The sequence below is a fragment of the Hyperoodon ampullatus genome (assembly GCF_949752795.1).
Source record: "Hyperoodon ampullatus genome assembly, chromosome: 2".
In the NCBI taxonomy this organism is placed as follows: Eukaryota; Metazoa; Chordata; class Mammalia; order Artiodactyla; family Ziphiidae; genus Hyperoodon; species Hyperoodon ampullatus.
In genome coordinates this window covers 174,086,755-174,230,933 of record NC_136915.1, presented here as the reverse complement: position 1 = coordinate 174,230,933, position 144,179 = coordinate 174,086,755, and the positions used below count along the sequence as shown (strand labels likewise).

Genomic DNA, 144,179 nt, shown 5'->3' with positions numbered 1-144,179 from the left:
CTATTAAAAAATACATAACTAAGGAGACATAAGCTTTGTGTGTTTCTCCGGGCACATTCCAATCTAATTTACAGCCAAGGAACACTACTTCCAGGAAGGTACTGTTTCCCCACTGACCAGAGTAGGGAATGTAGAAATGCTGCCGCCCTGTGGCCGTTTGCCGCAACAGCAGTTTTACAACCTGTGCTAAAGGTCGCTTCATATTCACAAGGACTGCAGGGCTATAAATGACACCTGCCAACAAAATGTGTTGAAGCAGGTAACGGCCAAAATATTCAAAATATGCCGCATACTTCAAGAAACTATTTGAATAGGTAAGCTGTACTCACTCTTTAAAAAACAATAAAAAATACATGGCTATAAGCTCAATGTAAGGAATTATTAAGCATATGCAAATCCAGCCACAAAATGGTATCAGCTCACAGCAGACAGAATGACCCTCAGCAAAGAAATACAAACAATAAATGCTGAAGACGTTGTGAGGAAATGCACTCTCAACTTTAAGTGGCTCGTAAACTGGTAAGTGCCGCTAATGAAAACGGAATGGAGCAGTCTTTAAAGGTAAACACTGAGATACCTTATGATCCCACAGGCCCACTCCTTGGCCTATAACCTAGGAAGACACAAATGGAATGACACATTCAGGCAAAACTGCACTGAAGCAGTATTACAATAGCCAAGACATGGAAACAACCAAAAAGTCCATCAAGAGAGGAATGGACGAAGAAGAACTGGTACGTGTACAGATGAAATATGAGCCACGGAAAAAACATGAAACAATGCAGTTTGGAGAAGCGTAGATGACTCTGGAGGTAATCACACAACTCAAAATACGTCACAAAGCGAAAGACACATATCCTATGATATCAATTATAGGTGTTACCTAAAAATTGATACCAATGAAGATATTTCCAAAGATAACAGGAATCACAGATTTATTAAACAAACTGAAGGTTAACCAATTCGAAAGTTGTCAAGACTGGATATATTAGGATATTGGGCTTAACAGAGATATACAAACACACGTGAAATATATAATCACCAAGGACCTACAGAATTCCAAGAGAAGACTACTCAATACTGTGTCATAACCTACATGGCAAATGGATCCCAAGAAGAATACATATATGTTTTGGTGTAAGAAACAAACACATCTTGCACACCTAGAACAAACCAAAGATTACAATCAAATTGGCTATCGTAAAAGATCAAAATTATATTAAAAAACGAACAAGAAATAATGGGGCATAAAATTATGGGGGTTCTTCCTGGCTCAAGCCATTCTAACTTCCAACCTTGGAACACAGCTTCCAGGAAGGCTCTGTTGACCTAGTAACCAGATTTGAGAATGGAGAAATCCTGCAGCATTTTGGCCTCCCTCCAACAGCAGTTTTAAACCCAGTGATAATGGTCAGTTAAAATTCACCTTAACTGCAGGCCTGTAAATGACACCTGCCCTCACAAAATATTCTGGGGTCGAAAACCCACCAAAAAATTCAAAAGAGGCAACCTTGCAAGAAGACAATTTCAAAAGGCATATTTTACACACATTTTGTCTTTTCTTTCTTTTTTTTTCTTTAAACAAAACAAGGGCATGAAAAAATGCTCAACATCAGAAATTAATAAAGACATGCAAATCCAATCTGTGACAACGTTCACCTCACAACAGTCAGAATGATCATCAGCAAAACAGTCCACGAACAATACATGCTGAAGGGGTTTCAGAGAACTGTGTGTACCCCGTAGCTGCTGGTGGGATGTAAACTGGTAACAGCCAGTAGTCAGAACAGAAAGAACATGCGTTTCTAGGTAAAAATTGAGCTACCATATGATCTGGTAGACCCACTGCTGTGCCTATCACCTGAGAAGACCAGATTCCAAAAGACACAGGCTGGCAATCCTACACTGCAGTAATATTTACCACAGCCAAGACTTGGAAGCAACCAAAATATCCATCAACAGATGAACGCACCAAGAATAACTGGTCCACGTACACAATGGAATAGTAGCCATGGAAAAGCATGAAACAGTGCTGTTTGCACCACCATAGAAGGACCTAGAGATAATCACACACCTTGAAGAGAGAAAGAAACCGAAAGAAAGACATCCTATGATATCACTTGGACGTGTTACCTAAAACATGATACCCAAGACCTTATTTCAAAGAAAAGGACACTCATGGATTAAGAAATCAAAATTATGTTTAACCAAACGGAAAGGTGGGAGGAATGGATAAATTAGGATATGGGGGTGTCAGACCTATACTAATACATATGAAACATATAATCACCAAAGACCTATGGAATACCAAGAGAGGTCCACTCAACACTCTGGAATAACGTCCATGGGAAAGGAGGCAAAGATGAATAGGTAGATACATAGATATAATGAACCAGATTCTGTACACCTAGAACATACACAACATTTTTATCTAAGTTGCTCTGAGAAAGTAGAAAAATTAAATGAAAACACAAACAAGAAGTAAGGAGATATAAGCTGTTGGGGGTTTGCCTTGGCACATTCCACTCTAATTTACAGCCTACTAACACCATTTCCAGGAAGGCTCTGTTGCCCAAATACCCTGAGTTGTAAATGGAGAAATTCTGCCGCCTTGTGGCCGTTTCCCGCAAGAGCGGCTTTAAACCACGGCTAATGGTCACATAATACTCACAAGGACTCGGGGCTGTAAAGGACACCTGCCCTCAAAAACATGTTCTGAGGTAGGGAGTGGCCAAACAACTTAAAAGAGAGCAAAGTTTTCAAGAAGATCATATAAGAGGTAAGTTTTACACACTCTTTACAAATGAAAAGGGAAATGGATAAAAGTTCAACATCAGGAATTATTAGACTCATGCCAATCTAATGTATGAAAAGGTTTCAACACACACCACTCGAACGACCCTCAGCAAAAAGTCTACAAACAATTAATGCTGAAGAGGTTTTAGAGAACTCTGTACCCTCTAGCTGCTGTTGAGGTGTAAAGAAGTAAGAGCCAATAATGAGAACACAAAGGAACTGTGTTTCAAAGTAAAAACTGAGGTACCATTCAATCCAGCAGGCCCACCGCTGGGCCTTTCACCTGAGAAGACCAGAGTCGAGAAGACACAGGATAGCAAAAGTGCACTGCAGCAATATTCACAAAAGCCAGGACATGGAAGCAAACAAAATGCCCATCAACAGATGAATGTTCAAAGAAGAAGTCATCCATGTACACAATGGAATATTAGCCGTGCAAAAGACTGAAACACTGCTCTTTGCAGCACCATAGATGATCCTAGAGGTAATCACAGAACATGAGGTAAGTCGGAAAGCAAAAGACAAATATCTTATGATATGATTTCTGGGTGTCATCTAACAACTGATACAAATGAACTTATTTCCACAGAGAAAGACACACACTTAGAAAACAACTATGGGTATCTAAAACGAAAGGTGGGAGCAATGGGCAAATTAAGATTAGGGTTACCATACAAATACACATACATATTTAATACGTATATATAAAACACTGACCATATAGCAAGGGAGGTCTACTGAACACTCTGTATTAATTTATATGAAAAGAGGATCTGTACATGAGTATATATATGTATATATATTATACATGTGTATATAGTATAGATATACATATATAATGTACGAATGAATTAGATTGTGTACACCTAGAACAAGTAATATTCTAATCATTACCCTGATTTTAAAAAATAAATTATAACAAAGAAGAAGATGTACTGAGACATAAAGATATGCGGTTTTTTCCTGGCACATTCCATTCTAATGTACAACCTCGGAACACGAGTTCCAGGAGCCCTCTGCTGCCCTAGTAACAGGATTTGGGAATGGAGAAATGCTGCCGCCGTGCAGCCATTTCCCACCACAGCAGCTTTCAACCCAGTGCTAATGGTCACTAAATATTTACAACAGTTGCAAGCCTGTAGGTGACACACTCCTTCAAAAAAAATCCTGGAATCGAAAATCGACCAAAAATTTCAAAAGAGGGCAAGGTTTCAAGAAGACAATTTCAAGAGGTATATTTTACATGCACTGTTTTTTCTTTTTAACAACCCAAAAAAAAGCATGGAAAAATGCTCATAATTAGGAAATATTAAATATATGCAAATCCAATCTTCAAAGTTGTATCTGCTCACTCCGGTCAGAATGACCATCAGCAAAAATTCTGCAAACAATCAATGCTGACGTTGCTGTGAAGAAATGCATACACTCATCTCTAAGTGGGACCAAACTGGAAAGAGCCACTAATGAAAACAGATTGCAGGTGCCTTTAACAGGTACCCATTGAGGCACCGTATGATCCAGCAGGCACACTAATGAGCCTATGACCTAAAAGACAGAATTACAAAGACACAGGCAGGCAAAACTGCACTGCAACAGTATTACAATAGGCAAGACATGGAAGCTACCAAAAAGTCCATCCAAAGATGAATGGAAAAGAAGAACTGGTACATGTACAGATGGAATAGTAGCCATGGAAACAAATGAAACAATGCCGTTTGCAGCACCATAGATGAGTCTGGAGGTAATCACAACATGAAGTAAGTCACAAAGCGAAAGACACATATACTATGATATCACTTAATGGTGTTACCTAAAAATGGATACCAATGAAGATTTTTCACACAGAATGGCAATCATTGATTCGATCAACAAACGTATGGTTAACCACACGGAAAGGTTTGAGGACTGGATAAATTAGCATATTGCGGGAAACAGAGATATACCAACACATGTGAAATATATAAGCACCAAAGACCTACGGAATACCAAGAGAAGACGACTCAACATTGTGTCCTAACCCACATGGGAAATGGATCCGAAGGTGAACAGATAATATGTATATGTGTAAAAGAACCACATCTTGCACACCCAGAACAAACAGAACATTATAATCAAATTTGCTGTGATAACAAATTAAAATTAAATTAGGAAAACCAACAAGAAGTAATGAGACATAAACTTATGGGGGTTTTTCCTGGCCCATTCCATTCTAACTTACGAGTTGGAACATTGCACCTAAGAAGGCTCTTTTGCCCTAGTAACCAGATTTGGGAATGGAGCCATGCCGCAGCCTTGTGACCGCCTCCTGCCAAAGCAGCTTTAAACACAGTGCTCAGGGTCACTTAATATTCACGAGAACTGCACCTCTGTAAAGGACACCTGCCCTCAAAAAATCCTAGGTTCGAATATCGACGAAAAAATTCAAAAGAGGGCAATCTTTCAAGAAGACAATTTCAAGAGGCATATTTAACTCACATTCTTTTTTTTATTTTCGTTTAACAAAAAAGGCCATGGAAAAAGCTCAACATCAGGAATTACTAAAGACACGCAAACCCAATCTACAAAAACGTTTACGTGACAACATTCAGAATGATCATCAGCAAACTATCTCTAAACAATAAATGCTCAAGGGGTTTCAGAGAACTGTATACCCTCTAGCTGCTGCTGGGATGTCAAACAGTAACAGCCAGTGGTGAGAACAGAAAGGAGGTGCGTTTAAAGGTAAAAATTGAGCTACCATATGATCTGGTAGGCCCACTACTGGCTCTATCACCTGAGAAGACCAGAATCAAAAAGACACAGGCTGACAATCCTGCACTGCAGCACTATTTACCCTAGCCAAGACTTGGAACAACCAAAATGTCCATCAACCGATGAATGCACTAAAAAGAAGTGGTCCATGTACACAATGCAGTATTACTCCGATAAAAAATATAAATTAACTATTAAAAAATACATAACTAAGGAGACATAAGCTTTGTGTGTTTCTCCGGGCACATTCCAATCTAATTTACAGCCAAGGAACACTACTTCCAGGAAGGTACTGTTTCCCCACTGACCAGAGTAGGGAATGTAGAAATGCTGCCGCCCTGTGGCCGTTTGCCGCAACAGCAGTTTTACAACCTGTGCTAAAGGTCGCTTCATATTCACAAGGACTGCAGGGCTATAAATGACACCTGCCAACAAAATGTGTTGAAGCAGGTAACGGCCAAAATATTCAAAATATGCCGCATACTTCAAGAAACTATTTGAATAGGTAAGCTGTACTCACTCTTTAAAAAACAATAAAAAATACATGGCTATAAGCTCAATGTAAGGAATTATTAAGCATATGCAAATCCAGCCACAAAATGGTATCAGCTCACACCGGACAGAATGACCCTCAGCAAAGAAATACAAACAATAAATGCTGAAGACGTTGTGAGGAAATGCACTCTCAACTTTAAGTGGCTCGTAAACTGGTAAGTGCCGCTAATGAAAACGGAATGGAGCAGTCTTTAAAGGTAAACACTGAGATACCTTATGATCCCACAGGCCCACTCCTTGGCCTATAACCTAGGAAGACACAAATGGAATGACACATTCAGGCAAAACTGCACTGAAGCAGTATTACAATAGCCAAGACATGGAAACAACCAAAAAGTCCATCAAGAGAGGAATGGATGAAGAAGAACTGGTACGTGTACAGATGAAATATGAGCCACGGAAAAAACATGAAACAATGCAGTTTGGAGAAGCGTAGATGACTCTGGAGGTAATCACACAACTCAAAGTACGTCACAAAGCGAAAGACACATATCCTATGATATCAATTATAGGTGTTACCTAAAAATTGATACCAATGAAGATATTTCCACAGATAACAGGAATCACAGATTTATTAAACAAACTGAAGGTTAACCAATTCGAAAGTTGTCAAGACTGGATATATTAGGATATTGGGCTTAACAGAGATATACAAACACACGTGAAATATATAATCACCAAGGACCTACAGAATTCCAAGAGAAGACTACTCAATACTGTGTCATAACCTACATGGCAAATGGATCCCAAGAAGAATACATATATGTTTTGGTGTAAGAAACAAACACATCTTGCACACCTAGAACGAACCAAAGATTACAATCAAATTGGCTATCGTAAAAGATCAAAATTATATTAAAAAACGAACAAGAAATAATGGGGCATAAAATTATGGGGGTTCTTCCTGGCTCAAGCCATTCTAACTTCCAACCTTGGAACACAGCTTCCAGGAAGGCTCTGTTGACCTAGTAACCAGATTTGAGAATGGAGAAATCCTACAGCATTTTGGCCTCCCTCCAACAGCAGTTTTAAACCCAGTGATAATGGTCAGTTAAAATTCACCTTAACTGCAGGCCTGTAAATGACACCTGCCCTCACAAAATATTCTGGGGTCGAAAACCCACCAAAAAATTCAAAAGAGGCAACCTTGCAAGAAGACAATTTCAAAAGGCATATTTTACACACATTTTGTCTTTTCTTTCTTTTTTTTTCTTTAAACAAAACAAGGGCATGAAAAAATGCTCAACATCAGAAATTAATAAAGACATGCAAATCCAATCTGTGACAACGTTCACCTCACAACAGTCAGAATGATCATCAGCAAAACAGTCCACGAACAATACATGCTGAAGGGGTTTCAGAGAACTGTGTGTACCCCGTAGCTGCTGGTGGGATGTAAACTGGTAACAGCCAGTAGTCAGAACAGAAAGAACATGCGTTTCTAGGTAAAAATTGAGCTACCATATGATCTGGTAGACCCACTGCTGTGCCTATCACCTGAGAAGACCAGATTCCAAAAGACACAGGCTGGCAATCCTACACTGCAGTAATATTTACCACAGCCAAGACTTGGAAGCAACCAAGATATCCATCAACAGATGAACGCACCAAGAATAACTGGTCCACGTACACAATGGAATAGTAGCCATGGAAAAGCATGAAACAGTGCTGTTTGCACCACCATAGAAGGACCTAGAGATAATCACACACCTTGAAGAGAGAAAGAAACCGAAAGAAAGACATCCTATGATATCACTTGGACGTGTTACCTAAAACATGATACCCAAGACCTTATTTCAAAGAAAAGGACACTCATGGATTAAGAAATCAAAATTATGTTTAACCAAACGGAAAGGTGGGAGGAATGGATAAATTAGGATATGGGGGTGTCAGACCTATACTAATACATATGAAACATATAATCACCAAAGACCTATGGAATACCAAGAGAGGTCCACTCAACACTCTGGAATAACGTCCATGGGAAAGGAGGCAAAGATGAATAGGTAGATACATAGATATAATGAACCAGATTCTGTACACCTAGAACATACACAACATTTTTATCTAAGTTGCTCTGAGAAAGTAGAAAAATTAAATGAAAACACAAACAAGAAGTAAGGAGATATAAGCTGTTGGGGGTTTGCCTTGGCACATTCCACTCTAATTTACAGCCTACTAACACCATTTCCAGGAAGGCTCTGTTGCCCAAATACCCTGAGTTGTAAATGGAGAAATTCTGCCGCCTTGTGGCCGTTTCCCGCAAGAGCGGCTTTAAACCACGGCTAATGGTCACATAATACTCACAAGGACTCGGGGCTGTAAAGGACACCTGCTCTCAAAAACATGTTCTGAGGTAGGGAGTGGCCAAACAACTTAAAAGAGAGCAAAGTTTTCAAGAAGATCATATAAGAGGTAAGTTTTACACACTCTTTACAAATGAAAAGGGAAATGGATAAAAGTTCAACATCAGGAATTATTAGACTCATGCCAATCTAATGTATGAAAAGGTTTCAACACACACCACTCGAACGACCCTCAGCAAAAAGTCTACAAACAATTAATGCTGAAGAGGTTTTAGAGAACTCTGTACCCTCTAGCTGCTGTTGAGGTGTAAAGAAGTAAGAGCCAATAATGAGAACACAAAGGAACTGTGTTTCAAAGTAAAAACTGAGGTACCATTCAATCCAGCAGGCCCACCGCTGGGCCTTTCACCTGAGAAGACCAGAGTCGAGAAGAAACAGGATAGCAAAAGTGCACTGCAGCAATATTCACAAAAGCCAGGACATGGAAGCAAACAAAATGCCCATCAACAGATGAATGTTCAAAGAAGAAGTCATCCATGTACACAATGGAATATTAGCCGTGCAAAAGACTGAAACACTGCTCTTTGCAGCACCATAGATGATCCTAGAGGTAATCACAGAACATGGGGTAAGTCGGAAAGCAAAAGACAAATATCTTATGATATGATTTCTGGGTGTCATCTAACAACTGATACAAATGAACTTATTTCCACAGAGAAAGACACACACTTAGAAAACAACTATGGGTATCTAAAACGAAAGGTGGGAGCAATGGGCAAATTAAGATTAAGGTTACCATACAAATACACATACATATTTAATACATATATATAAAACACTGACCATATAGCAAGGGAGGTCTACTGAACACTCTGTATTAGTTTATATGAAAAGAGGATCTGTACATGAGTATATATATGTATATATATTATACATGTGTATATAGTATAGATATACATATATAACGTACAAATGAATTAGATTGTGTACACCTAGAACAAGTAATATTCTAATCATTACCCTGATTTTAAAAAATAAATTATAACAAAGAAGAAGATGTACTGAGACATAAAGATATGCGTTTTTTTCCTGGCACATTCCATTCTAATGTACAACCTCGGAACACGAGTTCCAGGAGCCCTCTGCTGCCCTAGTAACAGGATTTGGGAATGGAGAAATGCTGCCGCCGTGCAGCCATTTCCCACCACAGCAGCTTTCAACCCAGTGCTAATGGTCACTAAATATTTACAACAGTTGCAAGCCTGTAGGTGACACACTCCTTCAAAAAAAATCCTGGAATCGAAAATCGACCAAAAATTTCAAAAGAGGGCAAGGTTTCAAGAAGACAATTTCAAGAGGTATATTTTACATGCACTGTTTTTTCTTTTTAACAACCCAAAAAAAAAGCATGGAAAAATGCTCATAATTAGGAAATATTAAATATATGCAAATCCAATCTTCAAAGTTGTATCTGCTCACTCCGGTCAGAATGACCATCAGCAAAAATTCTGCAAACAATCAATGCTGATGTTGCTGTGAAGAAATGCATACACTCATCTCTAAATGGGACGAAACTGGAAAGAGACACTAATGAAAACAGATTGCAGGTGCCTTTAACAGGTACCCATTGAGGCACCGTATGATCCAGCAGGCACACTAATGAGCCTATGACTTAAAAGACAGCATTACAAAGACACAGGCAGGCAAAACTGCACTGCAACAGTATTACAATAGGCAAGACATGGAAGCTACCAAAAAGTCCATCCAAAGATGAATGGAAAAGAAGAACTGGTACATGTACAGATGGAATAGTATCCAAGGAAACAAATGACACAATGCCGTTTGCAGCACCATAGATGAGTCTGGAGGTAATCACAACATGAAGTAAGTCAGAAAGCGAAAGACACATATACTATGATATCACTTAATGGTGTTACCTAAAAATGGATACCAATGAAGATTTTTCACAGAGAAAGGCAATCAAAGATTCGATCAACGAACGTATGGTTAACCAAACGGAAAGGTTTGAGGACTGGATAAATTAGCATATTGTGGGAAACAGAGATATACCAACACATGTGAAATATATAAGCACCAAAGACCTACGGAATACCAAGAGAAGACTACTCAACATTGTGTCCTATCCCACATGGGAAATGGATCCGAAGGTGAACAGATAATATGTATATGTGTAAAAGAACCACATCTTGCACACCCAGAACAAACAGAACATTATAATCAAATTTGCTGTGATAACAAATTAAAATTAAATTAAGAAAACCAACAAGAAGTAATGAGACATAAACTTATGGGGGTTTTTCCTGGCCCATTCCATTCTAACTTACGAGTTGGAACATTGCACCTAAGAAGGCTCTTTTGCCCTAGTAACCAGATTTGGGAATGGAGCCATGCCGCAGCCTTCTGACCGTCTCCTGCAAAAGCAGCTTTAAACAGAGTCACAGGGTCACTTAATATTCACAACAATTGCACCCCTGCAAATGACACCTGCCCTCAATATATCATGCGATTGAATATCGATGAAAAAATTCAAAAGAGGGCAATCTTTCAAGAAGACAATTTCAAGAGGCATATTTAACTCACATTCTTTCATTTTTTTATATTCGTTTAACAAAAAAGACCATGGAAAAAGCTCATCAGGAATTACTAAAGACATGCAAATGCAATCTACAAAAACTTTTAGGTGACAGCAGTCAGAATGATCATCAGCAAATAATCTCTGAACAATAAATGCTCAAGGGGTTTCAGAGAACTGTATACCCTCTAGCTGCTGCTGGGATATCAAATAGTAACAGCCAGTAGTGAGAACAGAAAGGAGGTGCGTTTAAAGGTAAAAATTGAGCTACCATATGATCTAGTAGGCCCACTACTGGCTCTATCACCTGAGAAGACCAGAATCAAAAAGACACAGGCTGACAATCCTGCACTGCAGCACTATTTACCCTAGCCAAGACTTGGAACAACCAAAATGTCCATCAACAGATGAATGCACAAAAAAGAAATGGTCCATGTACGCAATGCAGTATTACTCCGATAAAAAGTATAAATTAAATATAAAAACCAAACATAACTAAGGAGACATAAGCTTTGTGTGTTTCTCCGGGCACATTCCACTCTAATTTACAACCAAGGAACACTACTTCCAGGAAGGTTCTGTTTCCCCCTGACCAGAGTAGGGAATGTAGAAATGCTGCCGCCCTGTGGCCGTTTGCCGCAACAGCAGTTTTACAACCTGTGCTAAAGGTCACTTCATATTCACAAGGACTGCAGGGCTATAAATGACACCTGCCAACAAAATGTGTTGAGGCAGGTAATGGCCAAAATATTCAAAATATGCCGCATACTTCAAGAAACTATTTGAATAGGTAAGCTGTACTCACTCTTTAAAAAACAATAAAAAATATATGGCTATAAGCTCAATGTCAGGAATTATTAAACATATGCAAATCCAGCCACAAAATGGTATCAGCTCACACCGGACAGAATGACCCTCAGCAAAGAAATACAAACAATAAATGCTGAAGACGTTGTGAGGAAACGCACTCTCAACTTTAAGTGGCTCGTAAACTGGTAAGTGCCACTAATGAAAACGGAATGGAGCAGCCTTTAAAGGTAAACACTGAGATACCTTATGATCCCACAGGCCCACTCTTTCGCCTATAACCTAGGAAGACACAAACGGAATGACACATTCAGGCAAAACTGCACTGAAGCAGTATTACAATAGCCAAGACATGGAAACAACCAAAAACTCCATCAAGAAATGAATGGACAAAGAAGAACTTGTTCGTGTACAGATGGAATATGAGCCATGGAAAAAACATGAAACAATGCAGTCTGCAGAACCGTAGATGACTCTGGAGGTAATCACACAACTCAAAGTATGTCACAAAGTGAAAGACACATATCCTATGATATCAATTATAGGTGTTACCTAAAAATTGATACCAATGAAGATATTTCCAAAGATAACAGGAATCACAGATTTATTAAACAAACTGAAGGTTAACCAATTCGAAAGTTGTCAAGACTGGATATATTAGGATATTGGGCTTAACAGAGATACACAAACACACGTGAAATATATAATCACCAAGGACCTACAGAATTCCAAGAGAAGACTTCTCAACACTGTGTCATAACCTACATGGCAAATGGATCCCATGAAGAATACATATATTTCTTGGTGTAAAAAACAAACACATCTTGCACACCTAGAACAAACCAAAGATTACAATCAAATTTGCTGTTATGAAAGATAAAAATTATATTTAAAACAAAACGAACAAGTTACAATGGGGCAGAAAATTATGGGGGTTCTTCCTGGCTCAAGCCATTCTAACTTCCAACCTTGGAACGCAGCTTCCAGGAGTCTCTGTTGACCTAGTAACCAGATTTGAGAATGGAGAAATCCTGCAGCATTTTGGCCTCCCTCCAACAGCAGTTTTAAACCCAGTGATAATGGCCAGTTAAAATTCACCTTAATTGCAGGCCTGTAAATGACACCTGCCCTCACAAAATATTCTGTTGTCAAAAATCCACCAAAAAATTCAAAAGAGGCAACCTTGCAAGAAGACAATTTCAAAAGACATATTTTACACACATTTTGTCTTTTCTTTCTTTCCTCTTTTTTCTTTAACAAAAAAAAGGGCATGGAAAAATGCTCAACATCAGAAATTAATAAAGACATGCAAATCCAATCTGTGACAACGTTCACCTCACAACAGTCAGAATGATCATCAGCAAAACAGTCCACGAACAATACATGCTGAAGGGGTTTTAGGGAACTGTGTGTACCCCATAGCTGCTGGTGGGATGTAAACTGGTAACAGACAGTAGTTAGAATAGAAAGAACATGCGTTTCTAGGTAAAAATTGAGCTACCATATGATCTGGTAGACCCACTGCTGTGCCTATCACCTGAGAAGACCAGATTCCAAAAGACACAGGCTGGCAATCCTACACTGCAGTAATATTTACCACAGCCAAGACTTGGAAGCAACCAAAATATCCATCAACAGACAAATGCACCAAGAAGAGCTGGTCCATGTACAGAATGGAGTAGTAGCCACAGAAAAGCATGAAAAAGACACATTCACCGCAATGTTCACTGCAGCACTATTCACAGTAGCCAGGTCATGGAAGTAACCTAAATGCCCTTCGACAGACGAATGGATAAAAAGAAGTGGTACGTATATACAGTGGAATATTACTCAGCCATAAAAAGGAGCACAATTGGGTCTTTTGTAGAGACGTGCATGGATCTAGAGACTGTCATACAGAGTGAAGTAATTCAGAAAGAGAAAAACAAATACCGCATATTAAGGCATGTGTGTGGATCCTAGAAAAATGGTACAGATGAACTGGTTTGCAGGGCAGAAATAGAGACACAGATGTAGAGAAAAAACGTATGGACACCAAGGGGGGAAAGTAGCTGGGGGGGTGGGATGAATTGGGAGACTGGGATTAACATATATACATTAATATGAATAAAATAGATAACTAATAAGAACCTGCTGTACAAAAAAATCAATAAAATAAAAATTTTTTAAAGAAAAATTTCTTCCCTTCCCATAGATGTATTTTTATGAATGAATTATTTCTATGCTTACAAATACAAAAAAAAGGAATAAAACCTACCTTGAGGGCTTCCCTGGTGGCGCAGTGGTTGAGAGTCCTCCTGCCGATGCAGGGGTCACGGGTTCGTGCCCCGGTTCGTGAAGATCCCACATGCCGCAGAGCAGCTGGGCCCGTGAGCCATGGCTGCTGAGCCTACGCGTCTGGAGCCTGTGCTCTGAAACAGGAGAGGCCACAACAGTGAGAGGCCCGCGTACCACACACACACAGAAAAAAACTTACCTTGAAACAAAAAAAGAAAAAAAAAAAAAAACAGAACCCACCAGTTATACAGAGGAAAACCCTATCAGGGCACTTGCTCCAGTGGTAAACAATTCTGAAGTTGGTCAGAGGTGGGGTATCATCTCCCATGCAGCCAGCAGTCCCCCCGCAAGGAGCGTCCTCATTGCAAAGCTGGGAGACCGTGAGGAGGCGTCTCTGAGTAAACATAAGCTGAGCCCCAGGCCAGCTGCTGCTGAACTGTTCCCACCCTTCCCAGGTAAAATACCTGAATGTGTGCAAGGACTTGAAAGCCTAGAGGAAGGGCCATGGAGCCACAAGAGCCACAGCACGCAGGCCGACTTGGTGCCTGCAGGCCAGCCAGGATGGTCCTGGCCCTGGGCGCTCTTCTGGAAGCTTTCCATTTCCCTGCCTGAGGTACCCCTTCTGTCCCGGCCCCCACTGCTTTTTTCCTTCCTCACCTCTGCCCGGGGAGAAATTCCAACGGCCGGTATGGGTGACACATCGTCTTCTTTAGCAGGTAGCAGACTGGCAACTCCTGCAGAAAGTCCAGCAGAGCCCCACTCACACCGGGCCACCCACAAAGCCGTGGGCTCTCACTCCTTCCCACTAGCCTAGCCCCGAGACTGCTGACGGGGAAGAGAATATGGCGTCAGGCACAGCTTCAGGGGCTCTCACTGCCTGGAGGGGTGTTTATATAGACCTCAACCCAGGCACACCTGGGGAGGGCGGGCCGGCCGTGTCAGGCTGCCCAGGTCAGCCAATCCTCGCCCCTCAGGGGCTCACAGCTGAAAAAAATGGGCCTTGCCGCACCGGCCAGGTACAAGGAACAGGTGTGGGCTCCTGAGAGTCAGGATAGACAAGGGGCTGCAGCTCTGGCTTGTTTTCTAATCATTTTATCTGGTCCTTGAGTGGGAGACAACTTCAAGAAGACCCTCTCCTAATGAGAGGAACCCAGGAGTCAGGGAGAGGAGGGGTGGTGGGTGGAGACAGATGCCTGGTGCCCCGGCTGCAGTGGAAGCCTCTGGAAGACCAGGTGGAGTGAGGCGGCCCAGAGTGAAGCCCAGGGTCACAGACCTGTCGGAGCTGCTGTTTGGTAGTTCAAGTCCTGCTCTGAGGTGCTCTGGGTCAGCTCTGACCAACAGGTGAGCTGGGGGTGCTCTCCAATGAGGGCTATGTGCACCGTTCCTGTGTGCCCAGCCCTGCCGGGGTACCTGTCCAGGGGAGCTCCGTATCCTGCAAGGGGCCTGCCCATGAGAGCCCTGTGGGCTGCTGGGTGCCAGCCCAGGTGAGCTCCATATCCTGGGGGCGGGGCCTGACCACGAGAGCCCCGTGGGCTGCTGGGTACCTGGTAAAGGGCGTCAGGACAGTCAGTGAAGCCACCGAGGATATACATCCAGTAGTTCCTAATTCCTACACACATCTCGTCATTCTACTATCCACTAGCACCTGGTATTCTGTATTAGACTTAAAAGATGCCTTCTTCTGTATTCCATTAGTCCCAGAGTCACAAGAAACTTTAGCTTTTGACTGGCAGGACTCAACATAAAACAAAAAGAATACTGCTGGGTCGTCCTACCACAAGGGTTCAAAACTTCCCCCACCATCTTTGGGGAAACTTTAGCTAAAGACCTAAAAGATCTACCTCTGGAGAAGTGAACCCTACTTCAATATGCAGATGACATTCTGATCGCCAGCCCTACTAAGGAGGTCTCTGAACTACCCAGCCAATAAAGGATAGAAGGTGTCCAAGAAAAAGGCTCAAATATCTCAGACTAAGGTGACTTGCTTGGGCTTCATTCTCACAGAAGGTCAGAGAAGCCCATCCCAGGAAAGGGAAGAAGCCATTTGCAGCCTTACCCCTCCTAAAACTAGAAGACAGCTTAAGGGTTCCTGGGGAGGCTGGGGTTTGCTGCATCTGGATCCCTAACTACAGTCTAATAGCTGGGCCTCTATATGAAACATTGAAAGGAAAAGATGATGATCCTTTTGAATAGAATCCAGAAGTGGCCTTTCAAGAATTGAAAGAGCAGTTAATTCAGGCCCTGGCCTTCCCAAATTTAGCTAAACCCTTTGACCTACATTCCCAGTAGAAGGTGAATTGCCCTTGGAGTATTAGTGCAAACGCTGGGACCACTTAAAATGGAACAACGCAAGTATGCCCTCCAGGTAGGAGAAACTACAGAAACCAAGGCCTGGGCCCGCCGCCCCATCCGGCCAGGATACTGGGCGTATCTAAAAACCTGGAAATCAGCAGCCCACAAGGCCAGCTCCCTCCTAAGGGAAAAGGACCCCACTTGGTGACCCTAACCACCCCCCATGCCCTGAAGTTGCAGGGATCGCTCCGTGGGCACACAGACCTCGAGTGAGGAGGCCCTCACGCTCCAACCTCCAGTGAGACAACCTGGGGCAACGGGCCCCCATGATGACTTGTGTGACCATCACTTGACCTGGATCTTCTCTCAGAAAACAAGAGTGTGCCCCAGAAGAGCAGACTACTGGTTGCAGGAATTACTGCACCCAGAGGGGAGCTAATAAGCTTGGCGGGGGAAACGTATATAACACTGTCACCATAGAAAAGCCAACAGCCACCGCAGTGATGGTGACCAATGAGACCGGCTGGACTCCAAGCTACTTCAAAAGGACGTTGACTCAGTGGCCATCATGATCCTGGATCACCACCGGCCCTGGACTGTCTGGGAGTTGAGCGGGCAGGGTGCTGACACCTGGTGCTGTTTTTAAGTTAATTCAGTGGCCTAATTGAACAAAGCACAAACTACTGGTCAGAGCATCTAGGCTGGCAGAAACCGTCAGCCTAAGGTAGCCAAACGACTGTGGGGCGGGGTAAAACTGCCCCCCCCAGCGTCTCTGCGCATCTCTTTCCTGGACCCTTAAAGGTCATTAGAATCTATAACACTTCCAATGCTGGTGCTCAGGCAGACGAGCAGTGAGGCAGGAGGCCTGGGGACAATCAACCTCACCTGGAGGCTGCTGGGGAGAAGTTCTGCCCCTCCCCCCGGGTATGAAGACTCCCAACTCAGCACGAAGCACTTACAGAAGAAGGGTCTGCACCCTCAGCGCCCCAAGAATGAGGAATGGGACAAAAGGCAGAGGAGGGGTTTGTCACCGGTAAAGCCCATTAAAAAATCCTGAGAGATAAAAATAGAATCTGGGCAATAAAATAAAGTCTAACCTTTTTTTCCTTTGTGCTTTGTCTGATTTCACTTGCTCCTAGAGTTCCGCAGACAGAGGCCTCACACCCGGCACTGCAGACCCGATTTCCTAGTGCAAAATGGCTGGACCGACACCTCAGCTCGCGGGGCCCCGTGCAGACTCCACGACATAGAGCCTGAGCTCCAGCCAACCCGGCCCTCGAGAGCACCGCCCCCTCCCACCTGCTGACACTGACGGGATCCCTACACAGCAGCCCGGCCCACAGCCCACGGGGGAGCGCACGCTCTCACCTCTCCATTCTCTGATCATAATATAAGGTGTTCCTTTGCTTCTGAACCAAACTCAGTCTCGTTCTGTTGGCTCCAATGACACTGGGCAGGGGGACCCTTGTTGGGGCCCACTCTGGAGGATCAGTAACAGAAATTGAGAACATTGTAACTTCAATGAACAGATGTGTGAGCCAAACTGTAATTAACATAGAGCAGTGTATAAGGCTCGAGTAAAATAAGATGTTTCTAACACTTCCATCTGATATTTCCAAACTTTATTATAAGCAAGTTCAGTGGCAGGGTTTGTCTTATTAGTCAGGTCAACATTAGAGAAATGAAGTTATTTCTTTCCAAGGATGTACGTCTAATAATCTTGGCTGAAGCTTCAGTCTTGTTTTGAATGCTTTTCCATTGAAAATGATACCTCTCTTTCAGCTCCCCCATTTCTGAGAAGTATAAAATCTTATAATTTACTATTACCAAAGGGGAAAGGTGGGAGGAGGGAGAAATGAACAGTTTGGGATTAACACATACACACTGCTATGTATAAAATACATCATCAACAAGGAACTACTGTATAACACAAGGAATTACACTATTTTGTAATAACCTATAAGGGGAAATAATCTGAAAAAGAATAGATATCTATATCGACATCTTCTATCAACGACAGATAAAATGTAACCTAAGGGAGGCCGATGGTGAGCGCTTCTGACCGTGAAGACTTCAATCATCTAAAGCTCGGAATCTGACTACTGCCCAAGGCCCTTAATGAACAAACATGTACCCGTAGCTTAAAAATTTCCCAGTTTCTAGTTCGGGGAGACACTGATTTGAAAAATCCCTGGTGTTCTCCTTGTAAGGAGAACTTGCAGGGAACTCTTCCTACAGCTTAAACATGCCTGTGACACCCAGAAGATGGTACACCGTTTGATCGGAAAGAGTTTGGAAAAGACATGTCATCCCCTCATATTCTGGTAGTTGGGTTCACCCCTCCAGCCTCTTTCTTAACAAGCTCCCCACTTGGAGAATCAGCGCCTGTAACCTCCTGTTTTGTACAGTCTGCAATTTTTCCGAGGATGAACGGGAAGAGGGGGAACCAATGAGAGACAAGCTCTAGGTGTTTGGACCGGCACCTGTCACTCTAATTTCCAATCAGGAAGAATTAACCAAAGGCTCAGCTTGTTCCCCGTAACCAGAATAGGGCCTGAAGCAATCCTGCGGTTTTGCGGCCAGCTCCCAAAAAAGCGAGTTGAAAAATGGAGCTCAGGGGCACTGCAACTCACAAACCTGCAGAGTTATAAATGATAACTATCGTCCAAAAATATATTGAGGTAAGGCAACGAAAAGGATTTGAAAGCAAGGCAGAATTGCAGGAAACAGTTTTCAAGAGGTACATTGGACTTGCCTTTAAAGCACATGAAAAGCGGCAGAACTTCACCAATGATGCAGTTGGCCAAAAAGGGAGTATGTGTTTTTCCTGAATACAATAGTATATATATATATACTATTTTTAAAATGTTTTACCATTTCTAAAACCTAAAATAAATGGTAAGCAGGAGGAATGGAATGAGGTGGGAATATTCCTAAATTACCAAATTCAGGTTAGAAAAGTATTTAAATATGTGTTTGTTACATGTATACATAGAAACATGTAACAGTTTAAAAATATTTTTTCTAGGTCTTCATCTACCTGAAGGTTTACATATTGTGCATTTCAAGTTGTCCTAAGGGTCACAGATACACAAAAATTGGATAGGATTGAACAGTTACACTTTTTATTTTTTAAAATGATTTCCACATTCTTCATCATATGATTTGTCTTTTCTGATAGAAACTCGTACCTCTGGCCACACTAAATTTTGTTTCTGTGGCTTTTTTTCCATCGTGGGTTTTACTGTGCTGTTGCACACATAACCTAGAAATATGCTAAAATATCACAGATTAAATGCTCTGTATATGATTCCTTCCTAAAGCATAGCAGACTTTGTCAGTGCCCTACCTAACCTCAGGTCTGACTGTTGTACTTACTCCACCAACGTCCAGCTGCCTGAGGTTTTCTGGCATCAGGAGCTTCTGTTTCTCTAGTGAGGTCACTGGAACCTAAATTAGTTTAAATTTTAAAAGCAATTTAGTAGGATGCATCAAAGGGCTTAAAAACGTGCATACCCTTTGATCCAACAAGAGGAAATAATCAGATAGATGGGTCAAGAAGCATATTTAAGGATGTTTTCACATTCTTACCTAATTAAAAAAGCAGAATATCTAAATGTTAAAAAAGAGGACTGTTAAACAAATTATATCAAATTTATGCGATGGAATACTGTTCAGTACTTAAAATGATATAAATGTATATTGATGGCATTGAAAGTTCACAATATATCATGTGACTATATTGGTTCATTGGTAAATATATGTTAGGACAATCTTTGCTTTTTAGTGCAATCTCTTAACTGTGGGTACTTGGCTAATGAGATCTTGGCTAAAAAGGACCACTTTTTAAAAAGTTACATATATATATGCACACTCACATACCACATAGGAAAACATCGAGAATATTGACAATAACTTGTAATTTATTGTCAGTATTCTAGATCTTGCATAGGGTGGTAAATATTTATTGGCTTATTAATAAATAATAAAGAGGGTCAATGATGAGAATGTGTTACAAAGTAAGGGTTATGATTATTTCAAATTTGTACAGTTGAAGTCCATTAAAGAAAGGAAAGAAAGGAAAGGGGAAAAAACATCTAGGAGGTTATACTCTAAACTGTTAATGGGAGTTATATCTGACTGGAACTTTAAGGGTGATTGTTTTCTTTTTTACTCATTTACGAGTTTCTAATATGACTATAATTCTATATTATGTATATAATGGAGAAATAATAAAAGTCAAAACCATTAAATTTAAGACTAAAAATATACAACAATAACAACAGTGAAGCTTTACTCTCTTAAATACACAAAAGACTATTGTGTGTGTTGGCCAATTATGTTCCTTTGTAGCAAACGCATTGCACTGATTTGTGGGGCATCCCATGTAGAATACAGACAAAACATTTCTGTAAACAATGCATAAAGTATATTGGATTTGATTCATTTCACCTATGTCAGGCCACTTTTCCACAATACTTGGAGAAAATGCCAGGTTGTTTATCAACTAACACAAAAAAGAAAAGAAGCTACTCGGAAATATAAAGACATTTGGAAAACACTCCCCTGGGTTGTAAGGTGTTATTGATATGGAGGTGCCTGAATGTAGCTACTTTTTTAGGGAAAGGAGAATTTCTAAATGTTACTACTTAAATTACCTTACCTTAAATGAAGGAGAACTGCAGATGTAATTTATTTAAACATTCATAGTTTCAAATAGTGAAGTCATTTTAAAAAATTGAGGTTGCTTTGGGACTTGGTTATATGTCTCTGCTAAATATTCCCTAGTACTTTCCCTAGGATTACATTTTATTGTCTTGGAGTGTTCAAGTACCAGTCTTTCTATATTGTAAGTGCAATAAGAATAGGAATGATATCTGTCTTACTGGCACATTAATAGGAACTTAATATTTTTTAAAAAATGAAAGAATGTATAAGTGAATGAGTGGATAGAGTTGTGATTTTTAAAAAAAATTTATTGGGGGGCTTCCCTGGTGAAGCAGTGGTTGAGAGTCCGCCTGCCGATGCAGGGGACACGGGTTCGTGCCCCGGTCCGGGAAGATCCCACATGCCGCGGAGCGACTGGGCCCGTGAGCCATGGCCGCTGAGCCTGCGCATCCGGAGCCTGTGCTCCGCAATGGGAGAGGCCACAACAGTGAAAGGCCCGCGTACCAAAAAAAAAAAAATTATTGGAGTATAGTTGATTTACACTGTTGTGTTCGTTTCTGCTGTACAGCAAAGTGAATCAGTTATACATTACATATACAGTTATACATTACATCCACTCTTTTTTAGATTCTTTTCCCATATAGGCCATTACAGAGTATTGAGCAGAGTTCCCTGTGTATACAGTAGGCCCTTATTAGTTATCTATTTTATATATAGTCGTGTGTCCATGTCAATCCCAATCTCTCAGTTTATTTCCCCCCTTTCCCCCTTGGTAACCATAAGTTTGCTTTTTTACATCTGTGACTCTATTTCTGTTTTGTAAATAAGTTCATCTGTACCATTTTTCTAGATTCCACATATAAGCAATATCAGATGATATTTGCCTTTCTCTGCCTGACTTACTTCACTCAGTATGACAATCTCTAGGTCCATCCATGTGGCTGCAAATGGCATTATTTCATTCTTTTTTATGCCTGAGTAATATTCCATTGTATGTATGTACCACATCTTCTTTATCCATTCCTCTGTTGATGGACATTTACATTGCTTCCATGTTCTGGCTATTGTAAATAGTGCTGCAATGAACATTGGGGTGTACGTATCTTTTTGAATTATGGTTTCCTCCAGATATATGCCCAGGAGTGGGATTGCTGGATCATATGGTAGCTCTATTTGTAGTTTTTTAAGGAACCTCCATTCTGTTCTCCATAGTGGCTGTACCAATTTACATTCCCACCAACAGTGTAGCAGGGTTCTCCTTTCTCCCACCCTCTCCAGCATTTATTGTTTGTAGATTTTTTTGATGATGGCTATTAGGGTTGTAATTTACAGCTAGGAAATAAAGGGTTGGGGTTTTAAAAAGCACAATGGAGATGGTTACTTACACACTGATGCAGAAGTGTATGTTACATTAAGATTTGAGAATTTAAGGTAAAATATTTACATCTGTAGTTGACACTAACCAACTGCAGTAAATGAAATGCCAAGATAGAAATATAGTGCTAAAAGTTCCTATGAGGTGTAAGAATGTAGAGAAAAATGGTAGATAAGCTACAATATCATAATTATATAAATTCAGAGCTGGGAGGGAAGTTAAAGCACCTAAAAGTCAATCCTTTCATTTAATATATGAATAAATTAAATAACTTACAAGGTCACATAGCTCATTATTGATAATACCAGGCCATGGGCAAGGACTCCTGACTTGCTGTTTCCACCAAACCTAAAGAAGGATTGACTATCATCTAAACCAAGGAAAGAGGGGTGGTCAGAGACAATCATCTTGTTCATTGAACATGCTGGTCCAGACTGGTTCTTCAGCCACAAAGAGCAACAAAAATGTGGGGTCATTAGGAATGGCATTGTAAGGGAAACAGAAGAGTTCACATTCAGAATACAGTATGTAGTTCTGTGTCCACACTGGAGGAAAGATACATTAAATCTAGAGAAAGAACTACAGGAGGAAATGAAACTGATCTGAGAGTTGGAAGAATAGGATAAAAACACTCTGACATTTCAGCCTGAGCCGTTAAAAGAAAATAATTGTTGGAACTGGACATGAAACATTTGAAGTTGTCAGCATAGAGGAAAATGAGACGCTTCCACAAAATAGCCCTGGACACCATTGTCAGATGTTGTCATGAATTAAATGACCCATAAGACTGATCCAGTATGATAATTACTATGGCCTTATTTACAAAACCCTTTTTCTTGTCATTTCAATTCCCACTTGATCCCTAGAAACACCACCAATGGAAAGGGGACAATGAATGACTAGTTGTTTCCCTTGGTGACAGTGGTGCTTCAGGTGTCAACAGGATGACACTTACTTGGAGTCCCTCCTCTGTTGACCTTCATTTCATTCCAAATCCTGGATTATTGTGAATGAGAGACACCTCCTCCCCATCAATCATAACTGTCAACTACTGATGTCTTTTTTTTTTTTTTTTTTTTTTTTGCGGTACGCGGGTCTCTCGCCGCTGCGGCCCCTCCCGCCGCGGAGCACAGGCTCCGGACGTGCAGGCTCAGTGGCCATGGCCCACGGGCCCAGCCGCTCCGCGGCACGCGGGATCCTCCCGGACCGGGGCACGAACCCGCGTCCCCTGCATCGGCAGGCGGACTCCCAACCACTGCGCCACCAGGGAAGCCCTACTGATGTCTTTTTTTTTTTTTTTTGAATGTAAAGAAGATAGAATTTATTAGAGGGAAGGGTCGCTGCCAGAACAGCGGGCCGACTTCCTAGTAGTCTGGAAGAGTCAAGCCCTACTGATGTCTTTTATCCGTTTTCTCTTGTTGGCGTAAACAGTAATTTCATGCCTGTGAATATTTTCCTGCGTAAGTATGCCTTGATTTGTAATAGCCATAGTGAAAACTTTTTTATGAAACTGTCAGAGCATTCAAAAGATAAGTGTTTTGTGTATCCAGAAATAAATAAATTATCCCTTTGTTTCCCATCTTTGGTGTGTTCCATTTCTTGCTTCAAGTTAACCAGATGTCACAGTCATCGGCTTCCTTTTCCTAGGGTTTTTTCCTTCTTTTATCTTCCCTTTTGTATTTAACTTTTAATGTTCATCTTTTGTATATATTTTTTTAAACTCTGATATTTTCATATTTATTTGAAAGCTTAGAGGTTTTAATGGTATTAATGTGTGCATTTTCATTAGATAGCAAAAACTGACCAAATTCTCTGCTAGTGAGCAATTATTGTAAAAAACTTTGCAAAAATTATGAATTTTAAAAACTGAATAATAACACTAAACTGCTAATAATGATGATCTCTAAAGGAGGGGATTAAGGAGAACTTTAACATTCTATATAAAACTTTTCTGCATTGCTTGATTTTTATACACTAAACATCTATAACTTAAGTGAGAAAACAATTATAATAAATTATTAATAACTGAATATTAAACATGAGATATTGAGCTAACAGAAAGCTGAAGTCAATAAATATCTTTCTCAATGTAAATAGGTCTCTTAGGACCTCTTCCAAGCTAGCAAAATACTATTTAGTTCCTGGTAGGAGATAATTTGCTATATGGACCCTTGGTTACTATAGACAAGCATTTCTTAGGATGAGCTCCACAAAATGCTAGCTCTGCCCCTTAGTAATAGGCATACAGGAAAAAAAAGGATTCTGTGCTTTGGTAACTTTGGTAAAACACTGGTTTAAACAAACATAAATAAGTTTCTTCACTGCAGTATTTCTCAGGGTGTTTAATATGCTAATGCACAAGTGGGAACAGAGGGTATTACACAGGTTTTTCCAAACTTACTTGTTCCCAATACCTTTGTTCCTCCCAGAACTACTGTTCCAAGGCACATATTTTGGGAAACACTGCTGTAGGATGTTCAAGAAAGAGTTCATTTCATAGTGATAGGTAATGAAGGACCCTACCCCTTCTTATTTATCACAGGACTTATCCATATATAAAGATACCCTTACTGAATGAAGTAAGTCAGACAGAGAAAGACAAATATCATATGACTGGCTTACATGTAGAATCTTAAAAAATGGTACAAGTGAACTTATTTACAAAACAGAAATAGAGTCACAGATGTAGAAAACTAACTTATGGTTATCAAGGGAGAAAGGGGGCGGGAGGGATAAATTGGGAGATTGGGACTGACATATACAAACTACTATATATAAAATAAACAACTAATAAGAACCTACTGTATAGCACAGGGAAGTCTACTCAATACTCTGTAATGACCTATATGGGAAGAGAATCTAAAAAAGAGTAGACATAGGTATATGTATAACTGATTCACTTGGCTGTATAGCAGAAACTAACACAATGTTGTAAATTAACTATACTCCAATAAAAATTAATTAAAAAAATAAAGTTACCCTGTTTGTTACATGTCATTTTTGAGCCAGCTCTAGAATAGTGAAGGTATAGATTTTTCCAATATTAAACTAATACATTTTTTTAAATAAACAAAACTTGTTTGTGATGGATTGTCCTTTTTATGTATTGATGGATTTAAAATTGTGGTTTATGTTCAGGATTTTTACATATTACGCTTATAAGACAGACTAACCTTTAATTTTCCATTCTTGTAACATGTTGTCAGGTTTTGGTGTTAAAGTTCTGCTGGTCTCAAAAAATGAGTTGTTCACTGTTCCATCTTTTTTCTTCTCTCTGGTAGAGCCTGTGAAATCTTGGTATTAACTCTCCTTTGAATGTTTGGTATAATTCACTAATGAAAGTATCAGAGCCTGGAATTTTATCTTGCTGTGTTTTATTTCACTCGATAGTTTTCAGTTTTGCAAGAGAATCTCACTTCTGCAAGAGAAGTCAGACCGCATTCAGTGTAGTGGCCACAGTCCCACAGCCTTGCCAGCAATAAGCAGTGGACTTATTTGGGCGCAAGGGAAATGCTTCAAGCAGCTCTGCCAGCTTGAAGATGAGGTTCAGGTTCAGAGCAAGTGGTGAAGCAGCCAGAAATTTAACAGGGTAATTCTGGAAATGAGACAGGCATAGAATAGCTGAGATAAGCTCCTCATACATCCTTGGCTGACTGAGACACTACACATGGTTAGAGAAGATCCAAGAGACCTCAGAGAGCCTAGCAAAAAGTAAAAGATGAGGGACACTTGAGCGCAGGCTGAAACTTTGAATGCATTCCCCAGTCCACACACATATCAGTCAGCAGAGGGTAGGAGCCTAATTGGCTCAAGATGTTTGAGTACAACCTCTGCCCAAAGCATTGACTGACCAGTAAGCTATGAAGTCACAGAGGAAATCACTAGGGAGCCAGTTTAAGCAAACATAACAAACTAACAAACAAAAATAAAACAGCAGAGACATCAGTGGCTGCACGTCAGGGAGATAGATTCTGCAGTTTAAATCTAGGCATGTTATTAAACAAAAAAACAAAAAATCCAACAACCCTCAAAAATATAAAATGGAACTCAGAGTGGCTACAATATATTATCTAAAATGTCCGTTTTTTTAATCAAAAACTACTAGATATGCAAAAAAACCCAGAAAACTTCTACCCATACACAGAGAAAAAAGCAGTTAGAAGAAACTATGAGTGGGCCCAGCTTTTAGCTTTAGCAGGAAACACTCCAAAGCAGCTATTATAAATATGTTCAAATAATTTTAGAAATGCTAACAATGAATCAACACAAAGCAAATCTCAATAAGGAAACAGTATAAAAAAGAACCAAATGGAAATTCTAGATTTGAAAAGTATAATAACTCAAATGAAAAATTCACTAGATGGTCCCAGCAGAAGATTTGAGATGACAGAAGAAATAATCAGTGAATCTGAAGATAGACTAATAGAAATTATCCACTCCAAAGAACACAGAAAAAAGAGGATTGAAGAAAAATAAACAGGGTCTTAGAAAACTTGGAGTCAAGCATTCCAACTTAAATGTAATGGGAGTCCCAAAATGGGGAGAGAGAAAGGAGTAGAAAAAATATTCCAAGAAATAATGGCTGAAAACTTCCCATATTTAATGAAAAACTTTAACTTACACATCCAAAAGCTCAATGAAATTTGAATAGGATAAACTAAAAGAAAACCACACCTAGACATATGAGGCAAATTTCTGAAAGCCAGGGACAGAGAAAAATCTTGAAAGCAGCAAGAGAAAATGACTCATCATATATAGGGGGAAAACAACTAACTAACTAACTTCTAACTTTTCACTAGAAATAATGAAGGCCAGAAAGACAGTGGAATGACTTATTAAAAGGGCTGGGGAAGAGGTAGAGAATGGACATGAGGACACGGGGAGGGGGAAGGGTAAGCTGGGACGAAGTGAGAGAGTGGCATGGACATATATACACTACCAAACGTAAAATAGGTAGCTAGTGGGAAGCAGCCACATAGCACAGGGAGATCAGCTCGGTGCTTTGTGACCACCTAGAGGGATGGGATAGGGAGGGTGGGAGGGAGATGCAAGAGGGAGGAGATATGGGGGTATATGTATATGTATAGCTGATTCACTTTGTTATAAAGCAGAAACTAACACACCATTATAAAGCAACTATACTCCAATAAAGATGTTAAAAAAAAAAGGGCTGGGGAAAAAATACCATCCTCTTAACCAAGAATTCTATATCCAGTAAAACCATTCTTTGAAAAAGAAATTGAAATAAAGATATTACCAGACAAGCAAAAACTGAGAGAAGATGTTACTAGCAGACTTATTATATTATACTGTTAGATCTACTACAGATTGTCAGGCTATATAAAGAAGCAAGATCCAACTATATACTGTTCACAAGACACACACTTTAGATTCACAGACACAAAGAAGTTAAAACTAAAAGATGGAAAATGATATACCATGCAAACAGTAATCATAAGAGAGCTGGAGTGGCTTATTAATGTCAGACAAAATAGGCTTTAGGGCATAGAATATTCCTAGAGATAAATAGGGCCATTTCATAATGGAAAAGGATATGTATATCCTTTATATATATCTATATATATATATGACCACTCATAAATTTACATGTACTTAACAAAAGAGCCCCAACATACATGTAGCGAAAAGTGATATAACTGAAAGGAAAAATAGATAATTCAACAATTTTAGTTAAAGATTTCAACACTTCACTCTCCACATGTGGTGGCCAGGAGAAATGCCTCACAGAACTCCACCCACAAGGAACAGAACTGACCAAGAGCCTCAGCTAATGTGCTGCATTTGCTCCCTGACTGTGCTTCCCATAGGCTACTGCCAGCCAGCTGGAATACTCCATGTCACTGGAATACTAAGGCAGGTCCATTCCTAGGAGAGATGAGGCTCTTCTGATTGTTAACTTTAACCTGAGGACTCCCAACAGCTTGGCTGAACCTTTCTTAGTCTGCACAGTAGTCTGGCATGCTTCTGCCCAATCTTCCTTACCTCTCTCCTTCACTCAGAGCCAGGTCTGTATTGCAGTCTGAGGTCTCTTCCAAGTTTTTCCAGCCCCCTCTTTCCTCTCACAGTCATTTCCCCTAATCTTCACGTGTTTGATCCCATCTTGGCATCTGCTTTTTAGAGGACCCAGATCAGCACCACTGGTACCAAGAGTGGTCCAAGAAAATAGGTGGTCAGACAGAGATTTGGACTGGCTCTCTTACTGCCCAGCAGAGGAAGAAGATGCTGTCCTGGTTGGGGAATGGGACGTGGCACAAGATGGTGCCTCAGTTGCTAAAGGTTTCACTGGTGACGGCCTGTGAAAATGTCCTGGTGGCGGAGAAAGCCGTGGCAGGAGCAATATTTCAGGCCTTTCAAAAAATATGGGGGACCAATGCCTACAAAGACCGGAGTTGGCTGGTTGCTGCTAAGTTGTGACATGCTATTGTTAGCAAGCAGTTAATGGTTAAGTGTGAGAGTCAGAGAACCTCTGGTAGCTTACAAAGAGGTCCTGATCTTTTGCAGTAGAAGTGCAGGCACATTTGAGCAGCAGGCTGAAGACCTAATTGTTAGAGGCTTAGAGCTCAATAGTTGTTTACACTGGTCAGCCAAGGCAGGACTGGTAGGAAAATGTCAGGGCCTTGGTGATAAAAACCTAGGATCCTAAAATATGGGTGGGGACATCTGGATGGGTGCCTTTGAGGATATTTCCTCGGCAACCACCATGCCCCTGGGCCCTCTGTGCTCGCAGAGGTGGCCCATATTCCTTAAAAAGAGATTAACACTTCCATTGTGCTGGCAATAGGTGCTCTCCTCAGAAGCTGTCCTCACCCCCACCACCTCCCCTGGCCACCAGGATGAAAACTGGGGCTATGTCAGGCCTGAGTAAATTATACTCAGAATTCTACTTGTGTGTATATGTGTGTGTGTTCCTGGGGAATCGCCTGCTTTTTTTAGTTTTCTCAGTCTCTGACTAAAAATATTTCTGAAACACTAGGTTCCATCTCCCAAAGCCTTAGGCCTCTTTGCCACCAGAAACAGCTGTAATTTCATTATGAAGCAGATTTGAACTAATTTTCTCTCCTAATGATCTGGGGAGAGGTTGCTTCGAGATACCAAAGTAACTTTTCAGCAACATACCATTTGAACTCTGAGGAAAAACTAACCTGCTAAATCTGCAATCTCATTTACCCTCCAACACCAGTTAGCACCTCAGTCCATCACCCTGAGGACAGTCAAACCTGCCATCCTTGGCCACCAGTCTAAATACAAGCCAAGCCACCAGACTAAATGTAGCTGCTGCTCTGAGGTTGATGCCATTAGCTGTACTGTCCTCTGCTTCTCCTGTTGACAATTACCAGGGCTGGGACTGGGGTGAGGCCAGGAAGGGGTCTAGAGCAAACACGTAAAGAAGACTTCTCTTTAAGGCCCATCCTACGCTAGCACTTCCTCCATCCAAGAGTCAGAGCCTCCTTACATTTTGCACCCTAGGGGTCTCCCTTGTGTCATGCTAGTCCCCAGCCCTGTACATCACCCACCACGATGCATCCATTACGGTGTAATGGACAGAGCATCAGCCCCAGGGTGGAGAGGGAAGGGTAGAAGTAGAAGTAGATTAATTACAGAGAAAGTGACCTTGTAGCTAATTGAGGAAGGTGAAGGAATTCATCGTAGAAAAGTGGGATGGGCAGGGTGGTGATCTGGTGATAGGAAAAGAAGCAAAGGGTCAGAGGCAGGTCTGGGATAAGACCTGGGAACAAAATGAAGCTAAATGGCTTAGAACAAGGAGAGTGAACAAAATAGTGATGCTGGGAGCTGGCTGGGCAAGACAACTGAACTCCTTATTTTATTTAAAGTCTTATTTTCATAGAATCACACTAGAAAATCCTGTTATAAGGCAGGGAGAGAAAATCAGAAAATCCCTGTAGAACTAAAATCTATATGTTAATGTTTTCAAAGTCTGGGAAGACTTCTGTGGGCATGTGGGATTTCTGAAGTTGGGCCAGCTAAAATTTAAGGGCCCTTGTATGACTGTTATCTTTCTGAGGAAAGGGAAGAGCATATGTGCAAAAATCAATATATATTGAATTTAACAAAATTAACGACTTGCATTTGGGTACTGTTTTATAGGTTACAAAGTCCTCTGACCATCATCTTTTTAGTTCTCAGTCTTTTTTCTGTGCCTTTGCCATTTCTGTTCCCAATTCTGAAAAATCTCTTCCCCCTCCTAGACTGCAGTTTGAGACCTATTTTTTGAAACTGCTTTGAGATATAATTTACATACCATACAACTCACCAACTTAATGATTCAATGTTTCTTAGGCAAAAGTTGTGCAACCATCATGACAATTAATTTTAGAACATTTCCATTACCCTAAGAAAGAGATCCTGGACCCATTAGTCGCCACTCCCTATTTATCCCCCAACTGCTCTAGCTGTAGGCAAGCTCTACTTGTAGTTACCTATTCTGGACATTATATTTCATTTTTAGTTTAAAGTGTCCTTGGGGATTAGGAGTCCTTACATTTGGAATTCCTAATCTCTAAATGGTATGACTCTTGCAATAATCAGGGACCTGTGACAGAAATAGGAGGGAAAGAGAAATAATATTTAACAACCACTATATGCATACCAATATAGATTCGTTATTTTCACAACCATCCTATGAGCCAGGTACCATTTAACAGTTGAAGAAACCAAGGATTATAGAAAGTAAGTAACTTGCCAAAGGTTACCAAGTTAGTAACAAAGCAAGGATGTAAAGCTTGTTTTTCTGACTAGAGCTCACACTGTCTTTGTTCCACTAAATCAGTAGTTCTCAAACTTTGGTGGGCACTAGAGTCAAGTGGAGGGTTTATGAAAGACAAATTGCTTGGCCCCTTCCACAGAGTTTCAGGTTTACTACCTCTGGGGTGGGGCCCATGGATTTGCCTTCAGAGGCTGCTCATGCTGCTCTTTCTGAGACTGTGCTATATCCTGTTCCTTAACAGTATCCGAGAACGGGATTGATTAAGGTCACAGAGCCAGATGTTGAAGTAGTTTTATATCATCTGGTCATCTTTTCAGAACAGTACTTATTTTGTCAAAGTACTTATTTTGTCAATTGTCAAAGCAATTGCTGATTGATAAAAGTCAGGAGGTAGTTGGAAAGGCAAAACAGGGAATTAGCATGCTGCAGAAGACATACTGAAGTGTGAGAACATTTTTTTCTGGTTGGGAAATGTGATAAGCAATTAGAGAGTTAGCTATGGTGCATGAAGCACCTAGAGGTAGCATTTGTCAGTTAGAGGCAAAATGTACGGTTGCTTGTCTGGTTCAGAACTATAGCTGCTTTAAGGAGAGAAGGCAGGCAGATAGAGGACTGTCAACAGCAAGGTCTTTCCTCCTTCTTTGGCTACAGCTATAGTTGCACACTCATGCTGACTTCATTCCCAAATGTTAACTAGGCAAGAGCTTGAGCAGACTGAAATCTGAATTTGTATTAAAAAAAATTCTCACAGATACTGAGAAAATGTGTTCCCTTGAATCTGTTCTAGCTCTGGATTTTATTGAAAATGTTTGATTTTTTTTCTTAGTGGGAGGGGAAGGAGGGCATCTGGAAATCACTTAATCCAGAATCTGCCGTGTAATTGCTAGAGGAGGCTCAAACATGTTTTGAACATCCCTAGCTGTGGGATCTGGTGACCAGGCTCCCCAGAGAGGATGACACAGCACAGGGAATAGCACAGACAGCCTGCCTTGCTTTTTAGAGAGCAAAGATGCAAAAGTCCTTGCTCAGGTCACCAGTGCTGAGAATACTCTTAATAATTTAAATGGACGAGGGGAACTTCCTTATGTGTAGGTGAGCCTGCCCTAGAGACAGAATAGAGAAAAAACAGCAAAGTGAAAACAGGGAGTGCAGAGTGCAGCTGGATTAGGCCTTTATATAGATAGCTTTCGGTTTTTTTTGAGCACTTTTTTTTTTAAAGTTATTTATTTATTTATTTTTGGCTGCGTTGGGTCTTCGATCCTGTGCTCGGGCTTTCTCTAGTGGTGAGCGGGGGCTACTCTTCGTTGTGGTGTGCGGTGGCTTCTCTTGTTGCAGAGCACGGGCTCTAGGCATGCGGGCTTAAAGTAGTTGTGGCTCGCGGGCTCTAGAGCTCAGGCTCTGTAGCTGTGGTGCACAGGCTTAGTTGCTCTGTGGCATGTGGGATCTTCCCGGACCAGGGATGGAACCTGTGTCCCCTGCATTGGCAGGCAGATTCTTAACCACTGTGCCACCAGGGAAGTCCCCAGAGTACTTTTATGTATATTAATTCATGTCAAATATTATTATTATTAAACAGGCTGCAGACAAGTGTAATGAGTTAGCTCAGTTAATGAGTTAGTTTAACTAGTTAATAGATGCACGTACTAGGATTAGAGGTAGACAGTTACTTGGAATGCCAGGAAAACAAAACATTCAGAAATAACAGTAACCACATAAATGCAATCTAGGGAAAACCACATTTCCTTCCAAAGTGGTGGAAGTAAAGTTTACTTGTTGGTATTTTCTTACCTCTTTCATATTTGTTCATTCATTCATCCATTCATTCAACAAACATGTATTGAGTGCTTCCTATTTCCAATTATTCTGCTCTGTGGGCCTTAGGAATGTAGAAATGAGATATGGTGTCCATTCATTCAACAAATATTTATGAAGGTCCTACTATGTCTCAGAAACTGTTTTAGTTGCTAGGGATATAGTAGTTAAGAACAGACAAACAGGGGCTTCCCTGGTGGCACAGTGGTTAAGAATCCACCTGCCAATGCAGGGGACATGGGTTCGAGCCCTGGTTGGGGAAGATCCCACATGCCGCGGAGCAACTAAGCCCGTGTGCCACAACTACAGAGCCTGCGCTCTAGAGCCCGCGAACCACAACTACTGAAGCCCTCGTGCCTAGAGCCCGTGTTCTGCAGCAAGAGAAGACACCGCAATGAAAAGCCCGCGCACCGAAGCGAAGAGTGGCCCCCGCTCAGCAACAAAGACCCAACACAGCCAAAAATAAATAAATAGAATAAATAAATTAAAAAAGAAAAGATTAAAAAAAAACTAGACAGACAAAGCAAGAAATGTATAAACCAGTTTGGAGTAACAAAGGGAAACAAACTATAATAAAAATAATAAAAATGTGATAGAGGATGGGTAGACAACTAGTGTGATAAAACAAGTATAGTACAATGTTAACAGCAGAATCTAGGTGGTGGCTATATCAGTGTTTACTGTAAAATCTTTCAACTGTATGTCTGAAAATTCTTATGATAAAATATTGTAGAAAAAAAGTTATAGGAATGATAAAAAAAGGCAGAGATTTGGGGAAAGTTCATGGAGGTCATGGCAGTGTTTTATCCTCTTCTTCTTCCTTTCAGCTACCTAATACCCCTTTAGCTATGAGTCCATCAACCTCCAAATTCCAATAGGCCGTATCTTGGGCTGTGAAGAGCTCTGCAAAAGTCCTGGAAGATCTTATCTTTTTAGTGGAGAAACAGTTGGAGGAGGAGAAGCAGACACATGAATCAGCTAAAACTCACCCACCCCACAGGCATTTGATAAGGCACCCTTCTAGCTAACCTCTCCCAAACGCCTGCCTCTGGGTACCAGGTAGCTGCTCTCCCCAGCTTAGTTTCCTGTCTGAGCTTCTGTGGAGTTTGGTTTTGGATGGTTACCTGAAATATTTAAAAAGTGAAATGAACATTTGTTTTTTCTAATACTCAATTTTCTTTAGTAATTTTTTTTTCAAAATAATTCTGAAGTTTAGGTAACTTACTAAGTTTTGAAAGAGAATGCTATAGACGTAACTTCTCCTTTAGACTGTAGGACCCCCATCAGCTCATTTATACCAGTCCCAGGTTCACAGGGGCAGCGGCTGTAAGTGACTAGTCTAGTCCTCCCTCTCTCCCCAGTGCCCAAACGAAGCTTCCCTTTCCAGTTTCAGCCCTTTAGGGGCTTTTCCTCATAGATCATTTATATAAGGTCTTGTACCTGTGCAGGGTACTACGTTAAGTACTTTAAATACAATAGTTCATTTAATATAATAATCCTAGCATGTAACTGCCATTATTATTCCCACTTAACAGATGAGAACATTGAGCAAGGGAGATTAAGTAACTTGCTCAGGGAACTGCACGTCAATGCAGAAATCTGGCTCCAGAGGTGGCGCTGTTCTGAGTCATCAGCAGCTACTGCCTTTGTAACCAAGCGCCTAATTCCCCATCTCTGAAAAACCAGTTCACTTAAAGGTATTAATAAGTCAACGTGACATTAAGTATTATTTTAACGTTTCCACAGCCCTAACTCCACAGGAACCTCAGTGTTTGGGATTTCAAACTATGGTTAGAAAGGGCGTTGATGTTAGGAGGGAGGGCTTCCCTCAGATGAGCTCCTCAAATTACCTTTCTCTAGGAAGGACTCCAGAGAGTCGCCGTTTAAGGAGGATGGTGCTTGGGGGTTTCCAAGAGAGGAAATATTCAAAGCCAGCGGCTGACTTATTATTTTGGCAAACGGGAGGGGAAAAAGAAATCTCATTTTCGGAACACAAGTTTTTAGTCTGGCTAATGGGTAAATGACATTAACTCTTTGTTTCATCTTAACCTTCCAAGCTTGTTCTAATTTTGCTTCTCAAACCTGAGGCATCTCCTCCATTATTTGATCTGTCCTTTTAGCTTTTTATCCCTTTTGAAATAGGTGGGAGCATACCCAATTAAAACGCAGAAGGCTCCTTTCTTTTCCCTTGGTCCCGCCGCAGGTCGGAAAGGGTTAACCAGGCGGGTTGGGAGAAGGGTCGGGCTCACACCTTTCCCAGAGACCCCAGGCGGCGGCGGCGGCGGCGGGGCCCGGGAGGGGCGGAGGCTGGGGCAGACGCCTCGCCGCCGCTGCCTCGGCGAATAGCAGTGCGCTGTCCGCCCGGATTGGAGCAGCAGCATCACGCTGACCTCTGCCTGGGATGTAAACCGGGGCGGCCGCAGCGGGCAGAGGAAGGCTCTCGGCGCCTCCAGGAAAGCCAGCTCCAGCACCGGGATCCGAGCGGTGCGCAGGGAGCCGCGTCAGCCTCGACCTGGGCAGCGCCCAGCGGAGGCTGCGGGAAGCGGAGGGAGCCCGGCGCGGGCGGGGAGCGTGCGTCCGTTCGCACAGGCAGCGGGAGGAGGGGCGGCGCGAGCCATGGCCGGGGACAGCGAGCAGACCCTGCAGAACCACCAGCAGCCCAACGGCGGCGAGCCCTTCCTGATCGGCGTTAGCGGGGGCACGGCCAGCGGCAAGGTACGGCGGGGTCCCGGGGCCGCGCTCTCTCCTCCTCCCCACCTCTCCCCACCCCGGCCCGGGCCCGGCGGCGCCGCATGTGGCCGGCGGCCGTGGGCCATGTCAGTTCCTGCAGCCACCGCGTGGCCCGCGCGCCTCCGCTGCTGGCCGCGCTCCAGTGCAGAGTCTTCCCCGCGCAGACTCCGGGCGCCGCGGCAGGGGATGGGCGGCCGGGGACTCGGGCCATCTGAGGTTCCAGGGGTACTCCGGCCACCGATCACAGGGCTGGCACGCTCCCCGACGGCGGTAATTCGTGGCCGGGGTCCTATGGGGGAGGGGCAGAGAAAGCGGATGCTTATTGTTTTGCAAGTCCGTCGTGGGGGGAGAGGGCTTTAAGCGGGGTCCTCTACGAACACCCGGTACACCCGTCTTCCCTCGGCCTGGCGTTGATGTGCTCGCCCGGCGACGCAACCCCGGTGCCAGGGGCGGAGCGAGCCGGGTAGCCCGACCGGGAGGGCTGCGAGAACGTGCGAGGTGGCGTCCCGGGGAAGGGGAGCCCCACTTGGGCTGGACGCCGGTGCCGGGGACTGCAGAGGTTTTCGGGTAAAATCCTGAGAGCCAAATAGGCGAGGTGACATCAGTGAAATGATCATAGTCGGGGCTTCTCTTTTTTGGGGGTTTTAAGAGGAAACGCGGTCGGCTTCAATGAGAAAGTTGTGCTGGCCGCATGCTCTTAGATGTCTGGGGCCGTACGCGTCTTGCATCCGCGGAAGGGGCTCGTTCTCTGGGTGTCTGACTCCTCTAGGAGCCTGCTTTCTTTGTTTTTTCAGCAAGGCAAGGAGAGACTAGGGATATGCTTTTCTAGCTTTGCCCGCGGCTTTTTCTGCAGGTGGAGAAGGGTGGAGTCCTCTCAGATGTTTTTCTTTGCTCCCCTGCCTTTTAAGATGTGGCTACTTGTTTACCCTACTGTTTAACAAGTTCATTTGATGCCCGGGCTCCTCAAGGGGAGCCTGCGAGAAATAGGTGCTGCGCGCTGGGTTTGGCGAGGTGGGATGATGCCTCCTAGGGTCAGGGAGAGCGGAGCAGGAAGGCTGGTTGGCGCCATGAGAAGCGAGCCACGAGGTTTTTGCTCCGGAGCTGACTCTGCCGTAGCCCCTCCTCCATTTTGGTTTTACATTTTCCCCTCCAGGTCTGGACTACTTTGGCGCACGGGGTCCAGGCACGGCAGCTGGCGCTATGGAACTTCTTTATTGATTAGTTAATCTCGACTGTAGCTCCCAGGGCTTGGGATCTGCCTGCTTTATGTCCCAGAAGTTTATGTTGAATTTGCCCCTGGTTGAATGCCTTTTTTAATTTTTAAAAAATTTACATGTTTTTTATTGGTACTATTACTAGTAAGTCAAAGCCAAACCAGGATGCCAGCTCTTTTAGGAAATGTACCTGTTATATTAGAATTTTCTCAGTCCCCCTCCACACACACACCCCCGCCCTTTCCATAGTATATTCGTGCTATCTGGGACCTTTTTTGTTGTTGATGGCCGTATTCAAAGCGCTCCTAGCACGATGCCTGGCACATAGTTGGACCCAAATATTAACTTGAGATCCAGCCCTCCTAGGGGGAAGGAGACCAAAACTGGCAGATGAGTGTAGCATTTAGAAACAAAATGACCTTGGTAATCTAAATAATTTAGTCACTACAGAGGTGGAAACTAAGATCCTAAAAGGTGAACTAACTCGCTTCTTATTCTTGTGTGTTCCTCAATCATCATTTTTCTCAGTGGATAATCAGTATAAATGTGTTATTTGGGTAACATGTCAAGTAGGAGCGAAGAATGAGCCATTAAGGGAACTCTTAACTCTGCTGTCCCTATTTCTCATCAAGGAGGAAGATACTCCTAAGAAAGGCTCTATTTTCATGCAGTTTTTAAAGCATGTTGTATCTTTTAGGCATTAACAAATACTTTGTCATTGTAAGATTTTATAATTTTTTTGTTACTAAAAAAAGTCCAAAGGAGCATTGGACTTCAAAAATTCTTTACTGCAGTCAGTTTGCTGCAATTATGTCTTGATTCTTTAGTCCAGTCCCTAGTGCCTTTTCTCCAAGGAATTTGAAGTTTTTGTTTTTGTTTTTGTTTTAAAGGATGGTCAGCATTAACAAACTGGACCTCCTTTGGAAGCCTCAAGTCTGAATATTGTGGTACAGGAGGGCCTGGAAGCAAAGTCGATACTCTTCCCCCTGCATATTTGCTCTGTGCCTGTTAAAGGAATTTGGGAGAAGGCAAAGGGCCCAAGGACATCAATAAAAAAGGATAGTTTTAGAGCTAGAAGGAACCCCAGAGGCCCTGGAGTCCAACACTTCATCTCATCACTTACGGATGAGAAAAATAATGAATTCAGATCATATATTCGTCCCAGCTATTGGCCTTGTTTAAGAAGAATTGACTAAGGCACGCCCAGAGAACACAAGTTTACACCTTCAACCTGGAAAGGGGCTACTTGGAAATGGCTACAGAATGGTTTCAGAGGTACTTGACCCAAAAGGAAATGGAAATGCAGGTTGCTTTGTACTCAGGGGCCTGGCAATATAGATCTTGATTGCTTTCTCCCTTCCTTTATAAGAGAAAACAACTCCCTGTTCAGCTTCTCTTGAGAGCTCTAATTTGTCTCAAAGTTGTTGCTGCCCTGAGTTAACAAGTATTTTATCTTAGCCTAAATTATTTTGGTTGTAGAAGGCAAAAATAGCGATTGTGGTCCATATATTGCATTTTTTTGTTTGTTTTGGCCATGCCACACAGCATGTGGGATCTTAGTTCCCCCACCAGGGATCGAACGCGCACCCCTGCATTGGAAGCGCAGGGTCTTAACCACTGGACCGCCAGGGAAGTCCCATACATCACATTAAAGTTTGTTTTATACATAAAGATTAATTAGAACTCTAGAGTAAGCTTTGCTAGGCTGACATGGCAAATCATTGTTAAAAACATCTTAAAATTGTGGTGGGTTGAGAAAGTAATTCTGATCTATGTTAAAAATCACATTCTCGTATTTCCTCCTAAAGGACAGGTCTAGAGAGAGCAAGAAGTAACACTGGATGGGGAAAAAAAAACAGTTTAAACTTCTTTACCTGAATATATATCCATGACTTTAGGTGCCATTCCCTCTCCTTTTTACTTTTGCTGTTTACTGCGCTGTGACTTCTTCGCCAATTAAAATAGCTTCTCAGCCTGCGCTGCCATCAGAGTGGTCTTCCTTAGTGTAGCTCTGACTGTGTCATTCTCCTTTTTGGAAACCTTGGATGCCTCTCCATTGCCCAGGCTATAGGTCAGATATTTCAGCACAGTGCACATCCCCCTGGCCCCCAAATGTGGTCCCTGACTATTTATTTATTTACTTAAAAATTTTTTTAAAATAAATTTATTTATTTATTTATCTGTGGCTGTGTTGGGTCTTCCTTGCTGCGCGCGGGCTTTCTTTAGTTGCAGCGAGCGGGGTCTACTCTTTGTTGCAGTGTGTCGGCTTCTCATTGCGGTGGCTTCTCTTGTTGCAGAGCACAGGCTGTAGGCGCGCAGGCTTCAGTAGTTGTGGCTCGCGGGCTGACAGAGCACAGGCTCAGTAGTTGTGACGCATGGGTTTAGTTGCTCCGAGGCATGTGGGATCTTCCCGGACCAGGGCTCAAATCCCGTGTCCCCTGCATTGGCAGGCAGATTTCTAACCACTGCGCCACCAGGGAAGTTCCACCAGACTATTTTTCCACTCTTGTCCCCCTTCCCCACACCCAAATGCACACACACACACATCTGTGGAACTGCTTTCATTTATAATTTTGCTCCTGGTCTTCTCTCTGGAATGGCCTCTAATCCTTTCAAGGTTTCAGTTTTGTTAATACTTCCCCCAGGGAACTTTGTTATCCATTTTCTTAATCAGAATTATTTTTTGTCTCTAATGCTTCCATAGTTTCACCACATTTTGCCTAGTGCTGGGGTTATTTGTTGACTGCTTCCCCCGCTATAGTAAAAGTTCTGTAAGAGCGTCTCATTTATTTCTGCCTTAATGCCCATTACAGTGTTTGATACAGCGTTTGTTGAACTGAGTTAGGCAGACCATCATTTGTAATTATCCTTTTATTCTTTTAATTCATAAGACTATTTGAATTAGGCTTTGAAGCCACAGTTGAAAACATATTTAACTGTGCTATTCGTGTTGCAGTGACTAGGCAGTAAAAAACCCCCCTGAACCCTAATACTGTACATTGGTATTGCTTATTCAGAGCCTAGCATTTAATTAGTATGTACTAAATGAATATTTGTTGAATGTCATTGTGAAGAATACTGTATTAAGAGGAAGTCAGGTTATAAGGAAATAGAGAAAGTCTTTGTCAGTATTTTATAGTTACAAGCTGCTTAAACAGCTCATCAAGCCAATTTATCATTAAAGCATTTCCTTATCTCTTCCTTTTGAAGTGGGGCGGGTGGCTTCCCCATTGATGGATAACACTGGAAGGTGTTAGGAGAATTTTTGACTTGCCTGAGGTCATGTAGCTAGTAAGTGATAGAACCTGGATTGGAATCCAGGTTTTTCCTTTACTAAATCTATGCCTGTTTTGAACTTTCTCCACAAGCAGGGACCAGCCCTCGGACGTATTTTGAGGGAGGTCAGTCGGACAGTGTATGAATAATACAGACCAAGACAGAACATTGCAGTCCCCTCAGAGGTGGGGGCTGTCACCTCAGCTCGGCCTGACCATGAGTCAGCATCTGCTTTTGGAGCGCTCTGGAATGCTCCCTGGACCTCCGGCTCCAACTCCCATTGCTGGGCTCCTGGAACCTCGGCAGCCATCCCCATCCGGCCAGATCACTCATTCCGCACCCTCCCTCCATCAGGTGCTCCCAAAACCATGGGACTGCTTTGGTTCTTTTGCTGTTTTTCTCGGAGCTGGCATTGTCTGCTTTGTACTGCCTCAAGCTGCTGCCTGGGAGTCTGACGTGATCTGGCCCTGCTGACCTCCTGCCACTCTCCCCTTTGCTCTCTATTCCAGCCACATCCCCAGCTTGGCCCATCATGCTTCCCCCCTGCCCAGGGCTCTCCACACTTGCTGTTTGCTCTGCCTGAAATTCCCTTCTTGTTCACTGTGCCAGTGCCTAGCACATGCCTGCTAGAATGAAGCCCAAGCAGCAGGTCTTGCTGCTGCTGCCTTTCCTCAGCTGCTGCCTCATTTCTTGTTGGAAAGTCTTTGAAGTGTGTTTCTGATGCACACTGTCTGTGGTCACCTAACTCCAGCTCACTGTACCTATAGCATTTGCTTAGGTCTTCTGCCTGATACTATTTCTTTCTTATTTTTTTAAAATATTCCCACCAACAGTGTAGGAGGGTTCCCTTTTCTCCAGCATTTGTTGTTTGTAGACTTTTTGATGATGGCCATTCTGACCAATGTGAGGTGTGATACCTCATTGTAGTTTTGATGTACATTTCTCTAATAATTAGTGATGTTGAGCATCTTTTCATGTGCCTGTTGGCTATCTGTATGTCTTCTTTGGAGAAATGTCTATTTAGGTTTTCTGCCCACTTTTTGATTTTTTTTTTTTATATTGAGCTGTATGAGCTGTTTATATAATTTTAGAAATTAATCCCTTGTCAGTTGCATCATCTGCAAATATTTTCTCCCATTCTGTAGGTTGTCTTTTCTTTTTTCTTAAAATTATCTTTTGAGTTATGTTGCTTTATTTATATATTTATTTATTTATTTATTTATTTTAAATTTTAATTTTATTTATTTTTGGCTGCGTTGTGTCTTCATTGCTGTGCGTGGGCTTTCTCTAGGTGTGGCGAGCAGGGGCTACTCTTGGTTGGGTTCGCAGGCTTCTCATTGCGGTGGCTTCTCTTGTTGCAGAGCCTGGGCTCTAGGCACACGGGCTTCAGTAGTTGTGGCATGCGGGCTTCAGTAGTTGTGGCTCGCGGGCTTTAGGGTGCAGGCTCAGCAGTTGTGACGCACGGGCTTAGTTGCTCCGCGGCATGTGGGATATTCCTGGACCAGGGCTCGAACCCGTGTCCCCTGCATTGGCAGGGGGATTCTTATCCACTGCACCACCAGGGAAGTCCTGTAGGTTGTCTTTTCATTGATATTTTTTCTTTGTTGAGTCTTGCTCTCATGAGGTCCTGTGATGGAGACAGGCTGTGTTTGGGAATTTCACGGCCGAAGACCTGACCTTTTTTGCTAGTGGGATCTGAGATGGTGCTGTTGGAATTGCTTAAGATTTCTAAGGTCTTTTAGATGTGTGTCTCAATTTTTTAAATCAATAAAAACATTTGAGTGTATATTCTGTGTGTGTGTGTGTGTGTGTGTTTATGTGCTTTCTTGTCCATTAAACTTTTTATCATTAAACCAATTTATCATTAAAGCATTTGATCATCTTGTTATTGTAATGTGTCATGTATCTGAATATGCAAATTATGTAAGTATAATCAATATAATTAAAAACAAAAATAGGGATTACGAAAGGATAAGAAAAATGAGGTCAACACTTAAAAATTGTGGTTTCTTTAGCAGTATAAAGACTTTTGGTTCTTACTGAATGTTTTATTTTTAAAAATCTTATTTCAAATGTGGTGATTCATGAATCTTGGATGATCTTGGTGATATTACTCTTAGTGATAATATAAGGCTGAAAATTTGGTTCTAAGTTAAGTATCATGAATCTTGATTTCATGACTGTATTTAAAAAAGTTATTCCCCCAAATGATCCAAGTACAAGAAACTCATCCTTTGCAGTATTTATAAAATCATGAGAGTCCCATCCCCCAATTAGGCAGCTAGAAAATTTTCATCTTCGTTGTTGTCCATCAGCTGTTTTTGCAAACCAAGATGCTCCATTTAATGTTTTCTTTTTTGTTGTTGTTTTTTTTATACAGCAGGTTCTTATTAGTTATCCATTTTATATTAGTGTATATGTCAATCCCAGTCTCCCAATTCATCACACCGCCACCATCCCGTGTGATCCCACATTTCCTTTTGGTGGAGCATTCATTTTCACAATAATAGTGACAGAAGATTCTACCACTTGCTTTTTCTTTGACTTGTGGCACATTATTGTAGAGCTTTTGTAAGGTAAGAATTTTGCCTGGTACATACATGGTAGAAGCATAAGAATTTTGTGTGTGTGTTGTTGAAGTTGAGTTGTGCTTCTTTATTGCTTTAATCAGGCTGGAAGTACGCTATCTGGTCTGATATCCATACCTCCCTTCCCCTCAGCTGAAGAGCTGTTTTGTCATATCTCAGCAAACATCCTCTGTTTGTTTGCCTGTCCTGTAGGAAGTCCAGAGTTCTGCAGTTGTCTGTAGGATTGCCTCCTCCCGCATGGTGGAGGATGAGCTTTGTCTCTCTGCAGGTTGGTAGTCTCTCTCAGGCTCTACACAGAGCTTGTAGTAGAATGGGATGCTAAGGGTGCTGACCTGTGATTTTGGACCATGGTCTTTAAACATGTTTGCATCCATTTCTGCTAAGAGAATTTTGGAGAATTCTTTATCCCTGTCACATGGTTTTGCCATCACTTTTTTGCATCACATGAGTAAAGAGTAGCAAAATATGCAATTTCTGATATATTGTAAATGTTGACTTTTTTTTAATGTTGACGTTTTAAAATAATTGTTTCCTTCTCTTAAATGTGTTCTAAATACTGTAATAATTTGACCTATTACCATCCATTTAAGAAATACATGAATAAGCTCTTCATTGAATCAGAAATGTTAATTTTTCATTTTTTTCTCCTTGAAATCTTATTTCAATTCCACTTCCTCCACAAAATGTTAATTTATTTTTATGCTTGAAAATTTTTTATCGATCACTCTGTCATCCTTCTGCAACAAAAATATGTATGTACATTGGAATTATCTTCATTTCCTGTTCTCATAAGTCTCTTCAGTGTTAATTTCCTTTGGATTGCATCAGTACAGTTATTAGCATAAATTAATCAGATCAAGTAGATATACATTTTGGTAAGTAATTAGACACAAAAGGTAGAATTATGACGGAAAGCAACATGATGAGACAGGTGGAGCTCCCCCACCCAATTACTTCATGTATTGGGGGATGATTCCTACTTAATGCTAGAATAAGATTTTTTGCTTGTTTAGATGTAAATTTTGAGAAACCTTGTTGACGTAAGTAGATGGGAATGGAAGAACTTTTGTTATATCAAGGTCACCCAGTTTTCATCTTTCTATTTATATGTCAGAACCTGATGTGTATTTATGAATCAGCCAGCTTGCCACTCACCTCCCTTTAATTTTGTTGAAAGCAGAAAACTGGAAACCTTCAGAATTGTAAAACCATTTGTTACCCACTCGTTGGGTCATTCACTTTTTAGCATCGGCACTAGTATTTCAAATCAGTGTATGGCCACTGATTTAGGAAACTTGCATTCCGGTCCCACTTTGCCAGTTACTTATTAGGTATGTTCATCTATAGAAGAGGGTCCTTTCAGCTCTTAGCGTTTCACAATTCCACAGCTTGCCTTGAGTATCCTATAATTGTTTTCTCACTACCGGTCACACAGATCAAGTACTTTTCCAATGTTCAACTCAAAACCTCTATGATGCAGTTGGCATTTGTAATCTTTTGGTGGGGTTCTGGGGCGCTGTCATCTCTTGGCCCTTGCCAGCATCCACCTGAACTGGATTTCTCATAGGTCCTGGGGCCCTGTGTGCTTCCTCTCACAGACAGATGTTGCTTCTTTTCCCTAGAGTTCCTTCCTCCCTGCATCCTCCTTCTTTTTCCTTACCCGGATAGCCCCTGCTCATCTTTCCGTTGGTGTCTCTGTCTCCTAGGCAGTCCTCCTAGGCTGCCATGATTGAGTGTCCCTCTGCTGTGCTGCTAAAGTGTCCTACCAGACCTCCGTTGTAGAAGTCTCCCCCACCCAAGGCGGTCCTTGCTTCTTTAGTCTGTCTTCCTCTCTAGACAGAGCTGTCAGCATCCGGGACTATGTTTACCTCACTGTTGCCTGAGTGAGGCTCACACATGGGCTAAAAACAGTCTATGTGAGTTCTCAATAAGTGTTTGTTAAATAACCAAACATTAAGGACTCTTCTCTAACTCCCTGACATCTTCACTTAGATGTATAACAGGAATCTCAATACGTCCAATACTTAAGTCCTGTGCTTCCCTCAAATGTGCTCAACCTGCAGCCTTCCCCATCTCAGTTGGTGACATTTTCAGCCTTCTAGTTGCTCAGGCCTAAGACTTTGGAGCCACTCTTGACTCCTCTTGTGTTCACTTGTATCCAATCCATTAAGGAATCTTGTTGACCCTACCTCCTTACCTACATGTCCACAATCTGACCACTTTTCATTTCCACTGCTTCCACTCTGGTCCAAGCCACCAGCATCTCTCAGCTGGGTCATTGCAGTAGAATCCTGACTCATCTCCCTGATCTACTCTTGTCTTCCTTCTATACTCTGTTCTCATCGTAGCAGCCAGAGTGATTCTGTTAAAATGAAGGAAGGTTGGATAGCAGTTTCCCTGCTTCTGCTCATAACCTTGCAGTAGCTTCCCATTTTACTCTCAATAAAAGCCAAAGTCCTTTCAAAGATCCACAGGGTCCTACAAATGGGCCTTTGCATTGGCTGTTCATTCTGCGGGGACAGCACTTCCTTCAGACATCTGAAGAGTTAACTCTCTCACCTCCTTGGTCACCTTATTTAGAATTGCACCCAGTAGGCACTCAAATATTTGTTGAATCAATGGATGAAGAGTGCATTATTTCCTTGCTCAGTTATCCCTTCTAATACTAGTTTTCAGCACTTTAACCCAGTTGCTCTGGCTGTTGCTGGGAGATCACTGTCCCTTTGCTGGTCACATTTGTACTTCCTCTTGGACATCACTTCACCAGGATAGGATTGTGGGCACATTGCCAACCACAGAGCTCGGCGTCAGAGTACATTCTAGATGGCTTAGGTACCTGTTTAATGGCGCATTTAAAAAATATATAATGAACTTTAATATCTTGCTGTCAGATTCATATTAGGGATGCCACCTAATTTTGTTTAATGAAATGCTTGTTGATATGAGCTAGATTTTTACTTTAACTCAAGAAATGCTAGAAGAGTAGATCTTTTAAACCAAAACGATTATCTTCTCTTAGAGGAAGGTAGATGCATCATCTTTTGAGAAAAACTATCTCTGCTTTGGGCAGCTTGCATTCCTCTGAATATAGGCCTTTCATAACATGGATTGGAGTTGCAGAAGTGCTGAGCAGAGCCATAGGGTGGGAAAACATGGTAGCTTTTTAGGTTCTTTTGAGTTTAGTGTGGCTTGTAGGCAACAGAGTATGTCCTTACTGAATTAGAGAGATTTGACATGACAGACACTGTCCAAAGCTATGTGTGTAATTTTGTATTGTCCCGTTGGGGTTATTAGTGTTCTTCCTTTCATCGACACAGATGAGACATAATTATATGTATCACAAACTTTAGTTTCTGCTGTAAAACAGCAGTGTTAAGATCTGAGATGCTACTATTTAAAATGTTTGCTTTTTTTTCGACAAAAGAAATGCAGATACTTTGTAAACTGAAACAGTTAGGGTCTTCACTGCTCTAGTAAATTTATGATAGGACTGATAATAAGTAGTTCTGCTCAGGAATAGAACTTGGAACCCAGGGCAAATACCCAGGAGCCATGGATAGACTGCCTCATCTGTGCAGCTCATGGGTTATCACCTCTGCCAACAGGTGCATTGGAATCAGCCTGGCATTTATCAAAGCAGCTGTGGTATGACTGCCCTTTGTCTCAGTGGAAGGTTTCTTTTCGGGGTTTTTTTTGTTTTGTTTTGTTTTGGCTGTGTTGGGTCTTCGTTGCTGCGCGGGGTCTTTCTCTAGGTGCGGCGGGTGGGGGCTATTCTTCCTTATAGTGCACGGGCTTCTCATTGCGGTGGCTTCTCTTGTTGCAGAGCACGGGCTCTAGGCGCAAAGGCTTCAGTAGTTGCAGCACATAGGCTCAGTAGTTGCAGCATGTGTGCCCTAGAGCACACGGGCTTCACTAGTTGTGACATGTGGGCTCCGTGGTTGTGGCTCATGGGCTGTAGAGCGCAGGCTCAGTAGTTGCGGCACACGGGCTTAGTTGCTCCGCGGCATGTGAGATCTTCCCGGACTAGGGATCAAACCCGTGCCCCCTGCATTGGCGGGCAGATTCTTAACCACTGCACCAACAGGAAAGTCCCAGTGGAGGGTTTCTGAGGACCTGTTTCTGTTGCATGGTGTATTGGTTGTCTGCGCAAACTTTCTCCAGAATTTCTCCAGTAGTTGAGTTTGGTGAGGAGATTGGTTAAGAGCCCTCCTGTTTCAGGTGGGCTGCATTTCTTGGGGACCTGTTGATTTTTCTAATGAGGTAAAACATGCATTAAAAATTTATTTTATTTTATTTTATTGAAGTACAGTTGATTCACAATGTTGTGTTAATTTCTGCTGTACAGCAAAGTGATTCAGTTATACATATATATACATCCTTTTTCATATTGTTTTCCATTATGGTTTATCACAGGATATTGAATAGATTTCCCTGTGCTATACAGTCAGACCTTGTTGTTTATTCATTCTATATATAATAGTTTGCATCTGCTGATCTCAACTTCCCAATCTATCCTTCCCCCCACCCTCTTTGGCAACCACAGGTCTATTCTCTGTGTCTTTGAGTCTGTTTCTGTTTCATAGATAAGTTCATTTGTGTCATATTTTAGATTCCACATGTAAGTGATATCATATGGTATTTGTCTTTGTCTGACTTCACTTAGCATGATAATCTCTAGGTCCATCCATGTTGCTGCAAATGGCATTATTTCATTCTTTTTCATGGATGAGTAGTATTCCATTGTATATTCGTACCACATCTTCTTTATCCATTCATATGTCGATAGACATTTAGGTTGTAAAACATGCTATTTTAATTAGTCAGTGGTTTCATTTTCCTCTACCGCCCTTGTAGAGAAAGTAATTTTTTAAATATTTACTTATTAATTAATTTATTTTGGTTGTGCTGGGTCTTAGTTGCGGCTGGGTCTTAGTTGCGGTGCTGGGTCTTAGTTGCGGCTCCTTAGTTGCCACACATGGACTCCTTAGCTGTGGCATGCATGTGGGATCTAGTTCGCTGGCCAGGACCGGGCCCCCTGCATTGGGAGCATGCACCACCAGGGAAGTCCTGAGAAAGTAAACCTCTGAAAGCATAAGTAGCAGACGACAGAGTGACACATAGCAGTTGAATAAGGGGCAGTGAGTACTCTTCTGAAGGCACTGCAGGCAGAGCCCTCCTTGTCTGACTCTGGAGGACACAAGCTAGAGGCTGTCCTGGATTGACCATTTGGGTTCTGGAGGGACACGATCACGGGACATCATGCTGGAAGTGGAAAAGCTTGTGTTTTGTACATCTGAGAAGAGCTAATCCCCAGCCTGCCATGAGGCTCCTTTTGCAGGTCTTTGTGGGGTTCAAGGTCTTGGTGTGATAGAATCAAAGCTTTATGATGTCTCTCCTTGCAGCAGGGATTGCAGTAGATCTCCAGGAGGTCCAGACAGCTCAACGGGCTTTGGAGTCAGTGTGCTTGTGTTAACGTCCCAGTTCCACCACTCTTCATCTGTTTCTTCTGAACCCCTTACTCCATCTGTGGAAAGGAGATCATGTCTCGTTTGGAGAGTTGCTAGGATTTCATGAGAAGGAGCAGAAATACATACATCGCAGGGAGTCTACAGGGGACCTGTTTGCCTGCACCGTGATTCCTGCTCTGCAGCAGCCATGCTGTCACTGCAGGCTCTTTGGCCATCTTGCTGACACTTCTGACCAGCACGGCTCCCTGAGCACATGAGCCTGGCGCTGTCCAGGCATTGCAGTGTTGATAGTGATGAGGACCCATTAGGGCACTGTAATTCCCACTTGCTAACCGTGATGCTGTCTCCTTGAGGCCATGGCCTGTCCTCTTTGCTGATAAGGCCATGACTAGTCAGATGTTGACTTCTCAGTGTTCTTTTTCTCATCCCCAACTTGCTGGAGGCCTTAGCGATCCTGTTCTGTAGCTGTTAAGATGGACTTGTTTTATAAAGTGTAGTTATGGGGGGAAAAAAGCAATTAATTAACATTCCTTTTTTTTTTTCTTTTTGGCTGTGCCACGTGGCTTGTGGGAACTTAGTTCCCTGATCAGGGATCAAACCTGCGCCCCCTGAAATAGAAGCATGGAGTCCTAACTGCTGGACCGCCCACCAGGGAATTCCCTAACATTACGTTCTTAAAAAAAATTTAAAAAAAAACCCTTTTAATTAAAAATAGAACATACAGGAATGGGTGTAAGTTACAAGTGTGTGTTCAGTGAATTAATCACAGTGACTGCACCTGTGTAGGTACTCTCCCAAGTTAAGAAATACATTGTGACCAGCATCACTGCAAGTCCCTTGCCATCAGTACCCTCCTCTCAATTGTCTCTTGATTGTCTGCTAGATGCGAAGCAGTGTTTCATAGCTATAGAGTTACCATGTATGACTTGTGGGACTCTAGGAACTTGGTCTTATATAGGAGATACATACCTATGAAAATAAAGCCACTGAAGCTTTCACCCTTGTCTGCCTCTGAGAGAAAAGGTCGTGTCTTCCATTCATTGGTTCATTCTGTAAATATTTATTGATTTCTGACAAAGTGCCAGACACGCTGTTAAGTACTGGGACTACAACGATGATTAGATAAAGCCCTTGACCTCATGGGGCTCACATGTCTAGGTCTGACTCACGGGTGCTAACCTACTACCCAACCACGTGGCAGGTGTTTAATAAATGTCTTCCAAACCCAACTAAATATAATCCCTTTACTCTTCTCCTATGGCATTTACCCTTTTGTAGTACTGTGCTCAGCTGTTAGACCTCTGACTTTTTTCCCCCCGTATTTTAAAACATTTTTATTTATTTATTTTTGAGATGTAGTTGACTTATGGTATTATATTAGTTCAGGTGTACAATATAGCAATTCAAAATTTTTGTAGATTATACTCCATTTATAGTTACTGTAAAAGATTGGCTATAATCTCTGTGCTGTACAATATATCCTCGAAGCTTATTTATTCTATTCATAGCAGTTGGTACCTCTTAATCCTCTACCCCTATCTTATCCCTCCCCGCTTCCCTCTCCCCACTGGTAACCACTAGTTTGTTCTCTATGTCTGTGAGTTGGGTTTTTGTTGTTGTTGTTGTTGTTATATTCACTAGTTTGTCTTATTTTTTAGATTTGACATATAAGTGATAACATACAGTACTTGTCTTTCTCTGACTTATTTCACTAAGCATGATACACTCCAGGTCCCCTCTGACTTCCAGATTCCAGGATCCTGGAATGCAGGTTGTCCATCTTTGTATTCCTAGTCGCTTGCATAGAAAGGACTTCGGTCTGATTATTGAAGGTGTGACAAGTGCCAAGTAAATGGTACAGTCAGCAAGTGTTGTCAGAAGTTAAGAGGAGTTGGAGAATGTTAATGGCTCTGGTAAAGCTTTTCTTGCTAAAGTCACCAATAATCACCTAGTCCCTAAGGCCCGTTAAAGCTGTTGATTCCTTAGTTTACTTTTCTGTAACAATTGACAATGACCAATTCCTCTGACGAAAGTTTCTTTTTTTAATTAATTTATTTTTTTTACTTTTGGCTGCGTTGGGTCTTTGTTGCTGCACGCGGGTTTTCTCTAGTTGCCGCGAGCGGGGGCTGCTCTTGGTTGCGGTGCACAGGCTCATCACTGATTGAGGTGGCTTGTCTTGTTGCAGAGCACGGGCCCTAGGCGTGTGGGCTCAGTAGTCATGGCTCGCGGGCTCTAGAGCTCAGGCTCAGTAGTTGTGGCGCACGGGCTTAGTTGCTCTGTGGCATGTGGGATCTTCCCAGACCAGGGAATGAACCCGTGTCCCCTGCATTGGCAGGCGGATTCTTAACCACTGCGCCACCAAGGAAGTCCCTGGGGAAAGTTTTTTGATTTCACCACTCTAGGCTGACTTTCTCCCCGTCTCATGGTTCTTCCACCTCTGAGGGGTTCTGCTGCCTGTGAATGTGTCATGCCTCAGACCCCCCTCCTTGGCTCACTGGTTTGTAACCTCTGCATACTCTGTATCCTCCATTTGTTGGTGACTCCCAGGTGATTTCTTGCCCTGAGCCTGTTCCTGGGTTCCTTTCCCACTTATCCAGCTGTCTCCTGGGCATTGCCCTTTGATGTTCATGAACTAAGTTTATTCAGAACTAGACGCCTAGTCCCTAGTACCCAGTCTCAACTGCTTCCAGCCACAGGTGCTGCACCACCCGTATTTTCCCTCCGCACAAATGCATGGGAAAGAAACCTCAAGTCATCTCTCTCCAGTGCTCCTCCATCCTCCCACACCCTTCCTGGCTCCCGGGGTCCCACCAGTTCTACTTGCTGAATTTCCCTTGGAATTACCCCCACCCTCCCTCACCTGCATCCATCATTTCTTGCCTGGATAACTCTCCAGTGGCTGACTTCCCAGCTGCCAATCTGGACTTCTTTCAAGACATTCTCCACACTGTTGCTAGAGTGATCATGCCTGTCACTCCCCAAAAATGCTTTAGTGGCTCTTCTTTGCCTTCAGTCTTGCGGTCAGCATTGCCTCCCTCCTAAACAATGGTTTAGTCTCTCCAGGCTTACTTCCTGTTTCTCCCCATACATACACAATGCTTGTCCTTTCCAACCCAGATGTCAGCTTCCAGTTCCCAGATCTTGGAGGGCTCACCTCCACAACTCTGGACGTGTGGCTGCTTCTTCTTCACATGTTGTCCTCTCGCCTTTTGTCCGGTCCCTTCAAAGCCCTGGGAGGTGTTCTCTGGCCGTCCACTGTGCTCTGAATTGAGGTTCCCATCCTGTGTTCTCCTTCCTCTAGCACGCTGTTCGCTGTTTGCTTATTTTTCTTCCCAGCAGACTGAGTTTTAAGAGCAATGTCTTTCATCTCTACTATGCCTAGAATATCATAGATATGAGGGTTTTCTTTGTTTTTGTTTTGTTTTGTTTTTTGCTTTTTGTTTTGCTACGAGTGTGGGATTGAGTTATGTATGGGTTCACCTGGATAAATTTTTTTTTTCATTCTAACATCAGAATTTGAGATCTGAAAAGTTAATCTCACATATATATAGTTCTTGGTTGGTGTGGCACAGATGTTCATGGCAGTTGCTCTCTGCAGAGCTGAACATTAAACTAGTGTTGGTATGAAGTATACTAGCAGGAGGCACACTTGTTGATTTTTTTTTAATAATTTATAGGCAGGCCTTTTTAAAAATAATTAATTAATTTTCGGCTGCATTGGGTCTTCATTGCTGCGTGTGGGCTTTCTCTAGTTGCGGTGAGCTGGGGGCTACTATTCGTTGTGGTGTGTGGGCTTCTCATTGCGGTGGCTTCTCTTGTTGTGGAGCACGGGCTCTAGGCATATGGGCTCAGTAGTTGTGGCTCACAGGCTCTAGAGCACAGGCTCAGTAGCTGTGCACGGCCTTAGTCACTCTGCGGCATGTGGGATCTTCCCAGACCAGTTTATCGACCCCGTGTCCCCTGTATTGCCAGGTGGATTCTTAACCACTGCACCACCTGGGAAGTCCCACACTTGTTGATGTTGCATCTGGTTTACCCTCTGCCGTGCCTGTCATGTGTGTGTAGGTGTGTGAAAGGAGAGGAGCAGGCATGGGGATGGCAGATGGACTGGGCACTGATGTTTTAGAACATGGGACTAGTTCAGAAAACTTTGATCTCATGAATTTATAAACTGCTAGTTCATGTCAAAAGTTATTATAGGGCTTCCCTGGTGGTGCAGTGGTTGAGAGTCTGCCTGCCGATGCAGGGGACACGGGTTCGTGCCCCGGTCCGGGAAGATCCCACATGCCGCAGAGCGGCTGGGCCCGTGAGCCATCGCTGCTGAGCCTGTGTGTCCGGAGCCTGTGCTCTGCAACGGGAGAGGCCACAACAGTGAGAGGCCCGCGTACCGCAAAAAAATAAAAAAAAAAAAAAAAAAAAGTTATTATACATGAGTGTGAAAAAAAAGTCAGCTTTAAATGAACCCTGTATTTATAGGAAAAACCATTGCTTTTCTATTGAGTTCCTAGGTAGATATTTCAATTTCAAGAAGTTGTTGGGTCACTGGTGTTTTGAGGGGTGGCACAGTCTTTTTTTAAATTATTTTATTTTATTTATTTATTTATTTTTTTCCAGCCACGCCCCATGGCTTGCAGGATCTTAGTTCCCTGACCAGGGGTCAAACCCATGCCCCCTGCAATAAAAGCATGGAGTCCTAACCACTGGACTGCCAGGGAATTCCCTGACCGCCAGTGAATTGCCAGGCACAGTCTTCTAATTTATTAGAAAGTACAACTTTTATCATCTTCTGCCACTTCTTTTTTTTCTTAATCAGAAATAACACATGCTCTTGTGAAACATCAGCATGACATGTTGGAGTGCCTGCAGGCTCTCTATTCCACTGCCTTATTTTATTTTCCTTGCATCGCTTTCTGAAATTATTTGTACGTACGTTGATTTTTCTATTTCTTTTCAAAATACTTTTACAAATAATAGCTAATATTTTTCTGAGCACTGACTGTGTACTGTTCCAAGTGTTATATATTTATTAACTCCTTAAATCCTTCTAAGAACCCCGAGAGATACGTTACTGTAATTATCCCCGATTTCCAGATGAGGAGATTGTAGTACAGAGAAGTTAAGTACCTGTCTCAAGTCTGTAAGCACTATGTGGTAGTAATGGAATTTAAATCCAAGCAGTTTGGCCCCAGAGTCCAAAACCCCACTCTGTTCTGCTGAGTCTCAGTGTAAGCTGGATAGGACAGGTGGCTTGCTTCCTGCAGCTCCCAGTGTGGCGCTCTGCCCTGGGTGTGTGGAATGAACATGAAATATACCAAGCAAAAAGTGGAAATGAAGTCCTTCTTCAGCACCCTCTGCAGTACAATTTGGTTGGTTTCCTCAGAAAGCTTTTTTCAGTTACAAGCATACACTTATTCACAGATAAGAGTCCTTTTACATAAATGTTAACCCTCTTGGGAAACATTTCTTTTCCTCCATGACTCCTTGGGGACATGTCCCTTGAGCTATGACATTATCTTAGCTGTGCAACAATGAATGGCACTGAAATTGTTTTATGTTACCTAAATGTCAGTCTTCTTGAGATTTGGGGAACATTTTAGCTTCATCAGCGATATCCTGGGGAGAGGGGTGCTCCTCCAGATGGCTGCTGCCATCTATTTTCTGTTGATTCTTACTAGAAGATGTCACCCCCGTAAAGAAAGTTAATGTTGCTAAATTCTAAGGATATACCTTATTTGGAGGTTTGAGCATCCTGGTTACTGACTGGTCTTTTCCTAGTTCCTATAATTGTGCTGATGAGAAAAAAAAAGACTGCTTAAAATTTTCTTTGTGTAATAACAGCCTTTTATAATAACGTTTGGGAAGTGGTTAAGTCATATCTTTCCTTCTCTCCCCCTCCAGTGGGAGCAGAGGCTTTCCCTGAAGGGCAGGGGCTCTTAGGTTAGCCTGGGGCCCTAGGATGGTGTTCCAGAAGGGCCATCAATTTCTTAAACTATGTAGAATCTTGTTAAGTGTGCACATTTTGCTGGAGGAGCTTTCCATCCCAGAATGGAGCATGAGGACACAAAGAGCCTTTTTTTTTTTTTTTTTTTTTTTTTTTTTTTGCGGTACGTGGGCCTCTCACTGTTGTGGCCTCTCCCGTTGTGGAGCACAGGCTCCAGACGCACAGGCTCAGCGGCCATGGCTCACGGGCCCAGCCGCTCCGCGGCATGTGGGATCTTCCCGAACCGGGGCACGAACCCGTGTCCCCTGCATCGGCAGGCGGACTCCTAACCACTGCGCCACCAGGGAAGCCCAAAGAGCCCTTTTTGATACGGGTATTAACACACTCTCATTCTCAGGCTACAGTGGTCCTGGAGGCTGACTTGATTTAGAGACTGGAAATACTTTTTTCTAGTCTGAGGAAATGAGGTGGGTGTGAGTAAAACTCTAGAGAGGGCAGTTTGGACGTTTCCTCATTAGGGCACAGAGATTCTCACTAATTGAGGAGAATGTGTGGGCTCAGCCTGTATACAGGGGGCACCTGTTCAGATTAAATAAACATTTTGGTGTGACACCACTGCCATGCCCACTTTCGTCCCCATTTGAGCCTTTTATCATGTAGTTTGGAAATAGCTCACACCCTCATATTTAACTGGCTGTTTTTATTTCCAAATGCTGCTGCTTTTGTGCAGGTACCTGATTAAAAATTTAAGCTGTATGTTATTACTTGGTAAAAGTTAAAAAAATGTATTTGGTATAAAAAGACAAATAGTTCTGCCTTTGCTACTGCCTAGTGCAGTGGGCTTGAGGAAAGTTGCTTGCTGTGCCTCATTTTCCTCATCTGTAAAATGGGTACCAAAATGTACCTCTCAAAAGAGGTGAAATAATACAGAGATGGCAGTTGAAATGTTACCTGGTATATAGTAAACAGCCAATAGACGTTGGCTTTTAGGAAGATGATGATGACAATAAGGATAGCTACCTCTGCAGAAAGGCTTATAATCCTAAATAAGGAGTCCTTTCTCCTTCACTCCATCCCATTTCCCAGAGACAAACACTTTCAATTCTTTGGATTATTTCACTATTTCCGAATTTCAGAAAATCACATTTTCACTGCTATTTTCTGATTTTTCCTCTCCCAATATTAAACATTCTTTATTAACTCCCTGTTGTAGATGATGAGGTTTTAACTAACACCTCTTCCCTGCATCTCCTCTTCTAATATAATTATATCAAGTTTCAGTTAGAGCGACATTTATTTATTTATTTATTTATTTATTCTTTTTAAAAAATAAATTTTCTTTTTTTAAAAATTTTTATTTATTGATTGATTGATTTTTGGCTGCATTGGGTCTTCGTTGCTGTGTGCAGGTTTTCTCTAGTTGCGGCGAGCGGGGGCTACGCTTCGTTGCGGTGCGTGGGCTTCTTATTGCTGTGGTTTCTCTAGTTGCGGAGCACGGGCTCTAGGCGCCGCAGGCTTCAGTAGTTGCAGCACGTGGGCTCAGTAGTTGTGGCTCACGGGCTCTAGAGCGCAGGCTTGGTATTTGTGGCACACAGGCTTAGCTGCTCCGCGGCATGTGGGATCTTCCCGGACCAGGGATCGAACCCATGTCCCCTGCATTGGCAGGTGGATTCTTAAGCACTGTGCCACCAGGGAAGTCCCATAAATTTTCTTTTTTATTAATTAATTTTTATTGGAGTATAGTTGATTTACAATGTTGTGTTAGTTTCTGCTGTACAACAAAGTGAATCAGTTTTGGTTTTTCTTTTTTTTTTTTTTTTTTTGCGGTACGCGGGCCTCTCACTGTTGTGGCCTCTCCCATTGCGGAGCACAGGCTCCGGACGCGCAGGCTCAGTGGCCATGGCTCACGGGCCCAGCTGCTCCGCGGCACGTGGGATCCTCCCAGACCGGGGCACGAACCCGCGTCCCCTGCATCGGCAGGCGGACTCTCAACCACTGCGCCGCCAGGGAAGCCCCAGTTTTGGGTTTTGTTTTACATCTTTATTGGAGTATAATTGCTTTACGATGTTGTGTTAGTTTCTGCTGTATCAGTGAATCAGCTATATGTATACATATATCCCCATATCCCCTCCCTCTTGAGCCTCCCTCCCACCCTCCCTATCCCACCCCTCTAGGCGGTCACAAAGCACCGAGCTGATTCCCTGTGCTCTGCAGCTGCTTCCCACTAGCTATCTATTTTTCATTTGGTAGTGTATATATGCAGAGCGACATTTAGTGTTTTACATTATTATGATCATATAAACTTTGTTCATAGCTGCGTTGTGGGATAGTGTTGGGTGTTACTGAATATTTCAACTGCTATTTTGAATTGAAAAAAAAATGAAGGTGGTATTGTTGATTTGCTCTCAGTTATGAAGTTAAAGGTTGTCATGCGGTTGCTAACTGCTTAGATGTATTTTGTGACCCGCTGATTTTTCTCCTCGGCTGTTCAGTTTTACCTCATTCGTTCGTATAACCATACAGGAATCTTAGAATTGCTAGAGGTTGAATTTCTAGAAGAAACATCGGGCTTTAGATAGACCGGGAGTTTGGAGCAGACATGGATGTCTGTGAGTCTGTTAGCTTTCGGCACTAGCTGGCCTTCAGGTCCTTATCCTTAGGCTTCAGAAAATATGCCAGGTTTCAGGGAGGCACAAGGTGGGACTGCCTAGGTGGGTGTGGAACGAAATGAGCCCAATGTGGGAAAAGGCAAACTGCTAATATGATTATGAAAAGGAAATACGAATGACAGTAGGGAAGAGCAGAGTCTTCAAAGTGCGCTCAACAGAAGGACTAGGCAGATGCTCACAGATGGAATGTCAGTGTTGATTTACTTCCATAATACGTGGTACAGTTTACCCAGCCTGGGGGGAGGGGCGGAGATAAGGACAAAGGAGGAGTTGTGGTTTTGTGGGTCTCAAGTGTTTACCAACGAACCAGACAGGAGGTCAGGTGGTGCGGTGCCTCTGCTCTGAGAATCCTAACTGGAGACAAAACATTGTCTTTGTGTAGTTCATGGTGAAAGTGTGGGTTCTGGATTTAGGACAGGGGTTGGGGAAAACCAGACCCAAAGCAGAATTTCTCTCTGGAGCTGCAGTTAATGAAGTAGTCCTGAAGGGATCCTGGTCTGGGACTTGCTGGCCACATGTAGCGGGAAAGGGGCAGGGCAGGGCTGGAGTGGGGGGAGGGTGGGGAGAGAGGAGGAAGCCGGTGCTCAGGTGCTAATGATTGTTTTACACAGAATGATCAGATGCAGCATTGAGAGAGAAACACAAGATTAATTCCTGCTTAAGACAAAGTTCCTTTTCTCATCTTTGGCTCTAACCTTTTTTTTTTTTTTGCAGTATAATTGCTTTACAGTGTTGTGTTAGTTTCTGCTGTACGACAGAGTGAATCAGCTATATGTATACATATATCGCCTCCCTCTTGGCTCTTTTTGTGTTGGGGGTTAGTGACCAGTTTTGTAGGGTAATTGTAGTGAGGGTTTATACACACTGGAAAAGCTGGTTTTAGCTGGGAAAGCATGTCTCTTGGAGTGAGCAGCAGAGGGTTTTCTTGTTCACAGTAGTTCTTCTCCCTTTCTGTTCTTGGTGTGGTGCCTTCCTCCACATTTTTCATTCAGCCTTTACCAGGTTTTGCTGAATAGTTAACAGTAAGTCATAAGCCTCTGTAACTTGGTCATTTTCTGTATCAAGAAGGTATAATTACTAACACTCATTACTCAGAGAGATGGACTGGATTAACAGGTAAGAGGTTTGACTGGGGTGACCCAGAAATGGTAAGGAATAGCCAGGAAAAGAACCCAAGATTGCTCCATATGCCAGAACAGACACCTTCTTTAGGTCCACGTTGAGGGGAACTGGATTAGCCAGCCTTGAAATTCTCTTCCAGGTCACATAGTCTGAATCTTGGGGAAGCTAAACACAAGATTCTTTTCCCTCTGTGATCTGTGTCTCATCTTTGGAGCTGACCTAGCACACCTGGGTATCTCTGAGATCCGGTTGTGGCCGTCAACCCCCAGGGGAAACATTGTGAAAGGTGCATTGTGCTGATGGTTCTTCTCTCTGGTTTATTCTTTTGTCTTCTGGCTTCATCCATAAGCACACAGGTTCTCAGGCTCTTTCCTTTGTCTTAGTTTCCTTTTGAATGTTTGGAAGGAAGCTTTCATTTTGTGCCCCAGTTTTGTTTTGTTTTTTTTTAACTGGGTCTGGGTGAGGTTCTTAGGAGTGACATCAGTGCCCAGCGTGGATACCTGGTACCGTCTGGCTTAACTGGGACATTCTGAAAAGTCCTGTTATATAGAGTGATGAGAATCAAACTCAAGCCAGTACAGCTCTTGTTGTGACTTTGAGTCAAACATCTCTCAAGTATCAAAGCAATGTCTCCCTCGCCAAGGCTCTTGTCCCCCAGGCTGTGCCCCTCTCAGGGCCCTGGCTCTAGTTTCTTTTCTTCTGAGTTGTCCCTTTCGTTGAGAGTTACGTGTCTTGTGAATATCAGGGTTCCAGCCTGGCGTCTGTGAGCTCTGAGGGGCCACCTTCCCACAGAGTTTTGCAGAACCACATGAATCATAGAGAACAGACTTTAAAGCTATGGATTGCCATTAGGCTTTCGGATTAGCGCCTGGAGGCACCAGAAAGAGCCCAACCTACTGACAGTTTTTCTCTCCTGGATCTGGTCAGAGATGGGAGGGCGGGATGGGAAAATTTGGGTGCTGGGGAGCAACTCAGTGTAGAGCAGACCATCTCAGTCAGTGATTTTAATGCCCATCTGTTTTTGCGTAGTCAAAGGAGAAGGATATTCCCTTATTGCATCTCCAACACTGAACTTGTCAGGCATATTTATGAGAATTTTTTTGTCTCCATGAAAAATAAACCAAGCATGCCAGTATACCAAATAGTTATATCTTTTTTTTTTTTTTTTTTTTTTTTGCGGTACCCGGGCCTCTCACTGTTGTGGCCTCTCCCGTTGCAGAGCACAGGCTCCGGACGCGCAGGCTCAGCGGCCATGGCTCACGGGCCCAGCCGCTCCGCGGCACGTGGGATCTTCCCGGACCGGGGCACGAACCTGTGTCCCTTGCATCGGCAGGCGGATTCTCAACCACTGCACCACCAGGGAAGCCCCAAATAGTTATATCTTTTAAATAACACTAAGTATCATGTCTGCCTGCTAAATCCAGTGGGTTCTCTTTCCGTCTCTCCCCTCCCCAGCTGGGAGTTTGCAGAAAGGGTCTTTATCCAAAAAGGAATCACCTCCCTCCCTGAATGTCATCCTCTGTCAGAATGCATTTCACAGAGAGCTTTTCTTCTCTACTCCCTCCTCTGTTTGGTGCTTATAACCTGTGAAGATAATGGAAAGTATTTATTTTGGGCCCCTGGTGACACAAGGTTAAGGTACTAGTGATATTCTGGAACTTTTCATTTCCATCTCCATACCCTAGTTGTGTCTCCCTTCATGAGTATTTCACAACTGGGGACAAGTGAGTTATCTCCTTGGGAGTTCTTAACTTGCACAAACACAAGGCTCTGGAAAAGCCATCAGAGCTCTTGGAATGTCCGTTTATGGGAGCACTTGTATGTAGTTATTCGAATGTAAAGATCTCATCTTTCAAACTTTCTTCCTTAGCAGTTTTAGATAGAACCTTGGGTACCGTTTTTTCACCAGCCTTCTCAACTAGAGCTGAGCTGTCAGAATCCCCTGCTCTCAGGGAAGTTTGAAGATTGGGGGAGGTGGGGTCCCATTCGTATCTCCCTTCATTTGGGGGTTCCAGTGGTGAGGCAGAATGCCTGCTGAGATTTCCTGAGGGAGAGGTAGGAAGCAGTCAAGCAGTGGATTCTGGAATGGCTTTCCCCCAAGGCACCATGGAGTGTGGTGGCAGGCCAGAGAATGCACACACCATCCCACACAAAAAGAAGGGGCTTAGCTTCTGAAACCACCCATGCCACAGGGAGGGATGGGGACCAAGGGGCTCTGGTCCTAGGATATTAGTTAATAACTTTATTCAGGTGATTCCCACGCATCCCATGGGAAAGTAAACTTTGATTTCCCTGGTTTCCCTCCAGGACTTGATCACTCGAATAATGCAGAGAACTGACGGGTAGTGTAAGGTCCATGACCAACCCAACCAGTATAGCTGTGTAGCTGCATGCCAGTGGCCTTTTCAGTGACCTGTGTCCCCTCCCCCAGACCCGCCTCTTAGAGTTAGACTGTACATTGCTAGCTCAGCCTCCCTTAAAAAAAAAAAAAAGTAGCTTTTGAATCTTTATAGATTAAAAAAAGAAATTTGTATTTTCCTCTCTTGATGTCCTGATTTTTGTTCAGTTCTTCACTCTAAATCAGCCCCCCACACCATAGCTCTTACTTCACCATATCTTTTTTTTTAAGTTAATTTTTTAAAAAATAATTTATTTATTCATTTCTGGCTGTGCTGGGTCTTCGTTGTGGTGCAGGGGCTTCTCTAGCTGTGGCACATGGGCTCAGCAGTTGCGGCATGCGGGCTTTGTTGTGGTATGTGGGATCTTAGTTCCCTGACCAGGGATGGAACCCAAGCTTGCTGCATTGGGAGTGTGGAGTCTTAACCACTGGACCACCAGGGAAGTCCCGACCATATCTTTTCTTTTCTCTCTTTTTTGGCCGCACCGTATCTTTTTGAGTCCATAAATAATACCTTACTTTCTTTATTTCAGTCCCCGAACTCTTTCCTTTATACTTCTGTTTTTCCTACAGATCCCCAACACTGATTGGACCCTACTTTAGAAGGACATAGTTGAAAAGATTTTAACTGGTTTTGAAAAGTTATGTAAGTCCCTTCTGAAGGTGTAATTAATAGTTTGTTAGGTACCTTGCACACAGGAACAATGAAAAGAGAAGGCACAGAATAAAGTATCTTGCTGGAGAAAATGATGATTGCCACTTTTTCACCCTGTGCGAAATGCTTGCCAACCTGTTTTTTGTTTGTTTGTTTTTTTGCGGTACGCGGGCCTCTCACTGTTGTGGCCTCTCCCGTTGTGGAGCGCAGGCTCAGCGGCCATGGCTCATGGGCCCAGCCGCTCTGCAGCATGTGGGATCTTCCCAGACCAGGGCATGAACCCATGTCCCCTGCATCAGCAGGCAGACTCTCAACCACTGCACCGCCAGGGAAGCCCACAACCTGTATTTTTTTCTTCCTGTTCTGAACGGTTTTACCTTGGATAGTTGGACACTTGTAAAACAAAGGAAAAGGACATTCTTCATCTCTGGAATGCTATAGATTGTAATCGGCAGGGTCCAACTAGCTCTCTTCAGGACCTCTTTCCCCTTGTTGTAGGCCTTAGTGTGTGAAGGTTAGTTCCAAGGAGTCAGGCTTTCTGAATTCATTCTATAAATGCCTATTCCTGGTCTCTCTGAATCTCCATGTACTTTGCAGTAAAGATGTCCCCCAATAAGTCACTTATATATAGCAACAGATCCTACTTCCTTGCATCTTGTTTCAGAACAGCTCACAGTTGAACACATTTCAGCTGGCACACAGTCCACCACGGTAGGAAGTAAAACTGTTTTCACATGTGGGTTCAGTCACTTCCCAGTTTTTGCATTTTCTGTCACAAGCTCCTTCTGTCTTGTCTAACTGGGACCCACGTGACCTCTGTCCACCTGCGCATCCCAAGGTTTTCGTAGATGTCCGAACACAGGTTGGGTGGTGGAACACGTACTGTTTGAACCTTGCTTTGGGTGGTGCACTGGAGTCGCCGTGTCTGAGGCTGTGGCACGTGGAGGCAGGGCTACCTGTGATGTAGAACGTGGTGGCAGAGGTGAAGAGAGGGGCCAGCCTGGCCCTGGGAGACTTGGAGCTCTGTTTCCCTGCCCTGGCCAGCATGGCCCCCGGGAAGAGCCGCAGAGTAGAGAAGTCAAAATACTCTGAATCTGCGCTCTGCTTGGCCTCTGGGTGTGTCCTGGTGCAGGTCGACTAACTTCCAGGATGTTTGATCATCTCTATAAAGTAGAAAGGAATCTGCCCTATCTGTGGCACTCAGGTGTTACGAGAATAAAAGGTGAAAATAGGTATGAAAATGTTTTTAAATCCTAAAGAACTCTCCATGATAAGGCGATATGCGTTTTCCAGGGTAGAAGGTATTATGTATTCTAAGCAGTATGTTACATTTTATATAAAATAGATACGCCATCCCACTTACTATAGATGATAAAACTAACGCTCAGAAATGTGTCTTCCCCAAGCTCATACAACTAGTGAATGACACAGCCAGCACTTGAATCTTCTTTTTTTGAAACCTGGTTTTTACTAAGCTAATCAAGGTCCATCAAAGCAGTAGGCAACTTATAGTACTAGGTACCTTCTGATGGGTTAATTTCTTTGGCAAACATTAAGTGACTGCTGTAGGCCTAATACCTGGCATTTTAGGTGTTGAGTTTTGTTTGCTGTCATTTCAGTTTTTTCCTCTAAGTAACTTGTAATGATCTTTAAAAGCGTTGGGCTTAAAAATTGTTTTCCTCTTTTAACTACTCCAACCTTGGTTCTCAGTCTTAATTTCTTTTTTTTTTTTTTTTTTTTTTTTTTTTTTTTTGCGGTATGCAGGCCTCTCACTGTTGTGGCTTCTCCCGTTGTGGAGCACAGGCTCCGGATGCTTAAGCTCAGTGGCCATGGCTCATGGGCCCAGCCGCTCCACGGCATGTGGGATCTGCCCAGACTGGGGCACAAACCCGTGTCCCCTGCATCGGCAGGCAGACTCTCAACCACTGCGCCACCAGGGAAGCCCTCAGTCTTAATTTCTTAGTTGACATTCCTGTGTGTATATACCCTGCAACTGGCCAGAGGTGTGTCTCCTAGGAAGAGAAACTTGGCATGACTTAAGTAAGTGAACTAGGAGTTGTGGCATGTGATTGTGTCAGCTTTGCTTGTGTTTAGTTGGCCAGGTGGTGATTTAACTGTTAACTCCTAACTCTTCAGCTTTGGGCTCACCTAGGGGGAGCTGGAAAGCTTTGGTAGATAAATTAATTGGAAAACACTTCCAGAGTCAAATGTCACTCCTTTGGCAGTTTCAGATGTCACCTGGGACCAGCATTTAGAGCCTGAGAATGAAGAATATGCATTAAATGCAACCTTCATGGGCTCCGGGGCTTTCTTTTTAACATTTGGCAACCTGTCTACAGAGATGAGACTGAGAAGGCCTCCTACAGGTGATGCGGCTTCATTCTCTGCGGAGAGGACATTTTTCAGGGGCTTGGGAAAGCATTTGCCTGAACAGTTCACAGAGTTCTCTTCTACCTGCTTTCTCGAGATCCTGAGGTCAATCACAGTCATGTAAGGTGGACGGTATTATTCATCTCTCCTTTTAATACATGAAAAACTGAGGTTCAGAAATGAGTGTCTCCCCAAGTGTCTTCCCTGGTCACATACGGCTAGCAGATGGTAGAGCTGGTACTTGAACCCTCATCTCGCTGAATCCTGGTTTCCACTAAGCTGATGAGACTCCATCAGAGCAGGAGGCAAGCTATGGTACTGAATACCACCTGAGTCATCAATTTATTCAGCCAACGTTGAGTGCCTGTTGAGTCCCTAGTACCTGGCATACAAAGATGAGTAAAGCAATAGGAGAAGACAGATAACTGATACAAGCGATGGCCGTGCAGTTGGGTAAGTGACATAATGTGGGAACACCCAGAGGAAGATGTCATCGCAGGGGTGGGGAGCTGGAGAAGGCGGAGATGGTGACTGAGCTGCAGTAGGAAAGATGAGCAGGAGTTTGCCAGATTGGAAAGGTGGGTGGGGACACTCACAGGGTGGCATTCCAGACAGAGCGGGAGGGCTGGGAACAGCAGTGTGTGCTCACACCGGGTACATGGCAGGAGCGAGAGGCAGGAGCAGCCAGTAGAGGCCAGCTTGGCAGCTATGTGTGCCAAGCGGAGGCATTTGAATGATGTCCCATTGCCACTGTACCGCACATGTCCTTTACGTGCTGCTCTGGCTGTCACCTGACTGTCATTCTGGCCACCCTCCCTCCCCTTCCTTTCTCCTTTTTTTTTTTTTACCCCTCCCAGCTCTTTCCTTAGGCTGTCAGTGTCAGCCTCGCACATTAAAGGGATACAGGCTCTCACCAGGCCAGCTGTGTCCTCTCAGAGTGATTTCCCTATGTTGTTTCCCCGTGTCTGTGTCTGCTGGAGGGATGGAGAGAGCGGTACAGGAGGAGTTCTGAGGATCTTGGATCTTGGCCTCTAGCATCAGCACTCTGAGAAAGTGAGGGAGGTGAATGGTAGGAGGACTAGAGAAAGGTTTGTTTTCCAGACCATTACAAAAAATCTCAAGTCAGGGTACATGAGGTATGTGCATGAGGTTGGTTTGTGAGACCACAAGCATTATTGAGTGTTCTAGCCACTGTGCAGGGTGCACCTAAAGATAGAAAGCTGCCCATTTACTTCTATCCTGAGGTGAGGTTCTGGTCCTCTGTTTCAGGGGAGGGAGTGGAGACTCACAGAGGTTAAGTAACCTGCCCAAGGTTGCTCAGCCAATAAGGGATGGACCCGGGGATTCACACGTGTGTCTGTCCAGCTCTTCCTGCTTGCCCTGTGCCTGCTGCAGGTGTCAGTGGGTCTGGTGGTGCTGCCCTGGGTGCCATGCAGAAAGTGGCTGTCTGCCCCCTTGGCAGCCTTGCCTACGTTAGCTCGATTTTTGCTGACAGATGAGCAAGCCAGCAGCGGCTGCTCTGATAGGCCTGGGAACTTGTCCCTGGAGGGAAAGGCTGAGTCCAGGAAGGTTATACCAGGCCTTGCAGCAGAAGTGTCTGGACATGTCACAGAATCTACTGAACTAGCAGTTGTCCCGTTTCAAATCCCATTCTACAGATTTACAGGTGATGCTGGCGCTGACTCCCTGCAGTTTGATTTGAAGACTGAGGAAGATAAGACAGTTCACTGGGTGGTGACATTTATGACACAGGGAATGGAAGACTGTAATAAAATCTATATAAATTTATGTATACAAACCTTCCCCTGCATTTCAGACTCAAACAGCACCCTGTTAGCAGGTTCAACTGGAGTGAAGAGAAAGTCCCTTCCCAAACTCGAATCCCGGGGGAGCGTCCCTCACCCTCTCTGGTGAACACTCCGTCCTCCCTGCCCACCTTGCCTCCCCTTGACAGTAGCCCTCCCATCCCACTGCAGTACCCTCCCCCTTTCCCCAGCCGCCGTGTAGGTTGCTGTGTGCCGGGGCTGTCTGTATTCATCGCTCCCAGCTTTGAATCAGCTCACATCACCATCACATTTGCAGTACGACAGACCCCTCCCGTCCCGTGGGAGCTCTGGACTTTCATATGTACCTTTCATCTGAAGCCCATCTGTACCTTAACTCCAAGCATGCCTGGTGTGCTGCAGGGCAGGTTTGAGATGTTTGCCCTGTTTTTAGTGTTAACCACCTGCCTTTCAGGATCCACTTCTTTTTTTTTAAACTGTTTTTTTTAAATTAATTAATTTTTAGCTGTGTTGGTCTTTGTTGCTGTGCATGGGCTTTCTCTAGTTGTGGCTAGCGGGGGCTACTCTTCATTACGGTGTGCGGGCTGTAGGAGCGTGGGCTTCAGTACTTGTGGCACGTGGGCTCAGTAGTTGTGGCTTGGGGGCTCTAGAGCACAGGCTCAGTAGTTGTGGCACATTGGCTTGGTTGCTTTGCGGCATGTGAGATCTTCCCGGACCAGGGCTCGAACCCGTGTCCCCTGCATTGACAAGCGGATTCTTAACCACTGCGCCACCAAGGAAGTCCAGGATCCACTTCTTAGTTGTTCTTTTCCCCCACCTTTGTCCCCCTCCTTCCTTGAAGTTGTTGCTAAGGCTGCAGCATCACCACCATTGAGCTGCCTTTTTCTCTGTTGAAGTCTTTTCACTATTGTTAAAAAGAGAGAGTACTCTGACCGCAGGACTCTAGCTCACCTCCCTGCAATTATGCGTGACGTTTATACAGAGTAAATTCTTCATCTTATCTAATATCTAATCTAATATCCCTTGTTTGTTAGTATCCTTGGGATTGTGATGATAAACTCCAAGAGAGTAGGACTTAAGTCTACACGATTTTCCATAAATGCCCCATACTTTACCAGGCATAAGTAAGTGCTTGAAACTGCTTTTTGTTTTGAAAAAGAAAAGAAAGCAACTTGTCAAATATAATTTGTGTCTTAGCGCCAGTAAAACGAATTAGCTCTGGTTTATTGAATGCTTGTACATTCCTATAAGATAGGTGTCCCCTACCTGGCCATCTTGTGGATGAAGGAACTGAGGCTAAAGGAGATGAATCACTTTGCTCAAGGTCACCCATCCACATCCGGATTCAAGCACAGATCTGTGTAACGCAAGCCTGTTTTGTCTTCACCATGCTCTTCTGCCTCCAGGGGAATACATGCCAATTTCATGAAGCCACTTTTAAATTTCAGTAAATTATATTATCATTTTCAGTAAACTGATTGAGAATTATTGGGTGACCCTCGGGAGAGAGGAGTTCTGATAGGAGACCCTCATCAATTTTTTTTTTATTATTCTTTAATGATTCCCACTTGGAAGTCCTTGCTTATTGAAAAGAAAGCCATCAGTCCTCTTATGAGCCTTGATAGAAATCCTTACTAAATACTTGACTGAAAACATTCAAGTCCCCGGGTATGTGCTCTCATCGGTCTCTTTATTCCTATGCAGAGTCTCATTTTCGATCTTCCCTTCCTTTTGAGTGGTCTCAGATGGTACTATTCTCGGAAGCTAATCCTGTCACCTGTGCTCTGAAGTGTCTCTTCCTGCTGCTTCAAAAACACTCATGGAGGCGTGAGGTTGCCCTTGCTAAGGCAGCCAGGGCCAGGACAGGGCCGCATCCGCATCAGAAAACATCCGTAGGGTTGTAGTCTGGCCACATCTCTGCTGCTCAGGGAATGGCAACCGGAGATGCCTGGAAGGCATGAGGTGCTAGGGAGTAAAAACCCCAACCCGCCCCCGGAACCTCGAGGGTGGCACATTTCAGAGAGCCCCAACACTTGGGAAAACTTAATTTTAGGGAGAAGTGATCGAAAAACATCCCAAACACCCCTTTGTTTCCGCAGCGAGCAGTTAGTGAATGGAGCTGCTGCAGTCTGAGGCTTTTGTCAGCTTTTTTTTTTTTTTTTTTTCTTACCATAATAGTGCACTCAGCCTGTTGCTGGCTGCTGACTCCTGGCATTGACTGCTTCCAGGGACTTCAGATCCACCAGGTGGGGTCTAGTTTCAGGTCACAGGTCCGATGTCATTGCTGCGTGGCCTTGACAAGACACTTAGACCCTTAAATGAGAATAAAATAGTGCCACACAGAGGCCCTCAACAATTACTGTTAGTTACTGTCCCTTTGACTTGAAACCTGGAAGGGAAGCTTCTTAGATTTGTGGGCAAAAATATAGAGTAACGTATAATTGAGGATCTCCCTGTGTAGAAAAAGTAGAGCTTTATCTAAATCAGGGAGGCATTTGGCTACTTAGTGATAATTTTACTGTCTGGTTCTCAACTGCCCCCAGCCAGATCTGGAACTTAGGATACATGTAATTACGTGTGAGCCTTTGGGCCCCAAGACAACAGATGCACAGCTCTTGCGACCTCCATTTAGAGGCTGCTGCGTTCTCCTCTGCCTGGTTCCCAGCTATGCTAAAGATGTGCTTTGCAGGTTGACCCTAAGGGGGTTTTATGCACTTGAGGACTCGTCTCTGGAGACACACAGAAAACTAGTGAGGCCAAGAGGTTTGGAGTAGAGACTTCTGGAGAGATGGTGGACAGGTTATGTGTTGAAGAACCAGCCACACTGGCCATTTTCTGTGAGCAGCATGAAGAGAAAAGGTTTAGAAGCATAGGTCTATGTCCTCAAGCACCAGCATTTACTCAGTTGTACTGGTGTTCTTCTCTACTTAAATTTTAGAAACGCAGCAGTATTGCTTTCTCTTGTTTTGTAGACTGATCGTCAATATGGGTTAAATGACATTAGAAGCTATGCTGGGAACCTAATCCTTATGTGGAAAAATGTGTCCCATTTTTGCACAGCCAGTGAACTTTTGGGTGGCAGTGTGTTTGTAAGTTGGGGACTGCTTGTAGGGTATTTTGTAAAGAAGGAAACATTCTTTTCAAGTCAGGTCCTTCTATGGGTTAAAGGGGAGTCACTGGAACCAGATGCTAAAAAAGCACGCTTGAAATGAGTTTTGGACTTGACTGGAGTATGGTTGCAGCTGAATAACTTCCAACAGGGTGTTTAGAAATTCAGAATATTAGTAGTGGAGTCATAGAGATGATCTAGTGCTTCCTAATTGCTGGTTTGCAAACTGGTTTGCCTGTAATAAAGAATTAAGTTGTCTGCACCGTCTATAGAAAGCACATATGGTTTCTATCAATTACATTATGTATTTGTGAAATACGGCAATCACCTTACATGTATTATAAAAAGTCATGTCATTTATTTTTTAATAGTTCCCCCCTTATTTTTCCAACAACTAGGTAAGTGACCCTTCATATCAGGGTCCTGGATCTGCCACCTGTTTTTGTGCATTCTTTGTTCTTTTGTAATGGTCAGAGTCAGGGTGCCAAATGAGAATAGGAAACCACAGAATTTTTTCCATCTCTACCTGTTCTAATGATAATGGGTTGTAAACCTTACCTGAGTGCACAGCTTTTCCTCTTAGCAGTCTTTTTAAAATAAACAGACTGATTTTAAAAATAACATTTCAGAAACAAATGTCATTTTTATTATTTTTATGAGTATCAGCATCTTGTGTATGGGGTTTTGGATTGGACCTCTTTCTGTTTGAACTTTATCATTTGGTGTGTAAAACATAAGTAAAATAGTATAAGGAGGAAGAAAAATGATTTATACTTGATTCACCCAGACCTAACCATTGTTAAAACTATTAAATTTCTTTCTGAACTGTAATATATATACATCCATGGACCTTATTTTGTTTTCGGACAAAACTGAGAAAAACATAGTTTTTTTAGAAAAACATAGCTTTTTTAAACAATATATCCCGAGCATTTTCCCATATCACCCAAATTGATTTGCAAACATGGCCTGGTACCTGTGTTATATTTTAATGTGCAATGTACAAGAATTCAAACCCACTCCCCTCATTGTTGACTATGTAGGTTGTCATTAACTTTTTTTTTTTTTTTTTTGCGGTACGCGGGCCTCTCACTGTTGTGGCCTCTCCCGTTGCGGAGCACAGGCTCCGGACGCGCAGGCTCAGCGGCCATGGCTCACGGGCCCAGTCGCTCCGCGGCATGTGGGATCCTCCCAGACCGGGGCACGAACCCGCGTCCCGCGCATCGGCAGGCAGACTCTCAACCACTGCGCCACCAGGGAAGCCCGTCAGTAACTTTTTTGCATTGATGAACATCTTCATAAATTTTTTGTTCCTTTTTAATTATTTCCTTAGAATAAATTCCTAGAAGTCTAATTATAGGTTAAAAGGATGAACGTTTTTCATGCTCTTGCCAAGCGGGGAACAAAATCCTCGGTGCATGCCATTGGCAGCATTGTGAGTAGTTTCCCAGGACAGCTGGGCCCCAGATGCAGTGTGTCGCCGCCGGGGCGGCAGTGCAGTAAGGGTCTCCCCCACCCGCTGCCGCAGGCCTGGTGAGCTCAGCAGTGCAAGCCGTAGAAAAAAAACAAATGAGAAAACCGGTTGTAACTAGCATTTTTTGCTCTTGCTTCTTTTGGGAGTGGGGCGGGGAGAGTTCCTTCTCGAAAACTCAGCCCTATTTATATATTTCTTATTTTTTCATGTAAAAAGAGAGACCTATATTATATTGCCTTTATCTATCTATTTATTTATTTAATATACATGTATCTATTCTTTCTCGAATTCTTTTCCCATTTAGGTTGTTAGAGAATATTGAGCAGAGTTCCCTGTGCTATATACAGTAGGTCCTTGTTGGTTATCTATTTTAAATACAGCAGGATTATCATACTAAGTGAAGTCAAGTCAGACAGACAAAAGACAAATATCATGATATGGCTCTATGTGGAATCTAAAAAAAATGATAAAAATGAACTTATTTACAAAACAGAAACAGACTCACAGACTTAGAGAAAGAACTTAAGGTTATGGCGGGGGAGGGATAGATTGGGAGTTTGGGATTGACATGTACACACTAGATTGTCTTTTTTTTTTTTTTTTAAACCCTCTCTCGTACACGAAAAACCGAGCCACTGACTTGTTCATTCCATTTCAGAGTGTCCACCGTGAGAAGACAGTAGAGGTGATCTGAAAGGAGCAGACCTCCCATCATAGCCGAGGACCCCATGAGAGAGCTTGGAAAAGCCAGGGGGTGGTTAACTAGGGTGACCACAGCCATGATAACTAATCACAGAACATGTGTGTCATCAGACTTGACTTCCACCAGTGATGGCAGGACTCACATCAGGATTCTTGCTTCCGTGTGGGTGTGAGACCGAGCCTGATCTAATTCTCTTTTCACTAACCTGGGCTTTCTTCTTAGCAGTTAGTTGGGGTGTGGCTGGAAACGGAAGAAGGGCTGTAGAAAACTGAGTGGTTGGCCAGTGTGGGGAGTAGGGAGAGGAAGAAAAGGAGGAGATTTGGGGAGCAAAGATACTTTCAAGGAGCAATCTTTTAAGTCTTCTTGGAAGAGGACGTCAACTCTGGGAGATTAGAGTATACGCTGTGCTTTTGGCATATACCGGGAAGCAAGCACCTTTTAAGAGCTTGGCTTGAAGTTGGTAACTAGTAATGCAAACTACTGATTTTTAAATTTTTTTTGGTTAAGTATTTGTTAATGAGCAAATTGATTTCTGTAACTGAGAAAAGGGTTATAAGACATGGTGTGTGTCTCGCCCCTCCCCACAAATCACGGCTTCAGGGGCTGCTTTTCAGTACTCTGAACCTGAAGCTGGAAGACACCTTGGTTTTAGACTCTACTTGAGAAACGTGACTTTGGCTCAATATACTTTTATTGAGGGCTTGGCACTGGGATAGGTGTACAAAGATGAAAGATCAGACCCTTGCCCGTCGTTTGGTGATACAAGGTTAGTAATATAAATAATAGATAAGTTTTTATTGTGGCATAATATACATAACATAAAATTTACCGTTTGAACCATTTTAAAGTGTACAGTTCTGTGGCATTAAATCGTTGTGAATGTATTTACCATCATTCATTTCCAGAACTTTTGCATCTTCTCCAACTTAAAACTCTGTACTTGTTAAACAATGACTCCTCATTTCCCTCTCCCCCCAGCCCCTGGAAACCACCATTCTACTTTCTGTGAATTTGATTATTCTAGGTGCCTCATAAGCAAATCATACAGTATTGATCCTTTTGTGATTGGCTTATTTCACTTGGCTCAATTCTTCCAAGAATTAAGTTTCATCCACGTTGTAGCGTGTGTCAGAATTTGCTTCCTTTTTCAGGGTGAATAGATATTCCATTGTATGGTTATATACCACATTTTGTTTATCCATTCATACATCAATAGACACTTGGATTGCTTCCATCTTTTGGCTATTGTGAATAATGCTGCTTTGAACATCGGTGTGCAAATATCTGTTCCTTGCTTTTAGTTCTTTTGGGTATGTATCTAGAACTGGAATTGTTGGAGCTTATGGTAATTCTATCTTTAGTGTTTTGAGGAATCACTGTACTGTCTTCCACAGTGGTTGCACCATTTTACAGTCCCACCAGCAGTGCACAGGGTTCCCGTTTCTCTACATCCTTGCCATCACTTGTTATTTTCTTCTGCTAATAGCCATCCTAATGGATGTGAAGAGGCATCTCACGTGGTATTGGTTTTCATTTCCCTAATGATTAGTGATGTTGAACATCTTTTCATGTGCTTATCGGCCACTCATATATTCTTAAGGGAAGTGTCTGTTCAAGTCTTGATCATTTTTTAATCCGTTTTTTTTTTTGTTGTTGTTGTTGTTATAAAAGTTCTTTGTGTATTCTGGGTACCAATCCCTTATCAGATATGTGATTTGCAAATATTTTCTCCCATTCCTTAGGTTGCTTTTTTACTCTGTTGATAGTGTCCTTTGACGGTCAAAAGGTTTTACTTTTGGGCTTCCATGGCCGCTGAGCCTATGCGTCCGGAGCCTGTGCTCCGCAACGGGAGAGGCCACAACAGTGAGAGGCCCGCATACCGCCCAAAAAAAAAAAGGTTTTACTTTTGATGAAGTCCATTTTATTTTTTTCTCTTGTTGCCTGTGCCTTTGTTTCACATCCAAACAAAAAATCATTGTCTAATCCAACATCATGATGCTTTCCTCCTGTGTTTTCTTCTAAGAGTTTTGTGGTTTCAAATCTTACGTTTAGGCCTTTGGTCCATTTAGAGTTAATTTTTGTATATTGTATAAGATATGGTTCCCGTTCTTTTTTCCCTTCCCTCCCTCCTTCCCTCACTCTTCCTCCCTCCCTCCCTCCTTCCCTCACTCTTCCTCCCTCCCTCCCTCCCTCCTTCCTTCCTTCCTTCTTTCTTTCCTCCCTCCCTCCCTCTTCCTTCCTTCCTGCCTCACTCCCTCCCTCCCTTCCTGTGGATATTCAGTTTTCCTAATACAATATGTTGAAAGACAACTTTAATATATGAAAGAAGGTGCTTAGCTGCAACTCACAGGAGTTATTGAGCCACAGTCTCTGGCAAGAGGGTTCTGTTTGAATGATATAGGAGGAAGAGATTCAAGCCTCTCCCTGCGTTATGGAGAGACAGCACACTGCAGGGAGCTTCCCTGTGGGTACTTCCTGTGCAACACAAGTCTGGGAATTCCCACAACACAAGTCTGGGAATCTGCAGGATCCATTTCAAGTGAGAAGGGGGGAAAGAGAAGGACATTATCAAGGTAAGATGAGAAACACTTGGTATATACTGTGCTTCTTAGTCTGTTATCTTTAGTTATATATGTATTCTTTATAGGAGGCTTGTTTGGACTGGAATTCCCCGTTAGTCTTTAGTTTGTGGGGGGTTTTCAGTGGGGATGTGTGCGCTTACTTTAGCTATTTGTCACGGTAGAGAAGAAACAGGATTTCATGTTGGTGGGAAGATATTACCTTGTTTGAAAGAAACATAACTTTGCACATGGCCTTCATCTGTGATGGACTCTAAACCTGCTGCAGATTTCTCCCCTAAAAGTGGTGCCACAACACAAGCCTGATCTCAACATGTGTGCAGCTGTGGACCAGAGGGTTGAAAGCAGATCCTGTGTCTCTTTCCGGATGAATTCCAGGGGGACACAGCTGCAGGTTTTTCTGTAACTCTTTGCATGTGCACAGGAAGTTCCTTACAACCCACTCTGTTAGATCTTATTTCCTTTCAGTTTTTTGCCCTCGGTGCTCCCTGGGTGTCTGGCCTATAGGTTCAGGGTTCAGAGAGCCTCTGAATTGGTGCCCTCTTGTGGTCCTCCTTTGATCTGGTTGGGATCTTGGGAGTTGAAGGCCAAGAAAGGGTCCCTAAGAAGAAGAAAACTTGGGGGAATTGATTATACATTTCTGCATGAGGAAGTCTTTTTAAAATATAACATGATAAAAGCATTACAAAGTTAATCAATTTAACTATACAAATAAAATTTTTCTTCAAGAAACATCCCTTTTTTAAGGGTAAGAGACAGTTCACTGGAAAGGATATTTGTAATACAAATGAGAAATGCTCAGTTTTCTTAATGGATATCAAGAGCTTTTCAATAAAGAAAAGATCAGTAACTCAACAGAGAAGTGAGGATAGGATATCAACAGACTGGTTTCAGAAAAAGAGAAACAAAGGCTTTTAGGCATATAAAAGATGTTTAGCCTCACTTAAAATAGAAACGTAAATTAAATAGGTAGATAGCATTAAGTTAGATACTAAGAGTATGAGGAAATAGATGTATGTAAATCACTGATGCTGGGGGATATCTGGGCTTATGTATGGAAATTTTAAAAAATACAGATTCTTTGCCCTAGCAGATCTACTACTAGAAATTTATCTGACAGGTGTATACATTTGCCCATACGTGATGCTTGTTTTAGAAAAAGTTGGGCACGATTAAAATGTTTATCAGTGGAAGACTAGCTGCGGTTCCATTCATACAAGGGAATGTATGCACTTGTAAAGGAAGAGGTCTTAAATGTGCTGATGAGAAAATCTTCAAAATATATGAGTGAATGAAGGTACAGCATTGTGTTAGTGTTTGTTTGAAAAGTTTGTACACGCTTCTGTTTTTTATATGCAGTGACCGCCTCTCAAAGGATGTACATGAAAACTGAAAACAGCACCTGCAAGAAAGTCAGAAAGGTGGTTGGGATGTGGGGTGGGAAGAAGGCAGACTTCACACTTTGTGCTGTTTCATACCTTTTAGATTTTGTACCATGTTTCAGATATTGCCTCTTAAAAAGCTAACTGCCTTGAAAAGGGTAATAGAGATAAGTAAGTAGAAAAACCAAGATAAAAACTAAAAAAAAAAAAACAGAAAAACCCAGAAAACCCCCAAAAACCCCCAAAACAACCTAGAATTTCAGCTCAGGTTTTAGATCACCAAGGTTTAACAATGAAGCAGAGACAAATGACAGAATTCTGAGCTAGAGAGAGAACGTAGTCCTGTACGGTTTCATAGATGTGAAGAAAATAAAACGAATGAGCATGAATCAGGATGAAGTCTTCAACTGAGTTACAAAATAAAAAGTTTCCCAATAGACTGTTTCCAGGAAATATTTGTATAAATGAAAATTTAAGGGGTTTTAGAGACAAGAATAATTTTTATTGAGCATGTATTTTGTGTTAGCCACTGTCTTGTATATATTGACCTGTTAACACTTAGAGCCCATTTGTGGAATGGCTGTCACTCCTACCATTTGCAACAAGGACAGTTAATGGTCTGAGAGGTTGAGTTGTCTGACACATAACTGGTGTGGGTGTGGTAATGTCAGGAATCAAGCCAGGTCCCATGTTCCCAGCCTGATTCCAAAGGACCCATTTTTCACCTTTTAGAACTTTGTGGTAAGTGGGTAGTTTTTGTCCATCTCGGCCTCTTTTTTATTTTTTTTTAATCTATCTTGCTCAGAAGCTTAGGGCATTTCTATCACGATACAAAATGGCACTTTTTACACATCTGCAGCCTAATTGGTACTCATTTTGAAGACCCTGAAGCACATTGCTGGATCTAAAAGCAACTTCTTAGTTACCAAGGAAACAGTAGATTTAGCCTAGTGCTCAGTCTAGTTTCTTTTAAGTGTAGTTGAAATCTTTAAAAAGTGGTTGAGTCTGTTTAGCATGTATGATAATTATTAACCAGGATATTTGATGAAGTAGACACTCCTATATGCCAGCTAGTAATAGTTTACACTTAGAGCAAACGGAAAACATCAGGAAAAATTCTGCAGGAAAAGATTATAGAATGAAATGATACATATCCTATGGCATATATCCTCTGGAAGAAGAAAAAAAAAATTGTGTCCAAGAGTAGACATTAATAGAAGTTGAAGAACGTGCTCATATTCTCTGTGATTTAAAAAAAGAGAGAAATTGAACCCAGCCATTGAAAAGTGACAGGTGTATTAGCTTTCTAGGGCTGCAGTAACAAATTATCACAAACTTGGTGGTTTAAAACAACAGAAATTTATTCTCTTACATTTCTGGAGGCCAGAAGTCCAAAATATAGATGTTCGGCAGCATTGGTTTCTTCCGAAGGCTCTGAAGGAGAATCTGTTCTGTGCTCCTCCCCTAGCTTCTGGTGGAGTTCCTTGGCTTATAGATACATCACTCCAATCTCTGCCTTCATCTTCACGTGGTGTTCCCTCATGTCTCTGTGTTTCCTCCTTTTCTGTTTCCTACAAGGACGCTTGTCATTGGGTTTAGGGCCCATCCATTGCAAGGATGGTCTCATCTCGAGATCCTCAACCTTAGTTACATTTGCAAAGACCTTTATGCTAAATAAGGTCACATTCTGAGGTTCCAGGGTTTAGGACATGGTCATATCTTTTGGGGGGACCACAATTCAACCCACGAGAGAAGTTGAATCACAAAAGATGGATGATCATTGATCTTTTTTTCCGATAAACTTTTTTGGGAGATAATTGTAGATTCACATACAGTTGTAAGAAATAAAGCAGAGAGATCCCATGTACCCTTTACTCAGTTTCCCCAGTCGTAATATCTTACAGGGCACTGACCTCAATAAAGTGAAGATATAGAACATTTCATCCCCACAGGATCCCTCCTTCATGTTGCCCTTTATTAGCCACCCCTGCCTTCTTCCACCACTGAGATCCCCCATCGTCCCTCATCTCTGTCAACCAGTAACCTCTTCTGCATTTCCATCATTTTGTCATTGCTAGGTTACATAAAAGGAATCATACATTACCCCCCTCCCCCGCGCCTTTAGCATAATTCTCTGGAGATTCCTGCAGGTAGGTTAGGAGTTCATTCGTTTTCATTGCTCACCTGGTGCTCCATGGTGTGTGTCACCCGTTTGTTTAAGCATTCACCCACTGGAGAACTTCTGGGTGATTTCCAGTTTTTGCCTGTTATGACTAAAGCTTCTGTGAACATATGGGTACAAGCCTCTGTGTGAACATGTTTTCATTTCTCTGGGCTATATAAATGCCCAGGAAGGAGTACAATTGCAGGATCATATCGTAGTTGCATGTTTAGTTTTGAAAGTGCCGAATTGTTTTCCTGAGGATGTGAGCCATTTACATGTCTCCCAGCAGTGTATGAGTGATCGCTTTCCTTCCCGTCACCAACATTTGGTGTGGTCACTATTTTTTATTTTAGCTGTGCTGATAGGTATGTAGTGAAATGTCATCCTGGTTGTTTTTTTTTTTTTTTTTTTTTTTTGCGGTACGCGGGCCTCTCACCGTTGTGGCCTCTCCCGTTGCGGAGCACAGGCTCCGGACGCGTAGGCTCAGCGGCCATGGCTCACGGGCCCAGCCGCTCCGCGGCATGTGGGATCCTCCCGGACCGGGGCACGAACCCACGTCCCCTGCATCGGCAGGTGGACTCTCAACCACTGCGCCACCAGGGAAGCCCTCATCCTGGTTTAAATTTACATTTCCCTAACGGCTAAATGATATTGAGCATCTTTTCATGTGCGTATTTGCCACCTCTATACCCTCTTGGGTGAAATGCTTCTTCACGTCTTTTGCCTGTGTTCTAGTAGGAGTGTTTGTATTTACTGTTGAATTTTGAGAATTTTTTATATAAGATACTAGTCCTTCGTTTGACATGTGCTTTGTGAGTATTTTCTCCCAGTCTGTAGCTTGTCTTTTCATCCTCTTAAGAGAGGTTTCAGAGAGCAAGGTTTACTTTTGACAAAATTCAGTTTATCAGCTTTCCCTTTTATGGGTCATGCTTATGGTGTCAAGTCTAAGAAACCTTTGCCAAGCACTAGATCCTGAAGACTTTCTTTTTTTTTTTTTTTTTTTGGCCGTGCCACGTGGCTTGCAGGATCTTAGTTCCCCCACCGGGGATTGAACCCGGGCCCTGGCAGTGAAAGCACCAAGTCTTAACCACTGGATCATCAGGGAATTACCCCGAACAAGTTTTCTGTTTTACATAAGGCTGTTATCCATTTTGAGTTAATTTGTATATAAGGTATGAGGTCTAGGTCAAGGTTCATTTTTTTTTGCCAGTGAATGTCCAGTTGGTCCAGCACCATTTCTGGAAAAGACTGTCCTTCCTCTGTCAAGCAGGTGGACTTATTTGTGTGAGTCTAAAACAAAAGTTTGGCCTGTGTCTACTGATAGTTGCTTCAGTTTCACAAATTAATAAGAGAAAATCATTCTCTGCAAAAGATATGTGCTTTAATGCTTCTTATCTGCCAACAGTAGATTAGCCCTGATGATTTATGATGATTTACATTGTGGTAAACTTACCATACTTTATAGAGTAACATGGTGTGTAGCTTTGGGAATTCTTTTATTTATTTATTTTTGGATTCCAGAGGAGTTTGGGGGCCAAGGAGGTAGTTGATGAATGATGAATCCATCAAAATCTGGAAGGGATAACTTGAGGCAATTGAATCTCTTAATAGAGGATTTGAACCCCTTTCTTCAGATGCTATGAGGAATAAATGGGAAGTTGGGTTTTCAAGGACAGTGAAAGAGACCTTCCAAAAGGACGGGGAGGTGGGTGCGTGGCACACGCTTTCGGTTTCCTCTCCCTGCTGTGCTGCAGTTAGACACAGGTGCTAGAGGAACCCTAAAGAGAAAATTAAAAAAAAAAAATCCTTTGACCTCCAGATAGTCTAACTTCTGGTTTTCCACAATTTAGACAAGGATTACTGGAAAGGAAGGGTTAACTCAAATACGCTTTGTACAACAAAGCAGTCTTGTGCTGTTAAGTCCACGTTAAACGTTTACCCATGTGTGGCCTTCAGTTTGCAAAGATTCAGCCAAGGATCCAACTGGCACATTGTGCTCGCCTTTTTATCCATTCATTTTTTTAAAACGGGGGAGTCAGCTTTCCTTTTTGTGCCTCTCTCCAGAGGGACTTCAAGTCCTGGGCCATAATTTCTGTAATAGGCATATTATCCTTGCTTCGTAAACCAAACTGTACAAAGTGGGTGTGTTTTGGCACCCCTTGTCCAAAGACGTGCTCATCTTTTCCTCGGACAGGGGGCTCGGTTGGCTGAGTCTTACCATCTCAGCTTGCCTCCTGCCCCTCAAGTAAAAGGGGAAGAAAAGAGATCCAGCCTCACTTGCACCCCTGAGGCAGTGAGCACTGACCCTCCAGCATGCCTCCTCTTGCTTCTGCCTTTTGCAGAGGGCTTCATAAGGAGCAAATTCATCAAAGCTAGCAATAAGCCTAGATGCATTCCATTTTTTTAGGAGTGGGGAGAGTTGTGGTGGTGCCTTTTGTGTTTGTCCTGTGGGGAGTACAAAGAAGTGTCCACAGATTCCATATTCAGGCTCAGAATCAGCAAGAGGGGGCTGAAATCAATCACTGTTTTATACTGAATAATTGTAACCCGGTGGTGAGGCCCGCATCGCCCCTTGAGCACAAGCACAGTCCTGTCTTGCCTTATGTTTTGCCTGAGTTTGGTGGCAGGTGTTAACCAGGCTGTGGCTGAGACTGGAACTCGGCTTCACATAAGGAACATGGGTACCCGCCCCCCCTTTTTAACTGAAGTATAGTTATTTTACAGTGTTGTGTTAGTTTCAAGTATACAGCAAAGTAGGGGATCAGAAGTGACTTGTCTTGCTCTTTTCCTAGTAAAATATTTCTCAGGAAAACTAACTTCTAAGGAAGTCCAGCAAGCCTGTGCTCTGGAGCCCAAGGGGAGGAAATTACACAGCCGTGCTGAGAGTGTTCTATTCCTGGCAGCTCCTGTATTATTTGTTGTGGACACTGCACCCGTGTTGTAGGGTCACTGTGGCTCTCGGGAAGAGAAGAGGTTTCTGTCCCCTTCTGATGCAGTGGCAAGGCAGGCAGCGTGTGTGATTGTTAAGAGCCGGCGTCCTGAAGCCAGCCTGCCTGAATGTGAAGACCAGGGCAGCTGCTGTCTCGCTGTGTGATCTTGGGCCAAGTCACTTAATCTACCTCTGTACCTCCATTTCCTGTATGTCAGATGGGCACGGTAAGACCATGCACCTCATAGAGCTGGTTGAGGATTAAATAACATAGTAAATGTGAAGTCCTTAGAACAGTTCCTGGCGTCTGTGTGTTAGCTATTGTTCATCATCCCTCAGTTGATTCTAAACAAGTTTAATTTCATGAGTGGGTGTTCTTTGAGGGGGTTTCTCTGCAGGGCCTCGTGACTCCAAAGAGAACAGAGCCAACTAGGTAATTTTACAAACCCAGAAGTGAATTATTTTAAATGTCTTTGCTAGGAATAGAGCTTAGATGGACAATTCACTGAAAAGTCCTGGGAATATGTTTATATTGGTGACTGTTGATCAACCTGAATTTTTCTCAGCTGCAGGCTAATACCTGGTATTTTCTAGGCTGGACTACCTTTGCAGTACCAACACGGATCAGGAATTAAAACTGTGCTCTGTGATGACCTAGATGGGTGGGATGCGGCGGGGGAAGGAGGTCCAAGAGGGAGAGGACATATGTATACATATAGCTGATTCATTTTGTTGTACAGCAGAAACTAATACAACATCGTAAAGCAATTATACTCCAATTTAAACACACACACACACACACACACACACACACAACTGACAGCTTCCATTGTGGGGCGTTTTCATCTAGTACTGTTTATAATCTGGTTTCCCCCCTCCCAGCTGCAGCTTCCTCTATGGAGTGCTTGGCCTGCAGCACAAGTAATGTGCTAAAAGATGGGGAGGATGTTTAACTCCACTCTGACACATCAGGGTAAATACAGAGAGAGAGGCTGGCAGGTGGCACAGAGGTACCCAGTGGTCTGGGGACATTGGTCCAGGCAAAATGCTCCACACCTCACCTTTTAAAACTCACAACTCCCCTTGGCTGAGGGGATGCTTGTGGCACCTGTGATGAATAAGGCAGCCTCTTGGCCCAGGACAGGAGAATTATTGCAGCTTTCAAAAGGACATTTACACTATGGTATATACTGGGTATGTGGGTGTTGACGTTAGGATTATTTAAGTTGAAAGAGACAGAAAACTTCAAACAACAGGGTTTAAACAAGATAGTTTACCTCATTCCTCTCTTAGTTCTATGATCCTTTGAGGCTCCTTTATTTAGCTGCTTCACTACCCTTAGTTAGCATGGTATAAATCCTACAGTGTGGCTGCTTGAGCTCCAGCCATCAAGTTTTCATTCCAGCCAACAGCAAGGAGAAAGTTAAAAGGGGACCCTTATCCTTTTAGGAGATTCTAGAAGCTTCCATTTCACAATTGGTCTAATTGGTCAGAACTTAGTACAATCACAAGCTGTAAGGGAGGCTGGGAAATGTAGTCATGTGCCCAGCTAAAACTCGGGGGCTGAGATTTGGGTACACAACTAGTTGTCTCTACCTGAGTATGTGACATGCTTTAGGATGGAATCAAGGCTGATGCTAAGGATGAGCAGGGCAAACTATATTTTTGAAATTCCAGGTCTGAAGAAAAAAGAACACTGTTGGGCCATCAATTCAGACATTTCCTGTGGTCATCCATTTAACCACATTTGAGTGAGCCCCCCAGGTGCCAAGGCCTGCCAGGCCCTGGGAATAAAAGCTGAGTCGTAACTGGTTCCTGTGTTCCAGGAGCTCTTAGTTATTGTAAGGCAGCTATGCTCACCAACGCTTCTTAGTGATTGGATCGACCTGTGGCTACCTCTTGATGTCTAAGAGCCTTTTTATCACATAACAACTTAGTGAGTTTCTGATTTAGATCTTATTTACTTGTGTGTGTATGTGTATGTGGTGGTGGTATTGTAGTTGTAGCTAGGAGAACCCATTTAGCAGTGCCTGGGTTCTGGGGTCATCTATGGACCCAAGGCTGGTTGGCCTTACAGATATTCCCAGGGAAGCATTGAGTGACACCTCCCTATTGCTTCCATATAGTTGGCTTGACCAGGAATTGAGTCAGTAGATTTGAGCTCTCTTCTGTCTCAGGGCAAATTACTGGGGCTTTGGTTTTCTCATACTTGTAAATTAGAGTTTCTGAGCTGCATGGGGAGCAACCCCAGCCCCCAAAGGTATGATGTAATGTCTGGGGGCCATGCTGAGCACCATATAAGGTAGTGCTGTGTTTCTTTTTTCTTTTTTAATTAATTAATTTATTTTGGGCTGTGTTGGGTCTTCGTTGCAGTGTGTAGACTTCTCATTGCGGTGGCTTCTCTCGTTACAGAGCACGGGCTCTAGGCGCGCAGGCTTCAGTAGTTGTGGCACACGGGCTTAGTTGCTCCGTGGCATGTGGGATCTTTCCGGACCAGGGCTTGAACCCATGTCCCCTGCATTGGCAGGCGGATTCTTAACCACTGCGCCACCAGGGAAGTTCCAGTGGTGTGTTTCTTACTTGATGACGGTGACAGGGAAAGCTACTTTTAAGAGTTATCGAGGTGACTTGTACGCAGTCCCAGAGTGACGGAGTTAGATGGGGTCTTCCTGCCTGAGGAGGCTAAGCATCTGGCCTTCTTGCACTCTTAGCTGCTGGGTGGTGCCTTCAGGGCAGGTGTTAACTGATGCCCACAACCCATTCTGAGGGTGGGGAGGGAGTGATGAGTCAGGTGCCTCACCTGGAGCTGACTGACTATTTTAAGCTGTGGGCTGTGTGGTTGCTAGGTTTTCCTCCATCTCAGCAGTGCTCCCTCTGATAATGAAGCAGCTCACTCTGAGCAGGACAGACAGCTTGATGCGATTCTTGCACGTTGGGCAGCATAGCCCTCAGCCTGTACTCTTCTGAAGGTTGCGCATGAGAAATACCAACCCCGTCCCCTGGGGACACACCCAGCCTGAAGCCCTCTGTAGGGCTGAGCTATGTTGCTCTCAGCTGACCAGCTTGGGCTCCATCCAGGTTATGTGTTGGGGTGGTTGCTGGTTCACCCAACAAAGAGGCCACCAGAGCTCATTTGCTCTGTTTGTTTCGTTTGTTTTCCTCATTTGGCAATATTGGGATTGGACAAGAGGATCTTAAGGAAGATCTTGGAAGACACACACACACTAGAAATGGCACACTAAGATGGTGTCTAGGCTGTCTGAACCACCTTCTATGTGAGAATCAATTTAGGGAATTGCTGTACTTCCTAAAACAATGGGAAGTGTCCCCGAGAAGGGAGTCCACCATATTGGTTAGCACATCTGGGGGACTGGCCTAATGATGAAGTCCAGTGTTGGCATGTTCTCAGAATTACAATGTGGGAAGGAATCTCAAAGTCATTGTGAGTTGTTCTCCATCACTGTAGTTGTTTGTGAGATTTAGTCCTACAGATTTTTCTTCAGAGAATTTTCTGGGCCCTCCAAATTTCTGGCTCCTAACAGCTGGATTCCTTGAACATAATCGAAATTTAGGTTCCAAATACCTTGAGTGTGTGTGTGTGTGTGTGTGTGTGTGTGTGTACTTTTAGCTTCTTTTTGATATACAAATCACTTGCCTGCCTTGAGTCACATGAAATTCTATGAAAGTTGACTTTAATGATACAGTGGGACAAAACAGTATTACGTTTCTAACCAGTTCCCTCCCTGCTCTCTGGAACTGGAGTAAATTTATAGAGAGTATTGGGGCTGATGCCAAAGCTGCTTCAGTTTGGAATAGTGAAAAGAATTGTGCCTTTGCAGTTAGAAGATCTGTGGCTTGAGATTCGGCTCCATGACCTTGAGCAAGTCATTTAGCTTGATTGAAATCTCTAAGCTTCAGTTTTCTCATTAAGAAAAAAAAAAGATAAAATAGTATCTTGTTATAAAAGAATTGAGATAATATCTTCAAAATGGCACAGTAGTGAAGAAATTGTAAATCACCTTCCCTGAGTCTTCCATATGATTTCTTTTTTTCCTTTTCTAAAGCTAACCTCATTGATCTTAACTTTGTATTCAGACAGCAAGCAACCCTAACTGGCTTGTCGCTGTGTGTCCTGTCCCCCACCCCCCCCTTCTTTTAAAATAGTGTAGTAGAAGTGGCAGGGACAGAAGACATTCTGGATACATCGCGCTACGTGTGGAGATACCATGCAAAACTGAGTTTACCTCCAGCCCCACGGGTGGTACCAGTTTGCCTGGGAGGTGCAGCTGGAAGGAGGGTGGGCTCTGGGGTTGGACTCCTCGCGTTGGAATCCTGGCTCCATTGCCACTTGACTTGGGCAAGTCACTTCACCTCAGGCTTCACCATAAGTAGAGTGGGTATAATAATAATGGCCAGCACTCAAGGTTGTAATAAGTAAATGGGATGATTTAAAATGTTGAGCCCAGTATCAGCACATAGCGAGAAACTTCCCCTTAAATGTGGACTCTTCTTATAATAATAATAATTATTTTTAATTGTGGTAAAATATACATAACATAAAATTTACCATCTTAAACCATGTTTAAGTGTACGTTTCAGTAGTGTTAAGTATATTCACATTGTTGGACACCCAATCTCCAGAACTTTTTCATCATGTAACACTGCACCTATATCCGTTACATGGCTCCCCACTACCCTGCCTCCCTCAGCCCCTGGCAACCTCCATTCTACCTTCTGTTTCTATGAGTTTGACTACTCTACATACCTCCTGAGTGGGATCATATGGTACTTGTGGTTTTGTGACTATAATTATTTAATAAGTCTTAGCTCACCACAGCAATTGCACTCTCTCCCATTTTTAGCATTCTACAAGCTCATGATTGTCTGCCTTCTTCTCAAACCCTAGTCATTAGTGACTTACTTCCTTTCTTGAGGGAACAAGACACCTTGCAGCTCCATTGCATCCTTTTGAAAAGGGTAGGGCTAGAGAAAAGGGAAATTAAAATGAAGGAGCCATAAAAGGAGGGCCTTCAGTAAGGAAAAAACCATTCACTCATTGCAGATGTCCTCTGTAGGACTTCTTCCTTCTGATTGTGTGAAGATTCAAACCTAAGCACCAGTAGAGGCAATGAACCCCTCCCCAAGTATCTGTCGCCCCGATTTGACAGTTTTAACAAGTTCCAGAAAGAAGAAAATACTAGAAAAATCTAAATTAACCTAGAGGCAAGTGTTTCTTTGCTTGTTCATGCAGTGGTGTTTATCTCCTGAGTGATAAAAGGGTTTCTTCTGCTTGGAACTTCTGACTACCCTTTTTTTTTTTTTCTTTTGAAGCATAGTTGACTTACAGTGTTGTGTTAGTTCCAGGTGTGCAGCAAAGTGATTCACTTATACATATATCTATATCTATTTTTCAGATTCTTTTCCATTATAGGTATTGCAAGATACTGAATATATATAGTTGTTTGTGCTATACAGTAAATCCTTGTCATTTGTCTGTTTTATATGTAGTAGTGTATATATGTTAATCCCAAACTCCAAATTTATCCCACCCCCCACTTCTGACTACTTTTTTTTTAAAATAAATTTATTTATATTTATTTTGGGCTGCATTGGGCCTTTGTTGTTGCGCGTAGGCTTTCTCTAGTTGTGGCGAGTGGGAACTACTCTCCATTGCGCATGCGGGCTTCTCATTGTGGTGGCTTCTCTTGTTGCAGAGCATGGGCTCTAGGCACACGGGCTTCAGTAGTTGTGGCATGCGGGCTCAGTAGTTGTGGCTCGCAGGCTCTAGAGCGCAGGCTCAGTAGTTGTGGCTCACGGGCTTAGTTGCTCCACGGCATGTGGCATCTTCCCGGATCAGGGATCAAACCCGTGTCCCCTGCATTGGCAGGGGGATTCTTAACCGCTGTGCCACCAGGGAAGTCCCTGACTCCTTTAAGTTGAAGAGGAAAGGAACCAGGATTGTATGACTGTAGCCAAGTCCTTTAATTTGGTGTCCACATCTGTGAAGGGTAACACTTGTGACTTCTGGGGGTAGCTGTAATGGAGCACTTGGCCTAGGGCCTGACACCTAACCAATGATCAGTTAAAATGTTAGCAGTTGGCAGTGGTGGTATGTTTGTGGAAAGAACGGTCACCAGCTCAGTCCTTGAAAACATAGAGCCGAGACAAGCAGCTGTGGACCAACAAAACAGCCATCTTTACCCTCTTTTTTGTTTGTTTGTTTGCTTTGTTTTGGCCACACCACGTGGCTTTCAGGATCTTAGTTCCCCGACCAGGGATCGAACCCAGGCCCTGGCAGTGAAAGCGCTGAGTCCTAACTACTGGACAACCAGGAAATTCCCCAGCCATCCTTACTCTTGATAGAGAGTGTGATGAGCACTGACATTCTAGAATTGTACCTATTGTATGTTCATTAACCAGTTTTATTGGCCATTGGATAGGTTCTGTCCTAGGTTGTGCCTGGGTTAAGGGAAATGATGGTTTATCTGTGAAATTAAGTAGCGTAACTTCCTTATATGCTTTTCTGGCAGTGGTGGGATTACTATTCTTCGTAAAGAAACACACATTTAATGTGTTTTAGCTACAAATAAAAAAATACCATTATTTGAATAACCTGATAGATTATATATATCTGGCTCCATGAATCCCTCTTTTCATTTTTGTTCTTTGGACTTCTGGAAGGAATTCTATCTACTAGTGAAGGCTGTAGGTATAAAAGTTGCCCTCTCATAGCCTTGAGCTAGGAAAAGGAAATTATGGGCCTATACATGTTTAAAAACTTAGAGGTTTTGATTGCATAGAACCTTTGATTCTGTTGTAGCATTTTCATTTTTGAATGTAGTTTAAGTCACGTGCAAGCTTTATACCTTCCTGTGATTCTTTTTTTTTTTCTTTTGGCACATCTGTAGTTCCAAAAATCCTAAGTAGTTTTAAATGCTTTTTTGTGTGTTAATAGGCAAAAGTGTCATAAAAGTAAAATAATTTTCTAACAATTAACAGTTGAGTCAAAATATTTTTCCCCCACAGATCCTTATAATATGGCAGTGTGTTTCACTGCGTGTACAACAGGACATATTGTGCAAAATAGTTTTTTTTAACAACTTTATTGGAGTATAATTCAAAATAGTATTAGTTTGCACTGGCTAGTACAACAGGAGTGACCAGTTTTCCTTATGCTTGGACAAATCAAATACATTCTTCATAAGAAAGAACTTTTAAAAGTTTCCTGGTTTTTCCCTGTAAAATCAGTTGGTAAAATAAGTTCAATAGTAAGGCTTCTAAGGCTGAGCCCAAGAAACCTCTAACTGCTCATTTTTTCATCGCTTGTAATTAGGTCAACCAGTTCCATAGGGGGCTTGAGTTACAGCTTCTAGAGGTTTTGTAATGTAGACATTCTTATTTTTCAATTAATCTTTGTATCAAATGAAAAAAAAAGAAAAGAGTTATTTGGTAAATACAATCTTTCACTATCTCATTCTTTGGAATGCACTTGGTTTTATACTTTTCCTTTTACAAAGAGCGTACGTTATTGGAGAGAAAAGGAGTCAGATATGTGTATTACTAGCAACACAACACAAAGCATGTAGGTTTGAGTTCATCTGGAACTGGCGTCCCTACTCTTAGTTGGGATACCCCTAGGTTGTTTCAGGTATTGGTGATGTTTATGTCTCCAGCTCTAAAAGCGGGGACACACATCTGTGACAAGGCTGGCTGGGGTACTGTGAGGGCGATGATGTCCACGGCTCTGGACCAGAGCAAAAGAAACCAACAGAAGTAGGATGGAAGCCATGACCTTGGCCTTATACCGCCAACCAGCCAAGCTCTCTGCTATGAGGTTCCTTTGACATAAAGAGATGTGCAGGGGCTGTGAGATGTCTAGCAAATGCCCAGTCACTTCACGACCCAGAGGCCCTTTGGCCCATCAGCACAGCCTCAATGTGCCCTTTCCCCACTTTCTGCTGTCTTTTTTGTGTATCTCTACCAGGGTGCAAGCAAGGAAGAATAAAATAGTGTTACCTTTTATTAGTAGCTTTGGGGAAGGCTTTATGGAAGAGGAGTTAGAGATTACGGCCGTCCTTCCCCTGCCTTCACTGTGGATACCTGAGCGTAGTAAATTGTGTTAAGGAAAGAGAGGAAGAGACTTCTGGGGCCCCCGAATTCCTTCTCAGCAGACGTTTCCTCCCTTCCCCGAATGCATCATTCAAGATATGGTAGCCTTTGGGTTCTCCCTTCCAAAGGCCCCCTTGCTCAGGGCGCACACATCAGCTCAGTGACTGGACCTCCCTTATTCCGTTCCCTTCTTTCCTTACAGTCTTCCGTTTGTGCTAAGATTGTGCAGCTCCTGGGACAGAATGAGGTGGACTATCACCAGAAGCAGGTGGTCATCCTGAGCCAGGATAGCTTCTACCGTGTCCTCACTTCAGAGCAGAAGGCCAAAGCCTTGAAGGGCCAGTTCAATTTTGATCACCCTGGTGAGTCGGGGCATTGAAGGGGCGTGTGTGTGTGGGGTGGGGGGGATTGGTTGAAGAAGTTGCTTAACCTCTTTGTTTCCCATCCATAAAATGGAGGACTGATAGGTACCTTGCGGGGTTGCTGCGGGGCTTATAGGAAAGAAGCACTTTGCGTCGCATCCTCTGGTGCTTGGCGCCTTAAATACTGATCAAATCTGTGTCTGAACAAGGGTGACTCTTGGAGAAGCCTGGGCCAGACACAGGCTAGTGCACACGCAGCTGGTTCTCCCGCTTCCTGCTCTGCAGCAGCCTGTGTCACACCCTCCCGCCAGCACCCAGCACGTGCGTGTACGTGGCTCATGTGTTAAACTCACCAACTGGCAGAGAGTCGGGTGGAGGGTCCAGGATGGCTGCCTGAATGTTTTTTGCCCTGACAGTCCCAGATGAGCACACTGCCCCTTTAGCTGGTTTGGAGTTCTTATAACTGTGGGAGTCAAAACTTGGTGTGGTGCCTGCTGCAGTTCCCTAGTTGTGAGTATGCTTTCCAGGTTATCATATGCTGCTGGATTTAGAGAGAGGAGAGAGATGTCCGAGGCCAGAGATGGAATGGCAAGACAAAAAAAAAAAAAAAAAAAGAATCCACTTTTCAGAACTCCTTTATACACTTTGGTTGGAGATGCAGGGAATTCGCATTCTGCTTTGGGTAGAAATCTGGCTTTTTTGCGGGGAGGGGATGTTTCTCTAGGATGTGATACACGTATGTGAAATAATAGGTTTATAGGGATGCCCTGTTCATTATTATAGGAGAAATCATTTTACAATTAAGAAACATCTTAATAGTTTGATTTCCTTCAGATGCCTTTGACAATGAACTCATCTTCAAGACACTCAAAGAAATCACCGAAGGGAAAACAGTCCAGATTCCTGTGTATGACTTTGTCTCCCATTCCCGGTAAGTGAGCTGCTCTGGGCTGGGGACTGTTACCTGTTGCTCCCCAGAGCATCCCCAGAAATTCCAGGCTTCTTCCCCCCACCACCACCACCACCACGTGCCCGGTGCCCACTGCAGCCTGTCAGTGACAGGGCGGTGGCATCAGCATTGCCTGTAGGTGCACAGGGTCAGGAATTCATCCAAGTGCTTCCTGGAACAGTCCAATTGTGATCATCATGCTTTGTTAACTCTGAAGGGATAGATTTGTGAATTTGGACTCAGGTGAGGGACTGCACGTTCGTCCTCATCCACATGCCCAAGCTGTTGTCCCTGGAACAAACCCAAGGGGGTGTGGTAGAGGAAAAACAGGAAGAAGAAGAAAGGAAGCTGTTCTTTCTGCTCTCCTGGTTTACTTGGGATCGAGCTGTGTGGGGAGGTGTGAGGGCACTGGAGTCACCAAAGACTAGACCCACCAGAGAGCTTCTCAATCACGTCAGACCTGTCCTTTCCATTTGTCGATTCTCATGCTCCTAATAAGGAATAGCAGAGTGGCTTGACCTCCATCACAGCCTCCTTCCCTCTTGAGTGGTGGGAAGGGGCTTCTGGAGGACTTCCCTCCTGCTAGCCAGACCCAAAGCTCCTTCAGAGCTACACAGAGCTCTCAGCTCACTTTGTCTCCTTCGGGGGACCTCCCAGGCACACTCGACACTCGTAAATGGTGTGTCACACCACGTGTAGCTCCTTAGTAGTGGCTCAGTAAGTGTTGTTTTTAGCTCTGGGCTCTTTTGAAAGTTTCTCCCTCCCACTTTTCATTTTCCTTCTTGGTTTCTTTATCCCACTCTCTCTTGAGTTGATTTTTTTTTAATGGGAAATTAGATTTCATACCAAATATTTCTATAATTAAAAACAAATGTTTCTATCATTAAAATGTTTCTACTACCAAATGTTTCTATAATTAAAAGCCCAATCTTCATCTCCCTGTGTGTTCCTTTAGGACACATCTCAGCCTTTAATGCAGTTAGCTCACATGTTCTGTGCTCTTCTCATGAACTTTCTCAGAACTTGAGGGTGTGGCAAAGATCGGGTTGGAGGAGGAGAAAAGAGCACATTGTGATGGAAAGCCGGGCTGCTTTGGTTCTCGCCTTCATCCCTCACCCGTAGCTCTTGAAGTACTTCCTACTATGGACCCGATGCTGCTGTGCAGGACATTCGAAGAACAAGATATGCCTGCTATATCAAACCTCTACAGACTATGCAGGAATAAAGGGGTGCTTAGAATAGGGAACTGGAGCTAACATGAATAATGAGGGGGCTGGGAGAGTAGAGATCTGGGAGGCCGCTGCTGGAGAATCAGAGGAATTCGCCCCCAATGATGGCAGCCTGAGCTGCCATCTGGAGAAGAAGCTAGGTTCATGCAAAGTCCAAGAATCTGCTGCATCCATCTGGGCCCACAGCCTCTGAATGGGAACTTATGGAGTGTCTGCAGTTTCCTTGTCTAGCTATTATGGTCTAAAAATTACAGATTTTGTTTCACTTTCATCTTCTTTTTGAATTTAATTTTAAACATTTATTTTATTCAAGTATAGTTGATTTACAGTGTTGTGGTAATCACTTTCATCTTCTAAGTTTCCCATTGGCAAAGTAGCTGGGACCATGTAGGGAAAGGGATTCTGGGAATTGTAGTTTCTAGCCTTGGGGGAGTGGTGGTGATGTCAAGTTGACAAGAGACAGTCTAGCCCACCATCTCTCAGGTCCTGGGCGGGGTACTGCTACAGAATTACAGTACAGCCTGACGACTGAGGCAAGGGGATGTGGAGCAGTAGGAGGGAGGAAGGGCTGGAGTATTTAGTGCAGGTTGTGTAAAGGAGATGATATTTAAGCTGTGCATTGGAAAGCATGAGAAGCTGTTGGGAAAGGGATTTCCGAGGTGATGGGTAGGTAGGCATTTCAGGGGCCAGCTTGGTGGGGGATTGCAGTAGGTTAGGTGTGGAGGGATGGGGGTCAGTGTGTTGGGGGAGCGGCAGGAGGTGGGGAGGCTGGGAGGCAGGCAGGCCTCAGATCAGGAAGGACCATGGACCCCAGGGCCAGAAGACAAACGTGTTGGCAGTAGGAGCCATAGATGGCAGTTATGTAGGAATGGAGAGGTCAGTCTTGTGGCAGGAACGAGGATCCACAATGCTGTTTGGGAAGCCCTTGGAGTGGCCCAGGTGAGAGACTGATACGGGCCTGATGGAAGGGAGTGGAGTGAGGGCAGTTGGCAGGAGTCAGGGCCTGACCAGTGTAGTCGGGAGGCGGGAGGTGAAGATGAGTATCTCGTGCAGTACGAGCTCCGTCAAGTTCACGTATCAACAAAAAAAAAAACCCTGCAGAGTTGCCCGTCCAGATGTGTTTCACTTTTTTCTCCAGATTCCCCTCTCATACCTTTTATTTTAAAATCCTGTTCTTGAGCTTCCCTGGTGGCACAGTGGTTGAGAGTCCGCCTGCCGATGCAGGGGACACGGGTTCGTGCCCCGGTCCAGGAGGATCCCATATGCCGCGGAGCGGCTGGGCCCGTGAGCCGTGGCCGCTGAGCCTGCGCGTCCGGAGCCTGTGCTCCGTAACGGGAGAGGCCAAAACAGTGAGAGGCCCGCGTACCGCAAAAAAAAAAAAAATCCTGTTCTTTAGTGGCCCAGAGCCATCTCTTGCATGAAGCTTTGTGACCACCTAAGACGACAGCAGTTCCCCCCAACTCTTAAGAGCCACTTGTGAGAGACCCAGCTGTCCAGGGTTAACTGAGCCCATCCCACCCATGGGTCTTTCATGGTGACCACAAACAAATGTTGGGCTAAAACTGAGAAGTCACCTTTTCTCTGTAAATACCTTTCTCTGGCCTTCCCCTTCTTTATTGTAAGGAATGATTGTCAAATGAGAGGATTGGGCTAGGTAGTCCCAAATGCTCTAATACTCCAGGTTTCTTATGTGAACCTCCCAGCCCATGTCTAAACTCCTAAACAGAATATTGCACCATAGGTTCCTGGCACATCCTGGGCTAGTGGGTGCTCAATAAATGTTGTCTTTAGCTCTAGGCTATTTCTAAATTTTCTCCCACCTAGACCTACATGTGGACTTGGGAAGTGATTGATTTCAACTTTTGGGGGCACCACCCACAGAGCAGGCAGTTTGTTCTCCTTATTGTCCCAGGATTGAAGAGGCATGACTGTTGAGTTGGAAAACTACCTGTTCCTTTTTAGTGTTTATCAGTTAGGCAAGCTGATCAGCACTGCCAGACAGTGTCAGTCTGGGTAAGTTAGCACGGTCATTGCCCTCACTCTGTGTATTCCAAATGGAACCCTAGGAATCCCACACACATGTTTTGTTTCCCAGCAGAGCCTTTCTGCCCTCTTCTTGGCCCAGGGCAGCTGCCTAGAGTGACTCATTATTTCACTCACTCATTGATCCTTTTTTCTATCCATCTTGCTTCTGAACTCTGCCCAGTTTGGTTCCTTATCCTAAACCACAATGAGCACCCTGTTTTCCAGTACCTGACATTCTTCTAGGGTTGGCGTGTCTCAACCCTGGCTGCACAGTAGATATACCTGGGGAGCTTTTTTTAAAAAGGGCGGAAATCTTGTCATTTGCGACAATGTGGGTGGACTTAGAGGGTATTATGCTAAGTGAAATCAGTCAGACAGAGAAAGACAAATACTGTATGATTTCATGTATTATGTGGAATCTAAAAACAAATGAACAAACAAGAAAACAGAAACAGCGTCATAGATACAGAGAACAAACGGGTGGTTGCCAGAGGGGAATGGGGTAAGGGAAGAAGAAATGGTGAGGGAGATTAGGAGGTACAGACTTCCAGCTACGAAATGAATCACAGGTATGAAGTGTACGGTGTGGGGAATATACTCAATAATAATAATGTAATATCTTTGTATGGTGACAGATGACAACTAGACTTACCATGGTAATGATTTGGAAATGTATAGAAATATGAAATCACTGTGTTGTATACCAGCAACTAACGTAGTATTGTATGTCAATTATACTTCAAAAAACAAACTCATAGAAAAAGAGATCAAACTTATAGATACCAGTGTGGAGAGTTTGGGGAGGTGGGGAAATGGGGAGATGGGCTTGCAGCGGGAGGGAGAACTAGATAGTCAAAAGGTACGTACTCTAGTTATAAGATAAATAAGTACTAGGGATGTAATGTACAACATGATAAAGATAATTATCACTGTTGTACGTTATATATGAAAGTTGTTAAGAGACTAAATCCTGAGTTCCTTCACAAAAAATTTTTTCTATTTCTTTTAATGTTTCTTTAAATATTTCATTTATATAAGATGACAGGTGTTCACTAAACATTATTACCATTATTGTGGTAATCATTTCATGATGTATGTAAGTCAAATCATTATGTCGTACATCTTAAACTTATACAGTGCTTTATGTCAATTATATCTCAATGAAACTGGGAGAAGAAAATGTAAATTTAAAAAAAAAAGAAAAAATTAAAAATAATGTGTCAAATATGGAAAAAGAACATTGTTTCTAGAAACGGAAAACACAACGGCACATTTTTAAAACTCAGTAGACATATTTAGCAGCAAAATGGACCTAAAAAAACCCAATTCAAACACTAGGGGATTGATCTGAAGAAATCATTCATTAATGCATTAAGGAAAGAAAAAGACAGAAAAAAAACAGAAAAGAGATTAAGAGACATGAAAGACAGTGAAAAGACCTGAAAAATATTTAATCAGAAGGAAAGGAAAGAGAATAAAGGCAATATCTGAAGAGACAGTAGCTTAATTTTCCCCAGAACTAATGAAACTTACTACATCCATAGATTCAAGAAGCCCAACAAATCCCAAGCAGGATAAATAAAAAGAAATACAGAAGTGAGTTCTACGTGTTGGAATTGGTTAATATTCCATTGTGGCCTAACAGTTAATTTTTGTGCCTGCTGCAGTTGTATTTCAAAGTTTTGTGCAAAGTTGTGTACACGCACAAACGTGTACATGGTTGCTAATTGTGTTATTCATCCTTTCCATTTCCTTCTTTATTGCTACTTCATCTGTCAGTTTCTAAAATCCAGAAGTTAGGCATCTCTCCAATACCAACGTGGATGCAGTTTCTTCTGGTATTTTTATCCGCTCAATATACTTCGAACCTCTGCTGTTAAGTAAATAAAGTTTCATGACTTTAAAAAAAAGAAGAAGAAGAAATACCTGGGGAGCTTTTAAAAGATATCGATGCTCTAGCTCCACCCCAGACTAATGAAGTCAGAGCCCCAGGAGAGTAGGGTCCAGGTATAAATATTTTTAAAGGCTCCCCAGATGATTCTTTGTGCATCCAGAGTTAATACTGCCATCCTAGAGAGTCTCCTAATTGCACTAATCTGGTGTTTTTCTGCTGTCTTTTATGTTCCATATTCTGCCACCTTGGTAGTTGCTCCAACAGTGGTGCCTTAGAATTTAGACAGGAACCCAAGGGACTGAGCCAGTAGAGAATCAAAGCATGTTTATGGGAAGGAAGTCCCTCCTTAGTAGCCAACTGCTGCTGACTTTGCTGTGTCTGCACAAATAAAACCTATCATCTTAAGGAACTTTTGAAATAACTGTTTGGTTTTCTTCACAAATGTTTCTTCACAAATGTCTGCTAGTTAGGGTGAGTGGTAAACCTTGCAGTGGCGTCATTACTCCCTTTTAGTGAATTTTGAGGTGAAGTGCAAAGTGGTTTTCCGACAGAAGCAAAAGGTAAGATTGCAGTGAAAGTTGAGACAGGGCAGAGCTGGACCCCAGCAGGCCCCAGTTATCCATTTGGTTTCACTCCCCTGGCTTTTGAAAAGGCGTGTTTACAGTAGTATCTGCCTTGGGCTTCCCAGTCCTGTGGGGAGATGGATGAGGTAATGTATGTCCCTGCTTTACCGATAAGGAAGACAGCCGTAGGAGCTGAGCAGAGCCAAACCTGGCAGGACTGGGACTCTCTCCTTCCACAGAAATCCTTTCCTCTTCCCACCCTCTTACCTAGAGCTTTCTTTTCCCCTCCCTCCATCTGCCCCTTTCTTCTTCCTCCCAGTTGCCTCAGCACTGGGGGAGGGGGTGGAGTTGTTGGGAGAAAACTGTGAGTTTCTGTTTTTGAAAGTTCACAGTGTTAGGTTCCATAAATGCCAGGACTGAGAGCATTCCTGGAGACGCCTTCGGAGGGGGAAAAAAAAGTGATCACATCTTCTTTTGTCTGTCTTTATGCTTCATTCAACAGCAGGGTTTTTTGTTTTGTTTTGTTTTGTTTTGTTTTTTTGACTGTGCTGTGTGGCATGTGGGATCTTAGTTCGCCGACCAGGGACCGAACCTGCGTGTCCTGCATTGGAAGCGCAGAGTCTTAACCACTGGACCGCCAGGGAGGTCCCAACAGCAGGTTTTTTATTCCAAGGAGAAGGATGTCTACCCATCTGCTTTATGGCAGAAGCTCAGAAGAACTGGTCACAGGAGGCCTTTGCTGCAGCCGTTTTGGCCCTCATTCTTGGGTCTTCCGTGGTGGTCTGAGGGCTCTGTAAGGTTGTGTTAGCTAAACCCTCTCAGCGCCCTTTCAGTCAAGGGGCTAGGACCCCAGACTCCCAGACAACTTCTCTTATTTCCTCCTCCCGGGCTCCCCCCACCTGGCTCGGCCCATCATCTGCTCTGTGCTTTGCAGGAAGGAGGAGACGGTTACTGTCTACCCCGCGGACGTGGTGCTCTTCGAAGGGATCCTGGCCTTCTACTCCCAGGAAGTGCGAGACCTGTTCCAGATGAAGCTTTTTGTGGACACAGATGCGGACACCCGGCTCTCCCGCAGAGGTGCGTTCCAAAAGCCTCTGATGGCTCTGTCGGTGGCCTGTGACAGGCCCCTGCCCTCCCCGAGTCTGGGGCCCATGCCTTCCCCAAGGCAGCCTTGTGGTTGCCTCGTGGCTGCGTGGCCCAGCCCAACTGAGTCAGTCTAGCCCCAGGGATGTCCTGTTGCCCAAACATTTGGTGACATTTGAGAAGGGATTAGTCACTTACTGTTTCAGCTAACGAAAGGCTTGAGAGGTCACAGAGATGACATAAGAAGTTCACGTTTTGGTTTTGCTGGGGAAAAGTTTGGTTAAATGCTCAGTTCCTTATGATTTCCCCACAGGTGTCATAATCAAGATGGGAACTCACTGTAGGACATCTGGGGTGGGGGGACAGGAACACCCTCTGCCTGCAGCTCTGAGCAGCTGGTCCCGCCTGCCCGCTTCTCTCGCCCTTTGCTTTCCGGAAAGTTCTGTGGAGGTTTGGTCACTCTGTCCAGCCAGCTCGGGAGCAAAGTCAGTTGTTCTCTCTGCAGCCCTTCCTTCCACGAGTGCTGAAGACACCAAACTGCTTGCTGGCGGGAGAGCGGAGCCTGTGAATTCAGCTCTGCGGGACCCGAAGCAGAGGGCTTGCTTCCACCAGAGAGCTTGGGAGGCTTTGTGGGGGAAGTGGGTTCTGGACTTGGATGTGGCGGGGTGATGGCCTAGGCAGCCCAGGAAGGCATATACCGCAAACAGAGACACCATGGCTCGTTAGGACTGTCTTGCTGATCTGGACAACAGGTAGGGCTGTCGCCCGTGGGTTGTGTGAGGGGGAATGGAGAGTTGGGGAGAGATGAGAAAGGTTCCTAGCAGAGTTAGAGCTGACCGGACCCCAGCCAAGGCAGCGGGGTGTGGGTGACTGAGGAGAGGGATGAAAGCTGACTTAAGGTTTGAGTCCCCATCATGCGGAAGAGAAGTGACACAGGAAATGCCAGGGTTAGCTCCTAGTCGCAGAGCAAGTCGTTGGCAGAGTCAAATTTCATAAGCTCCAGCCCAGAGCCTTCTGACCTCAGAGTCTGTGAAGTTTCCTCTTTTCCGGTTCATAAAATAGATTTTTAGTTTATCCAGTTCAGTACTCTTGTCACAAGAACTATAAGTGGAAATGGCAGAATCTAGAGAAATGACTCCCTGGGTTTTACCCTCCTAAGAAGTAATAGGAGTCGCACTCTTTTAAGTCAGGGGAGCTGTACTTCCCCTCCCCGGTGGTGTCGGGCAGTGGGCGTAACCTGATGGAAAAAAAGGAGAATTCTAGTCCCAGCAGAGCCCCTTGCTAGCTTTGTGACTTTGGTGCCTCTTGTGACCTCCCAGGCACGGGTGTTTTTATTTAAATGGGTAATATGAAGGAGACAGGCCTGTTTTTTAGGGTTACACAGGCCAAGTAAGAATTGCATGATCTTTTTTGACAGATAATTGAGGCTTGAGCCTGACAATCGCTTATGCATCTGCCCCAGGGTCTGGTTTATCACCTTCATCCGCAAACCCAGGTCCTACCCAGGCTGATCTGCTCAGTTGTCTATATTAGCTTGCCACATTTGGGAGGCATCACTGGGGGTAAATTTGGAGTCAGATGAACTGGACATTATTTAAATCCTGCTTTCACCATTGAGTAGATGTGTGACCTTGGGCAGATTATGGTTTTTTTTTTTTTACATCTTTACTGGAGTATAATTGCTTTACAATGGTGTGTTAGTTTCTGCTTTATAACAAAGTGAATCAGTTATACATATACATATGTTCCCATATCTCTTCCCCAGATTATGTTTTAATCTCTTTGTACCTTATTTTCCTATTGGTTGATCATGTAAGGATTAGTTAGTACTCCTGGGATAGTTGTGCCGATCAGAGGTAATGCAGGTAAAATGCCTGCATTTGGTGGTGGCATTAGTCGATAAATATCAATGTGGCAGATCAGAAACCTGCTTCACCTGAGATGATGATGTTATGTTTTCCGAGTGTTCTCTCAGGACTTGTCAGAACCTCTGAGTACTCATGTCCTCAGGAGATGGTGACACCTGGGCTGGTAGCATCATTAGTCCAGCAGGTGGTACTAAAGTCCCAGGGGATGGAGTGATGCCTGAGGGTGGAGCGAGTGCAAGAAATTGCATAGGAAATTAGAACCACGTTTTGTGGAGGGGCAACATCCTTGGACTCTGAGTCATTCAAACAAGTAATCCTAGGGTAGATTAAACAGAAACTTCTCCCTCCTTTTCTTGTACTGAGGTCCTTATGTGAAATGGGGGAGAGACCTGAGGTCATGGTGGCCTTCTCTGGGGATTTCTTAGGGTCAGTTCTCTTCACCCCCTGCCTTCCCTGGTGCCCCTGGGGCAGGTCGCTGCCTCCTTTCCGTTCTGCTGTCTTGTCACGTCACCCACTGCTTAGTCACTCTCAGCAAAAGCTGTTTCTACAAATTCAGTCTCTGTCCACCTAGGACAAAAAATATGCCTGGCATGTGCTTTGTGGGTAAGGGAGAGGGAGGGAGGGTTAGTCGGGAGCTGTGGGGCAAAAGAACATTCCTGGAGACTTGAGTAAGTGCTATGATTTCACCTGTCTGTGGGTTACATCCTCCTGGGCACATTCCACGCTTACCCTTATGTGGGAGGGAGGTCTGCATGAAGTCTCATAGCCTTGGAAGGACTTCCTTCCTTCCCAGGGACCCCCTTGTATTTCTAGGGAATTGGTTTCCTCCCAGCAAAGCTTGCCTTTGCCTTCCCTCTCTATGCGAATTTAACCAACCCTTGAATTAGGGACAGGGGAGACGTGAGGCAGGGGCCCTGAGACTGCTGACCCCCAGTCTCTCCCACCATGGCTCTCTGTGCCCAGTTTACACGGAATTAGGGCTGCAGTGAGCCTTGACATAGTAAGTGCGTTCGTTTACTAGAGTAACACATCTCCTCAACGAATTTTTTTTTAATTAATTAATGTATTTATTGTTTATTTTTGGCTGCGTTGGGTCTTTGTTGCTGCGCACGGGCTTTCTCTAGTTGCGGCGAGCGGGGGCTACTCTTTGTTGTGGTGCACGGGTTTCTCATGGCGGTGGCTTCTCTTGTTGTGGAGCACGGGCTCTAGGCACGTGGACTCGGTAGTCGTGGCTCACGGGCTCTAGAGCGCAGGCTCAGTAGTTGTGGCGCAGGGCTTAGTTGCTCCGCGGCATGTGGGATCTTCCCGGACCAGGGCTCGAACCCGTGTCCCCTGCATCGGCAGGCGGATTCTTAACCACTGTACCACCAGGGAAGTCCCCTCAATGAATATTTAAAGTGAATTGACAACCATGGAGGAATTGTGTTTATTCTGGGTCCTTCTACATTTGGTTCTCGGCTTTGGCTGATGTGAAGCAGCAACTAGCTGATCTGGAAGGGCTGAGTGGAGGCCAAGCAGGGAAGGGTAGACCTGTCGTTTCCTGCCCTTTACCCTGCAGGGCCCCTCTGAGGGGGCCGGTCCCAGCCCAGCAAATGTGCCAGGGCCAGAATGATGACGAGGAAGCTGGTTTTAAGTCCCTGGAGTTTCTGGTTTGTGCCAAGACCTTGTTCTGACTTAGTTGTTGGCTTGGCCCCGTTTCCTGATGGAGGAGGAGGGTGTTTCAGTGCAGTGAACTGGCTGGCCCCGAGCTGTCCTTGGCTTAAGGAGGGGGCCCGTCTGTTTAAGGTAATAATTCGATGGAAGGCTCTTGGGAGCGGAGGTGGGCGATGCCTTCTGGTTTTGCGTGTTCCCAGCGTCTGGGCAACTTGCCGACCCACTGCCATCTCCTTTTCCAGTGTGGAAGCTGGAGGATGCCTCCTGCCTGTCTTCCTGTTTCTCCCTCTCCATCCTGTCTTTCCACGTGTCCGCCCCCCACCTCCTGCACTGCAGCACCATCACCCCCCACCCCGCCTTCCCAGCTGCTCTGAGGGACTCGCACCCCCACTGGGTCCAGCCTGCTCACCTGAGTTCACAGTTCCCATCCTCCCGATACGATAGTCTGCTGTCTCAGGGAGCCATCCCCCAGAGCTTCCTCAGGTCCTGTTGTCTTCATAGAAACTTAGGCTTATTGAATACACACCATGTGCCAGCCACGGTGCTGAAGAGTTTTATGGATATCTCCCTGTCTTCCTAAGTGACCGCTTTGTGAGAAAGTTGCTATTATGGGCTCTGCTTTACAGTCAAGGAAAATGAGCTCCAAAGATGTTAAGTAACTTGTCTAAGGCCACAGAGGTAGTAGTTAATGGGGTCAGGATTCAAACTGGGTCAGTTTTGCCCCCATCGCTGTAGCTGATGGGGCAAGAAGTGGCTTTGGGCTTCAGCGGTCGCAGGTGTGACTCACCTGCGTCCACTGCTTTCTCCCTGGTACGTTCCTCTCTCCCGTGACATGACAGGTGATGCTCTCGGGTCTGCAAGACACAGGAGAGCTGCAGGCCTGGGCCGAGGGCAGTGGCAGAGCGATGTGAAAGGGGAGTGTGTGTGTGTGTGTGTGTGTGTGTGTGTGTGTGTTCTGGGGGAAGGACAGAGGTTCCCACAGTGCTGAAGCTGTCAGCAGTTGTGTGAAATGCGCGTCTTGTGAAACAAACCCGGCATCAGGCATTTGCCGGGCTTTTGAGTCAAAGCTGCTTAATAAGTGCGGGTGTGTGTTTGCTTTTTTCCCCCAGCTCTGATACCCTTTTGGTCTGGCTTCCTTTTTTCTTTGGACCTTATCTGGAGACGTGTGAAGAGCTGGAGGCCACATGGGCTGTGTGTTTGGGTGAGCTGGCCCATTGGCCTGAGTGCCCGAGCTCTTGGAGGCCCGTGGGGCTGAGCCACGTGGCACCTGTTGGGGCTCCTACTTGGCCGAGCGTCCCTGGCAGAGCAGCTGGAGCAGGGCCCGTGTCCAAATGCCTGAGAAGACCATTTCCTGGCTGGGCTGGGTGCACAGGCGGCAGGGTTTGTGAGGCAAATCCTGACGATGTAGGGACCAACCAACCGTTTTATTGCCAGGGCTCATGCGGGGGGAAAACTCCTTGTGATTTGAGGAGCTGGTAGAGAAGTCAATGGTGACAGCAGTATATTTATTACCCGGGTTTCTGGAATGGGGTCTTCCTGACAGTTTTCTAGCCACCTGATCGTGCAGACTTCACGCCAGCCTGGACCATAACCACAGGCTCTCCCTGTTACCTGCGCTTCCCCACGTGCATGCGTTCCTGTGTGCATGCCTGCGTGTAAACACAGAATTACTTACAGACGTGGCTTTCCAGAAATTCACTTACACGTATTCCCTATGTGTGTTTAGAGTTTCATCCCACACTGAAACGATTACCTGAGAAATGATTGAGGGGAGCTGAGAGCCCACTGCAAATGACTGTAGAATTTGATACCCTTTTGGGGTGGGAGGGAAAGAGTTAATAGCCAAGATTGAAAACATCTGTAGGGAGGGGCTGTTTTTGATTATGGGACTCAAACTCACTTGCTGAGTTTGGGAGAAGCTCAGGCCCAGGGAGGTTAGTGCACAGTGGCGGAACGAGGATTCTGGACGCTTTTCCGTGTTTTGATGAAAGACTGTATTACAAGCAGTGTTTGTTGCAAGTCCCCGAATAACAGCCCCCCCCAGGAGGAAGAAGGTAGAAGATTGTGTTTGGGTCCATCTGGGCAGCTTCACAGCTCCGGCCCACGGTTTCTTACACCATGGTTTTCTCATCTTTCACTAAGAGGTCTTCCCTTTGCAGACCTCTGTGCTTGAGGTGGGCAGGAGTGGCTGACCACAGCTGGGCCCTCTGCCCACTTCTGCCCCCTGTAGGGGCTCGAGTGTGGGTGGGAGCTGGGCAGGTGGAGGTGGCAAATCGGCAGAGGGCTGCCGTCCTGAACACAGGTAAGTGTAAGGGTACAGGATCAGGGTGGGCAAAGGAGAAGTCTCTGGGCAACCCACACCCTTTTCCAGGAAGCCCCACCACCTCGCTGGGCCCAGTCCACTTCTTATTATGAGTTTGTCCTGCCTTTTTCTGGGGTTCGCAATGAAGTTTTATTTGGGTCAAATGTTGCTTGAAACTAGAAGACTATTGGCTTTTCCTGGAAAACCTTTTGCTTTGGAGAGCATAGCTGGATTTGACTGTAGCAAGACGTGAAAATGCAACTTGTTTTTCCCAAAGCTGCTGCTGACTGGCTCTCAGTCAAGTCTCTTAGGAATCCGGCTTGTGAATCATCCAGAGTCATTGTGAAGCCTGTGTGATCCTGGTCGGCCTCGTGAAAGGTGGACATGTATTGACTCATGCACCGTTTTCTTGATTCTTGTTTTTCCTTCTCTTCTAGTATTAAGGGACATCAGCGAAAGAGGGAGGGACCTTGAGCAGATTTTATCTCAGTACATTACATTCGTCAAGCCTGCCTTTGAGGAATTCTGCTTGCCAGTGAGTTGTGTTCTTGTTTTTCATTGAATTTAGTCTTTAAAATGTAATCAAACAAATAAAGGTCTGTAAGTTGAGCTCCCTGGCTGGGATTTCACTCATTCCCTCCTCTATCCTCAAGTCCCAAGAAAGGGCAGCCTATGCTGCTTTGTTTCCTATCACTGTGTTCTCCAAGACCTCTGTCCTGCCACTCTTTTTCTGGGGTACCCCTTCAGGACCCTGCTGTCTGATTCCAGCAAGCTGTACACTTCTTGCTTGGTAGGCTTATGGTGTGAGACGACCTTTGAGACTCCCTCATGGTGTGAGACCCTTTTATCGAGGGTGCATCAGTATCTAAGGATATACTCAGCCACTTGGGTCTTCAGAAGGTCTGTGATGGTTGGAGTACTGGTGTAGGAGGCCTCAGCTACAAGGTATTCCCTTCTGAATCTCTTCTGCCACTACATCTGAGCCCCATTTCGAGCTTGTCGTTGGTCCCTGTGTGAGTTCCCATTTGGGAGGTTCGCCATATTGGAACAGGCTTCTGTACTTCTGCCCTAGGCTCTGTCAGGCCTCCCCACGGCAGCTGGGAACTCTCTAGTGAGGTGGCTTTCAGAGAAGGAAGGGGGAGGACGGGGGAATTCTCAGCTTTTAGCGAATCAGTCCTCAGCCTAGGAAACACCCCAGCTTCTTCATGAAAGACAGGTGAACGTTGAGGGAAGACCTCAGGGACGTGAGGTTTGGAGTGGTGGGGTTAAGTTCTGAGAGAAAGCGAGAGAGGTTGGCTCTTCGTCTTGTCTTGGGGGATGCCTTCAGGGAGATGAGAGGTGTAGAGTGTGGCTGAGTGGGGGGATTTCTCTGCTTCGCCTAATAATTAACTTCTTTTTCCTCCCGTGGAAAAATATGATCCCAAATCGTCTTTCTTTCTTTCTCTCTTTTTTAATTTTTATTGGAGTATACTTGCCTTACAATGTTGTGTTAGTTTCTGCTGTACAATGAAGTGAATCAGCTATACGTGTACCTATATCCCCTCCCTCTTAGACCTCCCGGCCATCCCACCCATCTAGGTCACCACCTAGAGCACCGAACTGAGCTCCCTGTGCTATGCAGCAGCTTCTCACTAGCTCTCTATTTTACACATGGTAGTGTATATATGTCAGTCCCAATCTCCCAATTCATCCGCTGCGCCCCACCCCTGCCCATCCCCCCCACCCCAGGGGCCCTCTTTGTTTCCTTAAGTCTGTTAGTAGGTTTTGCATCAAAACAGACTTGACATTTGTTTCAGTCGGGAACCAGGCGGACTTTGAGTCAGCCTGAGTAACGCTGATGCCCTGTTCATTCCCCTGGAGAGGATTGGGTCACAGGATTAGGTTTCTGGGAAGAGGGCAGAAGTGGCTGTGGGGCTGTGAAATTCTATCCATCCATCTGAGGACCTCTCCTGCTCTTTTTAACTTAATAATAAGAAGACAAAGTAAACTGATTATTGAACATACATTAGAGTTTACTGCCAACTTTCTGCTGTTTAACTTAGCTGTAATGGAGCTCAGAATTTTACGTAAATATTTTCTGGGTGGTTCTACCTGTTCCTCCTGTCCAGCCACTCAGCTCAGGGAAGAGAGCAGCTCATTCCCGCGTCAACCAGGAACTTGGGCCTGATAAATTGTCTGCCTGGTTCAAGTTGGGCCTCAGTTGCAATTCAACAGTTGTAGCGTGGAAGCTGCCCAGAGTAAAGATGCCCATGTCCTAAGGCATCGTTTATGTGGTCTCACCAGGACACAAGTTATTTGTAAAATGGTCCACGAAATGTCAGTCAACTTTACAAACAAAAAGAGAGCCTGTGGGCTTTTTCTTCTTTCCTTCTTTCTTTTTGTTAAGGCTGCGTCATAACAGAGCCAGGGAAAGTGGTTATCAATGACGATTACTTTTTTTGGGGTTTACCCTCGTGCTAGATAAACTGTGTGTAGAAATCCAAGGTGAATTGCTCCCCTTTAAGTTTGGTTTTCCTAGCGGTGAAGAGGCAATTATATATTTGGTTTCAAAGACCATGTTCTCTGTGCAGATTGTAAGCTGAAACAATGTTACGTGCTAATGAGAACTCAGGGAAAAGCCGATTTATTATAAATTAGATAACGTGGATAAAATGTATTATGTTTAAAGCCACAAGCTCCTGCTCTCTGGGATTGGTAGGAGAAGGCAGGCCCTTTCCCCACATTCCCTTAGAAGAGGGGCTTGGTCCAGCTTCTCTCTTTAATGCATTGTAATGCATTTAATGCATTGTAAATATCTTTCTCCACAGACAAAGAAATATGCTGATGTGATCATTCCTAGAGGTGCAGATAATCTAGGTGAGTCCTCATGGGGTGCCATCCCGTGGGGCATAACTTCTTCCCTTTGTCAGTTATACTTTGGGGTAGGATGTGGTAACCAAACAAGGCTCTATAGATGTGGTTGAGCCACTGGCTGCTGCTGTGAGCCAGAAGGGTATTTATACCTATGCGTCTGGCCTCGGGGACAGGCCCCTGTGAATATGCACGTATATAAATGGGGACAGACGTGAACTTGTGCTTCTCTGGCAACAATCAGAGGGCAATAGATTACCTTCTACTGTCATTCCCAGTGATGATACCTGGCTGCCTTGTATCTGAGGCCATTTTTTAGCAAAAGCAGATTTCCTTCTTAATCTAATTTAGAATGACCTGCCACTAAGGTAGCCTTTCCTAAAGGGAAAGGGATTTCTACCACTAGTGCATTTATGCGTTAGCTTTGACTTGTCTAAAAAGTAGGACTATCCCTGGACTTAGGCATAATGGGGCAGAGTTGAATTGTGAGAATACCCTGTCTTCTCATTCTCTTTATCATTTATTTCAATTTTCCTCTGTTTAAAAAGTAAATTTTTTGCCGAGCCTTTTGGGAGTTAGTCACAGCAGTGAAAATTTCACTGTATATGTCTTTTTTTTTTTTTTTTTTTTTTTTTTTTGTGGTACACGGGCCTCTCACTGTTGTGGCCTCTCCCGCTGCGGAGCACAGGCTCCGGACGCACAGGCTCAGCGGCCATGGCTCACGGGCCCATCCGCTCCGCAGCATGTGGGATCCTCCCGGACTGGGGCACGAACCCGTGTCCCCTGCATCGGCAGGCGGACTCTCAACCACTGTGCCACCAGGGAAGCCCTCCGTGTATATTTCTTAAGGACAAGGCCATCTTCATTTACATAGCCACAGTGCACTCATCACATCCAGGACAATTAATACTGACTTAATCTCCTTTAACTTTCCTCAGCCTTTCTTTGTTTTTTTATGACACTAACATATTTTAGGAGTACAGGCCCATTGTTTTGTAGAATGGCACTCAGCTTGGGTTTGCCTTTGTGTCCTCATGATTAGCTTCAGCTTATATAGTCTGGAGAATACCCTGGGGGAGGGGTGTTCCTGGGGCATCACCTCAGAGAGCACTTGATTTTTATCCCATTTTTGGTGATGTTAACATTGATCATTTGCTTGAAGCATATGATTTATTTCCAAGGCTAAGGAAAGAGAGTCCCATTTGACCTTTGGAGGAGACGGGGGCCTTCTGTGGGGTCCCTGTCCTTGGGATGGGGAGCTGCATGGGATGGGGACCCAGTGGAAGGGTCTCACAGCTAATTGATGGTGTCAGAGCGAAGGCCAGACCTCATGTCTACAGAATGTGGGTCGATTGCTTTCATCCAGTCCGTGCCTCTGATCGCGGCTTACGTTGTCCTAGTCCGAGAACGCCCCTGCGGGGGTCATATCATCCCTGATGGAGGCTTGGGGAGGTGGCGTGACCTGCTCACAAGCGGCAGAGCCAGTTTTTAGCTGGAACAGTTTTTAGCCTTTGGTTCCTGAGTGCCGTCCACCCAAACAGACACACAGCCCCACAGACGTGCTCCCACCCTCCCCGTGTCCCTAACACTCTGTTGGTCTCTGCCCCACAGTGGCCATCAACCTCATCGTGCAGCACATCCAGGACATCCTGAACGGAGGGCTCTCCAAACGGCAGACCAACGGCTATCTCAATGGCTACACCCCGTCACGCAAGAGGCAGGCCTCGGAGTCCAGCAGCCGGCCGCACTGACCCCCGCCTCCTCAGACCCTGGCCCCGTTCCTCAAGGGACAGGAGGAGGGGACAGGAGGCGCTGTGCATCTATACATATGGTTTCCTATGACATTGCTGTATTTAAGAAAACACCATGGAGATGAAATGCCTTTTTTTTTTTTTTTTTTTTTTTTTTGGTACTTCGGAGCAGCGAAATGAAACAGAACTTGACCCTGAGCTTAAATGACAAACTGTGCCAACTACTACTGGTGATGCCTAATTATGACTTCAACGTGTAACCAGTTATAAATACATACATATATATATATATAGAAAAGGATCTATTTTTGTGTAAATGTACAAATACTGTACAGCTGTTTGCCGTAAGTATTCTGCAGGAGGGCCTGTACTTGAGTGTTTCGGGGGCTGGAGCTGGAGTTTCACCAAAGGGAAGTTGCCTGGTGGCTTCCAGGTCGGGCAGGTTCAGGCATCTGGGAGGGAGGCTCACGGCTCGCGGCTCTCGGTGTCTGTGGGACTCGTTGGAAGTGGAGTTTGGAACTTTTGATCGCTTCCCCTGCCAGATGCCACCTTCTTGGTGCTGGAGCTTTAGGATAATGTTGATGAGAGATCCTCTTTTCTTTTCTTTCTTTTTTTCTTTTTTTTGAGTTGAAATGAGGCAAGACCTCAACTCAAAACTCAAACTCAGGGAAGGGGCCCACTGAGGGGAGCGAGTCTTCTGGGTTTTCTTCACGCCCCTGCCCACCTCTGGCTGCTCGGGTAGCTCCACGCTTCCTTCCTTACTCACCCGCTTCTCAGTCTCTCCGAAAGCCAGAGCTGCCTCGCTCTCCTTCCCTGGTGCGGATGTGATGGGGTCGCTTCCTGACTGAGTGGGGAAGGAGGGAGTGGGACTATGCCTGTCGTATCGTCTGAGATGCTGGTGCTTCCCAGAGAAGTCACCCGTGAGATTCCTTGGGCTGTCCCCCAAGCTGTGGAGTGCACAGTGGACCCTTGCAGTCTGGGCTTCGGTTGAGGACCTCTGCTGGCAGCCTGCCCCTCACAGGGTGGCAAGAGAGCTCTGCCGTGTAGGGATCCTGTAGCTTTTGTTCCCCGAGGCGTGGGGATTTGCAGCGAGGTGAGGATAACGGGGGCCGTCACTGGCAGCATCACAGCCACATTGATTGACTTAGTTACCATGCTGCGCGTCACATGGCAGCTGCCGGGCAGGAGGGGCGGGGAAGGGGAGTGGCTTTTTTGTTTGTTTGTTTGTTTGTTTTGCGGTACGCAGGCCTCTCACTGTTGCGGCCTCTCCCGTTGCGGAGCACAGGCTCCGGACGCGCAGGCTCAGCGGCCATGGCTCACGGGCCCAGCCGCTCCACGGTGTGTGGGATCCTCCCGGACCGGGGCATGAACCCGTGTCCCCTGCATTGGCAGGTGGACTCTCAACCACTGCGCCACCAGGGAAGCCCAGGAGTGCAGTTTTTAAGTCACAAGTTGGAGCCTTAGGCTGAAAACATTTGGGGTGGAGAATTCCAGCTTTTCCGAGGGCTCCCTCTTGGTGAAAACTTCCTTCTTTGCAAGAAGTACGGATTCCTGAAGATTCCTGGTGGGGAGGGGTGGAGGAAGCAGGGGACCAAGCGAGAAGGAGGAGGTGTGATTATAGAGGCCTAAAGCGTCACCTTTTAACTGCAGAAGAGCCAGAACTTTTCACCTCAGTGTGTACCATCTCAGTGCTCGGTAGGCTATGCCCTCAGTTATTCCCTTGTGACTGCCGCAGCCCGAAACATTTTGGGGAACGCTTCTCCTTCCATTGCTTTCATAGCCCCTCGAGCCATTCAGATAAACTGATGCCGTTAACTCTAGTCACATGGACGCAAACAGCACCATGCATTTTGCTTCCCCTTTTCTGGACTCCATTTAAAAAGTCAAACCTAATCCCCAACAGGGCTTTGCCACCCCTGAGACCTTCAGGAGACTGTGCTGCAGGCTCTGAGGGAGCCCCCCAAGGGCAGCAGCTGCCTGGTTGGAGAAAGGGAAGGTCCCGAGGTGCCTGCTCTGCAGGCCGGTACCTGGCGGGACGGCCAAGTTCTGGAGTGCGTGTTTCCGAGTCAGTATTAATTATCTTTCCAGTCATGCCTTGTGCGGTTCTGAGATGAAGGGTAGGTGGCAGGATCCTGAGGACCCAAGGGTCTCCTGCCTTGCTGGGTGGGGCCTGTCTGTGCTCAGGGGAAGCCCGTCCCTGCCTGGGAGAGCCTCGGCCCTTTGGTGGTAGCATGGTCAACTTTACTTGAAGCTTCCAGGTGCCAAACCATTCAGTGCCTTGGCTGTCTATCCCACTGCCTTGGAAGATGGATTCTTCTCATCTGTGAGCCTTGACTTACTTAGCCGCTTCCTCATCTACTCATGGTGTTGGGACCAAGCCTCCAGTGTCTCCGAGTAGCCCTGTCCTCGCTGGAAGCAGCTCTAGGACTGCCCTGCCTCTGGGTAAAACCATCACCAATTCTTGGTGTCTCGGTTGGGGGCTCACTGGGCCGTGCTGACGACTCCTCTGGTTCTGTGACATAGTACGTCTGGGGCCAGGAGGGGACAGGGAGCTCTGCCTTTGTGTGGTGACCCCAGCGTTTAGCCAACTGAGTATCTGAATTTGAGCTTTCTATGTGGCAAATCCCGGACTTGGTATTTTAAGAGTCACTGGATCTCTGATTCCATTGGAGAGTCATTAGGCCAGAAATCATGACATGAGTCATCTGGGTACTCTTTGCTGTCCAGGGAGGCGACATGGATGAGCAGAGTGGGGCAATGTTGGTTGTGTGTACATGGGAGTCTCTTGTCTTCAGGGATACCCGGTGGTGCTTGCTTCTCCCAGCTGCGCAGGTGTTGTCCGAGGACCATGTGTTTAGGGAACAGGCATTGTGTCGTGGGAAGGCCTGGTCCCATGCTCCTTCACCCCAGTGGAGCTTCTGCTGCCCTGGGTTTCTTGTTCTTGGGCAGCCTGAGACCAATAGGGGCAGAGAGATGGCAGTGTGTATACGGAAGATGCAGTGTTGTGACCTCAGGTGTCCTTTGATTTGGAATGGATAGGGTAGGCCCTCAAAGAGGCAGCGGTCTCTGAAGAACAGGCTGGGGAGGGTGGCAGGGAAAGGTCTCCGGTTCACCCTTCAGAATCTGTTGTCTCTGCAGCAACCACACTGTGGTCTTGGCTGCTGGGCAGTCAAGGACACTGGCTTCTTGCCTCTCCTGGGATGGCTTGGACACTTGTCTCTGTGTCCAGGGTGGGTTGCCAGTCTCGTGAAGCCACTAGGTCAGGCTAAGGCTTGTGTGCGGGAGGGACTGGAGCCCAGCACGTTTGTGTATCACCTCCTTTGCTGTCCTTGTGAGGCTTCCTGATTTGACATCCTTGACTTGCACTAGGGCCCAAGGCTATTGGAAGGAAGTAGTAGCCTCTTGCAGGGAAGTGTTTTCCTCTGCCCTGGAGTCTCCCACCTGTCTGTCCACAACCGTGTGGGTGAGGCAGGCTAGGGAGGTTCTGGGTCCCAGGGCTGGGCTTCTGAGAAGGGCTGACTGGACCTCTCTGCCACTCCTCTCCTTCACCCTGGCCTCAGGGTGGAGTGAGGGAAGTCTCGGTAGCCGAGCAAACGAGAAGGAGAGCGGGCTGAGGAAACCGTCGGGGTGAGCCTGGAGCCGAGTCCCCTTTGATCTTGGTCTCTGGGCCTTCTTCGGCCCTCCCGGGGCAGGGGGCTGGTTACAGGTCAGCATCCGGCCACCCTTAGAGGCAGTGAGTGCCTAGCCAGTCCTGCCTTAGGAACAGAGTGAGCAGGTAAATAAAGACGTAGGCTTTTTTTTTGTCTTTTAGATGCTTGCGCTTCCCCCTTTTCTTTCTACTGCCCTGCCTTTATTGTTAGCAGTTACATAAATGACCACATACTCTGTACTTTGCTGTAAATAAAGACTGAACAGAAAAGAACCCACTCTTGCCTTCTTTGTGGTGCTTGGGCAGGAGGAACAGTGGCTGAGGCCAGCGAGCTGATGGGAAAGTAGCGCCTCCAGGCCTTCGCTGTGTGGATGCGAGCACCAGCCTGCTGTCACTATGCCTCCCCTCCTGGGCTGCACCCAGGCCACCCTGTGTGCACTTGTGCGTTTCTGCTCTGCTTCTGAAGCCAGGTCCAGGTCCCTGGGAAGCTTCTCTTCACTGGCTCTGGCTGGCTCTGCTACCTCTGAGGTCATCCGGTTTGTGCAGTCTCCTCCCTCCCTGCCCTCCCTTCCCCATCCCTTCCTCAACTTTCACAATAAAAGCCAGAACAAAACCTTCTAAATAAAGAAAACTTTATTGGGGTTGGATGGAGGAAAGTGGACATTAGGACAATGTGAACAACTTCAAGTTGAATACACATACATATATGTGTGTGTGATTACCCTGGATGACTGTATCTATTTAGTTTATAGTCATACATCAATCAAATGCAGATAATCATCTATCTCTTGTTACTGAAAGATCTAGGTCACCCACCACCCAGGATTTTAAAATAATTAAAGTAATTGGCTTTTGTGCTCTTTGTAGCACCCCAGCTCTTCCCCCCGCGCCCCCCTTTTCTCAGCTTCCCTTTCATCCCTTCACCTGCTGCCTCCCAGGCACCAAATGACCCTCATTGATGTGTGGAGTTGCCCTGCTATTTCCAGCCACTTGTTCCAAGGACAGAGGCAAACCCTTCAAGGAATTCAGATCCAAAAGAACTTGGATTTAAGAGGAATCCATCCTCAGGAGGCCGCTGTGTTTTTACATAACACTTAGGTGTGTATTATCAAGCTCGATTATTACCTGCAGGCAGATGAAGACGTGAGTCGTGGTTGTGCAAGCCGCTTCAGCTGTGATCCAGTTTGCTCTGTGCATTGCTCTCACATTTCCCCTATCTGTGGACCACGTCTGGAGTCCAAGCTTTGCTTGGCACTCTGCTCATTTCTCAGAATTCAGTTCTGCTTCCTTGTTGTAATTTGAGGCACAGTTGTGCAGGCCAGTGAAGCCCTTGAGCGATTTGCTTTGCCTCCCACCCGCCTGTCACAGCATCCTTTGAGCCACTTTCTGCTCTGCATCCTGGACTCACCCTTTTGATGAGTGAGTGCTGAGTTAATCAAACCACATCGGCTCAGACTGAAAGAAACCTGTTAGGACCTGCATAAAGGTTTTAAAGACGAGGTGGAGAAGGAGACCTAGGATGTGGGAAAGCTTTGAGAGGATGGGACCATAGGGATTGATTTCTGTCATCATCTGGTGCTGGGGGATGTTTAGATTTCTATTTTAAAGCAGAGTTTAAACACATTTGCTAAAACCCAGAATGAAGTTAACCTTCCTGCTAAATCTTGGGCTATACCTGCATATATGCTTATGTATCTTTTCAATTACACCATGAACTAAAATAACAAACTAGCCAACTGAATCAATTTGAAGCTAGGACTAAAGATTTATCTAGACATATCTCCTCAGATGAACGGATGGAGCTTAGGGGTGGGAGAACATGAAACTGTGCCTTACGCAAACTCATTTTTCGCACATCCAAGCCATGCTTGGCATCCCCTTTTACAATGAGGATTTGCTGGGACTAGGTCAGTGGTGCCCGTGATGCAGGGGATGAAAATGGCCTGGGGTTCACCACGGTGTTAAGTGCTGACTGCCCTGGGCCAGGGAAAGCCAACCTGGCCTCTGCCTTACAGGCTCATGTGCTTCATGGGGTTTTATCTGACAAGCCCAGGATGCTCTCACTAAGGGAATTAGTTGAGGATATTTCCAGATTCCTCCTTATCAGTGAGCGCCATGTACACCATGTACTTTCTTTTCAGTTCTTGAAATTTCTCAACTTTCATGATAACACTCACATCAGACTTTTCCAGCCTTCAAGCAGTCCTGCAAAGTATGTTAGGAACGTGGTCTGCTCCAGTTCTACCGAGGAAGCTAGGAAGTAGGACATGCTGTAGGAGGAGGCTGCCTGGTGCGTGTCTGCCATCTAGTGGTGGAACTCAGTTCTCAACGGGGGTTGGGGGTTACCTTGGGTTGCTGGACTAATACTATTTGCTTGGCTATCATGGTTTCTAAGAGAATGGTCAGAGGGCCTAGAAGTCATAACTACTGATGTGATTTCTTTTTTTTTTTTTTTTTTTTTTTGTCCTGGAAGATCTTTATTAAAGCCTTCACTAGGGCAGCTCCTACTTCTTAGTTTCTCTGTTGCTGCAGTCTACTCTAGTGGTTCCCCAAGCTGGCCATCATCATCACCGGGGCTTGATAAAGACACTACTGTGATCCATTCCTGAGAATCCTGACTCTGTAGGTCTAGGGAGAGGATCTTTTATAACAAATGACAGGTGAGTCAGATGAATAGGCAGAGTTGAAAACATCGCATAGACCGTTTAAATCTGTGATGTTTAAAGCCCTTCGCTGCCTGCATGGGGACTGGAAAGGGGGATTAAAGGCTGCTCAGAAGCTCATTCAAGTCCAGCGCTGCCTCTTAGGTTGTAAGACACCCTCCACCCCCACCCCCACCCCCACCCCAAAACCCGGCACCAGGAGACACTAAACTACGGCTGCATGTCTGCCCTGGGAAAGTTCCTAGGATGTCCCGGGAGCAAGGCAAGCTTTTAGAAGTCATCTAGTCCAGTGCCTTCAAGCATGCTTTTAGTCACGGAGCCCTTCATGAAGTCTTCCTTGAAGTCTCAATGTGAAAAGCAGAAAAGCAGCTTCTCCCTTGAGAATTCTCAGGGTTTTCTTTGAAGCCATTGAAGTGAAAGCCCTTCATTTTACAGATGAGGAACCTAGGGCCCAGAGGCAAAACGACTGGGTCTGGATCCTACTACTGACCGGGCTGTAGGTCTGCAGTGGACTTGATTTCAGGGTTGGAAACAAAAGTCCCTCCTCCTGTAGTCCTTTAGAGCTTCTCCAGGGCAGGCGTTGGTGGCAGAAGTTGGGGTGGATCACTGCCATTGGACTGATTTTTTTTTTTTTGTGGTACGCGGGCCTCTCACTGTTGTGGCCTCTCCCGTTGTGGAGCACAGGCTCCGGACGCGCAGGCTCAGCGGCCATGGCTCACGGGCCCAGCCGCTCCGTGGCATGTGGGATCTTCCCGGACCAGGGCACGAACCTGCGTCTCTTGCATCGGCAGGCGGACTCGCAACCACTGTGCCACCAGGGAAGCCCTGGACTGACTCTTTTTGGCAGCTACAGGAAGAGGGACCTGGGTGGGTGGAAGGCAGGAGAATGAAGAGAGAGAATCGAACATCTTTTAAAAAGTATATTTGGTTAGTTGGGAGTCAGCTGAGTTCTGTAAAAGGGATTCCACCTTCTGCTCAGTGATTTCAGTGTTGTCTGGCTTCAAGTCAATGGGAGACTTCAAGCCTGTTGGGGGAAATCACTGTGGAGATGACAGATATAGTTTAAATGCTGACTCCTTCACGTAATGGCTGTGTGGTCTTGTGCAGCCTGTACTCTAGGGATAAGCACCCTTGCTTTGCTCAGTGTTGAATGAGAGCTTGTACACAGGCAGGACTGCCTGGGTGTAAAGTGTCCAGGGAGTGGCGGCTGTCTTTATACTCTTAGTAATTGGGCTGCAGTGGGTGAGACTGAGTTTCTAGAAGGCTTTTTCTTAGTAGCTCAGGGCATCTGGGAGAGGCTGGCTGGCCTGGGGAATAATTCCTAAACCAGATTTCTCTGTAGCTACTGCTGGAGCCCTGCCCCAGGGCTAATCTCAGAGTTGCCAGAGGAGGGTTTAACAAAACCACAATAGGATATTTTCATGCAAAGACCAACCCAATAGGTTCAGAGCTTTAGCCCGCCCCCAGGGCTATGAGCCTCCCAGGCTGAAACCCACCCATTTCTGGCCCTCTTGTTGACCCTGACACCTCCCACGGGTGTGAGGCTCAGAGATGGGAGTTGGATTCAGGGATGGAGTAAGGAAGGATATCTGTTGTACGTATCATTTATCATCCCAATACTTGATGGTGTGCTTTTTAGGACCTCAAAATGTTGAATATCCAGAAGCCTTGGCACCAAGGCTTATGTTCTCTTGTTCTGTAGCTGAAGAGTCTGTCTGTGGGGCAAACAAGCTGAAGGGGGGCACTGGGCATCTCCAGTGGGACAGCCTACGTTGTCCTGGCAGCCCCTTCAAGGTTAGGGGTCCCCCCTGGTACTCCAGCCGATGAAAGTGCCTTGTCTTTCTTGATTAGGGTTTTCAGTCTTTTTTTGGGCCATGGACCCCTCTAGCAGTCTAAGGACACCTGTCAGAATAATGTTTTTACACGTATGAAATAACATCCAAAGAAATTTAAGAAAATAAATTATACTGAAACACAGTTACCAAAATATAAAAACAAATTTGTGATACGTGTGCTTCTTTATTAACACATCAAATAACAAGATTCAGTGGCCGGTCTAATAACTACTACATGGTATCATAGTGATGAAACTAAATCGTATTTTGAAATTCTGCGGCAACTGTAAGGTGTTAGGAGCATAACTCTGATTTCTATTGCTGACAGACAAGTCCAAGTACAACTAATATTCATTCCTGTGGTTTGTTTCCTACATTCATAATGGAAGGAAAGGCTAAAATTTCAAGTAGATGCCAGTGAAAATAAAGATGTAAATTGTAAAGATCATAGACCACCTGAATTCTGTCCAAGGCTTCTGTCCTTAATCCTCAGATTAAGAAACACTGGTCTAGATCCAAATCTTCCAGGTCACCTGGTGACTAAGGTAGACGAATTTGTCTCCTTTTACTATGTGTCTTGAGTGAGTCAGGACCCAGCCATGGCACTGGGCTTCTTGTGTGACAGCTGTCTGGGTGCTGGCCAGTGGACACACAACAAGCAACCCCAATGTAATTGAAAATGTTCTTGAAACCACACTTAAAAGAGTAAAAAGAAGGTGAAATTAATTTTAACATTATATTTTATTTAACCCAGTATATCCAAAATACCATATTTCAACATGTAATCTATGTAAAAATTACTCATTTTGCATTTTCTTTTTTTTTGTACAAAGTCTTCATTATCTAGTGTCTATTGCACACGCACAGCACATCTTGATTTGGACTGGGCACATTTCAAGGGCTCAATGGCTACATGGCTAGTGGCTGCCTTATTGGACAGTGCAGGTCAGTACAGTTAGAATTATATTGTGTTTGGGTCAGGCAAGGGCTCCCGTTAAATACTCTCTTTTTACCAAAGTGGGTACTGGGGTCCAGAGAGAGGAAGTGACCTGCCCAAAGTCATGGCTAGTTAACTAGAGAGCCAGGCCTTGGTTAGGCCTTTGTCTAGTGGGGCTTCTGCCTTCATGTTACCCATCAGGAAAGATTATATTTTTCCAGCCCTGGGTTCCAAAGGCCTTGAGTTCTTCAGGAGGGGCCTAAGTGTTGGGAGTGCCCCCTCTGAAAGCCTGTGAAGAGGGCTAGGAAAACAGCCAAAGAGAAAATCCCGGAGGAGTGAAGGGCTCAAGGGGAATTCAGTGATGACAGAAGTGGAGGGTCACCTCACAGCAGGAAGAACGCATGTTGGTTCAGCAATGGATGAAGATAAAATGACCAATTCAGAGTGGAGGGAAATAAAAAGAAAACTGTTGAAAAAGAATATAAGGCAAAATCTTTGAGATGATATTGAATAGATGGGGAGCACAAAAAATCCATTTATCGCACAGAGGTCCAAAGGAGATGATTATGAAATGGAAGTCAGAAATGACTGGTAATGAAAGAAGAAAAGGGGGATATCCCAGAATCTTCTGGTTTTTTTCCTAAATACAGATAAGGGAAGACACCAGGGAATTGTCTTCACCGCAGCTCAGTCACTAGGTAGAGATGCTGCATGCTTGTCCACGGTACTGTCTGCGCGTGTCCAAAGTTGTCTTTCCTGCATGGGGAGCTCTTTGAGAGCATAGAGCATGTCTGGCTACTCTTAGTATCCCCACCCAATGCTTGGCATGGCTTAGTTCTGCCACAGAGCGGGTGTTTGACAAACTTTTGAAAAACAAAGGGGAATAAAGGAATGAGGGCAGAGAGCTCTGCATGCAGTGCAAGATGGGCAGAGTCAGGGAACCTCATCTGGTCTGAGCTTCCACTCTTCCCTTGGGATGTTGGCAAGTCACATCACCTCTCTTGCCAGGCCTCTCCATCTGAGAAATGAGAGACTCCTCTCTGCCCTCCTCAACTTAATGGTTTAGTAGATCATGTGAAAGAACAGCTATAACATGAATTAGAGCAATAAAAGCTGTCATACAAACATAAAATGTGTTATTTATTTTCAGTGGAAAGTGTAACTGGGCCAAAGTGGTATTAAGAAATGATCAAGTTGGACTCAGACCAATGTGTGGTTGAGGAAAATAAGATGTCTGTACATAGCCAGAAAGGAGGTGAGAGCAGATGAAAACAGCAAAGTGGATTAATGGAGTGAAAGCCTGTGTCAGCCACTCGGAGAGCGTGGCTTTGGGGCAGTGTCCGTGAACCTGCAGGAAGCATGAAGACAGTGTTTGTTTCTTTACTTCTGGTCAAAGTGTCAACCTGTCACAGGATCTAACCTTCCCAAAGTCTGAGAAGTAGCTCCACCATACCAAGCATCATTGAAAGAGGCTCTGTCAGTTAGGATTAGGTTCAGTTGCATATAACAACAAAACAAACTAACGAAGCGCCCCAAATAATTGGCTTTAAGCAAGGTAGTTTGTTTTTCTCACAAAAGAAGTCTAGGGACAGGAAGTTCAAGGCAAATATGGTGGTTTCATCATGTTGTCAGGGACTCAGGCCTCTGTTTCTATCATCAGCACTTGGTTTATATTTTCAAGATTACTTTGTGTTCCAAAAAGGCTGCTAGAGCTCCAGTCAACAGGTTTGCATTCCATACAGAAGGAGGAAAAGAAGGACATGGCTTATTCTTGTTAAGAAAGACTTTTCAGAAGTACCACACACTTCTGCTGATATCTCATTGGCCAGAACTTAGCCTATGTCCGTTTTGAATGCTTGAACCAGAGTTACTCCATTTTGATTTTTAAATGATCTTCAATATATCATCATGACCTATGAAAAAGGTATATCTCTCCACTTATTTTGCTCTTTGATTTCTCTCAGCAATACTTTGTAGTTTTCAGTTTACAGATTTTGTACATTTTTTATCAGAGTTTTTCCTATGTATTTCATAATTTTTGGTGCTATTGTAAATAGTATTTTTAAAAATTCTAATTTCCAATTGTCTGTTGCTAGCATATAGAAATACTATGGATTTTTGTGTACTGTTTTTTTATCTTGCAACCTTGCTAAACTTACTTATTAATGTTAATACTATGTTTAGAGTAGTTTCAGGAGTGAGCAGAGATATAACAGTGGTTTAATCTACCATATTTAATGAAAAGTTCTTGAGATTTCTGTATTCACTTTTATCTGTACAGGTTTGGAAATTACACATATTTTTCTTACTTTGGTGATTATCTTTTACAATTGACAGGCATACTTGACTTGAAAAAAATCTCTAATCTCCTACTGAACAATATGAGCTTTAGAAAGTTTTAACTCTGATCACGCAGTCCAGCTTACATGTCAGCATTACTGAATTTTATTTCTACCTCGCTTTTTAATTTTTAATGAAAAATTAAAAATTTTCATTTTTAATATTTATGTATTCATTTTACTGAAGTATAGTTGATTTACAGTGTTTCAGGTATACAGCAAAGTGATTCAGATATATATATATTCTTTTTCAGATTCTTTTCCATTATATTCACCTTGCTTTTATATCCCCTAAGTTAGTTATCATTTATTGTTTTTAAAAACTCACTATTGTTTTATGCTGTCAGTGCTTGTTTTATATTTACCCAGAGCTTTATAATGCCTTTGTTCACTATTTCATTTTGCATTGTTCTTCTTAGTTCCAGATTCAATTCTTTCTCTAAAGTACACTCTTCAATGATACTTTTACAAAGGGTGTTAGTGGTATGCTCTTTGTTGGAAACTGTCTATTTTACTTTCACTTTTGAAAGATAATTTAGCTGTATATTTCCTCTCAACATTTGGAACATATTTTTCTACTGTCTTTTTTTTAAAAAAGACTTCTCTTTGTCTTTGATGTTCTGCAATTTGCCTTGAAGTGTTGAGACGTGGATCTATTTTTATTTATCCTTCTTGTGCTTCCTGACTGGCAAGAGCTATGTGCGTCATATATTCTGGAAAGTTCATAGCTATTATCTTTTCTAATGTGCCTCCTCACCTTTAACCCTCTGGATCTGTAGTTACATGTATTAGGACCCTTTATTCTTTTCTCTAAGTCTCTTACTCTCATTCTGTTTTTTCCTTTTTTAACTACTTTTGCAAAGTTTCTCAGATCTATTTCCTGTTCACGTATTATCTCTTTAGCCATGTTCAGTCTGTTGTCTAAAACTTATCCACTGAGTTTTTAATTTCATTGACCATACTTTTAGCTTTTAGAAAAACTATTTCATCTTATTACAAATCTGCTTGTTGATATTCTACAGTGTCTTGTCCTTATGTTTTCAATTTCTATTCTTGGCCCCTGTAAAAAAATTTTAATTTTCTTATGTACTCAACTATGCATTAAGCAAGACATATTTTGGTATTTTATCTAGAATTTCTATTTCTAAATTGCTATTTTATAGCAAGAGGGTTTTCTGCTTATCTGACTCACAATAGTGAAAAAAATTAAAGTATCCCATTGGTTTCTTTCAAACTTTTTTCTCCAGAAAAAATCTGCTTTGTCTACAGGATCAAGTCTTACTGGGAGTTCTAAAACTTCCATTGTTCTAAGTATGTGAGTGTGCTGGGATGCCTAGGGTGTGGAGTGTGTTACTCCAAGTTAAACTGTAGGCTCTTTAAGTTCAGGAACTGTGAAGTGTGCTTTTCTCGTACCTTCATGTGCTCCTGCACATACTTGTCCACATAATCAGTGCCTAATATTTGGCCATTTACTTGACTTTTGTTTTGGAGCCAGGCACAGTGTTAGCATGAGATGCACACATATTTTTAAAGAGTGTCACGGAAATCTGCCTGAGTTGGTCCTGACCAGAAAAATGGGCTGTAGACTAGGTGTGACTATGCTGCAACCAAATTGGCTTGGGAAACTCGGCTCCATCTGTGGTCTGTTTCTCTTAGAACTGTACACTAGATGGCGAGAGTGAGCCACAGCAAGTCAAGTCCTGCTTTAGCCTTCACAGCTGGAAGGCAGTCAATTCAAAAACATTGAACGCCTGTCATGTGCCAGGAACTGTGCCAAGCCTTCTCTGCCCTCAGGGACCTCATAAATGGCCAATGGCCACTCACGTATAGACACAGCATGTATCTGAGGTGGAATGGTATGTGCACATTCAAGTTCATAGACCCAGGGAGTCTTTTTTTGTTTGTTTGTTTTATTTTTGGCTGTGTTGGGTTTTCGTTGCTGCGCACGGGCTTCCTCTAGTTGCAGCGAGTCTTCGTTGCAGTGCGCGGGCTTCTCACTGTGGTGGCTTCTCCTGTTGCAGAGCACGGGCTCTAGGTGCACAGGCTTCAGTAGTTGTGGCACACGGGCTCAGTAGTTGTGGCTCGCGGGCTCTAGAGTGCAGGCTCAGTAGCTGTGGCGCACGGGCTTAGTTGCTCCGTGGCATGTGGGATCTTTCCGGACCAGGGCTCGAACCCGTGTCCCCTGCTTTGGCAGGCAGATTCTTAACCACTGCGCCACCAGGGAAGCCCGACACAGGGAGTCTTAAGAAGGAGGAACCACTGACCTCTTCCCTGCAGGACTCAGATTGGTCAGTTTATGAGACAGGAGCCTCCAGGAGCGTGTCACCCCTCCCAGTCTCACCCAACTTCTTCTTACAGTCGTTTTGTGTGTATATATCTTATCATTCCCATCAGGTTTTCCTCCTAGGCCTCACTTTGCAGTTGACTAGTTATGTGACCCTGGATTAACTGTTCTCTAAGCCTCAATTTCATTTAGGGATCATAATATCGGTCCTTCCAACCTCCCAGAATGATGTCACATTTAAGTGAAGTATTAAAGGTTAAAATGCTTTGAAAATTCATAAGTGCCATAAACTTAGGAGGCATTAAAATAATTGCTCATATAAATTTCTCTAAAATTCCTTCAGGGAAGGTTAGGCCCACTTGAGCATTTGTTGAATGAATTAGAATGTAAGGACTTCCCTGGTGGTGCAGTGGTTAAGAATCCACCTGCCAATGAAGGGGACATGGGTTCAAGCCCTGATCCAGGAAGATCCCACATGCCGTGGAGCAATGAAGTCCGTGCGCCACAACTACTGAGCCTGTGCTCTACAGCCTTCAAGCCACAACTACTGAGCCCATGTGCCACAACTACTGAAGCCTGCGGGCCCTAGAGCCCATGCTCCGCAACAAGAAAAACCACCGCAATGAGAAACCTGTGCACTGCAATGAAGAGTAGCCCCCGCTCGCCGCAACTAGAGAAAGCCTGTGCGCAGCAATGAAGACCCAACACAGCCAAAAGAAAAAAAATAGAAAAAAAAAAAAAAGAATGTAAGCTCTTCCAGAAAAGGAGGGCCACAGCTGGTTGATGTGTACCAGCTGATTCAGAGCCAAGGAAACAGCAATGTCAGTGAAGTGCTGAGCTGAGCCTCGTGCTCTGATGTTTCCTGGGCCTGATGCAGCCTGACATCCAAGAAGGGAGGTCTCCTGTAGCAGGAGTTCCTGTCTCAGGCTCTGTGGAAGGGGTCTGCCTCAGCCTGAGGAGAGGGGCTCTCTTCCTTCCCCATGCAGGGGCCTTGAGGAAGACAACATCGCGGGGGAAGTAGGACCGTGTGGGTGGAGTGTGACTCTGTCCTAATCCCTGAAACAAGCTCCAAGAGGAAAATCCTCTGTCACTTTTCAGGACAAATGTGATCAAGGAACCTGTGGCTAGGGTGTCTTTTCTATCCCACTCACAGTTGAGGGAAGGGGACCAAGTCCTCTAGTCAACGGGAGACTCCAGGTACCTTCCCATGGTCCATGGAAAGAGGGGAGGGGAGGACAGCCTGGAGACATGTTACCAGGCTATCTTCCTGCCCCATCAAGGAACACCCCTGTGGGGAGTCTTGGATTTCTTTGCCACTAGAGTCTATTTAATTTAATTAATTAATTTAATAAATTTATTTATTTTATTTATTTATTTTTGGCTGTGATGGGTCTTTGCTGTTGTTCACGGGCTTTCTCTAGTTGTGGTGAGCGGGGGCTACTCTTCGTTGCAGTGCGCGGACTTCTCACTGCGGTGGCTTCTCTTGTTGCAGAGCATGGGCTCTAGGCGCATGGGCTTCAGTAGTTGTGGCTCATGGGCTCCGTAGTTGTGGCTCTCAGGCTCTAGAGTACAGGCTCAGTAGTTGTGGCTCACGGACTTAGTTGCTCCGCGGCATGTGGGATCTTCCCAGACCAGGGATCGAACCAGTGTCCCCTTCATTGGCAGGTGGATTCTTAACCACTACGCTACCAGGAAGTCCCCCAGAGTCTATTTTTAAAACAATGTGTTAATAAATTTGATCACAATCACTGTTTTTAAAACTTTAGTTAAAATGAGATTTCCATGCATTTTCGTGTGAATGTGTGTGTGTGTGTGTGTGTGTGTGCGTGTTAGCCATGACATCCTATAGTCACGCCGTCTCCTAAATGCCCCTTCCATTTTCCAATGTGCTAGGCTTAATTCCACCAGGGGGCGTAATTGAAATTTCTCCTAATCATTTCATTCATCAACCATGTACCTAGGCTCTGCTGTGTGTCTGTCGCTGAAATACATTATTTTATTTTAAACCTCACTTGACTTATATGAGGTGGATTATATTACCCCACTTTCCATGAAAGGAGCTGAGGTTTAGGAGAGGTTAAGTAAATTATGCCAAGTCAGCAATGCATGGTGGTGCTGGCATTGGAACCCATGTTTTTCTGATTGCAGAGCTTCAACTCTGTACCTTACACTCTGCTGCCTCCTCTGTGTCCTGCGTCCCAAAGACAGGGTTCTTGCCTCCCAGTCTCCCCCACCTGGAGAGCTTTACAAGTGCTATGCTGCTGTCCACTAAACTAGTTTTCCTGCTCACCTGACCAGGAAATGGTTACCTTGGACACCTGGCCTGGGCCTCATGTTACCGATAACATCCCCATTTGGGACAGTATCGATCACAGCTGCACTTTAAAAGTCCCTCTTCACTGACCTCTCCAACCCCACCCACAGTTCTTTTACTCGGGTCTGTGGCTTGGTCCATCTCCCTTCAGGTGGCTCCTCCCCTGAGCTCACAGTGGCTTAGAGGGGAGGAATATTCCTTCACTAGACTGTTTCCACCCAACAGTCCTCTGGTCAGGATGGCCAGGGAACGGGAGCAGGACCTTGATGGGTGCTGCCTGAGAAAGTCAGGGGTTCATCTTTTCCTGAGTGAAAGGACACAAGAAAAATAAGATTTGTCAAGAGGGGAGTGGACCACAGAATTCTGTATTAAGGATCTGGCTGAAATAGGCTTGAGGGTGAAGCGGGCAGCACATGGGTTAGAGCTTGTGTTACTCAGGGCTTCAGAAGAACCCAAGCTAATCACTATCTCAGCAAAGTTTACGCTTCTTTTTTGTTTTTGTACCAGAACAGAGACTAGGGGGTGAGGTGGGGGAATGGAGGGTGTGTTTTATTGTCCTGTTGACAAACTGGAGTCTTTTTATTTTATTTTGCAGTGACTATATAGATTTTTTTTAATGTTTTTTTATTGTGGTAAAAGTCACATAACATAAAACATACCATTTTAACTATATTCAGCTGCACGGTTCAGTGGCACCAAGTACATTCACACGGTTGTGCAACTCTCACCATCATCCATGTCCCAAATCCTTTACCTTCCTAAACTGAAACTCTCTGCCTTAAACATTAACTCCCCATTTCCCCTCCCCCTACCCCAAGTTTTCTTCACATTTCACAAAATAAAAACTCTTAGCTTTGAGAATATGGTTAAATCTATTCAAGGACACTGCTCAGGGCTATTGATTTGCTCTCTCCTAAAGGACAGACTTGTCATTAAATCATATGTTCTTGAAGAAGGGATGTGGGCAACCTCACTGACCTAAGGTCTAGTGCGTACCCCTGTCACTGAGCCAAGGGAGGGACTCTGGCTTGGATGCAGGCAGCTCCCACACCTGTTTCCAGAGTTCGCTTTAGAGCTGTCACCTGTCTTCCGGTGCCACCAAGGATACTGCAAGGAGAATGGCACAGAATGGGATGTGGTTGAGGAAAACAGTCCTGGCAATGGTGTGCACACCCAGCCAGACTGGGGGACGTCCAACCACCTAGTCCTGTGCCTACTAAAAACCCTGGTCTCAGGAGTCCCGCAGACCTGGGTGCAAATCTCAACGCCAAAAATGAATCTAGGGATTCAGAATTCAGGATAATGCTTACCTTTGGGGAGGAGGGAAAGGAAGAGTTGGGGAAGGGGCCGGAGAGAGAATTTGGAAAGGGTGAGATTCAGTTTCTCGACCTGGCTGGTAGTTACTAGGTGTATTCTCTTTGTGATGATTTATCCATCTGTACACTTAGGATATGTACTCTTTTCTGTATGTGTGTTATACTTCAATAAAAAATTCTAAAATTTAATTTAATTTTTAAATTTTTATTTTATATTGGAGTATAGTTGATTTACAATGTTGTGTTCGTTTCAGGTGTACAGCTAAGTGATTCAGTTATACATATACATATATCAATTCTTTTTCAAATTCTTTTCCTGTTTAGTTTATTACAGAATACTGAGTAGAGTTCCCTGTGCAATCCAGTAGGTCCTTGTTGGTTATCTATTTTAAATATAGCAGTGTGTGTATGTTAATCCCAAACTCCTAATTTATCCCTCCCCCCTACCTTTCCCCTTTGATAACCATAAATTTGTTTTCTAAGTCTGTGAGTCTGTTCCTGTTTTGTAACACTTAGGATTTGTAATCTTTCCTGTATCTGTGTTATACTTCAATAAAAACTTAAAAAAAATTTTTTTTAATTCTTCTTCTTACTAAATAATCTTGGTCAACTCACTTAAGCTCTCAGAGCCTGTTTCCTCACCCCATACGATGCGGCTGTGGTACTGCCTGCCTCCCAAAGTTGGGAGGATCAAGTGAGCAATTGCCTTTAAGCTCTTCATGCACGGCTTGCCTGGCACATTGCTCAGTAAATATTAGTTGTTTCTGCTACAGCTCCTGTTGTTCAGGCCACAGGGACTCCCCCTGCACAGGAGTGCTTTGGGTCCATGCTTCTGCACATCTGCCTGCCTCTGTTTACACATGGTCATCCCCTAGTCCTGTTCAGGGCACACACATTAAAGACCTTCTCCTGGTCCCTTTCACTTACTCTTGGCTTCATCCTTCACTGCTTCTCTTGTGTCCCCCAGCCTCTCTCCCCACCACCAGGCTGAGAGCACAACACTTGTAAATGTGTAGCTTGGTGCCCCAGCCAACACCTGGCAAGAAGGTGCTCAGGAACATGTATTGAAATGAAGCGTCCCCAGCCTCTTGGCGGGACACACAGCGTGGCTCCCTGAATGGGAAGGAATTGACGCGCCTCCCTCAGCGTTCTGCCTTTGTTCCACCATCTTGCATTAAATTGGCACGCGGTGTTTTCACTGCTGGGGAAATGTCATTCGAAAAATACACAGCAAGCATTAGATGGTGCATCTGGCCTGCCATCTCGACGAAAGAGGGGCGGGGAACCAAGGACCGTTCTGTGGCTGGTGCTGAGCCTCTAGCCGGACCTTTTGTGTTGCTCTGATGCCTCCCATGCTGAGGTCCCCGGCTAGGATCAGGATTATAACTGGACTGGACTCTGCATCCATTCTTGCCCTTTATAACCTATTCTCCCCAGAACAGCCGCAGCCATATTTTAAGAATGTAAATCAAATCAAGACACCTACTTGTTCTGTAATCCTCCAGGTTCCAACACATTTAAGAAAAAAAATCCGAAGTCTTTCCTGTGACCAACAAGGCTAAATATTCCCCTCGCTGTCCCCTTCCCGCCCCCAGCCCTAAGACCTCACCTCCTACCACCCTCCTTCTTGCTCTTTTGCAGCCACAATGTCTTACTTGCTAGCCCTTGATCACTGCACTGCTCCAGTCTCGGGAACTTTGCATTGGCCATTCCTTCTGCCTGGAATGCCCTTCCTCTGATACTCACATTCTCTCACTTCATTTGGGTTTTGTTGGATGTGATGCTCAGAGCAGTCATCCTTGTCCCTCTGTCTATCCTTTAACCCTGATTTAATTTTTTTTTTTTTTTTTTTTTTTTGTGGTACGCGGGCCTCTCACTGCTGCGGCCTCTCCGGCCGCGGAGCACAGGCTCCGGACGCGCAGGCCCAGTGGCCATGGCTCACGGGCCCAGCCGCTCCGCGGCATGCAGGATCCTCCCGGACGGGGGCACGAACCCGTGTCCCCTGCATCGGCAGGCAGACTCCCAACCACTGCGCCACCAGGGAAGCCCCTGATTTAATTTTTTCATTGAGATGGTCTATGGCTAGGCCTATATCCACCTACTTACCTTTCCTTCTATAGATAATTCTTTGGGGTCTGTCTCCTCACTAGAATGTATGCTTTTGTGGGCAGGGACTTTGCGTTGCTTCCTGCCATACCCTCAGCCAATTGTCTAGCATACAGACAGGCTCAGTACACATTTGTTGAATAGGTGAATGAATGAAATGAGATAAGGCATGGGAAATCGCCCTGAAAAGTGGAAGCGTTATCCATAGGTTGAGACCATTGTCCAGTGCCTCTGCCTCTAGTGGCAGGAAAGCCTCTCACCTGCTGGCTGGTGGTGAGAGCCTGGGCTTTTGCAATCGATTAACTCAGGTTCAGAACCCAGCTGTGCAATTTACTAGTTGTGTGAGCTTAGGCAAGATTCCTAATCCCTCTGGGCCTTAGTCCCTCTTCTGTAACAGGTAAGAGTCATACCTGCCTCAGGTCTCCTGGGTGATTCTTGGAGATAAAAATGGTACATCCCTTAACCCAGAGTGCCATGCACGAATGCAGGAGGGATATATTAGCCACAAATTGGCCATGAATTCAATCCACATTCTCCAATTCAGCTCTACCAATTAAACTGATTTTATTTTATTATTTTTTTAATTTGTTGGCTGTGCCACACAGCATGTGGGATCTTGGTTCCCCAACAAGGGATTGAACCCACTTCCCCTGCAGCAGAAGCATGGAATCTTAACCACTGGACCACTTGGGAAGTCCCCTAAACTGATTTTAAAAATTCACTCTGCTTCAGTTTTTTCTTTTTTTTTTCTTAACTAGTTCTAGGCTCAGGAAGGGAGGATGGGAATATTATTTATTAACCCCCTAAATGCATGATGTTATTTGACTTTCACAAGAGCTCTAAGAGACAGGCAGGTCTTACTTTCCTCCCCCTTTCTCAGGTGAGTAAACTGAGTCTCAGAGATGATGGGTCCTGAGCAAGCCCACACAGTTAACAAGATCCCGTGTGGAGCTGGGATCACACCTGGGTCATGTAGCTCTGAACCCGAGGCCCCTGCCTCCTCACCATGGGCACGTGTGGGCGTGATGTGATGATCCCACACGCCAGGGGAGGGGACGTGGGGGGACACGATTAGCAAATCCGCTCTGGAGCTGGCAGGAGTGTAGTAGTCAGAGGCCCTGGGTCTGAGGCATAGAAATCCAAGACAGGACTGGGGAGGAGGGAGGTGGGGCTGAGGTGCAGGAGAGTGGCCCCGAGTCAGGAGGAGGGAGGCAGCAGAAAGGGCATCAGGGACCCCTCCCAGACTCCAGCCTGGGCTGGGGAAGAGCCGAGGGAGCCCATCAGCCAGAGCTCTTGCCTAATTAGGAGCCCCAGCTGAGGCTAAGCTGCCTTGCGAGCCCTTCCCACCCAGAGGGAAGAAACGAGAAGCAGCCTTGGTGGGGAGACTTACGTAAGAAATAAGAGCGCTTGGGGAATCAAAAACTTTTCTGGGGGCTTCCCTGGTGGCGCAGTGGTTGAGAGTCCGCCTGCCGATGCAGGGCACACGGGTTCGTGCCTCGGTCCGGGAAGATCCCACGTGCCGCGGAGCGGCTGGGCCCGTGAGCCACGGCCGCTGAGCCTGCGCGTCCGGAGCCTGTGCTCCGCAAGGGGAGAGGCCACAACGGTGAGAGGCCCGCGAACCGCAAAAAAAGAAAAAAAAAAAACTTTTCTGGGTCTAGGAAAGGCCCTGCTTCTCTCTCATACATGTCTGCCTCTCTCCAGTGTGGTAACGTGAAGACGGCTGTGAAAATGCCAGTGTCGGGAGGGCTGACATTTGTAAGCCACCACCAGCTGTTAGGCTGAAGCTTGCTCATCTGGCCAGCGGAGCTTCAGTCGGCCCCCAGGGCAGAGGCTGGAGAAGCGGCTCTGCGGAGGGCCAGCTGCCCTGAGTCAGAACTGACTGGTTTGGACCTCTGAGCTCTCAGGTGAGGTGGCTGATTGGATCCAGGGAATACCTCAACTGTTTTCATCCACACCATTAGCACAGGCTGGGCCCTACTGCTTGGCCTCCTCCTCTAACTGCTTCAGCTCCACCCCAGGGTCTAGGGCTTTGGGGAGCTAGGATGAAAGCGAGGGAGTGCACAAATATCATATGATACCACTTAGATGTGAAATCTAAGAAAAGGATACAAATGAACTTATTTACAAGACAGAAATAGACACACAGACATAGAAAACAAACTTAGTTGACCAAAGTGGGGATGGGGGGAGTGGGATAAATTAGGAGGTTGGAATTAACATGTACACACTACTATATAGAAAATAGGTAAAACAACACAGGCCTACGGTATAGCGCAGTAGTAGTAATGAATAATGGAAGAGAATTTAAATATATATATATATTTATATATATGTGTAACTGAATCAAATTACTGTACACCTGAAACTAACACAACACTGTAAATCAACTATATTTCAATAAAAATTTTTTAAAAAATGAACCCCTTATCAGAAAAAAAAAAAATAGTGCCAGAGTGGATTCAGTGCAGATGTTAGGGGAAATCCTCGTCTCTCCAGGCTCACCCATCCCCCATTTTATCAGCACTAGTTCTCCCTCTTCCCATGATAGGTGATGGGCTTGCAATTTTAGACTCAGAAAATCCTGATGGGTCTTTTGCTAGCTGTGTGACCCTTGAGAAAGTCCCTTAAGCTCTCTTATCCACAGATTCTTCATTTATAAAAATTTGCTTCAATACTATCTATGTCAGGGTAATTGTGACTTTAGCAGCCCATCGCAGCTATAAATAAATTCCCCCCATCTTATCTTTAATCCCCCTGCATTTTTCCATAGTCACAAATTTCCACACCTGATATCCCCTTGGGTTAAGAAAGAGTCTCCAGAAGATTTGTAGAAAATATTTAAACTTATGCTTAGTGAATCAGTGTTTCAGGAGGGGCAACACCTGTAAAGATGCATCCATTAACCCCAGCCCTGGGGCTAGTTGATCACATCTAGCAAGCCATGAACAGCAGGGAGTGGGGACAGAGAGAAAGGGACACAGGCTGGGTAAGCATCAAAAGATGTGGCTAGAAAGGCCCAGACAGCTGGGGGAAATCTTAACTTGGGAGGAGGTAGCAACCCAGGTCGACCTCTAAAAGGGGAGTCGTGAGTGAGGGCAGGAGGCAGGCTAAGGGCGGGGGGTTGGCTTAGGCTGCTGGCCCCATTGAACTGAACCAGACGTTGGGCCTGCAGAGGCTCTGGACCAACCTGCTGTGTTGACCAGCAAGAAGCTCATGGCTGTCTTCTAGAAGAAGCCTTCACCCAGAAGGGACTCTGGCTCTCAGCCAACCTCGGGCAGGGTCTGGCACTCTGCTGCAGGGCCAGCCACTCTGCACCCTTCCCGAATGCTACCATGTCCCCAGTGCCCGGCAGTGGCTGGCACAAAGTGAGGCTGGTTCCATATCACTGCTCGAGACACAGTCCTTCTGCCAGGAGCTCTCAATTCCCTGCCCAACACGACCCCGTTTCTGACCCCAGTGGGCCTCACCTGTCGCCTGGTCACACCCAACTACTTTGTCTCCTACAAAGCACTGCTCGGGATAATGAAATAGTCATAATGAAACCCTTAATATTTAAAGCTCCAGGAGCCGCAGCCCTGTACCACATTGAACTAAAGATAAATCATCCTGGTTAGACGGCCTCACTGGGCTCCAGTTTCTCTGCTTCAGCTGCCTTGCCTGTCGGAGCTTTTCTTTGTGAGTGGACTGGAGGCTGCGTTTGACAGATCTCCTAGGGAGAGGCGCCCCCATTCATTTTCCTTGGGTAAATTCAATAAAAAAGTTTTGAGGGCCTACTGTGAGCGAGCAGGGCAGGTGTATTTGTCTGTTTTGTTCACTGCTGTAGCCCTGGTGCTTAAAATGGTGCCGGTACGCAATAGGGAATCAATAACAATTGCCTCACGCACGAATCCTTACCATGGCCCTGTGGAGTACTTGTGTCATTCTCATCTACAGATCATAAACCAAGGCTTAGACAGGAGAAGGGACTTGCCTAAGTTCACACAGAGAAGTGGGCAAACAGGGCGGTGAGAGCACACATATTCATTCCCAGGTCATCCTGATTAAGTGGGATAGCTTTTTCTGTGCTGTTTTATGGGAGGAGGGGGGGTTGGGTTGGCTTGGTGACACCGTGTGCTCTCTCATGGGCCCACCAAGATGTCCTCCTTGATGGTTAGCCAGCCAACTTTCATAGCCTATTAGCTGAATCCCATGGTTCTGACATTTAATGGGTCACTTGTGAGCAACAAAAAATGCGGCAGTAAAATTGGAAGTAGGTTGTCCTCCCGATATTTTGTTTTCAGCCTCAAAACAAGGACAGTCCTTGGTTTATTTGAAAAGTGGATCCACCTAAACATGAGGCGAGATGTATCAGGAATATTCCTCAAGATGGAGTCAATCCCCCTCCACCCTCTTAATGCTACCTTATCTTTAGATCTAATGTTCTCACAGGGGAGCCATGCCAGTTCCTACCTTGGAATCAACAAGTTCCGACTGCAGTGGGGCTTCTAGGTAAGGAGCTGCTGCCTCTTCGGTGTGGACAGTGGGAGAAGTAAGGCATGCTAGAGCTGCAAGGAGTTTAGCCATCATCAAGACCAGTGGTTCTCTAAGTGCGAGCTGGGGCCAGCAGCATCACACCACCTGGGAACATGTTCAGGTTCCACTCCAGATTTACTGAATCAGAAACCCCAGGGAAGGGGCCCACAATCTGTGTTTTAACAAGTCATCCAGGTGATTCATACCCACACTAAGAATGATCTGGATCACACTGATCTAGACCAGGGTTTCTCAAACTCAGCACTATTGACATTTTGGGCTGAAAAATTCTTTGTTGTGCATTGTAGGATGTTTAGCAGCATTCCTGGTCTTTCTGCCCTAGATGCCAGTAGTACTTACCTTCCAGCTGTGACACCCAAATGTGTCTCCAGACATGACCAAATGTCTCCTATGGGGCAAAATCATCTCTACTTGAAAACCATGGATCCAGACCCTTGCTTCTCAAAATGTGGTCCATGGTCCAGTAGCATCAGCCTCATCTAGACACTTGTTATAAACGAAGACTCGGGGCCTCAGATACTCCACAAGTTCTTCAGATGGTGCATCTACAGTTAGAGATTGACAAGTGCTGATCTAAACCGACTGCCTCATTTGACAAATGGGGAGATGGCCTTCCAGAGGAGGCAACTTGCCTAAGGTCATGACTCCTGTCTTCTGAGCCCTGAATGTACAAATCTAGGTGCTCACTTATCATGGTTATTTCTGAAGTTAGGAGAACCACCTGCCTGAATCCTAAGGCTTTTGGGGGAGCCTTGGTGGTAAGGGACCAATAGCAGGGAGCCAGGGCTTTCACACACTCTGGGGAATGGCAGTCTCTGTAGCTGCCAGTATGTGCAGTAGTTTGAGGAAACCTGGTTAGATATTTTGCAAACCATCCCTTAATTGGGATTTGTCTGATGATTGTCTCGGGACTAGTCTGGGATATGAGTTTTGGGGGGAAGACCACAGAGGTAAAGTGTCATTTACATCTCATCACATCACAGGACAGCTTTTACTTCTTTCCCCCAATAACTGAGTAAAAACGCTCAGATGCCTCCACTCCAGGTAACCACCAGCACAGCCACTTTACTCTTGCCCTGGTGAGTGCAAAGTAAATCTTGTGTAACAAAGTGCTTTGGAACAGTTCCAGCATCTCTTGCCCAGAGTCTCCTATGGCCGGTAAAAGCCAGCCAGGCAATATTACAGCTGAGATCTGACACAACGTCCCACCTTTCCTTTATTAATGGGGACTGATAGACACAGCCCTTCTCTAATGAGCAGCCAACCGCTCAGCAGTTTTCCTTTTACGGTTCCCATTTCTGATCATTGCACCACCCTCATTAGTCAGGTTGACAGCAGCCTCCTGGTGAGCAAAGCTGGCAATCACCAATGCCAGCACAAAGGCGGCGAGAGTGATGTGAAAGCCCCACAAGGAGTAAGGACTCCACGTGGTCCATCCTGCCCAGGTCTCTTTAGGTCCTTGGATCAGAATCTCATTCTGGGTGTGACATTAACCACCCAGGGAATTCTCTCCAATAGAACAGATTGTTGCCATTTGGACGATTTTCCAGATACTCCAACAGCTACTCCTTATAACACTTTCCTGCTCACACTCCACAAGACAGACTGACACACACACACACACACACACACACACACACACACACTCTTATACATGTCTCCCCTGCTGGCCTGCCAGATTTTATAAAATTTTCTTTGTTTGAAGAAACTGCACTGAGTTAAGACGGTAAAGATCTGTGTTTAAGTGCAAGTGTTGTGAAAACGCAGTGTATTGGTTCTCTATTGCTGCTATAGCAAACTACTACAAATTTATAGCTCAAAATGACACAAATTTATTATCTTACAGGCTGGAGGTCAGACATCTGAAATGGGTCTTATGGGTTAAATCAAGGTGTTGGCAGGTTTTCCTTCTTTCTGGAGGCTCAAGGGGAGAATGGAATTCCTTGCCTTTTCCAGCTTGTAGAGGCTGCCTTGTTCCCAGGCTCATGACTCCTACCTCCATCTTCAAGGTGCACTAAGCTTCCCTCTGTTTCCACCATCACGCCTCCAGTCTGACTCTGGTGCTTCTACCTCCCTCTTAGAAGGACACTTGTGATTATCTAGGATAATCTCTCCATCTCAAGATCTTTAACTTTTTTTTTTTTTTTGCCATGGAAAGTACCATATTGCTAGGTTCTGGTGATTAGGATGTGGGTATTTTGGAGGGGGTGCCTTGTTTGGTCTACCAAGCCCATTTACTCTTCTGCTAAATGCCAATAATAACACTATTTATTATATGAGTATAAACTGTGAGTACTAATGAGATGCTATGTGTCATTTGTTGGGCACAGGTCCTGGCACAGAGCAAGCCTTCGGTAACTGTTAACTAACTGTTATTATTGGAATCATATCTTGAGTTACTTTCTATCATTGACCCTTTGGTAATCGTTTCATCAGCCAGTCATTTGGAAAGGCCAGCAGGTGATCAGCAATGGAACAGGTATGGTTTATGCTAGGAGTTGGGGAGAGGGGCTGAGAAAGGTGAGAATAGGGGAGATGTCTAGGGCAGGACAGATCCAAGTGGGGTGCTGTCCACGAGCAGGCCCTGGGCGACACGGGTGGGAAAATGAGCGTGCAGGGCCGTGTACGGAGCATCAAGAGGACGCAAGTGAAAGAGACCAGTGGAGGGAGGCATAAATTACTTAACTAACTGATATTTTTTCTCATCCCCTTGATCCCTTAATTGATGATGGCTTGTCTCAAACGCCCCTGCACCTTGTTCCTCCTCCCCCTATTCTAGATCCTCACGCCTCTGCAGCACCATGTAAGCTCTGCTCTCTCTTCAAGGTCTGACTCAAGCACTACTTCTTCCAAGAAAACCTTGACTAATCATTTAGTAATCATGGTCATTTCCTCTCCTCCAAATGCCAGTAGGGCTTAATTCCAAGCCACTGGTGTGGCACCCCCTAGTCTAGTTTTTAACAATTAGATCATAAAACGTTTTGCTGCCCTCTGTGTTGCCTGCAGTGCCTAGCTCGGTGCTTGGTTTGCAGCTGTCAACGTTTCTCAAATTGAACTCCTCTCCACCCCCGCTCTGCAATTCTATCATCAGCTTGTGATTTCCCTTCCTCTGTGTAAGCCCTTCTCCTTTTCCAATCCCCTAAGCATGAAACCTTTTAGTCTGCATTTTCTGCATCACCCATAACCCAGGGGTAACAAAGTTTTGATGATTCTTAACAAAAAGGTGATTCGTGTGCTCAGGTTGATTTGGGAAAACACTGGCATAATTAATGTTAAGGACAGTCCTGGGAACCAGGACTCCAGAGTTCCAGTCCCGTATCTACGCTTAAGGAACCACCTCCCTTCCTTTGTCCTCATTTTCCTTGTGTGTAAAAGGAGAACATTGGGCCAGATAGTCATAAAGATTCCTTTGAGCTCTTGCAGGCTTCCTTTCTGTGTGTTAAACCCACTTAGCGTTGAGGCCCCATTCTCAGGCCTGTTGACTACCCTCTTATCCCTGTTGGAGGTGGGAAAGGATGGAGCTGTTTTTCAGACATCTTAAGTTAGACCCTGGTGCTTTCTCTGCAGAAGATGAATTTACTGATTATGGAGCAGTTTGTTCAGGAGACATTGAAGATAATTAGCAAGAGAAGAGGCAAGGCATCTGGAATGGAGTCTTTCCAATGCCTTAGCATTGATCAGTCAATTCCACGAGCACTACACTGGCTGGCTAGGACTTGAATTGGGAAACTCATTGTCTCCATGGCACTAAAAAGAGTATCGGAAGGAAACAGATACTGGCTTAATTTTACTTGGGAGCTGCTGGAGGCCTGAGAAATTACTGGCATGCTATTTCTCTTTCCTTTTATTTAACATTCATTCATTCAGGAGAACAGTGTTGAGTGTCTATGACATATTGTCAACACCAAAAGTGTGTTCCCTACCTAATAGAAACTTTTAACACAATGGAAGAGACAGATGTAGCTGACCAATAGCTGTAATACGAAGCAGAATGTGAGACGTAGGAAATGAGGCATCCACTTTGGGGAAGAGGGAAGTGAGCTCTGAGTTGCCTGAGGTTTGCGCTGCCTCCAGAAAGCTGGTGGGAGGGTACTTGCAGTGGAGGAGACGACATGCATGCGGTTGCACAAAGGGAATCACGAGGGGCAAGTTCTGAAAATGGACGATGTTTGATTTTGCCTGGATCATAGCATCCTAGACAGTGTGAAATAGGATTAGGAAAAGAGGTCAGGTTCAGTTGTTTGAGACTTGAAAAGATATTGGATTTAATTTGCTGGCGGTGAGGAGACACTGGTTTCTTTTGGGCATAGAGTAGCATGATGTATAGAGTCACACATTAACAAGCTATTAACAAAGGAGAAGGCATGTACTCCCATCTTGCTCTTCTGAGATGAAACCAAGAAGCCGTAGAAAAGAGAAAGAAGAATCAAAGAATCTCACATTCCCCATCGTTCCGCGAAAAGTAAGAACTGGCAATGCCAAGCTCCATGCCACCGTTTTTGAAATCTCTAATGATTCCCAGGGCTGATGGAGTGCAGAGAGGTGTGACAAGAAGCTGTTTTCCTCAAATCACTCAGCTGCCAGGTGCTACATGCATCTGCTTTAGGAAAAACAAGCACATGGAGATCTGTTTGTTACTCAGAGTTCCCTCTAGGTGGCCAGAAACATCCTCTAAAATGGTTAAATAAAAAAAAAGAGAGAGAGAGAGAGAAGTCAGAGAAAGCATTCAAAAGTACTCAGATGCTTAGCAGTGTATGTGGCTGTTAGAAAAAGCTTTCCTTGAAATATGTTCAAGAAGAGAAAAGCCTAATCCTTTCAGTGCCTATCTGCCAAGGGTCTGGTGAAGATTCTGGGGAGTGGGAGTTAAGGAACTTCCACAGTGATTAAAAGCAAGACAAAATGACAACAGTAAAACCAGACCTTGTTTAGCAGTGATTGTCCTTCAGATTGCAGATGTGCTTATCTGGGTGCAGTTTCCTCATTATCATTTCTGTGTGCTGCTTATCATAAGAAAAAAATGATGCAAGGACAGAGAAAAACTGAAGACAGGTTGCTCACAATTGGGAAGGACGAAAACCGACACCTGTCCAGTAAGTCTTGTTCTATGCACGCTCTGTTATGTCTCAGCACTTGTAGATTCTCCACAGGCTGCAGATGAACCAACAGAGATGGCTGACACAGGATACCCTGGTAAATACAGAAAATAACATGAAGTGTCTGGAAACTTGGAGGACACTGATGAAGTGATGAAGTTCGTTAACCTTAAAGGACCACAAGGGGGCAGTGAGTTAAAGTAACACACCATTGTAAAGCAATTATACTCCAATAAAGATGTTAGGGGTTTCCCTGGTGGCGCAGTGGTTGAGAGTCCACCTGCCGATGCAGGGGACACAGGTTCGTGCCCTGGTCCGGAATAGATCCCACATGCCGTGGAGCAGCTGGGCACGTGAGCCATGGCCGCTGAGCCATGGCTGCTGAGCCTGTGCTCCACAACGGGAGAGGCCGCAACAGTGAGAGGCCCGCGTACCACAAAAAAAAAAAAAAAAAAAAATAGTACAAAGCAGAATTATATAGATTAGATCATGTCACAATTCTTTTTTATTGTTTCCAATTCTTTACATAAAAAGAATATGTTTTTATAAACAACAAGGACTTAACTGTATAGCAGAGGAAACTATATTCAATATTTTGTAATAACCTATAACGGAAAAGAATCTGAAAAGGAATACATATATATATTTAGATGTATAACTGAATCACCTTGCTGTACACCTGAAACATTGTAAATCAACTATACTTCAATTAAAAAAAAGAAAAAAAAGTTGCTCAGACGAGAAGAGAGAAAGCTGGAATTCATTTAAACTAGTGATTTTTGAAAACTCAGTTGAGGTGAAGTTATTATAATTTATCAGAGTTACCTGGAGCTTTTACAAAAGCATTTTATTATAGAAACATTGAAACATATACAGAATAGCATGTCACCAAAAATGACAGAGTAGGGAACTGAAAAACTATGTCCCTCCACTAAAGGAATGATTAAACTGACAAAAACTGTCAGAATCAGCTTTTTCAGAACTCTGGAATCTCCTAAAAAACTTACAATCATCAGGGGAATGCTTAATGAAGAAAGAAGCTGCTGAAGTTGGGGAAGAGAGCACTGTAAGGTTCTAAGTTACACACTTACAAAGCCCCACTTCTCAGCTGGACAGCAGCCCTGAGGACAGTGATCTGCATTTCTGCAGAAGCTTTCTGGTACCAGAGGAAGCAACGTGGACCTTTCTTTCAAAGAACTGTGCTGTGTGTTTTGACCTGTCTTGTGGTTCCCTGTAAAATAGGCTCAAGGGCTTGCCTTTGATTCTCCTGCCTTGGAACTTTTTCAGGGTTGAAGTGACTTCCCTGGGTGGTGTTTGTTGAAAGCATGTAAAGGTGAATATACAAGCTGTAGCCACCTGTGGCAAGGGAGAACAGTCAGGGCAAGCAGAGACAGATGGGAAATCCTGAAAGGAAGAGGCTTGGGGAAGGAGATACAGAATAAAGACTTTGAAAACCTACCCGTTTATACTGGGGCATCTAGAAGGCCACACACATGCTCATGGCTGGACACATGCTCAGAAAAAACCTGAGAAGACCCTATGCTTCCACCTGTGGCTGACCATTAGGATCCATGCAAGCAGCAAGTGAAGGCTAAGGCAGAACAATAAATGCCTGGCTAAGCACTGAAGGAGCGCCCAACACAGATTCGTTTCCAATAGCGGTTATTACAAGATATTGAATATATAATGCATATATGTGGAATCTAGAAAAATGGTACAGATGAACCAGTTTGCAAGGCAGAAATAGAGACGGGTGTAGAGAACAAACTTATGGAAACCAAGGGGGGAAAGTGGGTGGGGTGTGGTGGTGGTGGTGGGATGAATTGGGAGATTGGGATTGACATGTATACACTAATATGTATAAAATAGAGAACTAATAAGAACCTGCTGTATAAAAATAAATAAATAAAATAAAAATGATAAAAGATATTGCATATGGTTCTCTATGTTATACAGTAGGTCCTTGTTGTTTATCTATTTTATATATAGTAGTGTGTATCTGTTAATCCCAAACTCCTAATTTATATAGCCCCCGCCTTTCCCCTTTGGTACGCATAAGTTTGTTTCTATGTCTGAGTCTATTTCTGTTTCATAAATAAGTTCATTTGTATCCTTTTTTTTTTTAGATTCCACATATAAGTGGTACCGTATGATATTTGTCTTTCTCTGTCTGATTTGCTTCACTTAATGTGATAATCTCTAGGTCTATCCATGTTGCTACAAATGGCATTATTTCATTCTTTTCATGGCTGAGTAATATTCCATTGTGTGTGTATATATATATATATATATACCATATATTCTTTATCCATTCATCTGTTGATGGATGTTGAGCAAGGGGCTGCTGAATGAGGAACACTTGGAGAAATATTTGGCAGGAGATTTTAGAAAGGTTTAATCTCTCCAAGCCTTTTTTTTTTTTTTTTTTTGGCGACACAGCGTGGCTTGTGAGATCTTAGTTCCCCGACCAAGGATTGAACCCACGCCCTTGGCAGTGAAAGTGCAGAGTCCTAACCACTGGATCACCAGGGAATTCCCCCTCCAAGCCTTTTCATATGCCATTCCCTTGTCCTGTATGGCCTTCACTTACAAGACTGTCTCACAAATTTTTCAAGGCTCAGCATTCCCGACTAGCCCTGATATCCTCCTTTTTGCTCCCAATAGGCATTTCTATTGTGATACCAAATCATATTAAAACTACGAATGTGTTGGTGCTGTGGAATAGACTTAAAGCTTTTTGAAGTCAGCATTTAGGTCATATTTACCTTGGTATTTTTAGCTTCCAGATTGGTTGAAAAGTGTCTTAGCCTGAGTTTCCTAGGAAACAGAGACTGAAAAAAAACTTATGAGTTCATGCTCTATAAGGGTGCAAGAGTGCAATCCCAGGGAAGTGACGGTGAGGGAGAAAGGGAAATGAGGCAAAGTAGAAGGGAAAGCAAATACAAGGAAGTGTGTTACCAAACTGGCTACAGTTTACCAAAAAGCATAGCTATCGATGCATCAAATAGGAGGTCTCTGGAGAGGTTGTACAGAAATACTGAGTCTGGTAATAGTCTGTTGGGAGGAGGAAGGGAGAGGAATTGATCCACTATTTTTTCCTATCTTCCTGCTGCCATAGCTTAAACTTCTCCCCCATGGGGCCTTAACTCCTTTGTATTCCTAGGTTGTATTATCTGGCTTCTGTGGGCAGCTGCTGGGGAAGCCTGATCTGATGACATAGGTCGTGGCATAGGCCAGTGTCACACCCTCCTTCCCTGCCTGCCTGCAGCAGAAACCTTGTGGGCCAGCCAGTGTGTATGCACAGGAGCTTAGTGGGGCTCAGTGGTTCCCCAGTGTCGGGGGTGGGATGCATGATGCAGGAGGTATGACATATGAGATGCGAGGTACATTGTAATATTGTACCATGAGCAACATGGGAGACTGGAAGCAGCTGTAGCAGTGGGTCCAGTTGACCATGTAGGTAAAGCACTATAATGATGTGGCCTTTGCCATGAAGATAGTATTGAACTTAAATGAATAGTTCTTTAACCATGGCCAAACCCTCCTCTCTGTGGCCTACAAGAATCTGGAGGATCATCACTAATGCTGAGCCATCCATGGCTATACAAACTGGGTCCTGTATAATAAATATGAGCTTAGGGGGCATGGTGATAAGAAACAGAAACACAGAAAGTGGGGGACTGGGTCCTTCAGAGAGTAAACAATGCAACTGCAGTGTTGGTCCCCTGCCTCTTGCTCATGGATCATGAGTTCCTTGAAGGCTAGGGCCATTTTCAGATCTTGACACTGAGTGAAGCATCTGGCACATAGTAGGGACTCTACAAAAGAAGTGAGGAGGGGACAAAGTGAGTCTATCTAGGAAAAAGCCCTTCACATCCTACTATGCAGCGCCTGAGCAGGGTAAATGGCTCCAGTGCAGATGGATACCTGCCACGGTTTCCAGAGCCATGAAAGGAGGGATTGTCCCAGGGCTGGTGGCTGCCTATGCAGAGTTGTGATTTACAGGATTTTATAACCCTGTTTTCAGATGTTCACTCACCGTTCACTGCTCTGCTGCTAATAAACATCTTGTCATAAATAATAAACAGGGCAACTTTGCCGGGGGGACATGGGAGCCATGTTTAAATAGCCTTGGTGTTCTGCAGAATACTCAACACTGCCTGTGGATTAGGCGGCCACAAATTTATTTATTTATTTATTTGTTTATTTAATTTTATTTATTTTGCGGTACACGGGCCTCTCACTGTTGTGGCCTCTCCCGTTGCGGAGCACAGGCTCCGGACGCGCAGGCTCAGCGCCCATGGCTCACGGGCCCAGCCGCTCCGCGGCATGAGAGATCTTCCCGGACCGGGGCACGAACCCGTGTCCCCTGCATCGGCAGGCGGACTCTCAACCACTGCGCCACCAGGGAAGCCCACAAATTAATTTTTTAAAAAGTCTGTCTGTCTCTACTGTTTATGGGACTGGAATACAAGAGAGGCAGACTGTGTAGTTTTGTTGGAAATCTCTGAAAGGAATGGGCTGCCATGGCTGCAGGGTCTGCATAGCCTGCAGGGAGCTGTCCAGGGTTCTGGGATGGGGAACAGAGTTAGGCAATGCTGGCCATTTCTTCCCAGGAGAAAATGGGAAGCCTCCTTGAGGGCAGATTTCCTGAGGTTCCAGGGCAGGGAAACACTACATTCCTCAGTGCTTGGCTGGAGTATGAGTTGAGAAAATTAGGAATAGCTTGGTCCTCATGGTACAGTGACAGGTGCTTCAGGCTATGACAGAAACTTCCCTTAGGATTCATGCTTCTGAGACAGGGCTGGTGCCATGTGCTGCCACCCTGTGGATTCAGTCTTCTGTTGGCACCCTCTTGGCCCTTCTTCCCTCCTTTTTCTCCCCTCCTCATGTCCCCTCCATCTGCCCCTCTCCTCTCTACCATATCCAAGCTTCTTACCTGCTCCATGATGGAGGGCTGAGATGGGAGAAGGGCCAGCTTGCAGCAGCCCAAGGTGGGTTTTGTGTTGTTCATGATGGAAGGAAAGAAAACATCCAAAGGAAAATGAAAAGCTTCAAGGAGTCTGGCAGCTAGGAAGAGCCCAGTTTGGACTTACCAACTGCAGGTTCAGGCAGATGTGAGGCAGGTGCTGAACTGCTTGTTGCCCATGACACATTACATCACATTTCAAGAGTAAAAAGGAAAATGTAGAGATGTCTGTTCCATCTATCTTGGAGAGTCCATAGGCCTCAATTTTTTGAATTGAGGATTTATTGAAAATGGGAGGAGTTATGCTTTATTCTGATATCATCTGGAAGGGAAAGAGAAAGTTCCATAATCCTGGCAGGAACTTGGAGCTTCAGATAGCAGAGTTCCTTGGTTTGGGACAAGTCTTGGCAGCCCTCAGTGTGGAGTTGAGCCTCCTTTGCATCTGAAGAGACAAGCCAAGTCGTGCAGTCATACCTCAAAAGCCTGGCCTCTTTCTTCAAGTCACCTTATGCAACAACCCATGACTTGTGGGCAGAGGGTCAGCACACTTCCAGAGGTGGAGGCCAAGGTGCTTGCCTCTTCTGGCATAAGGGAAAGTGACTGTGGCAGCAGCTTGGAGGAAGCAGGAGAAACTCCAAAGACCCACCCCTCCCACAGTTAAAATATTGTTCACACAGTTCAAGCAATTGTAGATTCATCTGGACGAAAAACGTTCTTCTTTTAAAATTTAAATATTCCCTGGAGGGGATAAGACTCACACTTAAATGCAAAATTCCTCAGCATTATTTGTGCTGAGTAGCTGAGGCTCTGGGGCCTCTTTCCAGTTGGAATGGCCCACGGGATGCAGGGAAGGAGGCAGCTGTCAGCCATCCTTCCTCTGGCACTAGGACTTCTGAGATGCTGGTGAGCTTTAGCTTCTACCTTGATCCCAGAGCGGGGGGTGAAATTTCCACAGCTCTGGGACCTCAGGAAAGAGGAAGTGTTGGCAGCTTCTGAGTTATCTTTTTGTTTTGACAACATGGTGTAAGAACACAGACTTTGTAATCACAAAATTATGTTCAAATCTCAGCTTAATAGCTGGGAAGGTTACTTATCTTCATCTATCAAATGAGAAGAAAGGTGTCACCCCTAATGTGTTGTGGGATTTGCTGAGATAAAATATGAGAAGCACCTGGCACCTAGGCTCATGCCAAGGGTTACATTCTCAGCAGGAAAATAAATCACCCTCTCTATCAATAATGATAATTTTCTGCTCTCCAAATGCATGCTTCTTATTATGTTTCGTGTCTCATTGAATTGTCTAGAACTTTATAAACATAATAAACCATAATAGAAATGGTGGGCATCTTTGTTTTGGGCCTCTAGTATTTTACACACAAATATGATGCCAGCTGAAAATAGTATCTCTGTATCATGTTGAGAAACAACCCATCTAATCTCACATCTTAAAATGTTGTTTATTTGAAGTGTATTCAAATTTTATTAAATGTCCTTTTCACACCTATTGAAATAATCATATGCTTTTGTCATATGTAACTTGCGATACAGTGTATTCATAGATTTCTTAGTACTGGACTATCCTTATATTTATGAGATAAACTTTGCATCAACATTGGAGATGGTTTTTTAGTGTGCAGAGTCCCACTCATAATAGTTTAACTTGTCCTTCTGCCTCCACTCTTTCCCGCCAAGTGACATATAGCAGCCAGAATTCTCTTTCTAAAGCATAAATCAGATCATGGCACTCTGCTGCTTAAATACCTCCAATGACTTGCCATTGTAATGGGAATAAAATAAAACTTCTTATCATGGCCCGTAAGACCTTTTATTATCTGACCCCCACCTAGCTCTCTCTCCATGTTCCTCCTTATTCCCTAGATACCGCAGCATTGGTTTTGAACATACCAGCCTTGCTCTGTCACTGGGCAATGTTCTTCCTCCTGCTCTTTATTTATTTATTTATTTATTTTTGCGGTACGCGGGCCTCTCACTGTTGTGGCCTCTCCCGTTGCGGAGCACAGGCTCCGGACGCGCAAGCTCAGCGGCCACGGCTCACGGGCCCAGCTGCTCCGCGGCATGTGGGATCCTCCCGGACCAGGGCACGAACCCGTGTCCCCTGCATTGGCAGGCGGACTCTCAACCACTGCATCACCAGGGAAGCCCCCTCCTGGTCTTTTTTGAGCTACCTCTTTCTCATCATTCATAATCCAACTTGAATGTCACCTTCTCAGGAAGCCTCTACCCGTGCTTTCTAGTTAGCCAGCTTCACAATACCTCTACATCCCATTATCCTATTTACTTTCTCCTTAGAATTTACTGGTGCCTGAAATTACCTTATTACATTTCTTTGTTTATGTGCCTATTGTCTGTTTCCTTCCACTAAAATGTGTGTGTCTTGAGGGTGACAATTTCTGGTTTATACTGGCCACTGCTCCTAAGAACTGCTGCCTGGTGAATAATTGTGCTCAGTAAATAGACTCACAAATGAAAATGGCCTGTGACATTCTTTACCTTTTCATTTTTGGTCCTTTGTCATCTTCCAATAACTTCAAAGCCTAAACTGGATTTCTTCTCATCCTTTTTTTTTGTCTGGAATCACCTTACATAGCATAGGACCTTAGAGTGGAATGAGGTCTTATAGACTATTTAATTCTCTGACTAATTCAGTGCAGGAAGCCTTTTGTCCCATCCTGGAAGATGCCTATCCAACCTCTTTAGATCCTTATAGGAACTGATATGAGTATGGAATTGCTGTACTTCCAGTTTTACTTTTCAGGAGGAAAAATGATTGCAATGGGGAGGGTTGTTGACCTTTTAAGACCAACGATGGGAAGATATGAGTTGAGGGTCTCTTTTCAAACAAGAAAGGTGGATGTCTGACTTGAGTGACCTTTTATCTTCTATAAAAGTTTTTGAGCCGTGGGAAGAGGCACTGGTCATTGGTAGCCAACACTCCTAGGACCTGAGTGACTGTGGCAAGTGCCCTATTGTATTTTCTTAGCTTAGTTTGGGGATTCTAACACATAGATATATAATTCTCTTTTCTCTCTTTCTTTCCTGAATTTATTGCATCTTTTCCCCTTTATCTCAAAAGCATTTTATTATTTATGTGTGGCCCTTATGACCCTTTAGGGTCCTGAGGACATTGGAAAAAAAGTAGACTAAAAAACAAATCATGCAAGTGACTACCTAACTCTGTGAAGGCATTTCCCACTTGGTGGTATAATTACTGTTGATGTCTCTTTTTGTTTTTCCTCTTGACTGTGAGCCCCTGGGTGACGGATGGTGTCTTATTTGTTTTTGGATGCTCAGGGCTATTTTAGTATGTCACACAGTAGGGGCTAGATTCGTATTGGTTAAAGGGACCCACATTGTTGGATCACCAGTGGTATCATGGGTATGTGTGTCGCACCCCAGAAAAAACATAAGATCCCCTGCTGGTCAGACTCATGTCTGAACCCTGAAGCTGCTACCTACTGCTTGTGTGATCTTGTGCTTGTTGCTTTAGTATTTTCTGAACTTTAGTTTCTTTTTTTTTTTCATGTAAAATGAAATCATAAAACCTACACCTACAGGCTTATAGTGAGGATTAACCAAAAAAAGTTTTGTAAAGTGCTTGCACTTAGTAGGTGTTCTGTGATCAGTAGTCATTAATATTAATATTTCCTGTTCTCCCAGACCTCCGAGCAGGGCTCAGTTTGTTTATCCTGGCTAATTATCATCGGCAAGGAGGCTTCCCTATCCCCTCATCAGTCATAATTACTCCAGTGGAGTCAACTGCATGGAACAGAGCTGCCATCTGCTCAGAGGCCTCCCAGGCTGGTCTCCTCTCCCCCTTCTGGAGCCCAGGAGCAGATGTGGGAGGCTGAGCAGGCAAGACTTCCATTGCTGCTGTTAGCAGCTGAAATTCTGGAATCCTTGCTAACAGCTCAAATCACAAAGCTAGAGCAGCTGTATGTTTCCCTGGGGC

At 44.3% G+C, this 144,179-nt stretch overlaps 1 protein-coding gene across 1 annotated transcript; it reads left to right on the top strand.

The window, feature by feature from the left end:
* Positions 1 to 35,594: 35,594 nt before the first annotated feature.
* Positions 35,595 to 106,171, top strand: UCK2 (uridine-cytidine kinase 2; the record flags this gene model as incomplete). The annotated part of the gene is made up of 7 exons (XM_079697439.1): positions 35,595 to 35,693; positions 87,845 to 88,004; positions 88,839 to 88,935; positions 95,599 to 95,741; positions 102,008 to 102,105; positions 104,378 to 104,426; positions 106,032 to 106,171. 7 exons carry the CDS (start codon positions 35,595 to 35,597, stop codon positions 106,169 to 106,171), a joined length of 786 nt encoding a protein of 261 aa, XP_079553565.1.
* Positions 106,172 to 144,179: the final 38,008 nt, after the last annotated feature.